Source organism: Choloepus didactylus, chromosome 16 (assembly GCF_015220235.1).
Source record: "Choloepus didactylus isolate mChoDid1 chromosome 16, mChoDid1.pri, whole genome shotgun sequence".
Classification (NCBI taxonomy): Eukaryota; Metazoa; Chordata; class Mammalia; order Pilosa; family Megalonychidae; genus Choloepus; species Choloepus didactylus.
The window spans coordinates 34,876,046-35,020,224 of NC_051322.1; the positions used below are offsets into that span (position 1 = coordinate 34,876,046).

General features: G+C 42.3%; 1 protein-coding gene, 1 long non-coding RNA gene and 1 pseudogene across 3 annotated transcripts; 2 read left to right on the top strand and 1 right to left on the bottom strand.

Moving 5' to 3' along the window:
• Positions 1 to 33,465: 33,465 nt before the first annotated feature.
• On the bottom strand, positions 33,466 to 119,731 carry SLC14A2 (solute carrier family 14 member 2). 2 transcript variants are annotated; one of them, XM_037805517.1, is made up of 19 exons: positions 119,594 to 119,731; positions 101,481 to 101,661; positions 100,308 to 100,497; positions 95,961 to 96,089; positions 91,746 to 91,938; positions 87,508 to 87,655; positions 86,369 to 86,503; positions 85,243 to 85,292; positions 84,556 to 84,730; positions 66,218 to 66,340; positions 63,152 to 63,234; positions 49,482 to 49,641; positions 48,605 to 48,794; positions 47,470 to 47,598; positions 46,377 to 46,569; positions 44,266 to 44,413; positions 43,456 to 43,590; positions 36,434 to 36,483; positions 33,466 to 33,666 (listed from the first exon to the last, which is right to left on the bottom strand). In XM_037805517.1, exons 1-19 carry the CDS (start codon positions 119,729 to 119,731, stop codon positions 33,466 to 33,468), a joined length of 2,751 nt encoding a protein of 916 aa, XP_037661445.1. The 2 variants fall into 2 exon arrangements, with proteins under 2 accessions (XP_037661445.1, XP_037661446.1); XM_037805518.1 differs by lacking the exons at positions 33,466 to 33,666; positions 36,434 to 36,483; positions 43,456 to 43,590; ... (6 more) ...; positions 66,218 to 66,340; positions 119,594 to 119,731 and adding an exon at positions 108,401 to 108,416 and having other exon boundaries at positions 84,548 to 84,730; positions 101,481 to 101,528.
• On the top strand, positions 35,140 to 65,172 carry LOC119511104. Its single transcript, XR_005212151.1, has 5 exons — positions 35,140 to 35,269; positions 36,211 to 36,304; positions 37,214 to 37,330; positions 49,553 to 49,662; positions 65,052 to 65,172. It is a non-coding gene; the product is annotated as an uncharacterized LOC119511104 (long non-coding RNA).
• Positions 113,737 to 116,027, top strand: LOC119511097 (annotated as a pseudogene).
• Positions 119,732 to 144,179: the final 24,448 nt, after the last annotated feature.

The following is a 144,179-nucleotide window of genomic DNA, read 5'->3' on the forward strand; positions in this document are numbered from 1 at the left end:
ACAGTTTTGCTAAATATAGAATTCTTGGTTGGCAGTATTCTCTTTCAATATCTTAAATATATCATAACTACTGTGTTCTGGTTTGAGAATGCTGTGTTACGCAATACACCAGAAATGGATTGGCTTTTATAAAGGGGATTTATTCAGTTACAAATTTAGAGTACTAAGGCCATAAAAGTGTCCAAACTAAGACATCAACAATAGGATACCTTTAACAAAGGAAGGCCAAGGGCATCTGGAACACCTCTATCAGCTGGGAAGGTGCATGGCTGGCATCTGCTGGTCCTTTGCTCCTGGGTTGCATTTCAAAATGGCTTTCTCCAAAATGTGTCTCTCAGCTTCTCTCTCTCTCAGCCTCTGTACATCTTTGCTTGTTCTCCCAAGACATTTCTCTCTAAGCATCTGGGAGTCCTCTCTTAGCTTCTCCATGACAAACTCTGGGCTTCTTCTCTTAGTGTTGCATCTCCAAACCTCCTTCTGTCGACAACTCCAAGCATCTCTCAGCATCGGCAAGCATCTGGTTCTGTGTCAGATCTTAGCTTCTCTCTAAAATACTCCAGTGAAGTAATCAAGACCCACCATAAATGGGCAGGGTCCACACCTCCATGGAAATAATTCAATCAGAGGTCCCACCCTAATCAATAGACTAATCAATCTGCCCCCACAAGATTGCATTAAAGAACATGGCTTTTTGGGGGACATAAGAGATTCAAATTGGCACACACTACCTTCTCACCTCCATGGTTTCTACTGAGAAATCTGCACATAGTTTTATTGAGCTTCCCTTGTATGTGACAGATTGCTTTTCTCTTGCTTCTTTCAGAATTCTCTCTTTGTCTTTGACATTTGATAATCTGATTATTAAGTGCCTCGGAGAGGTCTATTTGGATCTCTTCTGTTTGGGGTATGCTTCACTTCTTGGATCTGTAATTTTATGTCTTTCAGGAGAGATGGGAAATTTTCAGTGATTATTTCCTCCTTTATTGTTTCTGCACCTTTTCCCTTCTCTTCTCCTGGGACATCCATGATGGGTATGTTCATGTACTTTGTGTTGTCATTCAGTTCCCTAGATGATGCTCATGTTTTCCCATTCTTTTCCCTATCTGTTCTTTTGTGTGTAGGATTTCAGATGTCCTGTCCTCCAGTTCATGAATGCTTTCTTCTGCCTCTTCAAATCTGCTGTTGTATGTCTCCATTGTCTTTTTTATCTCTTCTATTTTGCCTTTCATTCCCATAAGTTCTGCCATTTGTTTTTCCAAGCTTACAAATTCTTCTTTATGGTCACCCAGTGTTTTCTTTTATCCTTCATCTCTTTTGTCACATTTTCCTTCAGCTTATTGATTTGACTTAGAAGATTTGTTTGAACATCTTTAATTCGTTGTTTCAACCCCTGTATCTCATTTGAAGTGTGAGTTGGTTCCTTCACTGGGCCATATCTTCATTTTTCCTAGAGTGAATCATAATTTTTTGTTGTCTAGGCATCTGGTTTCCTTGATTAGCCCAATAAATTGTCCCAGACCAGAAGTGCCCAGGTCTCAGGAGGAGGGTATATAATCAGTATCAAGTTTCTCTGAGGATGAACCTAGCAGGTTGTTAGACTTTCATGTGAAGCCTCTAAACTCAGTGCATTTCCTTTCCTGCCCAGCAGGTGGCACTTGTCAGCCTGCAGCCCCCCCACTGGTGTAAAGAAGTATGGTGCCTTTAATTCTCAGTAGACACTGACCCAGCCAGAGGTTGAGGGTGTCAGAAGCCCATCTTAAGCTGTTTCTGGTTTTGTTTTTCCCCAGGCCCTGAGGTCTTAATTCTCTGATGGAGGGCAGCCACTCGAGGTGGGCCCCACCCCCTGTTCTTAGGGAAGATACACCCTTTAGGGAATTATCTCCTATACTTGACTTCTTCCTTTGTCTCTCTGACTCTTTTAACTTCTTGCCTGGGTCAGCACTGACAATTGAAAATGCCTGAGGCTTTCTTTAATGAGCTACTTAGAATGGGAGAAAAAAAAAAAAAAAAGAAAAAAGAAAGAAATCTCCTTTTCAGAGCCAGTCCACAGCCCCTGAGTTTTGCCAGTCAGCTGGAGTCGGTACTCAGTTCTGTGTGCCCCTTTTCTTGGGACACAGCTGTTTACCAGTATTCTGAGCTCAGATGTCTCCAAAAATCTCTATTTTTATTTATTCATTATTATTATTTTTTCCATCAGTCCTATCTCCTCTCTGCTGGGAGAGACTTGAGGGTTACTTTCCTGTTTGCTCCAGGTTTATCTGTGCTGATAGCTTGTATTCAGTAGTCCAGATTTGTTAATTAAAACCATAATTGGAGCTTGGTTGAGTTAGTTTCCCTTGCTCCTAATAGACTGCTTCTTTTCTCCACAGGTAAGTGTTCCAGCTCAGCCTGCTGTGCCAGTGGGGGAGGGGCAACAGCTCTGCAGTTTGGGGAGCTTTACCTACAGCTCTATGCTGCGATTTCAGCCATTCCACCCGTTCCAGACTGGTATATGATGTTATGATGTGTGTCCAGTCATAGATGTCCCCCAACAGTTGTTCCAGACTATTTATTAGTTGTTCCTGGATATTTACTAGTTGCTCTAGAGGTCTAACTAAATTCCACTAAATTCCACACACCTCTCTGTGCTGCCATCTTGCCCTGCCTCTTCCTTTTTTTTTTTTTTTTTTTTTTTTTGATAGCCATTCCAGTGGCTATGAAATGGTATCTCATTGTAGTTTGGGTTTGTATTTCCCTGATGGCTAATGATGTTGAGCATCATTTCATATGCTTTTTGGACATTTGTATATCTTCTTTGGAGAAATGTCTTTTCAAGTCTTTTGTCTTTTTATTGTTGTAGGATTTCTTCATATATATTATATATATTAAATTCTTATCAGATATCTGTTTTTAAAATATCTTCTCCCATTGAGTATGTTGTCTTCTTACTTTCATGATAAAGTAAAACTTTTGCACAAAAGTTGTTAATTTTCACAAGGTCCCACCCATTGTCTATTTTTCTTTCATTGTGTGTTGTTTAGGTGTAAAGTCTAAGAAACCGTTACCTAGCACAAAGTCCTGAATATGTTGCCCTATGTTTTCTTCTAGGAGTTTTTAAATTCTGGTTCATATATGGAAGTCTATGATCCATTTTGAGTTGATTTTTGTTTATGGTGTGTGATAGGTGTCTACCTTCATTCTTTTGCACATGGACATCCAGTGTTCCCAGCACCATGTGTTGCAGAGACTAGTCTTTCCCCATTGAGTGCCTTGGAACCCTTGTCAAAACTCAGTTGGCTATAGTGAGGATTGATTTCTGGACTCTCAGTTCTATTCCATTAGTCTGTATGTCTGTCTTCGTGCCCAAACCATGCTGTTTTGATTACTATAGCTTTGTAGTAAGTTTTAAGGTTGGGTAGTATGAGGCCACCAATTGTGTTGTTCTTTTTCAAGATGGCTTTATCTATTTGAGGCCCTTTACCCTTCCATATAAATTTGATGATTGGTCTTTCCCTTTCTGCAAAGAAGGCTATTGGAATTTTGATTGGGATTGCATTGAATCTGTAAATCACTCTGGGTTGAACTGACCTCTTAACAATATGTATTTTTCCCATCCCTGATTTCTTTTAGCAATGTCCTGTAGTTTTCTGTGTACAGTCCTTTACATCCTTGGTTAGATTTATTCCTAGATGTTTCATTTTTTTGTTGTTATTATAAATGGAATTTTTTCTTGATTTCTACTTCAGTTTGTTCATTACTAGTATGTAGAAACACTACTGATTTTTGCACCTTGATCTTGTACCCTGCCACTTCATTGAATTCATTTATTAGTTCCAGTAGCATTGTTGTGGATTTTTCAGGAGTTCCTGTCTATAGGATCATGTCATCTGAAAATATGTAATGTGTGACTTCTTTCTTCCCAAGTTGGATGCCTTTTATTTCTTTCTCTTGCCAAATTGCTGTAACTAGAACTTCCAGTAAAATGTTGAAAAATGGTGGTGACAGTGGACATCCTTGTCTTGTTCCTGATCCTAGAGGGAAAGCTGTTAGTCTTTCACCATTGAGTATGATGGTAGCTGTGGGTTTTTCATAGATGCCCTTTATCATGTTGAGGAAGTTTCCTTCTATTCCCGGTTTTCTAATTGTTTTCATCATGAGGGGTGCTAGAGTTTGTAAAATGTCTTTTCTGCATCAACTGAGGTGATCACATGTTTTTTCCCCTTTGTTCTGTTAATGTTGTCCGTTACATTTATTGATTTTCTTACGTTGAACCACCCTTGCATACCTGGGATGAATCCCACTTGATCATTATGTATAATTCTTTTGATGTGCTTTTGGATTTAGTTTGCTAGTCCTTTGTTGAGGATTTTTGCATTTATATTCATAAGAAATATTGGTCTGTGTATTCTTGTCTTAGGGTAACTTTATCTGGTTTTGGTAGGACGGTGGTGTTGGCTTCATAGAATGAGTTAGGGAGTGTTCACTCTTCTTCAAATTTCTGGAAGGCTTTGGTAGGATAGGTGTCAATTCTTCTTGGAATGTTTGGTAAAATTTACCTGTGAAGCTGTCTGGATCTGGGCTTTTCTTTGTTGGGAGGTTTTTGGTGACTGATTTAATCCCCTTATTAGTTATTGGTTTGTTGAGATCTTCTATTTCTTCTTGAGTAAGTGTCGATAGTTTCTAGGAATTTTCCCACTTCATGTAGGTTATCCAATTTGTTGGCATACAATAATTCATAGTATACTCTTTTTTTAATATTCAATTTAATTAAGATATAGTCACATACCATACAATCATCCAAAGTGTACAATCAATTGTTCACATTACCATCATACAGTTGTACAGTCATCACCCCAATCTATTTTTTTGAACATTTTCCTTGTACCAAAAAAAAGTGAAGATAAGAATAAAAAAAAAGTAAAAAAAGAAGACCCACATTGTTCCCTCCGCCTTGCCCTATTTTTCCCTTAGTTTTTTGTCCCCATTTTTCTACTCATCCATCCATACACTGGGTAAAGGGGAGTGTGATCCACAAGGCTTTGCCAATCACATTGTCACCCCTTGTAAGCTACATTGTTATACATATGTCTTCAAGAGTCAAGGCTACTGGGTTGCAGTTGGTTAGTTTCAGGTATTTACTTCTAGTTATTCCAATACATTACAACCTAAAAAGGGTTATCTATTAGTGTGTAAGAGTGCCCACTGGAGTGACCTCTCAGCTCCATTTGGAATCTCTCAGCCACTGAAACTTTATTTTGTTTCATTTTGCATCCCCCTTTTGGACAAGATGTTCTCAATCCACAATGTCAGGTCCAGATTCATCCCTGGGAGTCACATCCCATGTTGCCAGGGAGATTTACACCCCTGGGTGTCAGATCCTATGTAGGGGAGAGGGCAGTGATTTCACCCACCAAGCTGGCTTAGCTAGAGAGTGCTACATCTGAGCAACAAAGAGGTATTCAGGGGGAGACTCTTAGGCACCATTATAAGCAGGTTTAGCCTCTCCTTTGCAGTGATGAGCTTCATAAAGGCAAGTCCCATGATAGAGGTCTTGGTCCATCATCCCGCCAGTCCTCAATGTTTGTGAGAACATCAACAGACATCCAGGTGGGGAAGCCCAACACCTCTGCATTTCCCCCCAGCTCCTCAGGAGGGCTCTGAATATATATTTTTTTTCATTGTATTTTTTTCAATTAACTTTATCAGAAAATTAAAAAAAAAAAAAGACTAAAAAACATTTCAAACAAAGGCAAAATAAAAAAATAGAAAAAACTAATAACTTACAATAACTTTATTACTTCCAACATGTTTTTCCTCTACCCCAAGAGAATATTTAGACTATAACCCAGCAAAGGAATAAGAGAAACAAAGTAACCTAAAATAACTACATTTCTGTGAACTTGTTTCTACCATTCCCCCCAGAAATTAACAAGCCATAGTCATTCCTGAGCATTCCCAGAACATTAAGTTTACCCACGATAACTTATCTGTCCTTATTAGATTATCCTTCCCTCTTCACTATTTGCTGTCTATTGCTAGATCCCCTATAATTCTATATTATAAACCATTTATTTTACATTTTTCCATGTTCACAATAGTGGTAACAAACAATATTTTTCTTTTTGTGGCTAGCTTATTTCACTCAGCATTATGTCTTCAAGTTTCATCCATGTTGTCATACGTTTCATGACCTTGTTCCTTCTTACTGCTGCATAGTATTCCATTGTGTGTATATACCACATTTTGTTTAGCTACTCATCTATTGAAGGACATTTGGGTTGTTTCCATCTCTTGGTAATTGTGATCATTTAATTTTTCCCTTTTGATTTGTTAATGTGTTGTCTTACATTGATTGATTTTCTTATGTTGAACCATCCTTGCATGCCTGGAATGAACCCCACTTGGTCATGGTGTATGATTTTTTTAACGTGTCTTTGGATTCCGTTCACAAGTATTTTGTTGAGCATTTTTGCATCTATATTCATAAGGGAGATTGTCCTGTAGTTTTCCTTTCTTGTACTATCTTTACCTGGTTTTAGTGTTTGAGTGATGTTGGCGTCATAAAATGAGTTAGGTAGTGTTCCGTTTTCTTCAATTTTTTGAAAGAATTTAAGATTGGTGTCAGTTCTTTTTGGAAAGTTTGGTAGAGTTCCCCTGTAAAGCCATCTGGTCCTGGGCTTTTATTTGTGGGAAGCTTTTTGATGACTGATTGGATCGCTTTGCTTGTGATTGGTTTGTAAAGGTCTTCTATTTCTTCTCTGGTCAGTCTAGGTTGTTCATGTGTTTCCAGGAAATTGTCCATATCCTTGAAATTATCAAATCCTCTTATGATTTTTTTAATTTCTTCAGAATCTGCTGTAATGTCCCCTCTCTTATTTATTATTTTGTTTATTTGAGTCTTCTCTTTTTTGACTTTGTCAGTCTAGTGAAGGGCTTGTCAATCTTGTTGATCTTTTCAAAGAATCAACTTTTGGTTTTATTTATTCTCTCTATTGTTTTTTCGTTCTCTATATCATTTATTTCTGCTTTAATTCTTGTTATTTCTTTTCTTCTACTTGGTTTAAGATTAGTTTGCTGTTTATTTTCTAGCTTCTTCAGTTGTTACATTAGTTCTTTAATTTTAACTCTTTCTCCTTTCTCATGTATGCATTTAGAGCTATAGATTTCCCCCTCAATACCGCCTTCACTGCATCCCATAAATTTTGATACGTTGTGTTCTTGTTTTCTTCCAACTCTATATATTTGTAATGTCTCTTGCAATTTCATCTTTGACCCACTGATTGTTTAGGAGTGTGTTGTTTAACCTCCAGATATTTGTGGCTGTTCTAGATCTTTGATGGTTATTAACTTCTAGTTGTATTCCGTTGTGGTCAGAGAATGTGTTTTGAATAATTTCAATCTTTTAAAATTAAGGCTTGTTTTATGCCCCAGCATATGATCTATCCTGGAGAAAGTTTCATGAGCATCAGAGAAGAATGTGTATCCTGGTGATTTGCAATGTAGTGCTCTATATATGTCTATTAAGTCTAACTCATTTATCACATTGTTTAGTTTTTCAATTTTCTTATTGGTCCTCTGATCTATCTATAGGAGAGAGTGATTTATTGAATTCTCTGATGATTATTGTGGAAACATCTATTGCTTCCTTTAGTTTTGCTAATGTCTGTCTCATGTACTTTGGGGCACCTTGATTGGGTGCATAGACATTATGATTGTTATTTTATCTTGTTGAATTGCTTCTTTTATTAGTATAGTGTCCTTCTTTGTCTCTTATGACATCCTTGCATTTAAGGTCTATTTTATCTGAGATTAATATCACTACCCCTGCTTTCTTTTGGCTATAGCTTACATGGAATGTTTTTTTTTTCATCCTCTCACTTTCAATTTCTTTGTGTTTCTGGTTCTAAGATGAGTCTCTTTTAAGCAACATATTGATGGTTCATATTTTTAAATTCATTCTGCCAATCTATTATCTTTTAATTGGGGAGTTTAATCCATTCACATTCAGTGTTATTACTGTGAAGGCAGTTCTTGAATCAGCCATCGTATCCTTTAGTTTTTATTTATAAGTTTTATTTTTTCCTCTCTCTCTCTATTTCCTTTAAGGTACCCTTAATAAAGCTTTTCAGTTCTGTGCCCTTCTCCAGACCTCTTTCTCCTTTCTTTTTTTCTCTTCCAGTAGAGCTCCCTTTAGTATTTCTTGTAGAGTAGGTCTTTTATTGGCAAATTCTTTCAGCATTTATTTGTCTGTGAAAATTTTAAGATCTCCCTCAATTTTGAATGAGAGCTTTGCTGGACAAAGAATTCTTGTTTGGCAGTTTTTCTCTTACAGAATTTTAAATATGTCATATCACTGCCTTCTCACCTCCATGGTGGCTGCTGAGTAGTCAGTACTTATTCTTATGTTGTTTCCCTTGTATGTGGTGAATCACTTCTCTCTTTCTGCTTTCAGAACTTTCTCCTTCTCTTCAGCATTTGATACTCTGATCAGAATATGTCTTGGAATAGGTTTATCTGGATTTATTTTATTTGGAGTTTTTTTGGCATCTATGATTTGCGTATTTATGTCATTTAAAAGGGTTGGGAAGTTTTCCCCAACTATGTCTTTGAAACTCTTCCTAGCCCTTTACTCTTCTCCTCCCCTTCTGGAATGCCAATGATTCTTACTTTTGTGTGCTTCATGTTGTCCAGCATTTCCCTGAGATCTACTTCAAATTTTCAATTTTTTTCACCATTTGTTCTTTTGCGCTTTCATTTTCCATCACACTGTCTTCGAGTTTGCTAATTCTTTCCTCTACATCTTCAAATTTGGTCTTACATGACTCAAGAATCTTTTTAATTTGATCAACAGAATCTTTTATTTCCATAAGATCTACTATTTTTAAAAAATTTACTCTTGCAAATTCTTCTTTATGCCCTTCTAGGGTCTTCTTCATATCCTTTATATCCTGAGCCATGATATTGATGTTAGTGAGTACTTCTTTGTCTAATTGCTCCAAATTCCGTGTCTCCTCTGGCTTTTTAACTTGGGCATTTGGATTATCCATATCTTCTGGTTTCTTCATATGCATTGTAATTTTCTGTTGGTTTTGGCCTCTTGACATTTTCTTGTCTTTATAGGGTTCTTTTAGGATATGTAAATGTCTTTGAATACTTATCTCTAAATTGACAGAGCTACAGCTTGGTGGAGTGTACTTTCCCTGAGCTATTAACAGCTGGTGCTCCTGAGTCACCTCATCCCCTCAAGCCAGTTCTCCCCAATTTTGTCTATGCACTAAGTGGGGTTCCAACCATGTTGAATTCCTATCAGTGCACCAATTTTCTGTGTGCAGTAGGGATTACCATCCCTGTGGGTGGGGGCATGCCCTATGCAGTTTGGCATGGAGACTGCTTCAGGACACAGTGATCCCAGCCTTTCCTGGGACTGCAGGTGGAGTACCCTGTGGCTACAGATCTGGGTGATTCCCCTCCAGTTCAAATGCCCCATAATCCCTCTCTGCAGGGTGCCCACAGGTCCCTGGGATTGGGGGAGGGTTTCTGGCACTTTGGTGCAGCACCCCTGCCTCTAGGCTGTGTACACCATGGCTTCCCATGGAGGAAGGGTGGATGCCTTCACAATTCCCTTGAAGATTTCAGCCCTGGCACTGTTTAGAGGTGTCTCCCAGCCAGCTGCAAAGATGGCTGTTTGGGGTGTGGAGAGCTACGTGCTTTTGCTCTCCTCTGTCTGCTGCAATGGCCTGTCTCTGGCACAGTTTTTGGCCATGGGTCTGCTTGTCTATGGCTCAGCTCCCTGGTCCCCTGGCATCTTTCAGGGGTGAACACTCACCCACTTGTCTGTGGCTTGGTCCTTGCATAGCTACCTGCTCCCCAGTGGCTTTCAGGGCCAGATATTCCCTCACTTGTCTGCCTGCTGATATTTCTTCTCTTTCTTTAATTCAGCCTTTGCAGGGTTTTTCTCCAGTTATATCCTCCTCTAGAGTTTCAAACAATTCAGAATTTTCTTTTTTTTTCATTGAATCTCTGGAGAGAAGTTTTCCGTAGCTGTTTACATTGCTGCGTTGATGACGTCTCCAGCTGTGTTTTCTTAAATCAGCACTTGCCCAGTTAATGCAACCCTTCAACTGTTTTCTATAGTTTTGGGGAAATTTACTATCTTTAAGATTCCTCTGTTACCTTCCCCAAAGGGACTGGAACAATGACCACCCTCAGAGCAGGTTTCCTCTATTCTGAAGTAGTTGGCCAAAGGTAATGATTGGGGATTGTTCTAGTTTGCTAATGCTGCCAGAATGCAAAATACCAGAGATGGATTGGCTTTTCTAAAAGGGGGTTTATTTGGTTACACAGTTACAGTCTTAAGGCCATAAAGTGTCCAAGGTAACACATCAGCAATTGTGTATCTTCACTGGAGGATGGCCAATGGTGTCCGGAAAACCTCTGTTAGCTGGGAAGGCACATGGCTAGCATCTGTTCCAAACTTCTGGTTTCAAAATGGCTTTCTCCCAGGATGTTCCACTCTAGGCTGCAGTTCCTCAAAAATGTCACTCTTAATTGCACTTGGGATATTTGTTCTCTCTCAGCTTCTCTGGAGCAAGAGTCTGCTTTCAATGGCCGTCTTCAAACTGTCTCTTGTCTGCAGCTCCTGTGCTTTCTTCAAAGTGTCCCTTGGCTGTAGCAGCTTGCTCCTTCAAAATGTCAGTCTCAGCTGCACTGAGTTCCTTCTGTTTGTCAGCTCATTTATATGGCTCCACTGATCAAGGACCACCCTGAATGGGTGGGGCCATGCCTCCATGGAAATATCTCATCAGAGTTATCACCTACAGTTGGGTGGGATACATTTCCATGCAAACAACCTAATCCAAACATTCCAACTTAATCCCCGCTAATATGTCTGCCCCACAAGATTACATCAAAGAATATGGCTTTTTCTGGGGGACATAATACATTCAAACCAGCACATTCCACCTCCTGGACCCCAGAAAAACATATTCTTTCCGAATACAAAATATATTCATCCCATCACAATATCACAGAAACTTAAATAATTTCAGTAACAGTAGTTAAGTACAAGATCCCATCAAAAACAATTATAGGCGTGGTCAGTCCTAAGGCATAATTCTCCTTTAGCTGTGGATCTGTGAACTTAGAGCAAGTTATGTGCTTCCAATATACAAAGGAGGAACATTCACAGGATAAACAATCCCATTACCATGAGGAAAAACTGAAAGGAAAACAGGATTCACAGGACCAAAACAGTTCCTAAAACCTGCAGGACAAACTCCATTAGATTTCAAAGTCTGAGAGTCATTTACAGAATGACATTGCATTCTTGGGGCTTGAGAGAGCAGGAGTCTAACCCTTCCTGAGGGCCTTATCGGCAGCCCTTTCCTCTCCAAATGCTGGGGTGAGTTCTCCATCATATCCACCAATTGGGGAGACCACCTTCTTGGCCCCACCATCCTCAAACATTGGGGCAGCACCCGGATTCCCTTCCATCTCCAGGGCACACACTCAACCCCCTCAGAACAGTGGTGTGGCAGCCAGGCTCTCCCCAATTCCCTGGGAATGTGCTCCACCCTCTTTGGGACCTGGGGTGGCAAAACTCTTCCAGAGCATCGAGGTGGAATGCCCAACCTCAACCTCTGGGGCAATCTCACCCTTTCCATGCATGTGGGCGACTCTGCTCTCCCAGCCCAAGGCCTCTTGACTCCAGACCTCAACCTCCATGGCTCTGTCTTTGAAGAAATTGTTCCTTCAATTTGTTCCTCGTCTGTCTCCTCCAGTCCAGACTGGCAATGGCTCTGTCTATAAAGAACTCACAAAAATTCTGTTGGCTTCACATGAAGCACACAGGGGTCAAAGCCATCAGGCAATAGGACTTTCCACAAATCCTTTCTGCTTATCTCTTTCTCCTTTCTTGGCTTGTACTGAAATGGTGGCTGGGTACCATGTTTGGTTACATCCTCACATTGGGCTGTAGCTTCTGGGGTTTCATCTCTGGAAGCCCAGAGTTTTTCAGGCCATCAATTTCTGGTTTCTTTGAACACAAGAGCTCAGTTCTAAGTTTATCTCTCTCCACTCACATTTTACTATAAGCTGCAAGGAGAAGCCAGGGTACATCCTCCACACTTAGTCTGGAGGTCACCTCAGCTAAGTTTTCCAGGTTGTCGCTTTCAAATTCTTCCTTCTATCTACACCAGGACTCAATTTTGCCAAGTTCTCTGCCACTTTAAAACAAGGTTCACCTTTCTTCCAGTTCACAACACATTCATCATTTCTGTTCGAGTCTTTATCAGAAGTATCTTTAGAGTCCATATTTCCACAAACAGTCTCTTCAAAGCAGTTTAGGCCTTTTCTATCAAGCTCCTCACAATTCTTCCAGAATCTTCCCCTTATCCATTTAAAAAGCTGTTACAACAGGTTTGGTATTTGCAAACTCAGCAGCAAAAGCACTCCACTTCTTGTGCCAAAATCTGTTCTAGTTTGCTAATGCTGCCAGAAAGCAAAACACCAGAGATGGATTGGCTTTTATAAAAGGGGGTTTATTTGGTTACACAGTTACAGTCTTAAGGTCATAAAGTGTCCAAGATAACACATCAACAATTGTGTATCTTCACTGGAGGGTGGCCAATGGTGTCCAGAAAACCTCTGTTAGCTGGGAAGGCATGTGGCTGGCGTCTGCTCCAAAGTTCTGGTTTCAAAATGGCTTTCTCCCAGGATGTTCCCCTCTAGGCTGCAGTTCCTCAAAAAGGTCACTCTTAATTGCGCTTGGGATATTTGTTCTCTCTCAGCTTCTCTGGAGCATGAGTCTGCTTTCAATGGCTGTCTTCAAACTCTCTCTCATCTGCAGCTCCTGTGCTTTCTTCAAAGTGTCCCTTGGCTGTAGCAGCTTGCTCCTTCAAAATGTCAGTCTCAGCTGCACTGAGTTCCTTCTGTTTATCAGTCATTTATATGGCTCCACTGATCAAGGCCTACCCTGAATGGGTGGGGCCATGCCTCCATGGAAATATCTCATCAGAATTATCCCCTACAGTTGGGTGGGACACATTTCCTTGCAAACAACCTAATCCAAACATTCCAACTTAATCCCCACTAATATGTCTACCCCACAATATTGCATCAAATAATATGGCTTTTTCTGGGGGACATAATACATTCAAACCAGCACAGGGATTAAACCACACATCCCCAGAGATTGGAAGACCAGTTCTTTGTCCCAGTCAGACACCAGTAATTGATCTGGGGTCTGGAGCTCCAGTTCCCATTGCTGCTGGCCATGAGGCTGGGGGAAGGTGGATGGTAGCTGCAAGAGGAAGGGTGAAACTCACAGGTCTTTATTACAGTTCACCAGGCTCTTCCTCCTGCTCCATCCTGGTCACTGCACTGTGGTTCCCTGGACTCTAGTGTTTCGAAGTGGTTGATTGAGATAGTTTCTGCAAGTTCAATAGTTGATTCCCAGCCTCTCCTATTTTGCCATCTTCCCACAGTCCTCTTGTAGCCTTCAGTCACCGTACCCTCGAACTACTGCCCCAGGCATTTTCTGTTTTTTCTCTAGTTTCATTCATGAAGGAGAAGTTTGCTCTGCCTCACCTATTCTGCCACCTTCCTGAAAGTCTCAAGGCTCTTCTAGAATGTATGAATGGGTGTATGTCCTATTTCCAAAACCCACTTATTTTCATCTCTGGCATTCTAATGCTTTTAACTACATTTTGTTTGCATGTGGGCTTGCAAAATGTATATTGTTTTGTGTGCATGAATTTTTAATTCATGTAAATGGTTTGAGTATAGATTTCATTTATTTTATAGGTCTTATAGATTTCATTTTGTTTCTATTTTTTAAAAAATTATTCCTGAGCATTCCCATAACATTGAGATTACCCTCAATAGCTTGTTTGTTCTTATTAGATTATCATTTCCCCTTCCCTAGTTGCCGTCTATCTCTAGGTCCCCTACATTCTACAATATAAAATATTTATTTTACATTTTTCGCAGAGTTCATATTAATGGTAACATACAATATCTCTCTTTTTGTGTCTGGTTTATTTCACTCAGCATTATGTCTTCAAGGTTCATCCATGTTGTCTTATGTTTCATGACCTCATTCCTTCTTACTGCCATGTAGTATTCCTTCATGTGTATATACCACATTTTGTTTATCCATTCATCTGTTGAAGGGCATTTGGATTGTTTCCATTTCTTGGCAATTGTGAATAATGCTGCTATGAACATCAGAGTGCAAATATATTTTCATGTCACTGCTTTCAGATCTTCTGGGTATATACTGAGAAGTGAAATTGCTGGATCAAAGGGTAACTTGATATCTAGCTTTCTAAGGAGCTGCCAGACTGTACTCCAGAGTGGATGTACCATTATACAGTCCCACCAGCAATGAATTTCTTCACATCCTCTCCAGCATTTGTAGTTTCCTGTTTGTTTAATGGCAGCCATTCAAATTGGTGTGAGATATCTCATTATGGTCTTAATTTGCATCTCCCTAATAGCTAGTGAAGATCAACATTTTTTCCATTTCTAATTTTTATCCCAGCACTTTTTTAAAAGATCGTTTTTTAATAGCGTTTTATTTGGAAATAATTCCAAACTTACAGGAAAATTGCAAAAATAATTGAAATACAATACATAGAACTCCAATATATATCCCTCACCCAGATACTCAGCTTTACCAACTTTTAGCATTTTATGACATTTATTATATCTATCTCTATCAGTCATCTATTATATAAACATTTGAGAGTAGGTTGCATACATCATGCTTCTCCAACACTTAACACTTACATATATACATAAGTGGTGTTAATTACATTAGTAATGTTGTGCTACCTCACCACCGTCCCCCACCAAAACCCCTCCATCAGCCCAAACGGAAATTCTGTACCAATTGAGCTTTTTTTAAAAGATAGACTATTTCCAAATGTTATAATGCCATATATGTGGTCTCTTACATATTTTTTTTAACTCATTGTACAAGTTCCATACATTTGCAGTAGTTCATGTGAGAACTCATTTATATTTGTAGTGTTAACTGGTGAGATATGTGACTTTAAACAACCCCTTTCAATCAAATTCACCTACTATACCACATTTTGCTTATCCACTCATCTGTTGATGGACACTTGGGTTGTTTCCATCTTTTGGCAAATGTGAGCAATGCTGCTATGAACATCAGTGTGCAAATGTCTGTTCATGTCCCTGCTTTCAGATTTTCTGGGTATATACTGAGTAACAGAATTGCCAGTTCACGGGGTAACTCAATATTCAGTTTTCTGAAGAACCACCAAACTGTCTTCCACAGCAGCTGTACCATTTTACACTCCCACCAGCAGTGAATGTGTTCCTATTTCTCCACATCCTCTCCGACATTTGTAATTTCCTGTTTGTTTAATAGCAGCCATTCTTACAGGTGTGGGATGATATTTCATTGTGGTTTTGATTTGCATTTCCTTAATAGCTAGTGAATATGAACTTCTTTTCATGTGCTTTTAGCCATTTGTATTTCTTCTTTGGAAAAATGTCTTCGTATCTTTTGCACATTTTATAATTGGGTTGTTTGTCCTTTTGTTGTTGAGTTGTAGGATTTCTTTATATATACTGGATATCAAACCTGTATCAGATGTATGGTTTCCAAATATTCTCTCCCATTGATTATCTGCCTTTTCACCTTTTTGACAAGATCCTTTGAAGCACAGATGTGTTCAATCTTGAGGCATTCCCATTTATCCATTTTTTTCTTTCATTGCTTGTGCTTTGGGTGTAATGTCAAGAAGCTATCTCCTATCACTAGGTCTTGAAGATGTTTCCCTGTATTATCTTCTGGAGCTTTATGGTACTGGTTCTTATAGTTAGGTCTTTGATCCACTCTGAGTTAATTTTTATATAGGAGGTGAGAGAGGGGTCCTCTTTCATTTCTTTGGAGATGGATATCCAGTTCTCCCAGAACTTAGGGCTATAAATCTCCCTCTCAGCACTGCCTTTGCTGCCTCTGATAAATTTTGGTATGTTGTGTTCTCATTTTCATCCATCTCCAGATACTTACTGATTTCTCTTGCAATTTATTCTTTGACCCATTGATTAAGAGTGTGTTGTTTAACCTCCACATATTTATGAAAGTTCTGGTTCTTTGGTGGTTATTGATTTCCACCTTAATTCCATTGTGGTTAGAGAAATCCTTTGAATAATTTCAATATTTTTAAATTTATTAAGACCCGTTTTTTGACACAGCATATGATCTATCCTGGAGAAGGTGCCATGAGCACTTAGAAGAATGTATATCCTTGTGCTTTTGGGTGCAACGATCTATATATGCATGTTAGGTCTAATTCATTTATCATATTGTTTAGGTTCTCAATTTCCTTATTGGTCCTCTATCCAGTTGTTCCATCTATAGAAGAGAGTGTTGTCTTGAAGTCTCCCACTATTATTTTAGAAACATCTGTTGCTCCTTTCAGCTTGTCAGTGTTTGCCTCATGTACTTTGAAGCTTCTTGATTGGATGTATAAACATTTATGATTGTTATTTCTTGTTGTTGAATTGTCCCCTTTATTAATATATAGTGTCCTTCTTTGTCTCTTATGACATCTTTGCATTTAAAGTCTATTTTGTCTGATATTAGTATAGCTACCCCTGATTTCTTTTGCTTACTGCTTGCATGGAATATCTTTTTTCTGTCCTTTCACTTTCAACCTACTTGTATCCTTGGGTCTAAGATGAGTCTCTTGTAAAGAGCATGGTCTCTGTGGGTAGATAAAATGAGTCTGCTGGCTCTGGGTTCCCACGTGGGAACTCCAGGCTGTGGAACAGAGAGGGGTGATCCAGTACTAGGTTTTTTTTTTGTTTTTCTTTTTTTCACTTTTTAAAAATTCAGTTTTATTCAGATATATCACAAACCATAGTCATCCACAGTGTACAATTAATTGTTCACACTACCATTATAGAGTTGTGCTTCATCACCACAATTAATTTTTGAACTTTTTCATTACCACAAAAAAAGAATAAGAATAAAAAATTAAAGTAAAAAAGAACACCCAAAACATCCCATACCCCCATCCCTCCAATATTATTCATTTACTTTTTGTCCTCATTTTTCTACTCACCTGTCTACACACTGGATAAAGGGAGTGGGAGCTATAAGGTTTTCACAATCACACGGTCATGCAGTTTAAGCTACATAGTCATACAATTGTCTTGAAGAATCAAGGCTACTGGGCTGCAGTTCAACAGTTTAGGTATATACCCAATAATAAGGTTGCAGGGCCATATGGCAACCCCATGTTTAGCTTCCTGTGGAACCATCACACTGCCCTCCAGATGGGCTGCACCATTCTACTTCCCCACCAACGGTGATTAGGTACATCCCTTTCTCCACATTTTCTCCAGCACTTGTATCCCTCTGTTTATTTTTTAGACAATTTTATTCACAGACCATACAATCCCTCCTACGTAAACAATGGTTCCCTGTATAATCACATAGTTATGCATTCACCACCACTATCTATATGAGGACATTTCCATTTCTTCCACAAAGAAAAAGTAAGAGGTGAAAAAAGAAAAAAAGAAAAAGAAACAAAAAATGACAACTAAAAAGTGAAAAAATATAATTAAAATAAAATACAATAAAAAGTCAGACAACAACACCAACACCAAGAATCCCATACCACTCCCTTACATTCCCCTTATAGACATTTAGATTTGGTATATTGCCTTTGTTGCAATTAATGGAAGCATTTTACAATGTTACTGTTAACTATAGACTCTAGTTTGCCTTGATTGCATTTTTCCCCAATACCATTCATTTTCAACTCCTTGCAAAGTTGACTTTCATTTATTCTCCCTCATGTTAAAACATTCTTATATTTGTATATTTAATCACAATCATTGACCCCTCTAGGGTTCACTAAGTTATACCATTCCATTCTTTATCTTCTATCTGTCCTTCAGGTGTCCTACATGTCCCTAACCTTGCTCCTTCAACCGTACTCACAGTTATCTTTGTTCAGTGTACTTACAATATTGTGCTACTATCACCCAATATTGTGCTCTCTATTTCTGGTTCTATACAATCAATCCTGTCGAACATTTTGTACTCCTTCATCATCAAATGCCCAATCTTTTCCCTCTTTCTATCTCCTGGTATCTTTATTTCTACATTCTTCTCCAAACCTCTCTTTCCTGTCTGTTCCTATCTGTCTGTAGCACTCCCTTTAGTATTTCATGTAGAGGAGGTCTCCTGTTCACAAACTCTCTCAGTCTCTGTTTATTTGTAAATATTTTAAACTCTCCATCATTTCTGAAGGACAGTTTTGCTGGATATAGGATTCTTGGTTGACCGAACTGTACACTTTTTTTTTTTTTTTTTTGGTGTGATGGGTTTTATTTTTTTTTTTTCTTCATTGATTTTTTTTTTGTAATCTTACAAAAAAATTTCACATTATTTCTTATTCCTTATGCTGTCTGGAGACAGTATCTCTTTTTTTTTTTTTTTTTAATCTTCATTTTATTGAGATATATTCACATACCACGCAGTCATACAAAACAAATCGCAGTACTAGGTTTTAAAGATCTATCCACACTGCTCTATGTTTGTCTGGGGCTTCTACCTGCTCCACAGAACTCCACAGTGTGACCCACTCTGTTATACTTCTCTGATTATTTCCCAGTTCTCTGCCACCACAACTAATGCCCACCTTGCACCCAAGGGATAATTTCCCTGGGAATCATCTATAACTCTCTATGCCCTAGAGGGAACCTTCTAGGTCACACAGAATGTATATACTAGTGTCACTAAATTCCGAGGGCTTGTTCTCCAAATGGTTAAAATTGATAAACCTCCCACCAGCTTCACATGAAGATTCCACGATTTCTTTAGGGCATACTACATGGTCTATTTTTGTAAATGTTCTATGGGTACTTGAGAAGAATGTGTGGTCTTTTTTTTTTTAATTTTATTTTACTGAGATTGTTCACATACCATACAATTATCCAACGATCCAAAGTGCACAATCAATTGCCCGCAGTACCATCATACAGCTGTGCATCCATCACCACAATTATTTTTTTTCAATTTTTAGAACATTTCATTACTCCTGAAAAGAAATAAAGACAAAAAAGAAAACTCAATTCCTTCCCTCCCCCTAACCACCCCCCTCCATTATTGACTCATAGTATTGGTATAGTACCTTTGTTACTATTGATGAAAGAATGTTAAAATACTGTTAACTGTAATATATAGTTTGCAATAGGTATATTTTTCCCTATATATCCCTCTATTATTAGCTTCTGATTATAGTGTCATACATTTATTCTAGTTCATGAAAGAGATTTCTAATATTTGTACAATTAATCATGGACATTGTCCACCACAAGATTCACTGTTTTATATATTCCCATCTTTTAACCTCCAACTTTCCTTCTGGTGACATACATGACTCTAAGCTTCCCCTTTCCACCACATTCACACACCATTCAGCACTGTCGGTTATTCTCACAATGTGCTACCATCACCTCTGTCCATTTCCAAATGTTTAAGTTCACCCTAGTTGAATGTTCTGCTCATAATAAGCAACTGTTCCCCATTCTTTAGCCTCGTTCTATATCCTGGTAACTTATATTTCATGTCTATGTGTTTACATATTATAATTAGTTGATGTCAGTGAGACCAGGCAATATTTGTCCTTATGTGTCTGACATATTTCACTCAATGTAGTATCCTCAAGATTTCTTCATCTACTCATTTTTTAAGACAGTTTTTTTCACCCACCATACTTCCTGTCCTAAGTAAACAACTGATGGTTCCCTGTATAGTTACGTATTTATGTATTCAACACCATCACCACTATCCATATAAAGACATTTCTATTTCTTCCTCAAAGGAGGAAGAGTCAAAGAAGGAGAGATAGAAAAGAAAAATAAAAATAAAGAAATAAAAAAAAGATAGCTAAAAAGCAATGAAAGGGAGATAGAATTAAACTAAAGTAGAATAAAAGAGTCAGACAACATCACCAATGCCAAGAGTCCCATACCACCCCCTCCTTATGTTTCCCTCTTATAGGCATTTAGCTTGGGTATATTGCCTTTGTTACACTGAAGGAAGCATAATTCAAAGATTCTGTTAACTATAGTCTCTAGTTTGCATTGATTGTATTTTTTACCCAATAACATCCTATTTTTAATACCTTGCAAGGTTGACATTCATTTGTTCTCCCTCATGTAAAAATATATATGTACATTTTATCACAATTGTTGAGCACTCTAGGTTTTACTGAATTATATGGTTCCAGTCTTTATCTTTCTTCTTTACTTCTTGTGTCCCACAGCTCCTAACCTTCTTCTTTCAAGCATGCTCATAGTCATCTTTGTTCAGTGTACTTACATTGCTGTGCTACCATCACCCAAAATTATGTTCCAAACCTCTCACTGCTGTCTTTTTCTATCTGTCTGTAGTGCTCCTTTTAGTATTTCCTGTAGAGTAGATATCTCGTTCACAAACTCTCATTGTCTATTTGTCAGAGACTATTTTAAACTCTCCTTCATATTTGAAGGACAGTTTTGCTGGATATAGGATTCTTTTTTTTTTTTTTTATTAAATTCAGTTTTATTGAAATACATTCACACACCATACAATCATCCATGATATACAATCCACTGTCCACAGTATGATAACATAGTTATGCGTTCATCACCACAATCTATCTCTGAACATTTTCCTTACATCAGAAAGAACCAGAACAAGAATAAAAAATGAAAGTGAAAAAAACCACCCAAATCATCCCCCCATCCCACCCCATTTGTCCTTTAGTTTTTATCCCCATTCCTCCACTCATCCATACACTAGATAAAGGGGGTGTGATCCACAAGGTCTTCACAATCACACTGTCACCCCTTGTAATCTACATTATTATGTAATTGTCTTCAGGAGTCCAGACTGCTGGGTTGGAGTTTGGTAGTTTCAGGTATTTACTTCTAGCTATTCCAATACATTAAAGCCTAAGAGGTGTTATCTATATAGTGCATAAGAATGTTCACCAGAGTGACCTCTCGACTCCATTTGGAATCTCTCAGCCACTGAAACTATTTCGTCTCATTTTGCATCCCCCTTTTTGTCAAGAAGATATTCTCAGTCCCACGATGCCGGGTCCGCATTCATCCCCGGCAGTCATAGTCTGCGTTGCCAGGGAGATTTACACCCCTGGGAGTTGGGTCCCACGTAGGGGGGAGGGCAGCGAGTTCACCTGTCGAGATGGCTCAGTTAGAGAGAGAGAGGGCCACATCTGAGCAACAAAGAGGTACTCAGGGGGAGACTCTTAGGCACCATTACATACAAGTTTAGACTCTCCTTTGTGGTAATGAGCTTCATAAGGGCAAGTCCCATGCTCGAGGGCTCAGCACATCAAACCGCCAGTCCCAATGTTTGTGACAATGTACGCTAGGGGATCAGCATCTCAAAGTTTAGAGATAGATACAATTCAGGGATAAAGTTAACTGCTGTAAGAGCTTACAATCTAGGGACTATTACAATTATTGTGTCCACGTTAGGCTATGTTCTAAGATTCAATTCTGAGTTTACACATTGTAGTTAGTCCATATTGGTGAGGCATCATCCCTCTCACCATGTTTTCTCCAACACTTCTACTCCTATATATATTTTTTTCTACAATTTTATAGAGTTATATTCACATGCCATACATTTTGGATATAGGATTCTTGGTTGATGGTTTTTCTCTTTCAGTATCTTAAATATATCACACCACTTCCTTCTTGCCTCCATGGTTTCTATTGAGAAATCTGCACATAGTCTTATCAAGCTTTCTTTGTATGTGATGGATAGCTTTTCTCTTGCTGCTTTCAGGATTCTCTCTTTGACTTTGATAATCTGATTATTAAGTGTCTTGGCATAGGCCTATTCAGATCTATTCTGTTTGGGGTGTGCTGTACTTCTTGGATCTGCAATTTTATGTCTTTCATAAGAGATGGGAAATTTTCATTGATTATTTCCTCTCTTATTGATTCTGCCCCCTTTCCCCCTCTTCTCCTTCTGGGACACCCATGACATGTACATTTGTGTGCTTCATGTTGTCATTTAATTCCCAGAGACATTGCTCATATTTTTCCATTCTTTTCCCTATCTGTTATTTTGTGTGTAGGATTTCAGGTGTCTTGTTCTCCAGTTTCTGAGTGTTTTCTTCTGCCTCTTGAGATATGCTGTTGTATGTTTCCATTGTGTTTTTCATCTCTTGTGTCGTGCCTTTCATTTCCATAGATTCTGTCTGTTGTTTTTTTTCAAACTTTCAATTTCTATCTTATGTTTGCCCAGTAATTTCTTTATAGCCTTCGTTTCTTTTGTTATATTTTCCCTGAACATGTTGATTTGGTTCTTGATTTGATTTAGCATATTTATTTGAAAATCTTTAATAGATTGTTTCATTAAAGTGAAACAATATCTCAACTGTATTTTTTTTTCATTTTTATTGAGATTGTTCATATACCATACAATTATCCAAAGATCCAAAGTGTACAATCACTTGTCCCTGGGTACCCTCATACAGCTGTGCATCCATCACACTTAATTTTTGTTGAATTTTTAGAAACTTTTTATTACTCCAGACAAGAAATAAAGTGAAAGATGAAAAAAGAAAAAAAGAAAAGGAAACTCTAAACCTCCCCTATCCCTAACCAACCCCCCTCAATTGTTGACTCCTAGTATTGATATAGTACGTTTGTTACTGTTTATGAAAAAATGTTGAAATACTACTAACTGTAGTATATAGTTTGTAATAGGTATATAGTTCTTCCCTATATGCCCCTCTATTATTAACTTCTAATTGTATTGTCATACATTTGTTCTGGTTCATGAAGTGATTTCTAGTATTTGTACAGTTGATCATGGACATTGCCCACCATAGGATTCAGTTTTACACATTTCCATCTTTTGACCTCCAACTTTCCTTCTGGTGACATATATGACTCTGAGCTTCCCCTTTCCACCTCATTCACACACCATTTGGCGCTGTTAGTTATTCTCACATCTTGCTACCAACACCCCTGTTCATTTCCAAACATTTAAGTTCATACTAATTGAACATTCTGCTCATACTAAGCAAGAGCATCTACATTTCTTCCACAAGGCAGGAGGGAGAGTCAAAGAAGGTAGAGAGGCAAAAGAAAGAGGAAACAAAAAAAATGACAGCTAGGAAGCAGCAAAAGGAAAAATAACCTTAAATCAAAGTAGAATAAAGAATCAGACAATACCACCAATGTCAAGTGTCTAATATGCCTCCCCTATCCCCCCCTCTTATCTGCATTCACCTTGGTATATCATCTTTGTTACATTTAAGGAAGCATAATACAATGATTCTATTAGTTACAGTCTCTAGTTTATGCTGATTGCATCCCTCCCCCAATGCCTCCCCATTTTTAACACCTTGCAAGGTTGACATTTGCTTGTTCTCCCTCGTAAAAGAACATATTTGTACACTTTATCACAATTGTTGAATACTCTAGATTTCACCAAGTTACACAGTCCCAGTCGTTATCTTTCCTCCTTTCTTGTGGTGTCTCACATGCTCCCCATCTTTCTCTCTCAATAATATTCATAGTTACCTTTGTTCAGTGTACTTACATTGTTGTGCTACCATCTCCCAAAATTGTGTTCCAAACCACACACTCCTGTTTTCTATCACCCTGTAGTGCTCCCTGTAGTATTTCCTGTAGGGCAGGTGTCTTGTTCACAAAGTCTCTCATTGTCTGTTTGTCAGGAAATATTTTGAGCTCTCCCTCATATTTGAAGGACAGCTTTGCTGGATACAGGATTCTTGGTTGGCGGTTTTTCTCTTTCAGTATCTTAAATATATCACACCACTTCCTTCTTGCCTCCATGGTTTCTGCTGAGAGATCCACACATAGTCTTATTAAGCTTCCTTTGTATGTAATGGATTGCTTTTCTCTTGCTGCTTTCAGGATTCTCTCTTTATCTTTGACATTTGATAATCTGATTATTAAGTGTCTTGGCGTAGGCCTATTCATATCTCTTCTGTTTGGAGTACGCTGCGCTTCTTGGATCTGTAATTTTATGTCTTTCATAAGAGATGGGAAATTTTCATTAATTATTTCCTCTATTATTGCTTCTGCCCCCTTTCCCTTCTCTTCTCCTTCTGTGACACCAATGATATGTACATTATTGTACTTTGTTTCATCCTTGAGTTCCTGGAGATGTTGCTCATATTTTTTCATTCTTTTCTGCATCTGCTCATTTGTGTGTAGGCTTTCAGGTGTTTTGTTCTCCAGTTCCTGAGTGTTTTCTTCTGCCTCTTGAGATCTGCTGTTGTATGTTTCCATTGTGTCTTTCATCTCTTGTGTTGTGCCTTTCATTTCCATAGATTCTACTAGTAGGTTTTTTGAACTTTTGATTTCTGCCATATACATGTCCAGTGCTTCCTTTACAGCCTCTATCTCTTTTGCAATATCTTCTCTAAACTTTTTGAATTGATTTAGCATTAGTTGTTTAAATTCCTGTATCTCAGTTTAAGTGTACATTTGTTCCTTTGACTGGGCCATAACTTTGTTTTTCTTAATGTAGGTTGTAATTTTCTGTTGTCTAGGCATGGTTTCCTTGGTTATCCAAATCAGGTTTTTCCAGAACAGAACAAGCTCAGGTCCCAGAGGGAAGAAATATTCAGTATCTGGTTTCCCTGTGGGTGTGTCTTAGAAAATTGCTCCACCCTTCGATGCCTCAGGTCACTGTGCTTTTCTGCCCAGCAGGTGACGCCTGTTAGCCTATAATTCTTGACTGTTGTGAGGAGGTATGGCTGTGTTCCCCCAGGCTCTGGGGTCTGGTTCTGAATGGAAAGGGCCCCACCCCTTTCCTCCTAGAGAAGACAGACCCCTCAGGTGGAGGTCATTAGCATTTCAATGGTCTTGCTCTCTGCTTGTGGTGTCTCCACCCTTCCCCGGGTCACAGCCCTGGAAACTGAAAATGACTGGGGCTTTCTCCACTGAGCCAAAAAAGAAACAGATAGTCCCCTTCAGACCCAGTCCAAGGCGACCCTCCGGCTCTCCCAGGTCAGTCGTCACCCAAAGCCTCTGTCTGTTTTTTGGGGCTGTGTACCCGTAGTGAGCAGTTCACACTCGCTACTTAAAACCCCAGTTGGAGCTTAGCTGAGCTGTATTTGCTTGCTGGGAGAGTGCTTCTCTCTGGCACCACGTGGCTCTGCAGCTCGGGCTATGGGGGAGGGGGTCTCCCGACCTGGTTCCGCAGGTTTTACTTACAGATTTTATGCTGTGTTCTCGGGCATTCCTCCCAATTCACGTTGGTGTATGATGAATGGATGGTCTCATTTGTCCCCCCGCAGTTATTCTGGATTATTTACTAGTTGTTTCTGTTTTTTTTGTAGCTGTTCCAGGGGGACTACTTAGCTTCCACTCCTCTGTATGCCGCCATCTTGCCCGAGTCTCTCTCAACTGTATTTTGATTGAGGTTAAGGTTTGTTCCTTTGACTTGGCCACATCTTCATTTTTCCTAATATAGATGTAGTTTTCTGTCGTCTAGGCTTCTGGTTTCCTTGGTTACCCCAGTCAGATTATCCCAGACCAGAAAGAGTTCAGCTCTCAGAATGGGTTATATTCAGGGTGTGTCTCAGAGGACTGAGAGACTTTCCTGTGTGGTTTCCAGTTGCTGTGCTTTTCCTAACACGCCCAGCAGGTGGCACCTGTCAGCCTGTCACTCCCGACTGGTGTCAGGAGGTGTGGCCCCTTCAGCTCCTGTTTTGGCTGTTTTCCCCCAGGCTCTGGGGTCTGTTTTTGAAAGGAAAGCTGGCCCCCATCTCCTTACTCTTAGGGAAGATACACCCCTGGGGAGTTATTGTCTGCATTTGAATAGTCTCTCTGACTCTGTAACCTCCACCCCTGACTGGGTTCGAGTGCTGGGAATTGAAAATGGCTGCAGCTCTCTCTTCTGAGCCCCTCAGGTTGAGAGAGAGAAAAAGGGACAGAAAGCCCCCTTTTGGAGCCAGTACATGGCCCCCCAGTTTCACTCATTGGCCAGAGGTAACACCTGGTCTTCTGGGGTCCGCCTCCAAGGACAGAGGAGTCCTCTGGCTCTTTAAGGTCAGTCATCACTAAAAGCCTCTGTCGGCTTGTTGGGGGTTTGTAGCTTGTATTCAGCCATCCACATTTGTTAATTAAGACCCCAGTTGGAGCTCAGCTGAGATATATTCACTTGCTTGGAGGGTGCTGCTAGTTTCTACCACAGAGAGGTTTTGCAGCTCAGTCTGCCATGGGAGAAGGGGCTCTTGCCGTGGTTCCACAGCTTTTACTTATAGATCCTATGCTGTGATCTCAGGCATTCCTCCCAATCCAGGTAGGTGTATGATGTGTGGACAGTCATGGTTGTCCTCCAGAAGTTATTCCAAATTATTTACAGTTGTTCTTTGTTGTTTATTAGTTGTTCCAGGGGACTAAATTCCACTCCTCTCTATGCTGCCATCTTGCCCCTCCTCGTATGTGGTCTTTTTTTTGGGGTAGGAGAAGAGTGGGAGAGTTTAGAGTCCTAATGTCTATAATAGCTCACACTTACTAACTCTTTTGTTTATATATTTTGATATCTCTGCTCATTTGTTTTGGATTTTTGTTGGCCTGGCTCATTTTCAGAGATTTTGTTAAAATCTTAGCTACAATTATTGATTTATTTTTCTCTGCAGTTCAGTCAGTTGCTGCTTTTTGTATTTTAAGATTTTTTTATGTACATATGTTTGTGATGATTGTGTATTGTTGTCCTTTTGTTCCTTTATATCACCCTTTATCCTTTATAATTTTTGTCTTAAATTTTACTTTTCCAGGTATTATGATGGATGCCCTCAATTTATTTTGGTTCAGATTTATTATATTTTATTTAATCCCTTTATAGTCAAACTTTTTGTGTCCCCCTCTTCTAAATGTGTTTCTTATAAGTAGCAAATTGTTTTTCTGAAAGTGTTGTCTGAGAGCCTCTGTCTTTCAGAGATAAATTTAATTGTTACCATTTTTTGCAATTACCATCACATGACAAATTTCTGTCTTCTATTTATTATTATTTTTAAAATTGAGATTGTTCACATGCCATACAATTATCCAAGGATCCAAAGAGTACAATCAGTTGCCCCCAGTACCATCATACAGCTGTGCATCCATCACCACAATTTTTTTTTCAATTATTAGAATGTGTTCATTGCTCCAGAAAAGAAATAAAGGCAACAAAACAAAACAAAACAAAAAACGAAAAAAAGGAAACTCAAATCCTCCCATACCTTGACCACCCCCACCTCCATTGTTGACTCATAGTATTGGTATAGTACATTTGTTACTGTTGATGAAAGAATGTTAAAATAGTACTAACTGTAGTATATAGTGTGCAATAGGTGTATTTTTCCCCCTATATGCCCCTCTATTATTAACTTCTAGTTATAGTGTGCAATAGGTGTATTTTTTCCCCCTATATTTCCCTCTATTATTAACTTCAAGTTATAGTCTCATACATTTGTTCTGGTTCATGAAAGAGATTTCTAATATTTGTACAGTTAATCACAGACATTGCCCACCACAAGATTCACTGTTTTATACATTCCCATCTTTTAACCTCCACCTTTTCTTCTGGTGATATATGTGACTCTGAGCTTCCCCTTTCCATCACATTCACACACCATTCAGCACTGTTAGTTATTCTCACAATGTACTACTGTCACCTCTGTCCATTTCCAAACATTTAAGTTCAACCTAGTTGAACATTCTGCTCATAATAAGCAACCATTCCCCATTCTTTAGCCTCTTTCTATATCCTGGTAACATAGTTCATGTCTATGAGTTTACATATTATAATTAGTTTGTATCAGTGAGACCCTGCAATATTTGTCCTTATGTGCCTGACTTATTTCACTCAATTTAGTGCCCTCAAAGTTTCTTCCTCAACCCATTTTTTAAGATGGTTTTGTTCACACACCATACATTCTGTCCTAAGTAAACAATCAATAGTTCCCTGTATAGTCACACAATTTTGTATTCACCACCCATTACCACTATCTGTATAAGAACCTCTCTACTTCTTCCACAAAGCAGGAGGAAGTGTCAAAGAAAGTACTGAGACAAAACAAACAAACAAACAAACAAAAACAAAAAGAAAGAGAAAATAAAAAGAGAAAAACATGACAGCTAGGATGCAACAAAAGGAAACACAGCATTAAACTAAAGTCCCATACCCCTCCCTTATGTCCCCCTCTTATATGCATTTAGTTTTGGTATATTGCCTTTATTACATTAAAGGATGTATAATACAATGTTTCTGTTAATTATAGTCTCTAGTTTGCATTGATTGTATTTTCCCCCCAAAACCTCCCTATTTTTAATACCTGCAAGGTTGACATTCATTTGTTCTCTCTCATGAAAAACATATTTGTACATTTTATCACAATTGTTGAGCACTCTAGGTTTCACTGAGTTATACAGTCCCAGTCTTTATCTTTCCTCTTTCCTTCTGGTGTCCCACAAGCTTCCTAACCTTCTTCTTTCAACCATGCTCATAATCATCTTTGTTCAGTGTACTTACATTGCTGTGCTACCATCACCCAAAATTGTGTTCCAAATCTCTCACTGCTGTCTTTTCCTATCTGTCTTTAGTGCTCCCTTTAGTATTTCCTGAAGAGGAGATATCTTGTTCACAAAGTCTGTCATTGTCTGTTTGTCAGAGAATATTTTAAGTTCTCCCTCATATCTGAAGGACAGTTTTGCTGGATATAGGATTCTTGGTTGGTGGTTTTTCTCTTTCAGTATCTTAAATATATCACACCACTTCCTTCTTGCCTCCATGGTTTCTACTGAGAAATCTGCACATGGTCTTATCAAGCTTCCTTTGTATGTGCTTTTCTCTTGCTGCTTTCAGGATTGTCTCTTTATCTTTGACATTTGGTAATCTGATTAAGTGTCTTGGTGTAGGCCTATTCAGATCTATTCTGTTTGGGGTATGCTGTGCTTCTTGGATACATAATTTTATGTCTTTCATAAGAGATGGGAAATTTTCACTGATTATTTCCTCTCTTATTGCTTCTGCCCCCTTTCCCTTCTCTTCTCCTTCTGGGACATCCATGACACATACATTTATGTGTTTCATGTTGTCATTCAGTTCCCTGAGATGTTGCTCATATTTTTCCATTCTTTTCCCTATCTGTTCTTAGATGTGTAGGATTTCAGGTGTCTTGTTCTCCAGTTCCTGAGTGTTTTCTTCTGCCTCTTGAGATGTGCTGTTGTATGCCTCCATTTTGACTTTCATCTCTTGTGTCATGCCTTTCATTTCCATAGATTCTGCCAGTTGTTTTTTTTGAACTTTCGATTTCTACCTTATGTATGCCCAGTGTTTTCCTTATAGCTGTCATTTCTTTTGCCGTATCTTCCCTAAACTTTTTTTAATTGATCTAGCATTAGTTGTTTCAATTCCTGTATCTCAGTTTAAGTGTAAGTTTGTTCCTTTGACTGGGCCATAACTTCATTTTTCTTAGTGTAGGTTGTAGTTTTCTGTTGTCTAGGCATCTGGTTTCCTTGGTTACCCAAATCAGGTTTTCCTAGACCAGAACAGGCTCAGGTCCCAAAAGGAGGAAATATTCAGTATCAGGTTTCCCTGAGGGTGTATCTTAGAAGATTGACATACCTTGTGAGGCCTCTAGCTGCTGTGCTTTTCCTAACCTGCCCGGCAGTGGTGCCTGCCAGCCTGTAGCTCCTGACTGGTATAAAGATGTGTGGGCCATGGCTGTTTTCCCCCAGGTTCTGGGGTCTGGTTCTGAATGGAAGGTGGGTAATAGAGCTGGGCACTACCTCTTTCTCCTTAGAGAAGATACACCCATAGGGAGTTTTCATTTGCATTTTTTTTTTTTTTTTTGGCTTCTATAAAAGGGGGTTTATTTGGTTACACAGTTACAGTCTTAACGCCATAAAGTGTCCAAGGTAAATGTCATCAACAAACGGGTACCTTCACTGAAGGATGGCCAATGGCATCTGAAAAACCTCTGTTAGCTGGGAAGGCATGTGGCTGGCATCTCATTTGCATTTAAATGGGTTCTTTGTCTCTCTGACTCTGCTGTCTCCACTCTTATCTGGGTCAGAATGTGTGAACTGAAAATGGCTGAGGCTTTCTCCACTGAGCTGCTCAGGCTGAGAGAGAGAAAAAGAGACAGAAAGCCCCCTTTCCGGGTCAGTCCATGGTCACCAGTTTCACCTGCTGGCCAGAGAGAGCACCCGGTTCTCTGGGCAACCCCTCCCAGCACAGAGAAGTCCCCTGGCTCTTCAAGGTCAGTCATCACTAAAAGCCTCCACTTGTCGGGGATTTGCAGCTTGCATTGAGCAGTCAACATTTGCCAATTAAAACTCCAGTTGCAGCTGGACTGAGGAATATTCACTTGTTCAGAGAGTGCTGCTCTCTATCACAGCAAGGCTTTGCAGTTTGGGCTGCCATGGGGGGAGGGAGGCTCTTGGCACACGTCCACAGTTTCTACTCACAGATTCCATGCTGCGATCTCAGGCATTCCTTCTAATCCAGGTTGGTGTATGATGTGTAGACAGTCATGGTTGTCCCCCAGTAGTTGTTCCAGATCATGTACGAGTTGTTCCTGGTTGTTTATTAGTAGCTGCAGGGGGACTAACTAACTTCCGCTCCTCTCTATGCCGCCATCTTCTTCCGTCTCCTGTTTATTTTTTGTACTTACCTTTTTTTTTTTGGCTTCTCTAATATCTTTCTCCTTTTCTGCTTTCCATTGGAAAGATAGAAATTTCTTCTGGTTCCAAAGTTCTAATTCTAATTTTGTTCTCATGGTGGTTGCCCTCAGCACCACTCATGCTTATCCTTCCCTACGGAATTTAAAAAATTTTTCAATTCTTTTACAGGTTAAGTATTCTAACAGACTCTATTGCCTTTTTTGCCTCCTCCTTCCCCAACTACATCTCCATCATTTGGTATTCTAGTTCTGGGTTGTGACAGATAATTCCTCTATTTAGTCCCTAGTAAACAAAACAAACTGTACCAAGGTGTTTGATCACCTCTATTTCTTGTGTCCCTTGAAGCATCTCCTAGATTTGGTTTTCTTATTTGGATGCTTCCACTAGAGTGTTTTTAGTGTGAGGTAAATCATCTGAGGTCATTTATGCCTGGTAATACTTTTGTGATCCTCCCAAATACCATATGTTTATGGAATGGCATACATGTAGCACTGCTGGAGTGAATCTTCTGGCCTTGTCTTTGAGCTTTTGGTCAGGAGCTCTACTATTCTTTTGATTCCCTTCTTCCTTTCAAATTGATTTGTCAGTGGTGTGGTGATAAGCCAGCCCTGGGAGTGGTGGTGGGGAGCCCAGTTCATAGTTTGCTGATTTCTGTGGTGTAAGTAAGGCCGTCATGGCCAATAACCAAACTATCCATGGGACATCCTTCAGTGCAGGGTTGGGAGAGATGTTCGGGTGCACAATGGGCTCCCAGGAGCTGGGCACGCGGGCTCCAGTTCCCCCACTACTTGATGCTTAGTTGAATCACTAAATTAGACAGATGACCTTGATACCCTGTAGACATCAGATATTTCCATAGGTATTCTTTTACCCAATCTATTTCCTTCTTGCTTAGAATCCTGGGCCAATTCAGCTTACTTTATAGGTAAGGATGTTGAAATACTTAGAACACCTGAAGGGTTTCATTAGCAGTCAAAAATCAGAATGACATGCATGTGGAGGGTTTCCTGTTCTTAATAAAGCCAGATTATTACACTTCAGTGGAAAATGCATGAAAACTGTTACTTTAATGGTTCTATGCCGTCACTTGGAGGTTCTGGGGCAGCTAAGTGCACTGTGAGCATACCCAGCCTCCTGGAGAAATTCCTGGATGCTTAGTCCTCAGAGATCCCTAACACCATGGCCTTAAGGTGTGATTACTAACTCAGAGGCAGCCTCTGGAGTGTGACTTGCTCCCCTTTCCTACATGGAGGATTTGTTTACAGCAAGAAGTGTTCTGAATTCCTAGAGAAATCATAACTGGATAGAAATGATTTGGAAGAGAAATATGAGCACAGTGCCTGTGGGCTGGCAGAAGACAGCAGGATCTCAGGCAGACTGAGAAAAGAAAAGCATGAATGTAGAAACCAGCTTTTTCTACATGATAGATTTTGGCAAATGCGATTCTGTCCTTACCTGCATGTATAGAAGGTCTGCTTACCACCCCCCACCCCCCACACACTTTTTATCCTTATCACATCAACCTGACCTGGAAGTGTGAGAGACTGGAGGTGCCCCTGCCAGTATAAGATTCATCCCCCTCCCCTGGGGTCCTGTGGTATAGGAGCTCAGTTCTATAACCAGAGTGACTAGATCAGAGTTAGTGGCCATTTTAGAGGGGCTGGCTTTGTAGTTTTGGAGTACAGGGCTAAGAGATTATTCCCTAAAAAATGAGTTGGTTTATTAAAAATCTGCACTTCAGCTCAAACAGAAAACTGTGTCCATGGTCATTTCTGTATGATTCCCTCCCTAAGCAAATCAAACCCTCTTCTTATAATTTTTAATCCATCCTCATCTCTTTTCAGGCACATACTTGGCTGTGGAAACTCCTCAAGTGAGCAATGTGCGGACATGTATGTGAGTCCATTTACAAAAAGAAAAACCATGATGCCAACTCGCAAACTTACAGTTTAATGAAAGTGTGACTATGACTATTACAAAAGGAAAAGTATTTAAAATGTGATTTGAAAGTTGAAAAGATAAATTTTCATCTTATGACATTTCCAGAAATATTTCTGTTCTGTAAAGGAAGGCATGTTTTCACTGAATTTAGGTTTCCTAACCCCATCTGTAGAATACCTTTCCATGACTAGAGAATAATCTTCCACAGAACTTACAAATTTCCTGCATTGTCTCTAGGTAACCCTTCCATCTCTTACTTAAAGTAATAACTTGTTGGTTATGCTGATTTCATCAGTCTGCAGGAAAGAGAGGAGAATCAACACTTCTGAGGTGGAAGGGACCCTCGAGTCCTTCCCTGTCAAGGAACCAAGGAGAACCAGAGGCTGAGAGTCGGGGGAGTGGCAGAGCTGGGGCAGAACAAGCCCTCCTGCCTTTCAGGCTAATCTAACTTAGCTACATTAAATGACTGAGTTGGATGACCATGTCACCAGTCTCTGTTCCCTTCCTGGTGACTTCTTTTTAGACATGTGACATATTTTGCAAAAGAGGCAGGTTCCCCTCAAAGGGAGATCTTTCAGAGTTTCCTATGCATATAAGGTCTAAACTAAACATATCCTAGATGAATGTTGTTCATTTTAGAACAGACAGGTTCTTGGATTATGATTACACACCATTTCCCTGTGCTGGTGAGTAACTGCTTTGGGGGAGAATCACAGAACAGACAGAAGGGGAGGTTGAGCAGCCTTTAGCCTGGGGACCCAGATGGCCTGCTGAAGGCTGACTTGGCAGGGACATGCCTGGAAGGAGAACTTAGGAGACATCATAGGCCTGGTACTTGGTTATGGAGGATGCCCTTCTGCTTCTCTCCTGGGACAGGTAGTAGATGCGGTTGGCCTCTGGGTAGGAGACTTTGCTGAGCGGGAGCTTGTAGATGGCAGGATTGTTGGTGGTCAGGAGCAGGAAGGTGAGCGCCGAGAGGCAGAAAGGCCAGGTGCAGGTTGGTAATCCAAACTGGAGGTGTTGGTGGGGAGAGGAACACAGAGAAGCCTTGGTTATGTCAGATGCTTGTGCTTGTTGCATTAGCCCTCACCAATCATGTGCAGCCTTGGGAAGAGGAGGGGATGCTTAGTGGCCACTGATAAGCATAATGGTTAATGATGACCTTTATAAAAATCAAATCAGTGGTGTTAGTCTGCATTGTAAGAGGTGAACACACCTCTTCAACATGCATCTATTGGAAACCTATTCCAATATCTTAACAGAGAAGACATGTCTTGTCCTGAGGTGTCTGGCCAGGTTCTACCTCCAATTCTAGGAACTGTGGCCATTTTTTACCTTCGCCCATTAATGCCTGCTGAAGGAATGGTGTCAGAAGCCATTTTGTAGCATGGCCTTTTAAAATTTGGTCACAGTTGATTGGACTAGAGCTAGGCATAGGACTCAAACTCGCTTCTTCATAGGCAAGTGACCAGGACCAATACAATCTCTCTTCTGAGAATTTGAACTGAGAGACACAGAGGCTGTATCCAGAGACTGTGTAAGGAGGACTCTTGAACTGAAAGGACTGGACACCCAGGGCTGGGTGGTCATTTGGGTGCCATGTGCAACAGAGAGAGTTGGGAAAATGGAGTAGACATATGGAAAGTGACAGGGATGTGACAGCCTAGTGTCAGGGCTGGAGAGTAGCTGCCTCTCTTCTCAAGGGCTAACAAAGAACCTGCAAATTCAACTATGAGGCATGTCAAATCATCCCTTCTTCTGTCCCATTTTATTATAAGCATTAAAAACCTTAGGGAAAACATGGGGCCCTCCTGTCCCAACACCATCAGCATTGTAGAGGGTCCTCTAGCTTACAGAACATAACAGTCGGGTGTGTACACAGATGGCACTATTGGATGGGACTTTGGGAAGAACAATGACCACCTGGTATCAGAACTGCTGGTGCTGCAAGGAATACCCATGAGTGATGGATTCCACTCAACGAGCCTTTCCAAAGCTCTGCTAAGACTGCACAAGGTATTTTGGGATACAAATGCATCCCCTTGGAGTCAAGTAGAAAGTAACTGAGTTTAGAGACACACAACCCTAGATCCAAATCTCAGCTCTGATGACCTTAATTTATCTCAGAAAGATTAAATGACTGTAACACTTCAATAGTAAAATAGGGATAATAATACTACCTACTCAGAGTTGGTGCCTGGTACATATTAAGCATTCAATAAATGGGCTTCATTACATGGTCCTTATTGCTAAGCAGACGGCATTGTTGAAGACTTGGGGCTGTACACACATCAGTTAGAAAGTAAAAGCACTGCTAATCTGTGCTGTCTTCTGTGGAAATGTTATTCAACATTTTATAAATATATATAACTTGTTCCCCAGTAAGACTGTAAATTCCTTCAGGGTGAGTTAATAGACTACACTTTTTTTTGTATCCCTGATAGTGCTTAGCACAGCATCTTACACATAGTAGGCACATAGAACGTTTACTTGGTTTTTTGTTTTGTTTGAAAAATGTTTACAGTGAATGGTATCTTCTCTGGGAACCAGGAAGGGGCCAGTCACCATGGCAAACTCCTGTGATTTTTGTACTCCTTCCATTACCTTGTCCAAGGTAGGCACCTGACATTTACTTATTTGATGAACAATTGGGTATGTGAATGGAGGCAAGAATAGATGGCAAAGTCTGGAGTTGACAGGGGCTTCTGAGGCTATAGTCCAGCTCCTCCTACAAGGGGCAGTGTTTCTGACAGTTAGCTGTTCAGCCCTAGCTCTAATATTCCCTACAGCAGGCTTTCATTCAGTCAGCATTTCCTGAGCACCTACTATGTTCTCAGCACTGTAATAGGTGCTAGAGATAAATATAAGAATACGATAGGATCCCTGTTCAGAGAGAGAACCCAGGCTAGAAGGAGACCGATGTGTCCCCAGGTCATCACATACTGTATGACAGGTGGTGCAGCAGAGGTGTGTGTGAAACACAGGGGGGCCCAGAGGAGGGAGGGACTTGGTCCATCTGGGGAGGTAGGATTGGATTTAGACAGGAGTGAGCAGAATAGCAAGATTTCCAGGCCTGTCCTTTGTGGTCCAGGTGAGATGTGAACCCTTATCAAAGAGGAGGAGGCATGGACTGTAAGCTGAGTGCCCTGCAGTGAGGCTGCCCCTCCCAGGGTGTGCTCATGGGGAGGGGGTGCAGCTGGGACTGACGTCACACACCATCCTAATCTGGGGCTTAGGCAATGACTGGGGCCTCAAGATGGGCTGGAGCTTGACTCCCCTGCTTTGAAACCTTCACTAGTGGCCCTCTTCCTCTCTGGATTCCCTTCCTGTTTAGAGCTGCCACCACAAAGGGGACAGAAATAACACCTATTTTGTGTCCACCAAATTGACTAGCTCTGGTTTGGTTGCTATGGGACAAAAGTGTGTACTGGCTCACTAAACACACAAAATATTAAATAATAAAGGTTTAGAAATGGCTCTAGAGGACAGTAGAAAGAAGTATGAATTAAGTGTTTGATTTACAAGATGATGCTCTGCAAATTATCTTTCTATAAGGTGCTCCACTCGCCCATGACAATGGGATTTGATGGACTGACAGTTGGCATTTCAACTTTTGAGATCCAGTTCTTTCTGTCTAGTGGGTGCTGAGGTGAGTAGTGTGATTTGAGATGAGGCGAATTAATCAGAGAAGGGTTTCTGGAGGAGTTTGAGCAGGCTTTGGGGACCAGAGGACACTAGGAGGCGTGTGGTGGGCACATTCTGAGCCCAGCTGACTTACCACAGATAACGTATTTGACAGGGCAGCACCCAGGTAGGCGGCAAACAGTGCTGGAAAGAGAACCAAGAAATATTCCAATAACCATAACCATTTAATAAAGCCTCAAACTTCGTCTACATATTCTCTCCCCATAAATTTTTTTCCATACATGCTCTCCGATTTAAAAAGATTGAATTACATTTCTATCACGTGGCGGCTTTGAAAAGTGTTAAATTCCATGCAAATGCTGGCACAGCTAAGATCGCAGATGAACTTTGTTAAAAGGTCTAGAATTTAGCTGTTATAGTCCTCTTGGGTCCCACCACCTTGCATTCCAGTAAAGGAACATTAAATAGCAAAAACCATAAATGGAAATTTTACTATACAGCAAAGGCAAGTGAATCCCAGAACTCCCTGCTGGAATATTTCATCAAAGTTATTAACATAATATGGGTTTCCAGGGAAGAGATGTACTCTGTAAGCCTGAACACCAAATACACTGCCTCATCTTCCAAGCTCTGTGGCTGACACGGCCAGACTTGCTTCTGGGAAGAGCCAAGCACTGGCAGGAGTCGAGGCATTGGGAAAATGGGCTACTGCATTTAGCTCGCAACTGAACCCTTAATTTCTCAAGTGAAAGCATCCCAATTGTCCCTAAGTTGGTAACTAAGATGGTAACAACAGTCAGCCTTTTTTAGAGAGATTAGAGAGTTTCTGCATGCACAGCTTGTAGTAATCCCTGCCATATCTTTCTTTAAACATTCCTACCACGTAAGCACTGTTACTCTTTTCATTTTACAGATGAGAAAACTGAAGCTCAGAGAGGTTAAATAATATGACCATGCTGCCTGTCTTGCAGATGGAGAAGTCCCTATTGTTTTAGGGGTGAGGAGTCAAGGAATGACTTCTATCTACGGAGTGAGTTATGGAGCAAGAAATACTTTCCTGGGTCACACCAGCGCGCTTATTTGTCTGAGAGGGGATAGGAGCCCATGCCTTCCTTTCCACCAGCAAGTGCTGTTGAATCACCGCTGACAGAGCCCTGCACTTACTGAGCGCTCCTTATAGAGCAGGTGTTGGGTGAATGATCCAACCCGATACCACAGCTCTATGAGGGGGACACTGTTATGACATTTAATTCAAACAGGGCTGTTCCACCTGACAAAGTTGCTGCCAAACCACTGTCTCCTAATGGGCCCTACACCCAGGTAACTTGCCCATGATTTAAAATCTTCTGTTCATTGAACAGTTTTATGTGTCATATTCCTGGATCCATCCATCTCTTTCTCCAAGTTGTAGACTGAAGGCTGACTTGACTGCTGCGTATGGATAAGTCACTATAGCTTTCTGAGCCTCAGGCTGCGTGGACACAACATGAAGATAGATTTTCCAGCACCTTACCATGATCTAATAGGATGATGTTAGTAAAGGAATTTTGGTAAAAACAAATGTCAGATACTATCATGCGATCTCTGTTTTCAGGAGTTTTAAAAATTCCTTCATAGGAATTTTTTTTTTTAAGAAAAGAGAGATGACAGCTTCACCCTTCACATCTAGTCTAGAATGCTTTTCTCTTTTTAGTGACTGCCATAAGATGCAAAATAAACATACCAACAAATTATAGGAAACAAAAATATGACTACATGTGATCCCTAGGAAAGAACATTTGGGGATAAAGTATAACTGGCCAAAATGGGGCTCCTATCTCAAGTGTCCTGGTAAAAAGGAGTTTTATTTAGTTCCCATCTATATAACATCAAGAAAAAAAGTTTCAAAGGATTGTGGGAAGAAGGAGAAGTAGCAAGCTCTGAAAAACAACTATTGAACTGACAGGAACTATCTGAAATCAACCATTTTGAAACATGAGTCCAGGGAGGAAGGAACTCTGGCTCCTGGCTCAGCTTCCTGGTGCTAGGATGGGACATAAAGAACTAGACCTCCAAGCTCTGGGTGTATGTGGTCTGATTCAGGCTGAGGAGAAGATAAAAGAATAAAAAAGAAAGAGGCTAGGAGACCTATAGGACACCAATAAGCATACCAATATACACATTATCTGAGGCCCAGGAGAAGAACGGCAGAAGGAATATGCAAAGAAATAATAGTAGGAAACTTCCTAAATTTAATTAAAGACATGAATGTGCACATTGAAGGAGCCCAACAAATCTCAAACAGGATAAATTCAAAGAGAACAATGCCCAGTCACACAGTAATCAATTGTCCAATGCCAAGGACAAGGAGAGAGTGCTGAATGAAAGAAAACAATCATAAACTAAGAACTTTATACTTGGCAAGACTTTCTTAAGACATACCCAGATAAACAAAAGCTGAGGGAATTTTTCACCACCAGAACTGCCCTATAAGCAATGCTAAAGGGAGCTTTTCAGCTTGAAAGTTAAGGACACTAGATAATGGAACAAAGCAGCATCAAGAAATAAAGACCTCCAGTAAATGTAGCATATGGGTAATTATAAATACAGTGCTATTGTACTGTATTGTTATGTAACTCCACTTCTATACAAATGTATAAAAAGTATGATAATTGATGGTTTTAGACATACAAAGATGAGAGTGGTAACAAGTACAGAAAAAAGAAGATAAGGTGGTATCAAATCATATCTGATTGGTATAGATTGCAGATGTTAAAATTTAACCCATGGTAACCATAAAGAAAACACATGAAAAATAAACTCCCCAGTCAAAAGGCAGAGATTGGCAGAACAGATGAAAAAGCATGACCCAACTATGCTGCTTACAAGAGACACAAGCGACCCACCTTAAAAGACATAAGCAGGTTGAAAGTGAAAGGGTGGAAAAAATATATCAAGCAAAAGAGAGCTGGAGTAGATATAAAATAGACTAAGTAAAAAACCATTAGGAGGGACAAAGAGGATTACTACAACAAGATGATATAACAATTATAAAATATGTTTGCACTTAACAGCAAAGCCCCAAAATATGTGAAGAAACTATTGATAGATTTGAGGGGAGAAATAGATGGTTCTACATTAATAGGAGACTTCAATATACCACCTTCAATAAAGGATAAAACATCTCTAGACAAGATGAAAAAAGAAGTAGAATCGAATGATATTTTAAACCAGCTAGACCCAACAGCAATAAATAGAACACCCAACATCAGAATAAATATTTTTCTCTAGTGCACATGGATCATTTTCCAGGATTTCATGATAGGTCACAATAAATTTAAAAATATTGAAATCATACCACATATATTCTCTAGCCACAATCCATTGATGCTAGAAATCAGTAACAGAGAGAAAATGGAAAATTCATAAACATGCAGAACTTAAGGCTAGGGAAGAAATCTGAAGGGTAAGTAGGAAATCTCTCGAGGTGAATGGAATTGACAATGCAACACACCAAAACTTTTGGGATTTAGCAAAGGCAGTGCTCAGAGGGATATTTATAGCTCTAAATGCTTACATTAAAATAAACATCTCAAACATCTCAAATCAGAGAACTTACTTCAAAACTACAGGATCTAGAAAAGAAGAACGACTGAAGGAGAGAGAAAGTAGAGAATAATAAAACAATAGAATCAACAAAGCAAAGATCAATAAAATCAACAAACCTTTAGCTAGACTGTCAAAGAAAAAAAGAGAGAATGCAGGTAACTAAACTCAGAAATGAAAAGGCGGACATTGCTACTGATCCCACAGAAATACAAAAGACTGTAAGAGGATACAATGAACAACTGTATGCCCAAATTCTTAAAAACACAATCTATCCAAACTGACTCAGGAAGAAACAGACAATCGCAACAAACCATTAACAAGTAAAATCTCTGTTTTCTTCCATCAAAGAAAAGCCCAGGACCAGATGGCTTCACAGGGGACTTCAAGAAGACTTAACTCCAATTCTGTTCAAACTCTTTCAAAAAGCAAGTGAAGAGCAGAGACCACTCCCTAACTTATTCTATGAGGCCAACATCACCCTCATACCAAAGCCAGATAAAGATACCACAAGGAAACAAAACTACAGACCAACAGTTCTTACAAATGTACCCGTAAAAGTCCTCAACAAAAGACTAGCAAACCAAATCCAACAGCACATCAAAAGAATTATACATCAGGATTCATCCCAGGGATGCAAGGATGGTTCAACGTAAGAAAATCAATAAATGTCTTATACCACCTTAACAGAACAAGGAGAAAAACCACATAATTGATACAGAAAAGGCATTTGACAAAATCCAGCACTGCTTGAGATAAACACTTGGGACACTTCCTTAACGTGATAAAGGGCGTCTATGAAAAGCCCACGGCTAACATTGTACTGGATGGTGAAAGACTGACAGCTTCCCCTCTAAAATCATTAACATGAAGATCATTAACATGACAAGGATGCCGGCTGTCACCACTGTTATTCACCATTGTGCTGGAAGTTCTAGCTAGAACTATTTGGCAAGAGAAAGAAACAAAAGGCATCCAAATTGGAAAGAAAGAAGTCAGACTTTACTTATTTGCAGATGAGATGATCCTATAGACAGAAACTCCTGAAAAATCCACAACAAAGCTACTGAAACTAATAAATGAATTCAGCAAAGGGGCACAGAACAGGATCAATACTCCCAAATCAATAGTGTTTCTACATACTAGTGATTAACAATCTAAAGGCAAAATCAAGAAAAATATTCCATTTACACAGCAACTGAGAGTATGAAATATCTAGAAATAAATCTAACCCAGTATGTAAAGGACTTTCATGCAAAAAGCTACAAGACATTGCTAAAAGAAATCAAAATAGACCTAAATAAATGAAAGGACATTTCGTGTTCATGGATTGGAAGGCTAAATCATTAAGATGTCAATTCTACCCAAAGTGATTTACAGATTCAATGCAATCCCAGTCAAAATTCAAACAGCCTTCTTTGCAGAAACGGAAAAGTCAATCATCAAATTTATATGAAAGAGTAAGTGCTCCAAAGAGCCAAAACCAATCTGAAAAGGAAGAACATAGTTGGAGGACTGACACTTCCCGATCTTAAAACTTACTACAAAGTCATAGTAATCAAAACATGGTATTGAATCAGGACAGACATATGGAACAAAGGAATTAAATCAAGAGTTCAGAAATCAATACATTTATGGCCAACTTATATTTGACAAGGGTGCCAGAGCCACTCAATGGGGAAAGAATTGTGCTGGGAACAATGTATGTCCATGTACAAAAGAATGAATATACAAAAATTAACTCAAAATGGTTCATAAACCTCAATAAAAGAACCAGAATTATAAAATGCCTAGAAGAAAATATAGGGAAGCCTCTTGTGATGGTTAGGTTCATGTGTCATCTTGGCCAGGTGATGGTACCCAGCTGTCTGGCCAAGCAAGCACTGGCCTAACTGTTGCTGTGAGGACATTTGTGGCTGGTTAATAAACCAACAGGCTGGTTTATTAAATCATCAGTCAGTTGACTGCAGCTCTGACTGATGACTCATCAAAGGGCGTCTCTTCCACAATGAGAGAATGCAGTTGGCTGGATTTAATCCAATCAATCAGTTGAAGACTTTTAAGAGAGACAGATAGAGGACCTTCACCACTTCTTTGGCTGACCAGCAAAGTGTTTCCTGAGGAGTTCGTCGAACATCTTCATTGGAGTTGCCAGTTTGCTGACTGTCCTATGGAATTTGGACTTGTGCATTCCCACAGTTGCGTGAGTCACTTTTATAAATCTTATATTCATAGATATCTCTCATTGATTCTGTTTCCCTAGAGAACCCTAACTAATACACCTCTCTAGGCCCTTGTATTAGGTAATGGTTTCTTAGACTTTATGCCCCAAAGCACCAACAACAAAAGAAAAAATAAATGGGACTGCAATCAAAAATAAAATGTTTGGCACATCAGAGGACCATAACATGAAAATAAAAAGACAACCTACCCAATGAGAGAAACTACATATCCAATAAGGGTTTAATATCCAGGATATATAACAAAATCCTACAACCCAACAATAAAAAGATAAATGAGGCATACATACTTACAATAGAAAAAGTCCTGATAAAATGGACGGATCTTGAAGACATCATGTTGGGTGAAAAAAGCCAGATACAAAAGGACAAATATTCTATGACCTCACTGATATAAAATAATTAGAATACACAAACTCCTAGAGTCGAATATTGGTTACCAGGGAAAGGGGTGGGTTTGGGGAATGGGGATTTAATGCTTAATCTATACATAGTTTCTGTGTGGGCTGATCCGTCAAGTTTTGGTAATGGATGGTGGCGATGGTAGCACAACACTGTGAACGTAATTGTTATATAGTTGAGTGTGGTTAAAGAGGGAAATTTCAGGTTGATAAAAATTAAATAAAAAAACGCAGGATTATATACCGCCAACAGTGAATCCTGTTGTACATGATGGATTGTAGTTAATGGTACAATGATGGAAAATTCTTTTGTGAATTTTAACAAACGTAGCACACTGATACATGGTATTAATAGTAGGTTGGGATATGGGAACTGTGTATTTTATGCATATTTCTGAAGACCTACAACTTTTCTAGTAAAAATAATCTAACAATAGAAATAAAGATTTTCAAGCAGAAGAATATATACATATTCTAAATTGTAAACAGTCTCCTTTCCTGAGGTACTGAACCAATATGTAACCAATAGGGTTCCTTTGAAAAGCATAAGGTCAATATTTCAGTGCTAGAAGTTAATTGTTTTATTTATAAAGCTCCCAACTCAATATAGAAGGCTTAACTTGCCTAAGACTTCTTTGCTGGTGGGCTCTGACCAGCAGCCAGTAAAGCCACAATCACGGAAGACAAGCAACTACTACCTAAAACCTTTCCTCACTTGGCTGAAAGCCTCATGTCCAGTGAAGTTAGTTTTAAATACATTAATCACTAAGTAACCATTACAAAAAATTGTTAAATAAAAGTCTGTGTGTAAAGCAAAAGTTCCTCTAATTTATCTTTTGGGGACTAGCAGAATTGTCACAGGTGTGGGTTTCCTTGTGGGGACGGGCACAGGCATAGTTTGAGGTTGAAAGGGATATGTGCACACCTACCGCAGGTGATGGCGAGGAGGTGTGTCTGCCAGGTGATGCTGTAGAACATGCCTCCTATGGCGATGCAGGCCAGAGTGCTGTTGAATCCACACAGGCCCACGTAGACGGAATCAAAGGGTGTGGCCAGCGTGAGAGCTGGGAGAGAGGGCAGGGTGGAGTTTGGTGTCTCCAGGCCTCACCTGCTGGCCCTGACCCCCTGGGCTGACCTGCCCCAGTCCTCAGAGCCCAGAACCAGTTTTCCTCTTAGGTATTTATAGAATATAAATATTCTATATTTATATATAGATTTTATTATTTTATATTTATATATCTGATTTTATTCAGTGAAAAAACACCTGAAGGAAACAAATGGCCAAAGAGCCAAATGTGTGCCAGTGGTTAAATCGGTGTGAGTAGAAGAGGCCCTTGGAAAAAGGACCCTGAAGTCTAATTTAGTCCGCACAGGGAAGGTCCTCTGCCTGCCACTAAAAGAAGACCTGTCCTCCTTCACTGATATCTTAATATTCCCTAATGCAGAACAAATACTTCTTGTCATTATTAGAGATAAGATTTAAAATATAAACATGCTTGGAAGAAAAAAAAAACCCACAAACTTTAAATTTATACTATGGTGTAAATGACTAATACTAGAGTCTTTTTTGAGGGCACAAAACACCCAAAGTGGAGAAACAAGGTACAATAGAAGGAGGGAAAGTTTACAGGAAATCAGCAGATAGAGCACTCAGGACATGTATCACCGGTTTGCTCAGAGCTGGCCCCAGGCACAAACGTCCTTACAGCCCATTAACAAGGGGAAGTGGTGGCACTGACCTGCTAGCATCCCCAAGGTGGATCCAATCGCTGCATGCAAGCAAATAAGAGGTGAGGATATGAACAAAGCCACGAGGAAAATGCCTCCGGTCCAGGGATTATCACAGCCATACACTTGGCCGATTCCCACAGGGATGGCTCTCAAAAGCTGTAGGTACAACAAGATCACATGCTTGTTATGGAGGCAAAAGAGATGACATATACTGTGGCTGGAAAAGATTTGGCACCAAACCCTTCATATATTTAGGCTTTGCCACAGGTTTCCAAGGTATTTTTCATTCCAATAGGTTAGTTCTAAAAGGAACATGAGCTTTATTATCTCCTTCTTGAGTGCCTAGAACATCAGGGGTTACTATGTTAAGTTTCTTCATTTAGAAATGTGAGTGTAAGAAAATTCTCATCCCCCCAGTAAAGAGAAACTGAAAACCTTCCAAATTAGGGCATTATTCATTAGAGAAGTAAGTAATAGATTTTCAATCAAAGTTGGAGTTGAAGGACCCATTTAAAAAAAACTAGTTAATGAAATATAACTAGGAGACCAACTATTATTAGATGGAATAATGGTCCTTTGTGTTTCTAAGAGCAACATGTCGGGCGTGGTGACGTTAGTGGGGTCTGGACAATCGGACTCATGTCCACGGAAGACCCTGGGAGCCCGGATCGTTGCACATTGGCCCTTTGGACTGACAAACCCGACTGTCCCACGCATGGGGCTGACCTCCCCAGGCCTCAGGGGCTGGCACGGCTGCCTGCCGGGTGACAACAGTGTGAGCAGGCCGGGATCCACTGCCTTGTGGGCACTTACACGTGCTCTAGAGTTTGGGAACAGGAGAGCAACTGGCAGATCCTGGGATGCAGCTTCCCTGGCGAGGGGGGCTGGGGCCCTGCAGCCAGGGAAGTACTTAGGGGACAAGGCTTGGGCCATGCTGGGGTGCACTGGGCAGTGGGCTGAGAAGCACAGTCCTGGGGTGAGTGTGGGTATATATTGGGGAGGAAGCTCTTCCCTCAGATCCACTCCCCTGAGAGCCCCTGCACTTGGGGGTGTCGGGGGGAACACCTTGTAGCTCAAGAGCCCTCACACCAAGGTAATGTGCAGAGACAGCAGGACATTGTGGGAGCGTGCGGGTCGGCCTAGGGACCAACCCTTTGGGCTCAGTCTCCCTTTGCCCAAGGCTGAGAAGACGATGGGGGAAGTGGGACAGGCCAGTGGTTTTATACCTGTGGCAGACCTTCCTTCCTCCCCCAGCAGAGGACAGATTTCCCCAGGGTCACAACAGCAGAGGAACACATGGGCATTCAAAATTGCTGGGGTTTTTAGAGCTTTTCTGACATTCACCAATTGTACCCCTAAAACTCAAGGCTCTAACCATAATAGTTAAAAAAGGACAAAACACATTTACTATTACCATGATCCATTCAATGGGCCAGAAACTTATTTGTTAAAGGAAAAACACCAACATATTAACTTTTCTTTTGTACATCTCCTAGGACTCTGGGGTTATGAAGTATTTTTACAGGATTCCCAAATATTTTATTTTTACATTTCTACAAGATTCCCAAGTATCTTTTAAATTGAGAATGTGGCATTGAGAATGCAAAATATCTCAATATTGTCTAACATGCTCTCTCCACAGCACACCAATTAGAATAATCTCCCCTTAAAAAGGTGGGGATTGGGAAACACTGTGGGTGGGAAGTCCAGGAACCAAACTGCTAGCATTGTGTGGCACCTTTTCAGTCTTTTCTTGTACAGGGTTTGGTCCTACCTGGGGAAAAAAAAAAAAATACAAAGGGAAAAGAAAGAACCAAAGAACCCAGGTCTGGAAGTCAGGAGGTCTGAGTTCTAGTCTTGCCCTTGCTCCTTACTAACTACGTGTGTGACCTCAGGCAGGTCTCTTAACCTGGCCTGTTTCTTCCTCTGTGCTCTGGCAGGATGGGACCAGAAATGGCCTTTTCAGCTCTTAAAAGGAACAAAGAAAAAGATGGTAGCTCATGAGATGCTATATATAGAGTGCCTCGCCCTGTTTTAGTTGTTCATTATTACTGGTGATGTTTCTATAAGTAGATGCCCCTTTAAAATCAGGTTTGGATTTTGCTTGCATGACGCTTACCAGAGGCACTTGGATCTCCGACCAGGTGATGTTGGGCGCGGAGGATGCAGGCTGCAGCAGCGTCGTGGGGAAGAAGAGGTTGTAGTGGCCTGTGGCTGCCAGGTACAAGGTCACAGCGATGTTGAAGGGCAGCGTGAAGACTGGGAGGTCCCACTTGCTGAGGATGGTGCTCAGGGCACTGGAGAGGATGGGGCTGGTGGCAGAAGCACAAGAGACGCTGTTCAAGGAGCCACCTGGCCCTCACACAAGAGGGGCGGGCAAGGACAGACTGAGTGGAACAGGGGTCTCCGTCCTTCCCAGGGCAAATCAGCCTGCTGGGTGCCCTCTCTGAGCCTAAGTGGCTCTGAGCTACCATTCTTTCCCTTGGCTGGCACAGTGCCAGAGTGGGGATGTCCAGACCCAAATTCAGAAAGAGGGCTTTCTGGGGAGAGTTTCAAGGCAGAAAGACACAGATCTTCCTTGGAGTCATATAGTTTCATCCACAGACATGAGAGGGGCAGGTTGGGGCAGAAGAAGGGAATTATGTTCATTCAAATAACACTTATTGAGCAGCTGAGAGCACGTAGCCTCCTGGCCAGCATGCCCTGCATTTTCTGAAGGTGAGAGAGGAACTGGGGTCTGGCCTCTGAGGGTTCTGCCCGGTGGCTCAGGCTTCATCCTACCCTGGGAGGTTGTCTCAGCCTGGTTGGAGGTCCCAAGGATAGGGTAAGTCTGTATAGGATGCAGGAGGAGATTCTGGGAGATTTCTGGAAACCAGTGGGACCCTGTGGTGTGGGGCTCTTAACCTGTGGAGGCCTCAGTCTCTTCTCTGTGCTCTGGCAGGGTAGGACTAGAAAAGACCCTTTTAGATCTTAAAAACAGGAAAGTAAAGGATGGTAGCTAATGAGACGCTGCATGCTAATCACCTAGCTCAGAAACTGGCACTGTGAAATGTTAGTAATATCTACACATGTATCTCATGTACAAGCTAAGGAAATGCCACTTTCACATCAAGTTTGGACAGATCTGTCATGCATGACAGCCACAGGGCTGGGTACAAATTTTGGCGGCCCTTGATCTGAATCTGCATCTGCATCCTCAGGAGCAAACTTACCAAGACATGGACATAATGATGACGGGCAGCAAAAGCCACCAGTAGTAGTCGCCTCTGTCAGAGAACACGGCCATGAGCAGCCCCACCAGCACCCCGTTGTAGCCGTGGAGTCCGGCCGCGATGGTGGACCTGGGGAGGGGGTGCGGGCTGGTGAGGGGGGGCGGCTAATGGACAGGCACACTGCCTGCTCCATTTTCCTCCTGAATCAGACTTTTCTCAACTGCCTCACCGTACCTTCAAACAAACACCTTCTGGCAATGGGGAGGGAAACATCAGCCTCTCACATGTCCCTGGACAATGGGTAGCTTAAAAAAATAATCAGAGGGAGAAAGGCAGTTCCTCAGAAAGTTAAACTTAGAATTATCATAGGATCCAGTAATTCCCCTCTTAGGGATATATTCAAAGAATTGAAAGCGTGGACTCAAACAGACACTTGTACATCCATCGGTGTTCATAGAAGCATTAGTCACAAGAGCCAAAAGGCAGAGACAACCCAATGTGTCCCTCGACAGAGGAGGCGATGAACAAGTTGTATCATATACACACAAGGGAAGATCGTTCAGCCACTGAAAGGAAGGAAACGCTGGTCTCTGCCACAACATGGATAAACTTTGAGAACATTATGCAGAGTGAAATAAGCTAGACATGAAAGGACAAATATTGTATGATTCCACTGAGATGAAATATCTACAACAAGCAAATTCAGAGAGACAGAGAGAGAGAGAGAGATAAGGAAGATTAGAGCTTACCAGGGGCTGGGAGGAGGGAGAATGGGGAATTACTGCTTGGTGGGTACAGAGGGTGATGACAAAGTTCGGTAATGAATGGTAGTGATAGCAGCGAAACACTGTGAATGTAATCAATGCTACTGAAGTGTACACTTACAAATGGTTAAAGTGGCAAATTGTATGTTATATATATGAGGTACCACAATAAATAAACACATAAATAAATAAATAAATAAAATAATCAGAGGCAATAGTCCATTTTAGTTATCAGTGTCCTTATTTTGAGGGGAGCTGGGAAACAAGTAGAGTGGGGGTGGGAAGGTGGAGTGTGGTCTACACGGGAAGAGACCGCAGGGCCCTATGCTTGGACCCCAAGTTTCTGGGGTTCCTTGGTTGGGGGAACTTACTTGTCCTGACTGAGGATGAGGGCTGTCAAAGTGGAAACGATGGTTCCCAGGCAACCCGAGATGGCCCACCAGGGGTTCTGGATGAAGAGGCCAAGGACAATGAGGATGCCGCTGAGGGGGTTGTTCACAAACATCACCTGAGACGTGCCACGGAGAACCCAGTCAAGAAACTGGAACACTGGAGATTTGTCTGAAATGGGCGGGGTGGGAAGTCAGCACGTTCTTAGCGTGAGCTGGCTCTAGGCGAGGCCCAGGGAGGCGGGAGGGACTCTCCATATCCAAAGCAGGTTTGCAAGGAGCTGCTCACCTGTTGTCAACCACCATGGAAGAGGGTAAACAACTGGCAGTATAGGGTGTCTGACTGCCCAGATTACCCTTCACAACCATTGCCAGCTGAACGTGGTCTTCAGGTGGTTTTCCCAGCAGTGGGATGGGGTACCCTGAGCTATCCATAACACCTACAATACTGCCACAAATTTTCAAGAAGACTGGTCCAGAAAAAAAACTTTCTTGCTGCACAAAGGGTGTCAAATCCATGACCTAAGTCTGGCGAGATTGCTAAAGAGAACCCATTGGAATAGTAGACATGGTTCTTCTGTGATCTATCCAGAGGGCTTTTTTCTAGAAGGCTGGCTCTAGAATCCCAGTGCTGAAACATGCCCATCTAATACACTCTGATGGGATATTTAGAGAAGAGAACTGTTGTGTTCAGAAGTGAGAGCTCACACATTTAAACTTACAGGTGTTGACATACCAAGAGATTGGACTTCTGTTATGAAAGCAGAACTCCTATCTTCTCTGAAGGACCATGGAAGCAGAACTCAGTCTAGTCTGTAGGGAAAGTGGCAAGCAGGGGTTGCTGTCACAGAACCTTTACCTTTAAGTCCCTCTCCACACTCCTTCATTTCTCCTGTGATGTAATTGAGGGCTTTACTGATCCTTTTCCAGCTGCCCGCCATGGAACTCCGGATCCAGGAAGTCTTGGAAACATTTTCCTCCACCTTTATCTCAGAGCTCTCCTCCATGGTGTCCAGATCCTGTTCAGGGTCAAGAGACAGGTAAGAAGCTCCTACATTCTGTGGTTCTCAGACTGAGAAAAGGACATTCACAGGCACTCAGGGACCAAGCTAAGATTTTTCATTTGGTTTTGGGAGTTGGCTATTTGATCATTTCCCTGTTTCTATATTTGAGAATAACTTCTGATTTTCTTGACCTATTTGCTTAATTTGACCTGTTACCTCATTTAATATGGGTGTTGTATACCTTATTAATAAAGGTACAAAATGACATCTTTATCCTCATTTTGTGGATGAGGACTCAAGAATGGAGAGGTCCTCATTTGCAAAGGTCAAAGTCAAAGGGTAAAACTGAGATTTAACCACAGATTTTTAGATTCTTTTTAAAAAGCAATTACTTCCAGAGAGGACGGGGCAAGATGGCAACAGAGACAGGTGTAGAATTTAGTTAGTCCTCTGGAGCAACTAGTAATTAGCCAGGAACAACCAGTAAATAGTCTGGAACATTATTGGGGGACATCTATGAGTGCTTACACATCGTACACCAGTCAGGAATGGGTGGAACCGCTGAGATTGCAGCATAAAGTAGAAACTGGACAGGCACCCATCCCCCCAGCATGGCAGGCTGAGTTGCAAAACTTCTGCTGTGTGAGAAAGAAGCAATCCCTGTCGGAGCAGGGAGGGGTGGCTCAGCCAAGCTCCAATTGCAATTTCTAATTTAACAAATTTGGACTATTGAATACAACATATAAGCACAGATAGGCCCTGTGCAAACAAGGAATCTGTGGTTCCTCATGGCAGAGAGGAGGCAGGACTGAAGAAAAAAAAAATACACACACACACACACACACACACACACACACACACACACAACTAAATAAAAGCAGAGGCTTTTGGAGATGGCTGAACTCAGAGTGCTGGAGAATGGCTGCGTCCCAAGAGAAGGGGCACAGAGAACTGGGTACAAACTCCAGTCGACCGGCAAAACTGAGGGGCTGGAGACTGGCTCTGAAGAGGCGCTTTTGCTCTTTTTCCATTTTTTTCTCTCATTCTGTTCTAAGCAGCTTATTAGAGAAAGCCTCAGGCATTTTCAATTGGCAGTGACTGACCCAGGCAAGGGTGGAGTTAAGAGAGTCAGAGAGACAAAGGAGGAATTCAAGTGTAGAAGATTACTCCCTAGGGGGTGTATCATTCCTAAGAAATTGAAAGTTTGAAAAAACAATTGGCAGAACTTATGGGAATGAAACTGGTTGCCCTCCCTCAGAGAATTCAGACCCCAGGGCCTGGGGGAAAACAAACAAACCAGACACAACTTAAGCTTGGCTTCTGACACTCTCAGCATGGCCAGGACTGGGTCCACTATGATGTAAAGGGACCACACCTCTTTACGCTGGTGGGGAGCTGCAGGCTGACAAGCGCCACCTGCTGGGCTGGTTAGGGAAAGCACCAAGTCTAGAGACCTCATGGGAAAGTCTGGCAACCTGTTGCTCAGGGAAACTTGAAACTGATTACACCTCCCTCCTGAGACCTGGGCCCGTCTGGTCTGGGAAAACCTGATTCGGGTAATCAAGGAAACCAGATGCTTAGACAGCAAAAGATTTCAAGTCACCTTAGGAAAAACGAAGGTATGGCCCAAAGGAACAAACTTACACCTCAACTGAGATACAGGAACTGAAACAACTAATTAAAGATCTTCAAGCAAATATGCCACATCAATTAAAAAACCAAATCAACGAGTTGAGGGAAGATATGGCAAAAGAGATGAAGGATATAAGGAAGACATTGACAAACATAAGGAAGAAATTGAAAGTTTGAAAAAAAAATTGGCAGAACTTATGGGAATGAAAGGCACAATACAAGAGAGGAATCCAAGATGGTGGATTAGGAGAGACAGTGCAAAATACTCCTCCGTGATAAAACACTAGATAAAAGACAGAAAGTGTTCCAGAATAGCAGTTCCAGGGTTCGACTGGCATGAAAAAGTCTGCTACATCCACAGTGACTGTGCACTTGGTGAAACTGAGAGACAGCATTTGGAATCGAGTGAGAGTTTTAGGCTCCCAGGGAAACAGCACCATGGTTGGGAGAAACCTGGGGAGGTGGGTTAGTTTAAAAACCCAGAAATTGGCTGCAGATCTGGCAGCAAGAGCCACACAGTTGACCATGGTGGGGAGTGCCTTCCATGCCCTGGGCACCCACCTCAGCATCTGGCATGGGTGATAGCCTCTCACACACTTGCAGCTAATTGTCCCAGACCCAGGAACAGGCCACTGCAACAGGCAGAGGACTGTGGAAGTGGGAAGTTCCACGCCCCATACAGCCATCTTTTCAGCAGGTTGGGAGACGCCCTTGCATAGTGCCCCAGCTGAGAGCTTCTCTTGGGGATTCCGCTCACCTGTGATGTTGCACAGTCTTCCTTCATGGAGTGCACAGCTGAGTAGCAGGGTCCTGCACAGAAGAGCTGGGAGCCCTACACCAATCCCAGGGTATTGTGGGCCCACAGCAGAGAGGGAGTATGGGGAATCTGAGCTGAAGTGTTGGACTCATGCAACAGTCCCAGGGTATTCCAGTCAGAGCCCTGGGAAGAGCTGGGAGTTCTGGGTCTTAAGCCATCTTCCCTGCCTAACTACACAGGGCAGACCCCCCACCCTCAGGGCTGGCAGTCCCAATTGCACATGGAAAATTGGTGCACTGATTGGACCGCCACAAGGTTTGGACCCCTATTTGCTGCATAGATGAAGTTGGGGAGAACTGGCTTGAGGATAAGAGGTGGCTTGTGGATGCCATCTGCTGGTAGGTCAGGGAAACTGCACTCCACCAAGCTGCAGCTCTGTCAAATTATAGATAATTGTTCAAATAAGCCTGCAGATCATAAAATAACCCTATAAAGATAAGCAAATGCCAGGAGGCTGAAAACAACAGAAAATTTTAAAGCACATGAAGAAACCAGAAGATATGGATAACCCAAATGTCCAAATTATAAAACCAGAGGAGACACAGAACTTGGAGCAATTAATCAAAGAAGTAATCATAAACAAGAAGACCATGGCTCAGGATATAAAGGACATCAAGAAGACCCTAGAAGAGCATAAAGAAGAATTTGCAAGAGTAAATAAAAAAAAAAAAAAAAGATGAGCTCATGGAAATAAAAGAAACTGTTGCTCAAATTAAAAAGATCCTGGAAACACATAGCTGCAGATTAGATGAACTTGAATAATGAGTAAGCGAACTTGAAGAAAATATTATGGAGAATGAAAGTACAAAAGAATGAATGGAGGTAAAAATCAGAAAATTTGAGATCTCAGGGATATGACGGACAACATGAAGTGCACAAATATAAGAATCATTGGTGTTCCAGAAGGGGAAGAGAAGAGTAAAGTCTAGGAAGAGTATTCAAAGACATTGTTGGGAAGAAGTTTCCAACCCTTCTAAACTACATAGACACCCAATGAACTACAAACAGAATAAACCCAAATAGGCCCACTCTGAGATATATTCTGATCAGATTGTCAAATGCTGAAGAGAAGGAGCAAGTTCTGAAAGCAGCAAGAGAGAAGCAATTCACCACATACAAGGGAAACAACATAAGACTAAGTAGTGAATACTGAGTGGCCACCATGGAGGCAAGAAGGCAGTGGTATGACATATTTAGAATTCTGAAAGAGAAAAATTGCCAACCAAGACTTCTTTATCCAGCAAAGCTCTCCTTCAAATTTGAGGGAGAACTTAAAATCTTCACAGAAAAACAAATGCTGAGAGAATTTGCTAACAAGAGACCTCCCCTACAAGAGATACTAAAGGGAGCCCTACTGGCAGAAAAAAAAAAGAAAGGAGAGAGAGGTATGGAGAAGGGTTCAGAACTAAAGAGTTTTAATAAGGGTACATTAAAGGAAATAAAGAGAGAGAGGGAAAATGTATCTGACAAATAAAAACCAAAGGATATGATGACTGATTCAAGAAATGCCTTCACAGTAAAAACATGGAATGTGAATGGATTAAACTCCCCAGTTAAAAGATACAGATTGGCAGGATGTATAAAAAATATGAACCATCAATATATTGCCTTCAAGAGACTCACCTTAGACCTAGAGACACAAAGAAATTGAAAGTGAAAGGATGGAAAAAATATTCCATGCAAGCTAGAGCCAAAAGAAAGCAGGAGTAGCAATATTAATCTCAGATAAAATAGACTTAAATGCAAGGATGTTATGAGAGACAAAGAAGGTCACTATATACTAATAAAAGGGACAATTCAACAAGAAGAAATAACAATCGTAAATATCTATGCACCCAATCAAGGTGCACCAACGTACAAGAGACAAACATTGGCAAAACTGAAAGAAGAAATAGATGTTTCCACAATAATTGTGGGAGATTATAATACAACACTCCTATAGATAGATCAATCAGACAGAGGACTAATAAGGAAATTGAAAACCTAAACAACGTGATAAATGAATTTGACCTAACAGACATACAGAGAGCATAACATAAAAATCACCAGGATACACATACTTCTTCAGTGCTCAGGGAACTTTCTCCAGAATAGATCATATACTGGACCAAAAAACAAACTTCAATAAATTTAAAAAGACTGAAATTATTCAAAGCAGATTCTCTGATCGCAATGAAACACAATGAGAAGTCAATAACCATCAGATTTAGAACATTCACAAAAATCTGGAGGTTAAACAACACACTCCAAAACAATCAGTGGGTTAAAGAAGAAATAACAGAAATTGTAAATATCTAGAGATGAATGAAAACAAGAGCACAACATATCAAAACTTATGGGATGCAGCAAAGGTGGTACTAAGGAGGAAATTTATAGCTCTAAACGCATACATTAAAAAGGAAGAAAGAGTTAAAATCAAAGAACAACTGAAGAAGCTAGAAAATGAACAGCAAACTAATCCTAAACCAAGTAGAAGAAAATAAATAACAAGGATTAAACCAGAAATAAATGACATAGAGAACAAAAAAACAATAGAGAGAATAAATAAAACCTAAAGTTGGTTCTTTGAGAAGATCAACAAGATTGACAAGCCCCTAGCTAGATTGACAAAATAAAAAAGAGAGAAGACCCAAATAAACAAAATAATAAATGAGAGAGGTGACAATACTGCAGATCCAGAAGGAATTAAAAAAAATAATAAGAGGATACTATGAACAACTGTATGCCAACAAACTAGATAATGTAGAGGAAGTGAACAATTTCCTGGAAACACACGAACAACTGTTCTAGTTTGCTAATGCTTGCCAGAAAGCAAAACACCAGAAATGGATTGGCTTTTATAAGGGGGGTTCATTTGGTTACACAGTTACAGTCTTAAGGCCATAAAGTGTCAGATGCCTTTACTGGAGGATGCCCAATGGTGTCCAGAGAACCTCTGTTAGCTGGGAAGGCACGTGGCTGGCATCTGATCCAAAGTTCTGGTTTCAAAATGGCTTTCTTCCAGGACATTCCTTTCTAGGCTGCAGTTCCTCAAAAATGTCACTCTTAGTTGCTTTTGGGGTGTTTGTCCTTTCTTAGCTTCTCCAGAGCAAAAGCCTGCTTTCAATGGCCATCTTCAAACTGTCTCTCATCTACAGCTACTCTCTCAGCTTCTGTACATTCTTCAAAGTGTCCCTGTTGGCTGTAGCAAGCTCACTATTTCTGTCTGAGCTTATATAGTGCCCCAGTAATCAAGGCCCATGCTGAATGGGCAGGGCCACACTCCATGGAAATTATCTCATCAGCATCATCACCTACAGTTGGGTGGGTCACATCTCCATGGAAACACTCAAAGGATTCCAATCTAATCAGCACTAAAACACCTGCCCCACAAGATTGCATCAAAGAATATGGCTTTTTCTGGGGGACAGAATACATTTAAACTGACACAACAACCTAGACTGATCAGAGAAGAAATAGAAGACCTCAATAAACCAAGCTTAAGCAAAGAGATCCAAAAAGCCATCAAAAAGCTCCCCACAAATAAATGCCCAGGGCCAGATGGCTTCACAGGGGGAATTATACCAAACTTTCCAAAAAGAACTGACACCAATCTTACTTAAACTATTTCAAAACATTAAAGAAAATGGAACACTATCTAACTCATTTTATGAAGCTAACATCACTCTAATACCAAAACCAGGTAAAGTTGCTACAAGAAAGGAAAACTACAGGGCAATCTCCCTAATGAATACAGATGCAAAAATTCTCAACAAAATACCTGCAAATCAAATGAAAAGACACATTAAAAAAAATCATACAACATGACCAAGTGGGGTTCATTCCAGGCATGCAAGGATATTTCAACATAAAAAAATCAATCAACGTGATACAACACATTAACAAATCAAAAAGGAAAAATCAAATGATCATCTCAATAGATGCTGAAAAGCATTCAACAAAATCCAGCATCCTTTTATTGATAAAAACACTTCAAAAGGTAGGAATTGAAGGAAACTTCCGCAATATGATGAAGGGCACATATGAAAAACCCACAGCCAGCATAGTACTCAATGGCGAGAGACTGAAAGCCTTCCCTCTAAGATCATGAATGAGAAAAGGATGCCCACTGTCACCACTGTTATTCAACATTGTGCTAGAAGTGCTAGCCAGAGCAATCCAGCAAGACAAAGAAATGAAAGGCATCCAAATTGGAAAGGAAGAAGTAAAACTGTCATTATTTGCAGATATGATCTTATACTTGGAAACCCTGAGAAATCAATGACACAGCTACTTGAGCTAATAAGCAAATTTAGCAAAGTAGCAGAATACAAGATTAACACACATAAGTCAGTAACGTTCCCATACACCAGAAATGACCTAACAGAAGTGACACTCAAGAAAAAGATTCCATTTTCAATAGCAACTAAAAAAATCAAGTACTTAGGAATAAATTTAACCAAGGATGAAAAAGACCTATACGTAGAAAATGACATAACTTTACTAAATGAAATAGAAGGGGAACTAAAAAAGATTGAAAAATATTCTGTGTTCATGGATAGGAAGGCTAAATGTCATTAAGATGTCAATTCTACCCAAAATCATCTATAGATTCATTGCAAATCCAATCAAAATTCCAACAACCTACTTTGTAGATTGGGAAAGCTAGTTATCAAATTTATTTGGAAGGGAAAGATGCCTTGAATTGCTAAAAATATTCTAGAAAAGAAAAACAAAGTAGAAGGACTTATACTCCCTGAATCTGAAACTTATTATAAAGCCATAGTAGTCAAAACAGCATGGTACTGGCACAAGATAGACATATTGATCAATAGAATCGAATTGAAAATTAGGAGATTGATGACCAGATCTACAGTCGACTGATCTTTGATAAGGCCCCCAAAACCACTGAACTGGGACATAACAGTGCATTCAGCAAATAAAAGAATATAAGAGAAACCACTATGTCACACCCTACATGAAAGTTAACTCAAAATGGATTAAAGACATCAACATAAGAGACAGTACCATAAAACTCCTAGAAGATAATGTAGGGAAACATCTCCAAGACCTTGTATTAGGAGATCACTTCTTAGACCTTACACCCAAAGCACAAGCAACGAAAGAAAAAATAGATAAATGGGAACTCCTCAAACTTAAAACCTTCTGTACCTCAAAGGAATTTGTCAAAAAGGTGAAGAGGCAGCCAACTCAATGAGAAAAAATTTTTGGGAACCATGTATCTGACAAAAGACTGATATCTTGCATATATAATGAAATCCTATAACTCAATGACAATAGTACAAACAGCCCAATTATAAAATAGGCAAACGATATGAAAAGACAGTTCTCAGAAGAGGAAATACAAATGGCCAAAAGACATGAAAAAATGTTCATCTTTACTAGCTATTAGGGAGATGCAAATTAAGACCACAATGAAATATCATCTCACACGAATTAGATTGGCTGCCATTAAACAAACAGGAAACTATAAATGCTGGAGAGGAGGTGGAGAAATTGGGACTCTTATTCATTGCTGGTGGGACTGTATAATGGTACAGTCACTCTGGAAGACAGTCTGGCAGTTCCTTAGAAAAGCAGATATAGAGTTACCCTTCGATCCAGCAATTTCACTACTTGTTATATACCTGGAAAATCTGAAAGGAGTGACAAGAACAGATATTTGCACACTGATGTTCATAGCAGCATTATTTATAATTGCCAAGAGATGGAAACAATCCAAATGTCCTTCAACAGATGAGTGGATAAACAAAATGTGGTACATACACATGATGGAATACTACGTGGCAGTAAGAAGGAACGAGGTCATGAAACATATGACAACATGGATGAACCTTGAACACATAATGCCGAGTGACATAAGCCAGGCACAATAAGAGAGATATTGTATTTACCACTAATGTGAACTCTGTGACAAATGGTTTAGATTGTAGAATGTAGGGGACCTACAATAGATAGCAAATAGTGAAGGGGGAACGATAATCTAATAACAGATAAGTTATGGAGGGTAAACTTAATGTTATGGGAATGCTTAGGAACGGTTATGGTTAATTTTGGGGGGTATGGTAGGAATAAGTTGGCAGCAGTGTTGTTATTTTAGGTTATTTGTTTTTATTATTCCTTTGGTTATGGTTTGTTAATTTTCTTGGGGAATGGTAGGAACATGTTGGAAGCAATGTAGTTATTTTAGGTTATTTGTTTTTTTCTTATTCCTTTGTTTTGGTTTTGTTTGAAAACTTTTTATTTTTTGTTTTTAAATTTTTGATAAAATTAAAAGGCAATGAATGGGAAGGGCAAGATGGTGGAATAGAGAGGCTTGGAATTTAGTTACTTTCCTGGAACAACTAATAAATAACCAGGAACAACTAGTAAATAATTTAGAATAACTGCTGGGGGACAACCGTGACTGTCCACACATTGTATACCAACCTGGATTGGGAGGAATGCCTGAGGTCGCAGCATAAAATCTGTAAGTAAAAACTGCAGAACCATACTGGGAGCCCCCTCCCTCCACAGCAGGCTGAGCTGCAAATGCCTCGCTGTGGTAGATTGACCTTAAAGAACCAGAAGACTCAGCTGTCTCAGGAAGGGGTGCACAGAAGACCAGGTGTTACCTCTGGGTGATGAGTGAAACTGGGGGACTCGGAAAGTGGGCTTTTTGTCCCTTTATCTCTCTCTTAACCTGAGGGGCTCAGTGGAGAGAGCCTCAGCTATTTTCAGTTTGCTGTGCTCTGACCCAGACATGGGTTGAGATAACAGAGTCAGGGAGACAATTCAAATGCAGAAGATAACACACCCCTTAGAGAATCTTCCCTAAGAGGAAGGAGGTGCGGCCCAGCTCTCCTACCAGTCTTCCCTTCAGAACCAGACCCCAGAGCCTGAGGTAAAATAGCCAAAACAGAAACTAAAGGGGCCATACCTCCTTACACCAGTTGGGTGTGACAGGCTGAGAGGCGCCACCTGCTGGGCAGGTTAGGAAAAGCACAGCAGCTAGAGACCTCACAGGAAAGTCTGTCAATCTCTAAGACACACCTGCAGGGAAACTTGAAACTGAATATAACCCCATTCTGAGATCTGAACCCATTCTGTTCTGAGAAAATCTGATTGGGATAACCAAGGAAACCAGATGCCTAGACAACAGAAAACTACAATCTACACTAGATTGGTCCAGTCCAAGGAACAAACTTACACCTCAATCAAGATACAGTTGAGATATTGTTCCACTTTAATGAAACAATCTATTAAAGATTTTCAAAGGAATATGCTAGATCAAATAAAAAACCAAATCAATGAGTTCAGGGAAGATATAACAAAAGAGGTGAAAGCTATAAAGAAATCACTGGGTAAACAAAAGATAGATATCAAAAGTTTGAAAAAAAACAGCCGGCAGAATCTATGGAAATGAAAGGCATAACACAAGAGATGAAAAACACAATGGAGACATACAACAGCATATCTCAAGAGGCAGAAGAAAACACTCAGGAACTGGAGAACAAGACAACTGAAATCCTACACACGAAAGAACAGATAGGGAAAAGAATGGAAAAATATGAGCAACATCTCCGGGAATTAAATGACAACACGGAGCACACAAATGTACACGTCATGGGTGTCCCAGAAGGAGAAGAGAGGGAAAAGGGGCAGAAGCAATAATAGAGGAGATAATCAATGAAAATTTCCCATGTCTTATGAAAGACATAAAATTCCAGATCAAAGAAGCACAGTGTGCCTGAAACAGAATAGAACCAAATAGAACTATGCCTAAGACACTTAATAATCAGATTATCAAATGTCAAAGACAAAGAGAGAATTCTAAAAGCAGCAAGAGAAAAGCGATCCATCACATACAAGGGAAGCTCAATAAGACAAGGGCAGATTTCTTAGCAGAAACCCTGGAGGCGAGAAGGCAGTGGTATGATATATTTAAGATACTGAAGGAGAGGAACTACCAACCAAGAATTCTATATCTGGTAAAGCCGTCCTTCAAAAATGAGGGAGAGTTTAACATATTCTCAGATAGACAGACACTGAGAGAGTTTGTGAACAAGATAAATGCTCTACAGGAAATACTAAAGAGAGCACTACAGACAGATAGGAAAAGACAGGAGAGAGAGTTTTGTAGTACAAGATCGAGTGACAGTAATACAATAATGTAAGTATGCTGAACAAAGACGACTTTGAGTAAGGTTGAAGGAGGAAGGTTAGGGGTAGATAGGACAACAGGGGGAAGGACAGAAGATAAAGACTGGGAATGTATAACTCAGTGAAAACTAGAATGGTCTATGATTGTAATTAAATGTAGAAATACATTTTTACATGAGGGAAAACAAATGAATGCCAACTTTGCAAGGTGTTAAAAATGGGGTAGTATTGGAGAAAAAAAAATACATTCAATAGAAACTTGAGTTTATAGTTAATGGTAACATTATAATATGCTACCACTAATTGTTACAAAGGCAATATACCAAAGCTAAATGTCTATAAGAGGTGATATGAGGCAGGGGTATGGGGATTCTTGGTGTTGGTATTGTCAGACGTTTTTATTGTATTTTATTTTTATTTTTTCTTTTGTTTCTTTTTAGTTGTCACCCTGTTTTCTTTCTTTTTACCCCCCCCCCTTTTTTTTTGCCTCTTCCTCTTTCTTTGTGGAAGAAGTGGAAATGTCCTTATAAAGATAGTGGTGGTGAATGCAGAACTTTGTGATTATACAAGGAATCATTGATTGTTTACTTAGGATTGAATATATGGTATATGAATAAAACAGTCTAAAACACAGAGGGGTAAAAATGATGGAGAAAATGTGGAGAAAGGGATGTACCTAATCACCATTGGTGGGGAAGTAGAATGGTGCAGCCCATCTGGAGGGCAGTGTGGTGGTTCCACAGGAAGCTAAGCATGGGGTTGCCATATGATTCTGCAACTTGGTTATTGGGTATATACTTGGAAGAACTGAAAAGAGGGACATGAAGGGACATTTGCACAATGGGGTTTTTGGTATCAGTATTCACGATTTGCAGTGGATGGAGGTACATCAACTGATGAATGGAATGGCGATCTGTGAATGGAATATTGAAATGCTACAAGAAGAAGTGAAGTTGTGAGGTGAATGGACACTGAGGACAGTATGTTAAGTGAAATAAAACAGAAAAGAAAAATATTATAATGCTCACTAATATGGGCTAAACGTAATGTACACACTCTGAGAATTGAGTCTGAGAGCATAGGTTATCGGGGGAAGCCTTATTGTAAAGGTTCCTAGACTGTAAGCTCTTACAGCAGTTACATCTGTCCCTGAGCTGGAATGGTTATTCCTAAACTCTGAGATGCTGAGCTGTTTGTGTATAACCTGGTCGGTCCTTGGAACTTTGGGTATCTGTGTGACACCTGAGACTCAGAGACAGAGTCTGGCAGCTATGAATGTCAACATTACTCCATACAACAAATGTTAAAGAGTCTGGAAAAAAAAAAAAGCGATTAGACTTCAACTAGATATATGAACAAAATGGACTTGGTTAGGACTAAGGTAAATCAGACTGAAGGGTAAAGGATGATACTGACAGTGTTTTTGAAGCTTCAGCTTCTGTGTGGGACCAAAGGAAGAGATGTGTATTAGGTGCAAGATCTATAATTTTGTAATACATTACATAATTTGACTTGTGTGGTCGATTTATTCAAACAAAGTTATATGGAACATTGATTGGGGAGTGAGTTCTGGGTGGTTTGTGCAGGTTAATGTGAAGCCCCAGTACACCCCAGAACAACTCTAGCAGAGAATGAAGATGTACTTGCAAAGCCCCCTTGAGGGACTGTGGGAAGATGTGGAAATATTAAATTTCCCCAACCTGGGGAATTACCAACATTCTTATAAGCATTGGGGCTACCAAGTTGGAAGGCCTTGACCTTGGGGCTTGCCCTTATGAAATTTGTTACTACAAGGGAGAGGCTAGGCCTGCTTAAAATTGTGCCTAAGAGTCACCCCCAGAGAACCTCTTTTGTTGCTTAGATGTGGCCTCTCTCTCTAAGCCAAGTAAACTCATTGCCTTCCCCGCTGCGTGGGATGTGACTCCCAGGGGTGTGGAACTCCCTGGCAACATGGGACATGACTCATGGTGATGAGCTTGGCCCTAGGATTGAGGGATTGAGAAAACCTTCTTGGACCAAAATGAAACAAAGTAAAGTTTCAGTGGCTGAGAGATGTCAAGTTGAGAGGTCATTCCGGAAGTTACTCTTATGTATTATATAGATATCCCTTTTTAGTTGTTGGTGTATTGGAATAGCTAGAAAGAAATACCTGAAACTGTTGAACTACAACCCAGTAGCCTTGATTCTTGAAGATGACGGTATAACTACATAGCTTACACTGTGTGACTGTGTGATTATGAAAACCTTGTTGCTCCCTCTCCCTTTATACAGTGTATGGACAGATGAATAGAAAAATGAGGACAAAAAATAAATGACTAATAGGGAGGGAGTGGGGATGGGATGTTTTGGGTGTTCTTTTCCACTGTAACTTTTATTCTTACTCTTTTTTGTGTATGGTAATGAAAATGTTCAAAAATTGAATGGGGTGATGAATATACAACTATATAATGGTGCTGTGAACAATTGATTGTACACTGGGGATGACTGTATGGTATGTGAATACATCTTAATAAAATTGAATAAAACAAAACAAAACAATAATTACTTCCACTATACCACATTCCTTCCAGAAGAAATTATTAACCCCCACCCCCAGCATGTGAAGTTTTCAACATTTAACTTTACATAAACATAGAGGTATAAAATTGAACATGTAAGATGCTGTTTTTGAAAATTCACACAAGCTTATTTTCTAAATGATCAAATGCTGGATTTAGAAGAGGACTGGTAATAAGTCATTTAAACAAAAGGAATATGAAATTTTACAAAGTAAAATGTGACATTTTTATCCTAGGTAATTACGTTCTAGAAAACACGAATTCATGAGGAGTTCCTTAATTCAGAGAACGTCTTTTGTGGACTTCAGCATCCTGATCTGCTGTAGGCTCTGTGACATCTGGGTGCTGCCCCTGATGTGGGCCACTCAATACTCACAAGCAGCTCAAGTGTGGGCTTCCGGTATTGATAGGGAAAGGGATCTTTAGCTTGTCTCTCCTGGGATTCGCCTTTTTCAAACACTGAAATTGGAAGCAAAGAGCATTGTCAGTTAGAATACTTCTACCCAGGTGCCTCGGCAGCTATTTTCTCGCAAGTCTTGATTGGAATATTTGTATTTCCCATTTCACTTGCAGAAGCAGAGAACCATGGAGTCTTGCAGCTAGAAAGCCCCCCACCCCCACCCTCTTTTTATTAGTCTTTGGGCCTCTCTTTGGAATAATGCACATCCACATAGATAGGAAGCTGGAGGGTTCACAGGCTCTGCCTCCCCTTAGTTAAGAAGCCCTGACGGTGGCTGGTAGGACATGGCAGCCCAGAGGGTCAGGGAGTGGCCCGTTACCCCTGAATCCAGGGCTTTTTCTCCTACACCACATGGAGAACAAAGAAAGGAACCTGGATTTTTTAAAAATTGATATTCTCGACTCCCTGCTCATAAAGTATTAGGCTGCCTGAGTCATGCAAGATCTGTGTTTGAATTTGCATTTGACTCTCCCCTGCTGGATGAACACCGGTTGTTTTGTTTTGGGGGTGGGGATGTGCATCTCTGGATTTTAGGTGTTTTAGCAACTGCTGGTTGGATTAGATTAGGACAAATTATATCCAAGTAGCCACTTAAAGCAGATTTTTGCATATCCTTGTAATTCTAGAAGACTCTTGTAAGATGGTTCTAAGCATATTTTTCATGGTTATCAGATAATTTACTTTTAAAGATGACCTATTTCAGTCAGGTTTTATGTATTTTTGGGTCACTGGAAGATTTGGTCGTATGCTCTGGTTCCCTCTGGTGGTCAACTGTGAGAAGGGCAGGCTGGGCTCTCAGCGCCCAGGCATTGCCGAGGGAATCGACTTGTCTGCATTCTTAAGTCTTCGGGGTATCTAAGCTCTAAAAGCACCGTGTTCCCAATTTTTGAAGGAGCAGGGACTGCAAAAAAAACCAGTGTGGTTGGGGAATTACCTCATGGAGGAGAAACGAACTAATTTGGAAATGTGAAAGGATCTCTGAAAGTGAAGGCCGACAAATGCGCGATTCCCATTGACTCGCTGCGCCTGCGTGAAGCTCCCTCTGCCTGCCAGCAATCCCAGCTGACTTCCCTCTCGCGCCCCAGCCCCCAACCACTGTCATAAGAGGATGTTTGGAGAGAGGTTAACCTTTTTTTTTTTTTCCTAATTATATAATTTTTATTTAAAATAAATAAGCTTTATAGAAATTTTATAAAATAAAAAACAGTAAAGAACATTTCCCCATTGTCTCATTACAAAGACAGCATCCTTATTTTATACATTTTTTTCATAGTTGTAAGCATAAAAGAGGCATGTCTTTGTCTTCATCGTCCTGAACTATCAGCAGTATTTGACATCTTGCCTTCTTTCAACAGTATTTATGTGTAGTTTTAGGAATATTCCTTCTGGTTTTCCTTTTACTATGCTGACTCTCCTTCTTATACTCTTACATTTATTCCTACTTTTTAAATATTTTTTTTTAGAACTCTAAATATTGACATGCCATAGGGCTCATGTTACTGCCAGCCCTCTTTATTCCTGATCATTTCCTAGATTATTTCTCCCTATCCAGTAACTTTAATGTCCCCATATGGTGATAACTCAACTTCTCCCCTGAGCTACTGAGCATCTCCACATGGATGTCGAAGAATAATATCAAAATTCATGAATGCTAAACAGAAATCTTGATTCACATTCTTTCACCTCCACAACTACAGTGCCAAGATTATTGACTCCAGGTAGTTTAGCATTTCAGTTCATGGCACTATCATGGAGTAGTCCTTAAGTTTTCACTTTCCTCTATAGCCTAATCTAGTTTATCATCATTTCCTGCCAGGCCTGCTTCCAAGACCGTCATGACTGCTGTCATACCACTTTTGACCAACGCTGTTACCATCTCTTTCCTGGACTACAGTGGAAGCTCCTAATCTGCCTCCTCACTTACATGGTCACCACCTGTGGCAGTTTGAAGCTGTATATACCCCAAAAGACATATTCTTAAATCTAATCCATTCCTGTGGATGTAAACCCATTGTGAGTAGGATCTTTTGATGAGGCTACTTCAGTTAAGGTAGGTTGTTAACCTTTTGAGGCAAACCAAACTCTCTTCCACACTAGGCCTGGGGACCCCAGTCAAAGAGAAACACTGGGTTCAGGGGCCCTTGGAATGTCCTCAATGTCGTCCCCACCTGGCATGATGTTTTCCTGCAAACCACTCACATTCAGTTCCCCAGGGGTGACTGACTCTGATAGGAAACAATGGGGTTTAGATGAGCTGGGGGAAAAAAGTCATTAAATGGGAAGCATGTGACATGGTCAAAAGGACACTAAACCTGGAATCAGTTTCATCCCTCGCAGTGCCTTTGACAGCTTTGTGACTCTGGGCCAGTCTGCTCCCCCTGGGGAGGATTAATTTGCCCTTCTGCCCTGGCTTTTCATGCAGCTCCGTCAACCCTGCAGCTGGCTAGGGAGATCTCCCCAGACTCCTCCTTGTGTGCCACAGATTGTTCACAGCTTCCAAGTCCAAGTTTCTGGTTACCAACCTGCCCAGCTCAGCTGCCCTCTCAGCCTTGGGAACCCCCACCAGGGTCCTCCACAAGCTCCCTTGGGCTGGCATCCCCACAGCTGCTGGAGGTGAGAACTTTCCATCTCTAGCTTCCTAGGCCAGTAGTTTTGACTTGGCTGCAAATTAGAATCTTGTGGAGAACTCAAAAAATCCTGATGCACACCCAGGCTGCCCCCCACAACAATTAACTTATATCTGGGGATGGGTTGCAGGCGATTCCAATGTGCAGCCAAGTTGCGAACCTAGCCGGCAGAAGCCTGTGCCTGTCCCAGCACCACTCTCCGCAGATCGGGGCGGGGGTCTGGGCACCCAGCACTGTGGCTGTGGTCAGAGGCCGGGTGTGACCAGAACAAGCCGGCCCTCATGGGTCTCCTGGCTATCGCCCCCTCTTAGAGACAGGGACCTTGAGGACCCGGGCGAGGGGAGGAAGCACACACCTTTGCTCCTTCTGTGAACAGGTGACCACTCAATGTGGAACACGCTCCTGCGCCGGGGGAGCAGCGCCTCCGAGCCCTCCTCGGCCTGCGGGGCCCCTGCGGGGGGCTGCTCCCCACCACCGCCTAGCCGGGGGCAAAAGGAGAGAGGTCAGTGCCCGACCCTAGTCCACCCCCAGAGAGCGCCAAGCAGAGCGTGGGGGAGACAATCACATGCAGAAGCCGGAAAGGAAAGCGCAGGGAGGTCTGTAGCTGCATTAGGAATCGCATCTCGGTCTGGATAAACACCCAGCTTCCCCATTCCTACTGGGAAAACTTCCACTTCCTCTTCACATGGCAACCTGAGCTATACCAGTGTCAGGAGATAGATGAGCCGTCCTGCCTTATTGCTCCACCAAGGAACTGCTGTTTCTAAGACCCAGTTAGCCAGACCTTGGACCTTCCTGAATGAGCAGACCCTCAGCTGAGTGCCCTGTTCTTCAGCCATTACTTGGCCTCCATCTGTGGTTAAGGTGAGGGGAGATGGGGGGTAGGGGGTCTGGGGGTGCAGGGAGGGGCCCTCAGTGCTGGCTGCATATTAGGATCACCTGGGTGTTTCAAACAGTGCCTCACCCCACCCCAGACCAATTAAAAAAACTAAATTTCTTAATACTCATGGTATTTAAAAAATGGCTCAATATGCAACTTGGGTCAAGAACCATCGATCTAGGTTCTCGCTGCTCAAAGTGTGGCCCCCAGACCAGCTGCGTTGGCATTACCTGGGAACCTGCTAGAAATGTAGAATCTCAGGCCCCACCCAAGGCTGAGTGAATCAGAATATGTATTTCAACAAGTGATATGTGTGCACAGTAAAGTTTGAGAAAGCACCGCACTGTGGGGAGCTAAGAGTCTTGAACCTGTGATCACCAACAAGAAATCCTCTGCTGTACCTTATCATCTTAAGTTTTCATGGGGTGAGAGAGCACTCTTGCCATTGGGGATGGGGGGTTTCTCAAAGTATGGTTGTGGCTTGTTAAAATACCTATTCCTACTCCCACCCCAGGTCTACTGGATCAGAGTGTTTGGTGCTCACTAGAGTATGCTATTTTAACAATCTCTGCTTGGGGTTCCAGAGCATACTTGAGTTGCATGATCTAGCAGCAGCCTGGAATAGCAGAAGACATACTATTATATCACATTTGCACACTTCCAAAGCTAACTCACTTGGCCCTTGCAAAGGTACCTTGAAACCAATAAGGTGGGCACTGTTATCTCCAAAATTTGGAAAATTAAGGCACAGAATAATTTCCATAGCATCCTATAAAGAGCCAGGCCATAGGATTCTCAGCTTCAATCATTTTCTCTGTATCTTTGCTACTGAATTTCTGGTTTCTTGGCTTTGTGGGCTCACCAGGGAGATTGTCAGAAATGCAGAATCTCAGGCTCATCCCGGAGCTACAGAATCAGAACCTTCATTTTCACAAGATTCCCAGCTGGTTCATATACACATTAAAGTTTGGCAGTGCTGGTCTAGATCACACTGCTCACATAGAAACTACTTTAGCAAAGCTCAGAAAACAGCAGGGCCAACAACCTGAGAATCTGTGGGACACCTGTAAGTAGGGAAAGAGGTCTCATCTGCACTCTCGGACTGAAAGGTAAAACACACCCAAGTCCCTCCCCTCTAGACTCAGGACCAGGAAGATGCTACTGTTTGAGCATCCTGTCCCTGGGTAAGCCACCACTCCTGAGGCTAGGCAAGTCCCCCTTGGCTCTGCTTCAAAGACACCAGAAACATCAGCCTGCCCTGGGACAGCTCTGCAGACAGGGTTCATGCAGAGGGACCAACACCAGAGAAGTATCGTCACACCAGCCAACAAAGCCAGGAATTTTCCCATGGTGCCAATCCCTAGGGCATGTCTGCCCATTGCTTCCCACTTCTTACCCTCCAAGTGTTGCTTCCCCAGCTGCCTGCTCTGCAAGAGATATTCTCACCATAGCATCAGGGACCCAGATCTGGATGAGAGCTTCAAGATCACAGTCCATTCCTTTGTCCAGATAAATCAAGCAATTCACCCAAGTCATGCATCTCAGTATTCATGACAAGATCCTTTGACTCCCAATGCATAGCTCTTTCCACCCTAATACTGCACTGTACTTCTCAGTGTAGACCTGTTTGGTGCAAGAGAGGAGCTCTCCTTTTATTTGGGGGCCTGGTCCTGGAGCCTGGAGGCCACGGCAAATGCCATTTACTAACCTGTGTTATTTTTCATATATACAAAGGGGGTACTTCAGTTTAACAAATCAAGGCAACATCTACCTGGAACTTCTGGAAACACAGAAAGGAAAGTTGTTGGTTATTATGCTTTCCCAGATTTCACTGAGGAGTCAGCCACGGTAACACAGGTAGAGATAGCTGCGCTTGCTGACGGAGGGCTCTCTGTGGGCGAGCGATTGTAGGTGTGGCCGAGCCCCACCTTCAGGGAAAGCTTATAGATGCCAAATAAGGCCAGCGGCTCACCTTCCACCCCTTGGCTCTTCACCCCAGGTTCTGCTGCCTGCTCAGAGCCCAGGAAAGTGAGGCAGATCCCAGATTACTATGTGTTTTTTGAGCTGGTGTTCCCATCACAAAAAATGAAAACAAGATAGCATCTTCCTTTCCCTTGAAAACATTTTGGTCCTTGTTTGGGGTGAATTGGGAGGTGGCACAAAATAAGATCTGATACCAATGTTGGTTCTAGGTCTGCTGTGGACAATACCAGAGGATCTGACTGAAGACCGTCCAGTGTGGGCAGCAGCCCCTCAAGATGTGCTGGCTCCTCAAGAGAGTGAAAGGTGGAAACAGATGCCACAAAGAAGACAGGAAAGAAAGCCACAAATGCTACTGTAAAATACTTAAAACTAAAGCGACAGCAATTTACTACCTGCCTCTGGGACAGATTCCCAGAACTTTAATAACAGATAAAGTCAATTTCAAGAATATCATGGACATGGATTTATCAAATGTTCTAGAAATAAGACTCAGCATTGATGGGATGGGGAAAAAAGAAAATAACAAGGACTCTGCTTGGGAACCAGAAATCACTAATTTCAATACGGTATTTTGCAAGCCATGTAACTTCATTTTCAGTCAATTGTAGGCATGACTCCCAGATAGAAATACAGAGCTCAGTGTGCAAAACCAACCATTATAGGTCAAGTTGGGTCCCCAGAAGATAAGGTGAAGTCCTGACCCTCAGTATCTCAGACTGTGACGTTTTTTGGTAATAGGGTCATTTCAGATGGAATTAGTTAAGTTCAAATGAAGTGACACTGGATCATGGTGGGCCCTAATGCAGTGACTAGTGTCCTTATAGAAAGAAAAGAACCAGACACTGAAGGACAAGGGGAGAATAACACGGGCTGCTGGCAGACCACCACCAGAGTCCAGGAGAGAGGCGAGGGACAGATTCTTCCCCATAGACTCCAGAGCACGTAGGGCCCTGCCAAAACTTTGATTTTGGACTTCAGACCTCCAGAGCGGCAGGACAAAAAAATCCTGTTGCTTTAAGCCATCTGGTTTGTGGTCCTTGGTAACCACAGCCCTAGGAGACTAAGACACCACGCTATAAAGTGCTGACAGATAACTCAGAGGGACCATAGTATGGTCCTTTTTGTCTCGTATTGTTATGAAGATGACATGATGCTTGCAAAATGCTGTGGGACACAATGGTGAAGTGCTCAGGCATCAGGCATCTCCCCAGGGAAGGCACTGCCCTCTGAGGGCCCCAGGCTGGAGGAGACTATTCCTAAGGGAACTCTTGGCATTTGCCACCTACTTGCATTAAATGTTACCTTGCTACGTGTGTTCTTGTCTGTCATCTTCATGAGATGGTGGGATCCTTGACAGCGGGGATTAGATCCAACTTACTTTGGCATCCCCAGGACCTGTCATGAGTCTGGTATGCTGTAGGCACTAAGTATTTGTTGGATAAATTAATGAAGGATAATTATATTACACATTTTAATTTATGGATGGTAGAACAAAGAGAGTCATTTGGATATTTCAGGGTATGAACTATTATTAAAATAGTATATCTCACAAATGTTAATGTTTGATAAATATTGAAATAAATGTGAGTCCTTTATAGGTTGACAAAGGCTATAGCTGAGTTTGTAGGGGTGTTGAAAGTTGCAGGGTAAGAGCTGATTATTCCCAGGGTTACATGGGTAAGAGAGTAGAAGTTCATAGATGGTGATAAAACAGATGGCCATCTATGACCAACCATCCAGAAATCTCTGCAAGAGTGGCTAGAAGCTCTTCAATAACTGGTGTTTGGAGAACTGGATATCCATATCCAAAAGAATGAAAGAGGACCCCTATCTCACACCTTATACAAAAATTAACTCGAAATGGATCAAAGACCTAAACTTGAGCACTAAGACCATAAGACTCTTAGAAGAAAATGTAGGGCAAGATCTTAATGAACAGGTGATAGGGGGTGGTTTTCTAGACCTTACACCCAAAGCACAAGTAACCAAAGAAGAAATAGATAAATGGGATCTCCTCAAAATTAAACACTTTTGTACATCAAAAGACTTTGTCAGAAAAGTAAAAAGGCAGCCTATGCAATGGGAGACAATGTTTGGAAACCACATATCGGATAAGGGTTTAATATTTCGAATACATAAAGGGATCCAACAACTCAACCACAGAAAGACAAAAAACCCAATTAAAAAATGGGCAAAAGACATGGATCTTCTGAAGAGGAAACAAAATGAAAAATGCTCAACTTCACTGGCTTTTAGGGAAATGCAAATCAAAACCACAATGAGATATTATTGGCCAATATCCAAAAAAACAAAACAAAACAAAACAAAATTACAGGTGCTGGAGAGGATGTGGAAAAAAGGCACACTTATTCACTGTTGGTGGGAATGTAGATTGGTGCAGCCACTCTGGAGGGCAGTGTGGCCGTTCCTCAAGAAGCTAAGTATAGATTTGCCGTATGACCCAGCTATTCCATTACTAGGTATATACTCAGAGGAACTAAACATGAATGGACATTTGTAAATCGATGTTTATAGCAGCATTATGTGTCATTGCAAAGAGATGGAAACAGCTGAAATGTCCAACGGAAGAGTGGATAAACAAACTGTCATATTCCATACACACAATGGAATATTGCGCAGCTGTAAGACAGAACAAAGTCACTGAACATAATAATGTGGATGAACCTTGAGGATGTTATGTTGAGAGAAGTTAGCCAGAAACAAAAGGACAAATACTGTACGGTCTCACTAATGTGAACTAACATTAATGAGTGAACTTTGAGAGTTAAAAGCTGAGAACACAGGTTATCAGGAGATAGAAAAAAGGTAGAGATCAGGCATTTGATGCTGAAAGAGTATAGAATGTTCAACAGGATTGATTGTATGGCTCCAGAAATGGATAGCATAATATTGTGTGATGGTAGCACATTATTGCAAATACACTGAACAAAGATGTCTGTGAGGAAAGTTGAAAGAGGAGGGCTAGGGACATGTATGATACCAGAAGTAAAGATAGAAAATAAAGACTGGGACTATATAACTTAGCAAAAACTGGAGTGGTCAACAATTGTGGCTAAATGCACAAATATAAAAATGTTTTTACTTGTGGGAGAACAAATAAATGTCAACCTTGCAAAATGTTGAACAAGGGATGGTACTGGGGAAAAAATATAATCAAAGCAAACTGGAGTCTATGGTTAACAGTAACATTGTAATATGCTTTCATTAAATGTAACAAAGGCAGTGTACCAAAGCTAAATGTGTATGAGAGGGGGATTTAAGGGAGGTATATGGGATTCTTGGTAGTGGTGGTGTTTTCTGACCTTATTATATTGTATGGTATTTTATATTTTTTATCTTTTTTATTATTCTTTAAAAATTTTCATAGTAATGAATATGTTCAAGTGCTGATTGTGGTGATGAATGCAGAACTATATGATGATTTTGTAAACGATTGTACACTGGATGATTATATGGTATGTGAATATATCTATAAAACTGTAGGAAAAAAAGAGAGAAGAAGAACTCTGTTAATGAAGAGAAGAAAATAAGCCATTGAAGACTGAGATCTTGTTTGATGTGATTTGTTTCCATAAGACATGGCAAAGGCCCATTCTACCTGGCTGTGAACCTGAAACTCTGAACTGTTTGAAGGTGGGGCTGGGTGTTCTATAGCCCAAGAGTACATTTTGTTCACAATAAGCACTAGATAAATGTTTCACTGATTTTTTGTTTTTTTGTTTTTTTTGGTCTTTTCCAACTTTCCTTCCCAACGTAATGGAACATATAGACAATAGCACTTGTGTGGGATGATGCAGTAAACAGATGATGTTGCCGATGGTGACAGGGCCTGGGTCCTAGATGCTACTGCTCCAGGGCCCCCCCCAGTCCTGACTTGGAGGGCCACGGGGTTTGCTCTCGCACAGCTGAAGGTGTGCTGCGGCCGACATGTTGGGAAGCTCTGTCCTGGATAACCTGCAGGTGAACTCTAGCAGCTGAGTAACTCCTTGGCATGTGCACCTGGTGTTGGAACTGCTGCTCTCTCCTCCTATAACAAGCCTTATTAAGTATCTCAATGCATGTAGCTTCATGCTGGGGGCCATTCAGGACCATTTCAGGGGCACGGTCCCTGCCCTTGAGGATTGCCACCATCCCGTGTTTTAATAGCAGGAGTCCAGTGACGCTTTCCTCCCACTGACTCAGGAAAGAAAGAACAGGTATGTTTGAGCCACAATGATTTGTTCAGTAGCACTTTTACTGAGGAGAAGTGAGCCTAAGTTACTCATGCCTGAACTTACTTCAAAAGCCCAGAAAATGACAACCATTCAAATACAGGGGTTAAAAAAAAAAAAAAAGACTTTGTAGAAGAACCCATCAGTCAAATCAAATTTTGAAGTTGACTGCAACTTTTCTGAGGCAACAAACAAACCCAAACCATCTCTCAGAAGGGAAAAAGGACATAGTCTCTCTTACTGAAAATCAACCTTTACCCAAACACGTGCATGACTATACACTTCCTATGAGTTGTCTTTCTTAGGTTTTGGAGAGGTGTACTATCTCCTGGAGTTGGATTGATGCTGAACATATATTACTTGTTATAATGTCCAATATATACAAATGGGTTGGTTGGCAGCTGACCCATTTGTCGTCCCTCCCCAGCTCCTTGGGCCTCTTATTCCTCCAACCTACTGTTTGTGGACACATCCACACATCTGAAGGCAATTTCTTAACTACAATGCCAGAAAGATGTTTTTTGAAGTGACACATATAATTTTCTACATCTAGTACTAAATGATTCCTCTAGGGTCACAGTTTGGACAGATGTTTCCCCCCATGGAAGTTAAGCTTTGCACCATGACTTGTAATTTCCAGGGCCGCGCGCGTGTGTGTGTGTGTGTGTGTGTGTGTGTGTGTGTGTGTGTATGAGAGAGGGAGGGGGAGGGAGGGGGAGAGGGAGAGGGAGCCTAGATCTTGTGTCTTTTGGTGTCTTTGGCTCACTCCTTGGGGGGATACATTAATAAATGAGCTCATGATGAGGCTTGGGAGAGTGCCAGGGTCAGAGCATCCCATCTGTAAATGGGGTAACACCCAATGGGCTTCCTCCAGAACGACTTTGCACTCTCTTCCTCACCCCAGTCCACACCCTCAGAATTGCTTATTTGTATTATCCATCTCAATTTTGATCTTTCCCGTTTCAATCAATTCTGCACCCCAACCATATCATTATGTCACTTCCTTACTCAATAATCTACATGGCTCCTCAGTGCCAACAGCATAATGGTCAAACTTCTCTGCCTGGCTTTCCAGATACTCCACAATATGGTTAACCTCATTATCCAGGCTCATCCTTTTCCTTCCCAGCACAGACCCTGCTGTGACACCCTGGCCTTATCCCTGACCCGCTGTGCACCTTCCTTTCCTTTTCTTGCCTACGTTCTTTCAATCTTTCAGGGTAAGATTTATGTTCTGCTTCCTCCATGAAGCCACCCTTGGCTTCTTTGGCCATATGGATCATTCTGTTCTTTGAATTTCTCCTGTATTTTCAGAAGGTACTTTGAGACTAAATCTTTTGGGCTTAGGGCCACAGTGGAGTTTTATATTGACAGTTACAATGCACACAAAAAGCACTTAATAAATGCTTTGCACTCTATTGAAACTACTTGGAATGATCAGTCCTTGATAATCAAGTGATCTCTGGGTCCAAGTATTGGCAAAAGGAGATTGAGTCCCAGAGAGAAGTGACTTACCTGAGGCCAAATAGCCAGCCAGTTATGGAGCCAGGTTTGACCTCTTGGTTTTGATTCTTTAATCCTTCAAGGTAGGTATTTTATAGACAACTGGTGCCTTATCAAATGATATCAATGGATTTGTGATCTTTTTTATTTCTTAAAAATTATGAATTATCTCATATCCCAAAAGAAATAACAAAAGTTCTGAAAAATAAAAAACATATGTATCATCACATTTGTGACACCCACTGAAAAGCCAAGGAAAGTTTTGGATCATTGTACACTGGCTTCTTCTCTTCTAGCAACATTCCATACTCCCTTTCCCCACATCCTCTTCCTTGCATCTTCCTACCTCAATTACCAATGGCAGACATAGCTAATTAATCACAGCACTCTTTCCCAAGTTTAGATTCAGCCTCAAGATCCTTAACAGAATGCACCAGACACCTGATACCAATTAGTCAGAGTTGTCATATGAGAATAAGCTCATTTTTCCTCTCTAATCTTCCAGGAGCAGTGGGGCTGTATAAGTTTGAGGGAAGGTACACATCGAGACCAGGATGTTAACAGCAGACAGAGCCTGGCCATGGGCATATCCAGGCCTCAGAGTTTGGCTTTCCCTCCACAAGTTCATCAAGGCTCATATCCTTCAGTGCCAGTTTTGGAGGAGATCACACACCTTACAAGTCTGCCCTTAACTTCAGAGTGCTGGAATGTTCTTTGCTAGGGCACAGCTATCTGGCTTCCAGGAACATCCGCTCTCTGGTAATCTAAGATGGGTGTGTGAGAGAGGGACATGGAGGAGAAGGGTGGTGGAGGAGCCGGGAGCCTCAGGATGTCCGTGGATACTGGTTTGATCCTGTTCTACTGGTGCATCTGGGGAAGGGGACAGGAGCTGAGGGGAGAGGGAGGGCCAAGCTGTAGGAGCCAGGTGCCTGCACTCTGGAAGCAGCAGGTATTCCGTTCTACCTCATTAGCCAGAGCGGGCTGCTCACAGGACCCACTCATCACGGTGCTGCCCTGGGAACCACACTGATGTCGGAGCTGGGGGACAGAGCACTCAAATCGGAAGTAGGGGAGGATAAGGTTCCAGAGATGCAGGGTGGAACCTTCAAGTTGTGGGAAGGATGACAGAAATAATATGAAGGCTAATCCAGCAGGCGGGTGGGTGGTGAAGGGATTCCAGGGCTGTTTGATTAATCTCGTGAGTCAGCACACCTGGGCTTGGTCCCTGCTCTTTTACCCATTGGGCCAGTCTCTGGACACGCTGTGGTTTCCTCATCCATAAAATAAGAGGTTTGAACTATAAATACTTAAGAGCCCTTCCAGCTTGAAGCTTCCAGAATCTAAATTCTCTTGGGAGTTCTTAGCAAGTTTCCCCGCCCCAGGGCTGGATTCCCCAGACCAAGCCTCAGCAGGAGAAATGGACAAAAGGAGACTAGTGTTTCTTTTTTCTCCTCCTTTGCAAAGTCAGTTGGTCCTGCTGGCTAGAGAGTCTCCTCGTTCATTGCTCCCCACCCCGGGGCCTCTTACCTGGGATCCTCTTTGTTTCCTGCACCAGGCTGGAGGAAGGTCACCCGTCGGGATTCAGGGGAAGTGTCCTTCTGATCGGGGCAGTGTCTGTGTTTCTCAGCCCCAGCTCTTACAGCTTCTCCCTAAACCCGAACCCCTTCGCTTTCTGGAGTCTTCCATCCCATCCTTTTGCTTATTTCCTGTAAGTTCACTCTATATTCCCTAGACCTTTTCCTGGTGGGCATCTGCCAGTTGAGGAAGGGTATCGTGGGGGTGGGGGGAGAGGTCTGCTGTTTACTCTCTGGCCTTCCAGCCAAATGTTTCCTAAACTTCCCCGGGAATTCTAGCTCATGCAACCATGGTTTCTCCACCTGGTTTGATTTTCTTTAAAGGGCCAGAGCTTAGGACTAGTCTACCAGCTTTCCTGTCCTCCCTCAGGCATTACCTGCAAGCCACCCTTCATTAGAATTCGTGCTCCAGACTTCGCCTTTAAAGCATTTATCTAAGTGCCATCTCTGGAGGGGGATGATATGCTTCAGGCAGTAAGCTCCCTAATTCCCCTCAGGGCCTTAGGCTGGGGAACAGTATGGCTATCTGCCTTCTCAACGGTAATTTCTGCCCAGCCCAATACTAGAGGCCATCTTTCTGATTCTGTGGAAATCTTCAGACCTTTCCTCCTTCAGACTCCTGCTGACCAGGAACCCGGGGCCCGAGGGCAAACCTCAGAGCCCTCTCAGAGCAGAGAGGGCAAGACCCACCTCTGCCTCCAGAAAAGGTTCTCAGGGTGATATATTAGGGAAGCCGGCCCTCCCAAGTACCATGAGGCCATGGGGCCAGGTGGGCTGGAGTTCGGGGAGGGGGCCCTATCCAACAACCCAAACATGTTTTGTTTGTGAGTATGATGGGTCATGCATCAGCCCACACCCCACACTTACCGACTGGAGGAGAGGGGCTCATCCAGGTTTAAGAAAGCAAACTTTACAATGAGGAAATTAGCCACAGCTGAGTAGACCCTCCTCCCTACCACTGACGTCAAAGGCCCCCTCCCCACTGTGCCATGTGTTTTGGAATCGCTGAAGAGGGGTTCTGATCACAGAGGGCTCCTGAGGAAGGAAAGCAAACAAAGGAGGTGGGAGGGGGCCAGCAGTCCCCACATTCCAGACGGGGGCAGTGATGTGAGGAAGAGGCTGATTTTCTGCACGGGGGCCTTTCCTTGGTGCTGCTGGTTCAGGGCTCATGGCCATCCCCTGATGGCACCCGAGTGTTCGCCTTTACCCTGTTCCCACGTGGGCTGGTCTCTCAGCTCAATCCCAGGGTCGTCTTGCTCTGGCCTCTCCCAAGGTCTCCTGAACCTCTTGTCGTGCACTCACTCCAGCCCCCTAAGCATCCAGCCACCCCGGAAGTAACAGGGAAAGGCCACCCACAGGTAGCATGTATCCTATTTGAAAAGATAGGAAACAATTATCCCTGAAGAAGCTATGTGGGAAGTCCACACCCGTTCCATGAACCAAATGGAAATGTTGTGCGTCAAAGTGTTGTATCTGTCAAGTACCTAGACTTAGGGCAGGACAATCAAGTCCCATCCTGGAAAGCAGAAGGCCAAGGTGTAATTTCATTCCCAACAGGCCCTACCAGAGATTGGAGCTCGTATGCAAAGGGGTCCCCAAGGATCTGTCTATGCCAACAGGCCTCTCTTTCCTTGAAGGCTCAGTCAGAACTCATTCAGAATTAAGGTTTCTTCACTGTGCTAGGTCTTCTCTCCCTTCAACTCTACATTTCCAGCCTTGCAGGGGAAGAGGCCTGCACTGACTGCCATCAGACACTAAACAGGGAAGGTCAGATTCCTCAAGGGAAAGGGCCCGAGTCCATGTGGAATAAATGCAAGGGGGAACTAGGGGGGCTGGAGGCTCCTAGTTATTAATTCACAGAGAGTCAAAAGGACCTTCCTGACATTCCCCTCTCCCCCAACCCCTCCCTTGGGGCCTTGGAATTTCTAGTTCCACTAGGAACAGAGGGTTCCCTATGGATTCTTCCATTCTTTCTGAATGGCTAGAGGCAGAAAAAGCTGGGGAAGTTGAAAATGTCTTGTAAAAGAGTGAATGCCTTTAAAATTGCCAAATGAGGCTGTGGTTTATTGAGTAGAAATCATGCCCACAATGAAACTGCCAGCCCCTGCCTGGATTCAGATTTTAACTGTCCCCAGGCCCTTGCAACCTTGATGACTGGAGGAAACAAAGCTCAGATGCGTGCAGGGAGCATAAATAAAGCAGGACATACAGGTTTGATGTAACCACCAACTGGGAAGACTGAGTTTCTCAATAGCTGGATCTTCGAGGGTTGACCAGAAGAAGCGGAGAGTGATGGGAGGAAAAGTCAAGGACTTTTGTTTTCACACAAGCAATTATATTGAACATTTTGATAAACTGACCAAATTGCTAACTGGACAAGCTCTAGGAAAACCTGTAGAGACAGCAATGGTTACTATTATTATTATTTTCTTTTTTTTGGTGTATATATAGTCTCCACTTTCTAACCTTTTTGCCATCTCAGTAATATCTTCTCCTTAGCCTTCTGTAGGAACTCAGGGACATATAATCACAGAAACTTGGAGTTGGAAGAGAGAGGCCCCAGTGGTCGTCTGGTCTAGCTTCTCACCCAAACCAATCCCAAGCAGGCTTCCAGCCCTTGCTCCTGTACCACCAGAGCTGGGAAGTCAGGTTTCAAGAGCAAACATTTCTCAGGCAACTTCCATTGTTAAAAAGCCCCCCTATTTACTAATTCAAAGTCTGCCTGCTTACCACTTTGGCCTAGTGGTCCTCACTCTATGCTTTGAAGTTCTTTCTCTTTTATATGCATTACCTCATACTGCAGGCAGCCCAGTCATGTCTTCTCTCCTTCAAGTCAAATGCAATTATCTCATCATCATTTCCAATGAAACAAAAGGGCACCAGACCCTCATTCATCCAGCTTGTCCTTATATATCAGCATGTCCTCCTTTGCCAAAGACCCTCTCAAAATGTGCACTAATCATTATTTTCTTTGTACTCTCCCATCCTCTTTAATCAAACCTATTCCCAGAAATTGCTCCTTTAACCTAAGATGCAAATGATTGATCATGCTTACTGTGTTACCTTCCCAGGACTGTTTACATTTTAACAGGTTCAAAGCTTTGAACTAAAGGGATGGCTGGGAATGTCTGGGTAGCAGGTAATCTCGACAGGAGACAAGAGGGAAAGAGGGACAGAAATCTTCCTGGAACCTTTAAAATCATGCTTGTTGCTTTTCCTGAACAGAAGACCAACCTGATCATATAACTGACTAGAGATAATGAGACTAGTTCTGTAGGCTCAGGCAATCTGTGATTCCAGCCTCATCTTTGCCTCAGTTGAGTCTACTCACCTGGCCAGGCAAGTCCCCATAAAATAAATTCCTTGAAGGCAGGAACTGGTCTGATTCCTTCCTGGTTTGTTGTCAAGCCCACAGTCTGAGTAACATATTAATAGTTCCTCTTGCAAAGTCTTCTGGATGAATGAGTGAATGAGGCCAAGGCATAAGGGAGAGTTACTAGGTGCTCAGCTCATGAATTTTGGCAGGTGGCCCTGGACAACACATAGGGGCCCATCTGTGATGCAATAAAGGGAATGGGCAGAAGTTGGGGAGAAGACACAAGTTACCTGATTAATGGAAAAGGAGGGTAGAGACAACAACAAAAGAATAATAAAATCATATATGAAGATTGTCTACGCTCATCCCAAAGATATTCTGGAATAAAATAAATGATTTTTGAACTAAAAAATGCAACAGATAAATTGAGAGAAAGAATAATTACTGTTGGGAATTAAATCAAATGGAAGATCAAGTGGAAGAAATATCCCAAAGCAGCACAAAAATACAAATGGTAAAAATTGTGAAGAAAAAGATAAACAACTTGGAGCAGAGATCAAGAAGACCTAACATATGAATAATAGGAGCTCCAGATAGGGTAAAAGGAAGAGAAGGAGGAAAAGCAGTAACAATTTTTAGAAAAAAACTTGATGAGCTGAAGAACAACTTGAGTTGGCTGAGTGAAAGCAGGGTTGATGAGAAAAGTCATGCTTAGGCTTAACTTCATGAAGTTCCCAAACTCCAAAGATAAGGAAAAATTTTACATTCATCTAGAAAGAAAGAACAAGTTATTGACAATGGTAAAAGTATGAGACTGACATCAGACTTCTCACCTGGAGTAGGTGAAGACAGAAAATGAAAGAATAATACCCATAGACAACTGAGGGGAAAGCCTGCAACTCAGGGACCCCACACCCAGCCAAAATTCCATTCATTTGCCTGGGGGCAAGAAACTTTGTATACTGTCAAAGAGTCAGAGATTATGTCCCCCATAGTCTCTCACATATTATTTGAAGAAAGTAACTAAAGAAAGTGTTTGAAACAGAGATCACAAGACAGGGGAAGATGAAGAATGGAGGAAGCAGTGATAAAAGTAACACATCCAATATAATAATAAACTCCAAAAGGACAATGTCAGAACTACTAAAAACGTGTAAAAGCAGGGCTAAGTAGGGAATCTTGAAAAAATAAGAAGCATATTACAAGGGAAAAGAATTTAAAATAAATGATTTCAGCACAGTCTACAGAAGGAGGTGGATGGAGAGAAATAAAAGTATTTTAAGGTCTGGGGGTACTGGGGAGGGGAATAATGAAAGTGTTATAAAGGCTTTAGTTCCTTGGAGTAGGTAAGGAACATTGGAGGAATGGGGTATCTTAGCAGGGTAAACTATTTGGTACCTTGTTTTTTTAATTATAATAGAGAAACATGGTTTTGAATATGAATGTTGGGAAAGGGACAGTAACCACCAAATGGAGTGATAAAGAACAGCAGACCTTCCAAATTAACAAAGGGAAGAAAGAAAAAAAAGTAAATGATCAGACTTGCAAAATGAGGAAAATGAAAAAGAAAAAGCAACAGTGAAAAATAGTGAAAAGAAAAGTACGATGGAAGAAATAAAGCAAGCATATTGATTATTCCACTTAAGCAAGAATATTGATGTAAACAGACTGAATTATTCTATTAAAATATAGAAACACTAAGATTATGTTAAAAATACAATATAGCCAAATGTTATTTTTAAGGAATAAAGTTAAAAGAAAAGGATAAAGTTAAAAGAAAAACAGTTAAAAGTGATGGAGGTTAAAAACAAAGGGATAAGAAAATACCAGAAAGAGAGAAGGTATGGCAATATTAATGTCAGATAAGTTTGAGTGGAGATTAAAAGCACTAGCTAGGATAAAGATAAGTATTTTCTAATGGTAAAAGACAAAAATTAAATAGAATCAATGATGATCAAAAATCAGTAGTCAGCAATCTAGTAGCTAAACATGATGCAAACATTTAAAAAATGCAAAGAAAACTTAATAAAGTTATACAATTATAGTGTGATTTTAAAATAAACTTTTTTCAGAATTATGAGCCCATAGACAAAAAATAAATAAGACATAGAAGAACTGAATGATACAATTAACAAATCAATTTAATATGTAATTCTTTCAAATTATAAGTTTGCATTTTTATATGTCCAAAATCAATCAAGTACTTGGCTACAACAAAAAAATATATAAAGTCTTAAAATAGAGATTTTTACAGACCATATCCAGTATTCATAATCTAATAAAACTAGATACAGAAAGTTAAAAATACCAAAAGACTGTACATTCTGGAAATTAAGAAACACATTCCTAAATAATCTTTAGATCAAAGAGAAAATCAAAATTGAAATCACAAACTATTTAAAAAGCAGTGAAAGTAAAATACTTCAAAACCTATGGTACACAGCTATAGCTGTACTCAGGAGAAAATTAATAGCCCTCTTTGTTGTTAAAGAAAAAAGATCTAAAATGAATGAATTTTATATCCATTTTAAGATATTAGGAAAAAAAGAACATTTAAACAAACCATGAGAAAAACAGAAGAAAAAATCAGTAAAATAGAAAACAAGCCAAACAAGTAGAAAGGATAAATAAATCCCCAACTGCTTCTTTGAAAAAGCCAATAAAATGGGACAACTGCTTACAATCCTAATATAAGAAAAGAGAGAGCAAAATTTTAGAAATAAGAAAGGAAACAAAATCACAGGTACAAGAGATTAAAATTATTGTATCAGGACATTATGAGGAACTCTATGGCAACAAAAGTTTCAAAATTAAAGAAAAGGGATTATTTCCTACCAAACATATAATATCAAATTGACCAAAGAGGAAACAGAAATCAGGACTATGTCAATGACCATAGAAGAGGTTGGGAAGTTGATTAAAGAGCTACCATTTTAAATGCAGCAAGACAAGACTATTTAATGACTGACAGTAGAACTCATCAGAGCTGAAGGAAAGGAGATGAAAATGGGAGGGATGGTGAGGTTAGAGGGAGAGACGATGAAAAGACTGGGGGAGAGGACAGTGGAGAGAGGGAGTGGGAGGTGAGATAGGGAAAGGGTTTGAGAGTTTGAGACATAACCTCTTCTAAAGTACCACCCCCCCCCAATATATATTTCTACTCTCTTTAATGATTCCAAATTTATGTTCAACATGGGCCCTATATTTGTACAACCAAGAGCTGCTGCTGGTAGTCTAGGGTGATAGTAGAAAAACCTCTACTACCAAAACCCTACCTTTTCTCTCAAGGTGGCCTGCTCCCATGCAGCCTCATGTTGGTGGTGTGAATCTGTAAGTTTGGGGTTCCTGCACCTACTCATTCTGCAGGTCAGTGAGAAGGGGGAGCACTGGTGAGGGTGGGACAAGGTTACTCCAGGGCGATTGGCTACTTCAGAGGACATCTGGGCATCTGCCTATGGCCTGCGGGCAGGGCTACCTGCATGGTGCAGACTTTCCCTAGATGTGAGGATTTCACTTTTGCCCCACCTCTACCCATGCCCAGAAGAGGGAAGCAGCATCTGCCCATCGGCCTGGTTTGATGAGATTTGGTTAGCCTTGAGGAGGAGCTCATCTGACCACATTTGGGAAATACCATTGATTTGCCCAAAAAGATGGTTTCAAAACATTTCATCACTTATATACAATTTCTCTTGGCAGGCCAATTCAGTGATTAACAACACTTTATTCAGGAAATTCTTCCTTATATCAAACTAGTAGATAATTTGTTTTCTATTTTGTACATAAATATCCAACTATCTTGATCATAATGGATCAAAGAATTTCTGTGTTATTCCTTATGATTTTTCCAGACATTCTGAACAAGTATTTCCCTTTTCTGAATAACTCACCCTTTATCCGTTTGTCTTCAGGTGACTTTGGCAACTTATAATACAGTTAAATTTTAATTCTTCTCAGGAGGTAAAGTGTAAACTGGGGAAAGAAAAACCAGATACTTGTGGTAACTTGAAAATGACCAACTATTAAATAAGAGGAAGATGAGGGAGACGAAGAGATCATCTTGTCCAAGTGAGATGAATGACTTTTTCATATCCAAATTGTTTTGCTCTCCTGGAAATCTAGTAGAAGCATGGCTGAAAGAAAGTTCTTGTTCAGGCCAATGCTTTGTGTGGAGGTCCTCATTGGATTAATGGAAAGGGAAGGGGATTTTCTAGGACAATTTGGCCATAATGAATCCAAGGGATTTCTGGCTGTTATCTCCTGTTATGATACCCTGGGGCTCTCCTAGTTCTTGGAAAACTGAACCCCCAGAAATCTGGCAGGGAACTGGTGTTGCTTTCCTACATTAAAGAAGTTGGGGAGCCAAATTATGAAGTTCATGGATAATTGATTATCCTTCTACGGTTAGGATTAACCATTTGTTTTAAGTATTGTAAACTTCATAAAGCCTTATATACTCAGTAGCAAATAAATAATGAAGTAAATTTCCCATTTTCCCACATATTGAACTTAAATACTTTCCTGAAACGAGATCTCTCCTAAAAGCTGTTAGTTTAACCTAAACTGAGAAATGCTTATCCTTCACATATAATAAAATTCATATACAGGATTCCGATTTATTAATTTGCTGATTATTCCTCCTTGATTACTGACTATTAGAGACTCCCTATTTAGCCTTTTCCAGTGCCCAGATTGTTGCTTCTCTGACTTTAAAACTCCATCATTGTGGACTTCCTCCCTGCCGTGGTGAACTTTGCACCTCCAGCCACCAGCTCTGTGCATGGTGGCATCTGCATTTCCTAGCACTTTTCTGGTCTTATATGCACTCCACGTCTGCTTAGGGGTTCCATGCGCACAGAGAAGCAAGTTCTGTTTTAACATCTATCATTTGGTTAAAAATACCAAGAAGATCATCTCTTAATTACCTTCTCACCAAAGCCTAAATAATGTTGTTTTAAGTCAACAGCATTTAAAACACACTCCTTACAAGCTCATCACCAACTGCCTGTAATGTCGCCTGATGGACAGTTACAGAGCTTTAGGAAGAGAGAGAAAGTCGGGAAAGGAAGTCACAGATTTGTGAGCTTCTACACAGGCTCAAGGGAAGGCAAAGAAGGTGCGCCTGCAGCTGACAGACAGAGTTGAGATCACAGGAAGCAGACATCAGTCCAGGCAAAGAGCGTTTCTGCCTGGGCCTTGACTAGTCACCACTGGGGGACTTCTCTGCTTCGCTGCTTTTCCCCATCAGGTAGTAGACGCGGTTGGCCTCTGGGTAGGTGACTTTGCTGAGCGGGAGCTTGTGGATGGCGGGGTTGTTGGTGGTCAGGAGCAGGAAGAGGAGGGTGGAGAGGCAGAAGGCCCAGGTGCCCAGCGGCACACCGATCTGGAGGTAAAGGCATTCGGGTTGGGGAATGTTCCATGGCCCCCTCCTTGGGCTGGGGAACGGGTGTGGTAGGGGTTGAAGCATTTGTGTTTCTGGATTCACAATATCAGAGTAGTTGGTCATGGACTTTGAGGTCTTGTTACCTTTGAGCACAATCAATCTTTTAATGATGGAGCTGAAAATTGGCCTAAGGATGGTCTCCGCCATCCAGCCACCCTCTCACTGCTGCTAGTTATGTCTCTCTTTTCTTCTCTCTCTCTCTCTCTCTCTCTCTCTCTCTCTCACACACACACACACACACACACACACACACACACTCACACACCCCAGGAGCACATCTATGCATGCGAGTCCTTCTCTGGACAAACCCTAAACCCTGATACTGGCATTTGGTGGAGAACCAGCCACCAGTTACTATGACTTGCTCAGATTCTTCCACAAGCCCTCATGTGCCCTGAATCCTGGCCAGGGAAGAACATGTTAGGGTAGAGTTCAGAAGCATCCAAACTTACCACCGCCATAATGTTGGAGAGGGCTGCTCCCATGTACGCACAGAACAGGGCTGTGGGGCGAAAGGGCCATGACAGAGTCAGCTTCCCAGAACCTGCCCCTCCCGGCCACTGCCTTGGCAGAACTGTGTCCCAGCCCAAGAGCAGGAGTCCCACCCTCTCCCCCGCAGCCTCAGTGTCTCTAGCACTCCCTGACATCTGGCGTGGTTGTCTGACGATATTTGTTACCTTTGCACGTAGGGTTGACCCTCTCCCACCAGACTGTGCCTTCTGTGAGGGGCAGAGATTAAAGCTTATATGTTTGTTTATCCCCTCCCCATTTCCATGGTGGCCTGCATAGACTTAGGGCTCAATAAACATGCTTTGCTTGTCCATACTGACCTTGGGGATGGGCTAGCTCAGGCTGGTTGGCTGGATGATAGTTGGTTTGGGGGGCGGGTGGTCCAGCTACAGGAGAGCTTCTGCTAGGTCCCAACTGTCCAAGATTCTGAGTGGCTGTGATGCTGTCTGACCTCATCTGGGTCCCTGGCCCAGGCCCCAGAGGCCGGGCTGCTGGGTTCACCGTAGGATCTGAGCCCCGAGGGCAGGTAGGACAAGTTCCTTCTGCTCCTGCACCTGTGCTCTTTATGTCCCTCTCAATTCCCTACCAAATATTTCCCTGAAGCTGTTGAGATAAAACACAGCCTTCCCTTGAAGACTTCCCAGATGGTTCCAGCCACAGGAAGCAGTCCAAAGGCACTTACAGTCTGAACCTCAAAATACCTAGCACTTTAGACTTCATAAATATTTACCGAGCCACTGTCTCTCTGGACAGCCACGTGCTGGTGGCTGAGGGAGACACGAGGGACATGGAACTCAAGCCCAGTCTCTCATGTGCATGGGAAAAAAACAAAGAGAAGCAGTTCTGGAAGCTGCTTTGGTTTTATTTACTAAAGTCCTGCTGTTTCAGGAGAATGTAAGCAACCCAAGGACAGGAAGGCTGATGGAAATGACAGACTGAGATTTGAATCTCAATGGTCCTTCTACCACTGCCACTGATGGGTGGTGACCGTGCTCACCATGTGATTCACAGCCAAGGGGGAAAGGAAGGGCTGGAGGGGCACGCTTGTCAGCCTTTCTGAATACCCACCGCAGAAGAGGGCCAGCAGGTGTGTCTGCCAGGTGAGGGCATAGAACATGCCTCCGATGGCGATGCAGGACAGCACGCAGTTGTAGCTGCAGAGACCCATGTAGATCGTCTCAAAGGGCGTGGCCACCGTCAGGGCTGTGGGACAACGTGGGGCCTTTCTGTCTGGTCCGGGTCTTGGCACAAGCATCACTCCACGGTGGGTGCCAGGTCTTGGGGTGGCAGGCCTGACCCCACTCCTGTCACTCACCCCAACCCCCAGCCCTTACATGTCAAAGGAGCCTCGATAAATGGCATCTCATCTCAGGAAACCAACAATGAGGAGAGAGCACTGGTTTTCAAACTGTTTTTCAAAGCCACGTGTGACTACTTTTGGGTTGAGGGGAAGCCAAGGAGCTGGGACCCCCAACCCCTTCCCTCTCTTTGGCCAGAGCGGCTGCATTTTTAGCATGGAAGATTTCATCTTATTCTGCTTCAAAAGATTCAGAAAAATTATGTATACATACACATAGATACAGCAGAGGGATAATACGTTAATAGGTGAGTCTGGGTAAAGAGTTTATGGGTGTTTCTTATACTAGTTTTATTTTTATAGTAGTTTGATAAATTTGAAGTCCTCTCCAAATAAAAACCTATTAAAGTTCTGCTTCCAAAAGTTTTTGAAAAACATTAGAATAAGCCAACAGGTTGCTACTCCCAATGCCCGCACCCCAATTTCTGACTCTATTGTCAGCATATTTGTATGTATAAGTATGTGTGCATACATACATATTTATAAACACTAAATTGCATTTGTCAAATTTTTGAGAAAACTTTTTTTTCAAAATGCTGGGTCCCAGGCTTGGTCTGTTTCTGCTCTACACCCCCACGTTTGTTACCCTCCTCCTCCCAGCTCTCAGCAACCAGGGGCTCAGTGTGCTGGCCACAGGGTCCTCAGCCCCCTGGCATCTTCCTGCCTGCCCTGCTACTGCAGTCAGCTCCCTTTGCAGGCTCCAGAAAAGGAAAAATAACCCCCTACCCTGAAGGTGTCTGAAAACTTGAGCAAATAACTTGAGTACAGAATATCTGCTGGGCACATGGGAGAAATGACGTCAGGAAAATCATCCTGAGGACCGCTGAGCAGAGAGAGGGCTCCACCCTACCTGCGAGCAGCCCCACGATTGAGCCAATGGCTGCGTGTAGGCAGATGAGAGGCGAGGAGATGAACAGGGCCACCAGGAACACGCCGCCTGTCCAGGGATTGTCACAGCCGTACACCTGGCCGACCCCGACGGGGATGGCTTGTAACAGCTGCAAAGTCAACAGGGTCCCGGTCACTCGGGCACTGATGGACCACACACAGAGCAGGCCCCAGGGCCAGGAGAGAGTCCCACCTGGGGGAGTAATGGGGTGGAACAGGAGGACGGCCATGCCTGCCAGAGTGGGAGAGCACATGGGCAGGCATGAGCTGGAACAAATAGCTCCTCACTCCATCACCTGGCAGGCATCTGCACCTCCCTGCTGGGCAATGATGCTTCTGAGGAGCTCAGGGCTCTGCCTTGAGAGTGGAGGCTTTGAAGGCACCAGAGGACACCTTCTTTGGCAGTTTCAGGGCCCTGGGGATTTCCTCTAGAACTTCTGAAATCCAGAAATATTCTTGGAAGTATTCTTGGAGATATTCTAGGCCTCTTTACAGAGGAGGAAACTGAGATCTAGAGGTGATGGGTGACTTGTGGGTGGCCAAGCCCAGATCAGACCCTCTGACCCCAACCCCTAGTCTGAGGCTGTTGACCACACGCACCGTCTCTCCGTGAAGCCACTGTTGGCAAGTCCTTCTTCACGGGCTGCCATGCCTTCAGTGCTACCCGGGAATTATGGGCTCCTGGGAGAAGGAGAAGGCATTTTCCCTGTTCTTGAGGAGCACTTAGCATCACGGGAAGGTTGTGTGTGGAACATCAGAGAACAGCACGAGGCCAAATGTTCCTGAACCTGAGTCATTTGGTGGTTTGGGGATTTGGGGTGATTGATTTGGCAGTGATGTTGGATGGCCCTTCTCTGTCTGGCTGAATCATCCACATTTTGGCAGTCCTTTCAGGGCAGGAAGGAAAGGAGGGAGAATGTCAGGGTAGGGAGAGCCCTAGCCTGGGAGTGGAGGGCTCCAGCTCCTGGGGAGGCTCTGCCGTGAGTTCTTGTGTGACTGGGGGCATGTCACACCCTCCTCCCGGGCTTGGGTGTCCTCTGTAACATGAGAGGCTGGCCTATCAGATGATCCCTCCAGCTTTAAAATCCTGTAATCTTTTCTCTGTCCCCAGGTCATATGACCTCCCTGAAGAGAGGCATCCTTTATGGCTGGATACATAATAGGTGCTTAAAAATATGTATTGATTACTTCAATACAAAGTTCTCAAACTTTGTTGCACATTGGAATCAACTGGGGATCTTTTAAAAAAGACTGATGCCCGGCTGTCCCTGAGACATTCTGATTTAATTGGCATGGGGCAACCCCCCTTCCCCTCACCTAGAGTTTGGGGACTGCTGGATTAGTTACAGAAAATCTACTGCAGATATTGAGCACTAATTGCATTTCTCCCTGTGGATGAAATTTTGTACTTTGCAGCAAATTGATTTGATGCAGGAGTGAGTCTGATGACTTTAGGAAAGAAGTGTTTGAGGAGTCCCGGAGAGCTTTTAAGCTTTCCCCCTCTTTTTCTCCAAATGAGTGGCCTTTTAGTAACCAAACACTGTTTGGATCTGAGCCTATAAACTTGTGAAAGGAATGGGAAGGTGGGGCCCGGTGTTATTTATAGGAATGTACCAGACCAGAGAACTCAGCTTAAGGGTAGGAAACAGGCTGGAAATCTACTTAATAAATACCCTATCCCCCTCTACCACCTTCCCAATGTCTGAGGACTGCAGGATGCTGAGGGGAAGCCACCTTCTGCTCTTCCATCAGGGAACACAGGTTGTAAGCCCAAGCAGTCAAGAATGAAAGGAATGAGGGAACACGTTGCCTCGGAATGGAGCCTGGGTTTAGAATGAAGTGTCCTCAGCTGGGATCCATGGTTTAGCCTGGTGAACTGTGGCACTGGGCCCTGCCCTCCCTCTACTCTGCTCCCACGGTCCCAGCTGACACCCTGGGGTTGGGAGCAGACTGCTGTGAGGTGGTGGAAATTTACTGAACACTGGCCACCTCGCACTCCTTATAAATTCTCTAACAGCAACAAGCTTCCTGTAACAAAAAGGAAGTCATTCCCCCCCATTGTTTTAAAGAGAAAAAGGGAAATGTCATCGATTCTTTAAAACTCAGATCCAAATGGTGTGGAAGAAAAAGAGCCAGTTGTCAGAGTGGTGGTGTGGTGGGGAGATAAGAGGGTGAACTGGGGCCTCAGGATACCTGGGTTTGGTTTGGGTCCTGGTACCACCACTTTCTAATGGCTGATTCTGAGATGAACAAGAGGCACCTCTTCTCTGTGACCCACACGACTGGTCCCCGTAGCACTGAGCTGGACAGCCTGGCAGTCTGGGTGGGAGGCTCCGTGGGCCTCTCTCTCTGGAAATGGCACCTGTGGCTGTGGCTGCCACTCAGTAAATGCCTCCCGGGTAGGGAGCAGGGACAGCAGACCAGTTTGCCTAATTGCCGGGTGGCCAGCTCACTGATGATTCTTCTGATGTTGGAGTCCAGCTCGTGCCCCAGCTGTTTCACGCTTGAAAAGATGGGCTTTCCCTTACATGCAGGGCTGCCTTTTCCATTTTCTTGGATTTAGGTGCCAACCCTGCCTCTGATCCCAGCCCCAGCCCCAGGCAAAACTTTCAAAAGGTTTTGTGTCATTTACAGCTGTGTCTGCCATTAAGGACAGGAGACACGTTCCTGTTTAATAGGTTTAGGTTTGGACTGTGGCTCTCCCTGGGGGCCACACTGGGCCACTCCTGTGCTGTCACCCATGCCCTGATGGTGGCCCTGGATCTGCAGCCCATGGCAGAGTGACATCGAGGTCCAAGCACACGTAGAGACTGGGAATGGCCTGGGTGATGAGGGTTTGGAAATCAGATCACACAACATCTGAAGACAAGGGGGACATTTTCAAATATTCAAAAGACTACCACGTTAAGCGCGATTCTGAATTACTCTAGAAAAGAGAGCTAGAACAAACGGGTGAAAGATAAAGGGAGTCAGATTTCAGAAGAATGTAAAGAATTATATCCCAACACTGAAAGGACCCAATGGTGGGGTGGGCTGCGCTGTGAAGTGATGGGCTTTGCCTCCCTGCAGTTCTCAAGCCGAGGGGACCCCTCCTACCTTGGCCTGGGGCTCTGAGGCCAGGCTGCCTGGGTTGTGAGCCCAGGCACAAACTGCAGTTTGACCTGAGGCAACTTATTCTCTCTGTTCCTTAGTTCTCTCAACTGTAAAGAGAGAGAACTAAGGCACCCCCAGTACTGGGTCATTATTAGGGTTCGTAAGTTACTATGTTAATTGCTTGCAACAGGGCCTGACACAGTAAAGCTTGCATCGAATTGGCTGTTAGCTATCTCTATGTTCGTTAATAAGGCCAAAATTTTACAATTCTGTTTATTTAGCCTTGTGTTAGATCTTTATTACATGCATTTATCCCAATGTCTAGAGATCAGGAGAATAAATGAGAATAAATGAATATATGCATTTATGACAGTAGGATATAAAGCAGGTTTTCTGAACTTTGGCACTATTGACATTGTGGGCTGGATAATTCTTGGTTGTAGGGGACTGTCCTGCACATTGTATGATGTCTAGCAGCATCCCTGGCCTCTACCCACTGGTTGCCAGCAGCAATTTTCCCAGTGGGTGACAATAAAAGTCTCCAGATATTGCCTAATATCTCCTGGTGTGGGTGGGGTGGGGCGGGGTAAAATCACCCCTGGTTGAGAATATAGTAGACTACATGAAAATTCATCCCCTGTCTTCTATTGATATAACTTTAAAAATCCTAATTTTAAACATTTATTTTACTCTCTTGTAGTTTAATCACACCTTTCCTCTTATCTAATATTTTCCCCCCAAGCCCATCAATCTGAGTCGTCAAGTTAGCCTTATTTGCTCACTTGTTTATTATGTTTTCCCATGGAGAGTGTGAGCTTCACAATGGCAGGGATGTTGTCTAGCTTATTCCCCACGTATTCCCAGGATCTGAAAAAGTGTCTGGCACATATTATGTGTTCAGTAGGGATTTGCTGAGTTAATATATGGATGCCGCAACGGAATGAATGTTTGTAATGCGACCCTTTCCTGTCCTCCTCTCTGCTAAGGCCCATCATCTGCCAGAGATGCATCTAGAGATGCTGAGAGCCTGAGTAACCCACAAGCTGGTTAGTGAGAAGGTCTGCAGTGGGATCAGGGGCCCTGACTCATCTGCACTGGGTAACTTACCAAGGGCATTTCAATGTCTGTCCAGGTAATGTTGGGTACTGAAGAAATGGGTTCCACCAGTGTCGTGGGGAAGAAGAGGTTGTAGTGGCTGGTGGCTGCCAGATACAGGGTCAAAACGATGTTGAAGGGCAATGTGAAGACCGGGAGGTCCCACTTGCTGAAGATGGAATTCAAGGCACTAGAAAGAACAGGGCTAAAGATGGAAGAAACAAAGAGGTAATGACCATGGCCATCCTTAGGTTCCACTCTCTCTTCAGCTCTGGCCGTGGTACCATCCACTCTATCCTCTCCTTGGCGCACCCATTGCTGGCTCCCTCCAGACTCTAGTGGTCCATTGATCTGGGATTGGAAATAAGGTGTGCAATTTAAGTTCTAGACATTTGAGGCTTTCAGCTTTGAGGAAGAAACTTGAAAAATATTATAACTTGCTTTGAATGGAAAACTCTATCAAATGACTTAAATATTTCCTTGTTTCTTAAAGTCAAGAAAGCTAAACAAAATGTAATGTTTTCTTATTGCCTTTGGATCAAGATGTACAGTGACTATTGGCTGTGATAACATTTTAGAAGTTTGACCTCCTGCAAGAAGGCAGCTATAGTACTTAGGTAATATGCAGGCTTGGATATAGCAAAAATACTTTGAGATTTCTGAGAATCATGAGGTGATAATGAAACTTTCAGTTGGTTGTATCCTCTGTCTTCCAGGCTTCTTCCTTAGAAACAGCATGGATTGTGGAGGCAGGTGGAGCTGGTGCAAATCCTAACTCCTATACTTACAGGCTGAGTGAGCAACTTGAGGTAGTTAATCTCCCTTAGCTTCAATTTTCTCTGAAAGGGACCAGCCACTCTAGATAACTAACACCCCATGTCTCCCATTCTCAGTGAGCTGCTGGACAAAACATGAGATCACATTACTGCTTTGACTGTCCACCTTTAATTCATGACTATGAATCTCAAATGGGCATTCAAAAGTGCCTGAAAAATCTTACACAGATGTAGGGATGTCTAATAAATTAACTTTCCACCTCCCTGAGACAGCAATTTCACATTTTCTCCTTTCTCACATCTTCACTATCTGCTCCCCTGTAGTCTCAGGTGGCCACCTTGCTTCTCTTCATTAAGAAACGCTTCATCGTCCCAACCTCAAAATCCACACCCCACCTTCTTTGTCCCTTTATGCTCTGCCTCTCTCCTGGTCTCATACAATGGAAGAAGATCGCTGCTTCTTTATCAGGCCAAGTCTTCTGTACTCTGGGTTCAACATATCCCGGACTTCACAACGCTCTCCTCTCTCTCCTTCAGCTTCAAACTCTCCCTCTCCTCCAGCTTATCATTGTATACAACATACTCTAGTACCTTCTGCCTTTAGAAAGCTTCCCTCTTTAACCTATGTCCCCTTTTTCCCCCTTTTTTCTGCTCTCCTTCACAGCATTAGTCCTCAGAAGGATGCTCTAGCCTTGCTATCCCCAATATTTCTCCTCCCTTTCTTTCCTAAACCCACTCCAATCAGGCTTGTGTTCTCAGCACGCCACAGAAACGGCTCTTGTCCAGTTCAGCAATGACATCTATTTTGCCAAATCTAGTGGCCAATTCCCTGCTCCTTCATTAGATAGTTGGACCTTCCCACTGCATGGAAACACTTTCTCTCTTGGCTGCCACAACACCAAACTCTCTTTTTCTACCTGCTTCTCTGGGTTTTTGTCAAGTCTCCTTCGATATTTCTTCCCCTCTTCTGCCAGATATCTGAATGTTGGAAGACCCTACAGCTCTGTCTTGAGTCTTCTCTTTTTTTTTCTTCCCTTTCTTGGTGACATCCTTCAGTACCACGGATGAAATATCTGCTATATGCTTCTGTCTTCCAAGTTGTGATCATGTCACTAAGTTCCAGATTTGTATATTCAATTATTTCTCAACATCTCCATTTGGAAGTCTAAAATTTAATACATTCAAACAGAAGTCTTGATTTTCATCCCCCTCCCCACACCAACCTGTTAAACCTCTCCATCAACGCAGCTGCTTGGGCAAATTCTAGGAGTGCACTGAATCTTCTTTCCTCTCCTTACTCATGCTCCACAGCCTCCCAATGAGTCCTGTTGCCTTTACCTTTCTTAATATATACCCCAAATCCAGCCACTTCATGCCAGCTTTGTAGATATCACCCTAGTCCAAACCACTCTCATCTCTCTGCTGGTTTTTTCCACCAGACTCTTAATTGCTTCCAGCATCCACTCTAGCCTCAGTTAAAATCCATTCTCCACACCACAAGCAGAATCGTTTGTTTGCATTTAAACCATATTCCACCACTCCCTGCTTAAAGGCCTTTAAGAGCTTCCCACCACAGGTGCAATACATCAAAAGGCTTTCTGGTTCTACATGGTGTATGGGGTTTGGCCCTCACCTGCTCTCTGACCCCACAGCCTCCCTCCCCTCCACCACTCATGGGGCTTCAGACTCACTGGTCTTTCTGTTTCCCAAACATACCGCACTTCCCTAGCTGGGGGCCCTGCATGGGCTGCTGCTTCTCCCTGCGGCATCGTCCCCCCAGATCGTCACATAGCAGATAACTACAAATCATTTAGGTGACAGCCTAAATGTCACCTCTGCAAAGTGGCCTTCCTGACCACCCATTTCTGTCCCATTTATCCCATTTTGCTTTCCACGAAGCACTTATCACATCTTGAAATAATCTTTTTCATTAACTAGTTTATGAGTTGATTGCTATCTTTGCCATGAAGAAGATAAGCTCCAGGAGGATGGGTACCCTTCCTGGTTCACAGATATCCCCAACATCTAGAATAGTCCCTGCACATAGCAGTCACTCAATAAATATTGGTATGTTGGATGGATCTGGAAAATGGCACTACCAATATCTACCCTATGGCTTGAATTTCCAGGATTCCATGAATGGATTAATCAATTTTCTGGAATAGTAGCATGGAGCTCAGCCTACAGTAACTGGTGCTCAGTGTTCTCTCATCTTTTAAATTGGGGGGCACTGAACACCAACTGCCCCCCAGTGCTGTGTGGCTGAGGAGCTTCATCTATGTGGTTATAAACCAGCTGTATATAAGTGAAGACAAATTCTCCTACCCCCCACACATGGGTATGTGAGGGGCATTAAGGAATTCCCCACAGAAATGACTGCTGTAGCATTTTGTTCCAATAGTTTAAGAATGAAAGAAACTCTACAAAGAAAAATAAATTACCCAGCATGCTTAATATAGTAATTTATTTGCAAGCACCATTAAAAAGTAATGAAACAGTACTAAAGCTAACTTAAAGCTGGTTTTAGTAACTCCAGAGTTTGGAGCCAAAGGAGAACATTTACTTCTTAGAGGTGTTAAAAATAAATCCCATGTTTGGGAGGAGTCAGGCACAGGGTGATGTATGTGTGAGCCAGGACTGGGGATGGTGGACCAACCTTAGGTGTCCTGCCCCGTGTGACATCGGGCCTGCTACTGATAGCCTTGGGCATGCTATGGATCTGTGTAATTCAGATGAATTAAGGACCATGTGTGTAAAAGGCCTAGCACACCCCTGTGCTCAATGACTATTTGTTCCTAACCCCTTTCCCTTTTGACCTTTTCATCCTGTCTGCAAAGTGAGGTGACTATATGGCTAGACCTCAACTGATACTTCCAATTCAAAGGTTCTATGTTTTAAATATAGAAATTCAGTTCCAGGAAAGCCCTCCAATTCTATCACAAGAGAGTCTTCTGCTCTTGAGTCTTGGTTGGGCCACAGAGCAGATAATTCACATGTGGCCAGGTGTCGAGAGTGCAGAACCTGGCTTTAGACTGCCAGCTTTCCAAAATTTCACAGCCTGTGACTTGGGCAAGTGACTTAATCTCGGCATGCCTTGGTCTTCCCTTCTGTAAATTGGGAACAATAATAACTCAACCTTGCTTAGCCCTGGGTCTGGCCTGTAGGAAGTATTCAACAAATGTTAGCCTTTAGTTTTAAACCTACCATCCGAGGAAGATTATCAATATAATAAAAAACACCGTGGTCCTTTGCTGCTTGAAAAGGTCCCGTTATTCCATATTCAACAATGATCCCATGTGGTAACTGAAGGATGGATTCCCACCACGTCTTGCTGCACAAACCAGCCCAACGATGACCCTAGGCCCACCATGGTGCAAATCCCCATCCGGTTTGAGACACTAGCTCCTCGGGGCCCCTTGGATCTGTGAGCAGAAAGAATAAGGTGCCTCACCAGGCCATGGTGGTGAAGGTCACGGGAAGCAGAAGCCACCAGTAGTAGTCTAACTTCTCGGAGAACACGGCTATCAGCACGCCTACCAGCATCCCGTTGTACCCGTGGAGTCCCGAGGCGATGGTGGACCTGGGGGTGAAAGGGTTACTTGGCGCTTAGGTTTGGGGGTGCTCGTCAAGCCCTCCTGGGACCTTGACTCCTTTAACAACAACAGAGAAGAAGTCAGCTCACTCGATGAATACTGGGCTGCCACGCAGCTGCCAGCGCCCTTCTAGATGACACTCACCCGCATAGGCACGTGCCTTGATTAGTCTTGCTGAGCTAGAACAAAATCATGCACTATTGTATTATCTGTGCTTAAGCTCTTCCCTGACTCTTAGAGGAGTCTCAGAAATCTAGAACAGAGGGACATCCAGTAGCAACCTGAGGTGTGACATGGGGAGGTTGTGTGTGTGGATGGTGGGGTGGGGGGAGTGTTCTGGCTGCATTATGTGACACTGTAAGTGTGTGAAGTTTGTGTGTTTTCCCTCTGTAAGTCTGCACCAGAGTGAACAAGCTGAGCCAGCTCTGGATGCCCACCTACCCCCACCCTGTGTCACAGTAACTAGGGGGGCCAGAGGTGTGGTAGAATCTGAGCTTTTGTCTATCGCCTCTTTATGCTTCACCAGGGATGCCTACTTGCACCTGAGCTTCTCTCTCTAATGATAAGAACTCTGTCCTTGATATTTTCAATAGCTCTGCTGGGTGAGAGGGGTGGGAAATAAGTGATAGGGAGGGGGCCAGGTTAATCACACTGCAAGTGCCCTGCCAGAGAGTGAGCTTTATGTGTTTGTGGTCTGTCTCCCTGCACTTGATTGTAAGTTCCACGAGAGCAGGACTTTGTCCATCTGTGCACTGCTGCATCCCCGGTTCCCAAAACAATGCCAGCCGTGTCTGGTGCATGGAGTGGGAGGATGGGAGGTGGGTGGGAGAGACAGAGTGTCAGGAAGGGCTGTGGACACAGGACATGTGTGTGGACACTTGTACTAGACACATTACACAGAGGGTTTTTAGCCACTCTGAGGCCAGGAAAATACAGGGGTAGCTGGGGATAGGCAGGGAGCTGGGGAGGAATGTGGGAGGCAGAGAAGACAATTGGAGTTCAGGATCCCCTTGGGGCTAGAATATAATGACCTCAGGAGCAGAAACGTTTGTTTTGGGATAATCATTATTTTTAGTGGGTTTGCATTTTTTCTATGTTCCCCTCCCCTCCACCATGGTTGGCCCACATTGGGGGGAAGTCCTGCAGCTGCAGTAGCTGGGAGTAGTGGGGGTGGCAGGAATCAAGATGAGGGAACCCATGAGAGATAAAATTAGAGGGACATATCAGAGCTGCCTCAATGACTTTCCATCCCCGTGGGGAGTCTCCTTCCAGAACTCTTTTTCCACCGAAACCTTGGTGGCTGCTAGGTGTCATTTTCAAAAGGAAACCCATTAGCTTACATTCCCACCCTGACCACCAAAAATATAAAATTAGGTTTAACTTCAATGGCAAAAAGATCTTCGGTGGGGTCATGTTCCATCAGGACACTGCAGCCTCAGTGCTCTTGACCTTGAGTTACTACCTGTAAACTAAAGTCTTGGGGTGGGGGTGGCTATGATTATAACCAGAATATTGGGACACAACCTTGGAAGGTTGTGTGTAGAAATGTGTAGGTTCCCAGGGCTTGGAGGCTTTGGTGTGAACATAGCACTGGCCTATCAGCAATGAAGCGTGCATCTCTTTCTAGGCACCATAGTGGAATATGGATGTAGTATACATGAACACTGTTAGAAAGTAGCTAGGGAGAGAAGACTCATAAAACAACCGGAGAAGAATCCAATATGGTAGTAGACATATTCTGCGGCTTTTCAGAGAGAAAGAAGGGATCAGAGTTCACTGAGGTAATCTTGGGTGGCTCCCTGGAGGAGGAGGAATTCCAAGAAGTTGTAGGATTAGATAGGCAGAGGCATATCCCAGATGTCAGGAACAGCAAAAGAAACAGTGCTGACTTGGGAACAAGTGGTGGGTGATTGGTGGGTGATTGGAAAGATGGGGCCCATCAAAGGGCTTTGGAGGCCAAGCTGAGGGGTGGGGTTTTTATCTGATGTGTATTTGTCTTGAATTTTTAATGAGGGTGTTTGGGAGGATTAGGCAGGTATGGTGTGGCTCTCACCTTATAAACTGGAGTCTGTGAAGGTATTGATTCAAAGTCTTACCAATCGATTACCAATCGATTAGGGCTGGGAGGAAAATCAGAGTCTCAGACTGTCAGCAGAGCAGAAGGGACACAGGCCTGTCTACGCTGAACGTCTGTCTTACACATGAGCATCATGGAGACGTGCTTGCCTAAAATCACCTGGCCAAGAAGGCAGTGGGCTGGATGGAGTTTGCCCAGGTGAGTTTCAGCCAGCAGAGCTGAGGCAGCTAGGAGTGGATTCTACTTCAGCTGCCCAGGAGATCAAAGGTAACTGGGAGCAAGGCAGAGGGAACCCACTGGTAGAAACAGACACGAAATCCCCACTGGAGCCGTTTTCATCTCACCCATCAGATCTGCACCCAAAAGAATTAGTGTCTCATCCATCTGACCTCAAATGACACCCCAGCTTGTTAGAATCAGAGTGATCCCCCAAGCAGCTTCTTCTGGAGGCAGGACCCACCCAGCACGTGCCTCCGTGCCTCCGTGAACTCTGGAATGTCAGGGGTTCTGCAGAAAGTACAACTCCGATTTCTCCGCTGCTCTGGGATCCCTGGATGGCCTTGGGCCAGCAGGGAAATGCAGGGGCCCCTTAGGTGAGCGCCTTCCCCGTCCCAGGCACCTTTTCTCATGTAGCTATTACTCCCCACCCCAACCCCTCACCACTGCCACATGAAGTGGTAGCAAGAAGGTCATATAACAATGCATGATAGGGTTTTTTAGTCTTTTTGAGACTAACCACTGTGAGGAATATATTTTACCTATGACCCAATTGTCTCCCACTCTCTCTTGCACCCACATAAATGGAATGAAAATTTCATAAAATATTTACATTTAATGCACATGGATGACTCTAATCTATTTTATTTTTTCCATTGTTCTAATTTTTTTTAAATGTGGTGACAAACCAAATTAGTTCATGATCTGTAAATGAGTTGGTAACCCAAAAATTGAAAAACACTAAGATATGGGATAATCCAGCATTTCTCAGACTTTCCTAACCACCAGAAGCACCTGGAAGTGTCTGGTTAAAAGTATAACAACCTGAGTGACAGTGTGATTGTGAAAACCTTGTGGATCACACTCCCTTTATCCAGTGTATGGATGGATGAGTAGAAAAATGGGGACAGAAAACTAAATGAAAAATAGGGTGTGGGAGGGTATGATTTGGGTGTTCTTTTTTACTTTTATTTTTTATTCTTTTTTTCACTTTTTCAGGTACAAGGAAAATGTTCAAAAAATAGATTGGGGTGATGAATTCACAACTATCTGATGGTACTGTGAACAACTGATTGTACAATTTGGATGACTGTGTGGTGTGTGAATATATCTCAATAAAATTGAATAAAAAAAAATACAACGCCCTGAGCCCCCTCTCAGATGAGGATATCTATGGGAGGGAGAGAGTGGGGTGGGTGGAGCTGAGAAGATATATTTTTTAACAAGCACTCCAAGTGATTCTGTCAGCAGGAAAGTTTGGAAATGTTGGAATTAGATGTGGCAGTCTGAGGAAATGGTCAAGTTCTATAAAATGCTAGTTAGTGTCACTTGACGTTGCCTCCAGTGCACAGCTCCAGCGCAGCCTGGCTCCTGCACCCAGGCCCATTCCTGTCCCTGTGCCACGTGTTGCTCCTGCTTGTCCCCCTTCCCTGATGCCCCCTCCCATACTGCCCTCCCTTCCCCTCCTGCCTCCCCTCCTTCCCCCCATACCTAATGTTTCTAGCTCAATGGCTGCGCCCCTCATCTCCCCAGCACTTACAGATACGTGCCTTCTCTGAGCTCTTGATTCGATATTGTCTTGTATTAGTCCAACATCTTTCCTGACAGTTAATCTGTCTTCCCCAACTAAATTGTGGGCTCCATGAAGGCAGGACAGCTGAAGGGTTCCTCTGTACCTCTCTCAGAGCAGGAGTTTTGAGAAGGCTCAACAGTCAGAGGAAGCCTGGTGCAGTCACCTGCTGTGAGCAGCAGGAGTTTCATCCTGTAAGGACCTCCAGGGACTTGGTCAAAGTTGGGATCCAGAGGACTTCGGGCCTACTGGTAGGCTAAGGTTGGCTAATCACTGAATTAAACAACTTTCCAGCTGTCTGCCCCATGAGTCTTGTCAAAACCTCCGTGAAGAGAAACCCACCTGTCCTGGCTCAAGGCGAGGGCAGTTAAGGTGGAGACCACTGTCCCCAGGATCCCAGCAATTGTCCACCAGGGGTTCTGGATCAGGAGCCCTATGATGATGATGAGGCCGCTGAGAGGGTTGTTGACGAACATCACCTGAGCAGTCCCCCTAAGGACCCAGTCTGTGAACTGGACGACCAGGGGCTTATCTGAAAGAGACAGAGCCATCAGCAGGGTCAGCCTGTGCTTCCCTGCTGGACCACTGGCTGCCATGGCAACCAAGGCAAACAGGGATGCATGAGCCAGACATTTCTCCTTGTTCAGCCTGGCCAGGGGGCTTTGGCGTCCAGCCCACCTCCTCTAGTTCAGCAATCAGCCTGCAGTGAGGGGTGGTTTTTGCCATACAGACTGAGGCACCGTGCTGAGAGCAATTTCACGCCATTCCAGCATCAGCTTGGTTGGCAAGGAAGCCCCAGTAGCGTTCCAAGGGAAGTGTGTGGGTTCAAGGAGAGGGATCGGGAGGGAAGGAAACTCTTGTTTTTTTTGTAGTGCTGTAAAACTCAATGGAGAGCTGGTATCCGGGCAGCAAAGAAAGGAGCCTGGAGTCAGGGAAAGGCGGCTGGGAAAGAAATTGTTTTAGCCCAGCTGTGAAAATCAGTATTGAGTCAGGGCCCCAGGGAAGCCAGGTCCAGAAGAGAGGACATATATTCTGCCTTATTCTCTGGTTCAGTTTCCAGGACAACCTGTGCAGGTGGGGTCTGAGTATGGCTGGGGATGGTGGGGGGTGTATGTTGAAGCATTTAGCTCAGGGAGATTAGGAGAAGGAAGATGTTAAAATGAAAGAACACTGGAACACTGGGGAGGGGCAGCCAATATTTTGTTGGCACTTAGTGGGCACATAATAAGTGGCTATGGAATGAACAAAGGCATGACCGTTCAGCTTGTTGGGATATTGTTTAAATGTTGCTAATGTGGTTGTCCCATATTTATTCCATGTAGGAATGAACAATCTGTAAAGAATCAGTGGAAATCATTTGATTCTGAAACAGTAAGAATTCCAGTTTTGTGGGTTCTTCATGTCCACACAGAGCCCACCCTGGGCTGTGGGAGCCCTTGCCATGGGTGAGTGGGGGGCAGTGTCCTTGGTCCAGGCCAGAGGGAGGGCTGACTTCCCGCTTGGGCATCTGCCTACCTTTCAGCCAGTTCCTGCACTCCTTCATCTCGCCTGTGAGGTAGCCCACTGCTCGGAAGAGGCTGATGCCCACACGGCCTGCAGAGCCCCGATGGGCCACCTCATTTTCTCTCCTTTTACTCCTTTCATTGGTTTTTTCAATTTTCACAATGTGGCTATCTTCATTGGATGACTGGAGATCCTTTCAGGAGAAGCCATGACAAGATGTCAAATAATATAGCTTTCTGAGCACAGGGGTATTTAGGCGTGGGGACGGGGTGTCAGGTGTTTTTGGAAAAGATAAAGGATCCTGAGACAAAAGGGTGAGACACATGCTCATTGTCTAATGCTGTCCAGTGGGCCCCAGGCAGGCCAGCTCTCCCCAGGACTACTACTCATTCTGCATAGCAGGGGTTCTTAACGTTTTTACGTCAGTTAAACGTTGACAGTTTGGAGAAGCCTATAGGTTTCTTACCAGAATAATGTTTTTTTTTTTTTTTTTTTTTCTTACTAATGTTCAGGGACATTTTATTTTTGTTTTTCTTTTCTGAATCTTCTAAGCAGCATTAAACTATAGTACATTTTAAATATACATACTATGCTTTTTTTTTTTTTTTTTTTTTTTTTAATCATCATTTTATTGAGATATATTCACATACCACGCAGTCATACAAAACAAATTGTACTTTCGATTGTTTACAGTACCATTACATAGTTGTACATTCATCACCTAAATCAATCCCTGACACCTTCATTAGCACACACACAAAAATAACAAGAATAATAATTAGAGTGAAAAAGAGCAATTGAAGTAAAAAAGAACACTAGGTACCTTTGTCTGTTTGTTTGCTTCCCCTACTTTTCTACACATCGATCCATAAACTAGACAAAGTGGAGTTTGGTCCTTATGGCATTCCCAATCCCACTGTCACCCCTCATAAGCTACATTTTTATACAACTGTCTTCGAGATTCATGGGTTCTGGGTTGTAGTTTAATAGTTTCAGGTATCCACCACCAGCTACCCCAATTCTTTAGAACCTAAAAAAGGTTGTCTAAAGTGTGCGTAAGAGTGCCCACCAGAGTGATCTCTCGGCTCGTTTTGGAATCTCTCTGCCACTGAAGCTTATTTCATTTCCTTTCACATCCCCCTTTTGGTCAAGAAGATGTTCTCCATCCCACGATGCCGGGTCTACATTCCTCCCCGGGAGTCATATTCCACGTTGCCAGGGAGATTCACTTCCCTGGGTGTCTGATCCCACGTAGGGGGGAGGGCAGTGATTTCACCTTTCAAGTTGGCTTAGCCAGAGAGAGAGGGCCACATCTGAGCAACAAAGAGGCATTCAGGAGGAGACTCTTAGGCACAAATACAGGGAGGCCTAGCCTCTCCTTTGCAGCAACCGTCTTCCCAAGGGTAAAATCTATGGTAGAGGGCTCAACCCATCAAACCACCAGTCCCCTATGTCTGTGGTCATGTTAGCAACCATGGAGGTGGGGTAGGCGAATACCCCTGCATTCTCCACAGGCTCCTCAAGGGGGCACTACATCGTTTTTTTTTTTTTTTTTTTTTTTTCCTTGTTTGTCTTTTTTCTTTTTTTTTTTTTTAACTTTCCCTTCTTTTTTCAAATCAACTGTATGAAAAAAAAAAGTTAAAAAGAAAACAAAAAAAAACAAACATACAATAAAAGAACATTTCAAAGAGACCATAGCAAGGGAGTAAGAAAAAGACAACTAACCTAAGATAACTGCTTAACTTCCAACATGTTCCTACTTTACCCCAAGAAAGTTACATACTATAGCAACATTTCAGTGAACTTGTTCCTACTACATCCATCAGAAATTAACAGACCATAGTCATTTCTGGGCATCCCCAGAACGTTAAATAGCTTATCTGTTCTTCTTGGATTATTGTTCCCCCTTCCTTAATTGCTCTCTACTGCTAGTTCCCCTACATTCTACATTATAAACCATTTGTTTTACATTTTTCAAAGTTCACATTAGTGGTAGCATATAATATTTCTCTTTTTGTGCCTGGCTTATTTCGCTCAGCATTATGTCTTCAAGGTTCATCCATGTTGTCATATGTTTCACCAGATCATTCCTTCTTACTGCCGCGTAGTATTCCATCGTGTGTATATACCACATTTTATTTATCCACTCATCTGTTGATGGACATTTGGGTTGTTTCCATCTCTTGGCAATTGTGAATAATGCTGCTATGAACATTGGCGTGCAGATATCTGTTCGTGTCACTGCTTTCCGATCTTCCGGGTATATCCCGAGAAGTGCAATCGCTGGATCGAATGGTAGCTCTATCTCTAGTTTTCTAAGGAACTGCCAGACTGACTTCCAGAGTGGCTGAACCATTATACAGTCCCACCAACAATGAATAAGAGTTCCAATTTCTCCACATCCCCTCCAGCATTTGTAGTTTCCTGTTTGTTTAATGGCAGCCATTCTAACCGGTGTTAGATGGTATCTCATTGTGGTCTTAATTTGCATCTCTCTAATAGCTAGTGAAGCTGAACATTTTTTCATGTGTTTCTTGGCCATTTGTATTTCCTCTTCAGAGAACTGTCTTTTCATATCTTTTGCCCATTTTATAATTGGGCTGACTGTACTATTGTCATTGAGTTGTAGGATTTCTTTGTATATGCAAGATATCAGTCTTTTGTCAGATACATGGTTTCCAAAAATTTTTTCCCATTGAGTTGGCTGCCTCTTTACCTTTTTGAGAAATTCCTTTGAGGTGCAGAAACTTCTAAGCTTGAGGAGTTCCCATTTATCTATTTTCTCTTTTGTTGCTTGTGCTTTGGGTGTAAAGTCTAGGAAGTGGCCGCCTAATACAAGGTCTTGAAGATGTTTTCCTACATTATCTTCTAGGAGTTTAATGGTACTTTCTTTTATATTGAGATCTTTGGTCCATTTTGAGTTAATTTTTGTGTAGGGGGTGAGGTAGGGGTCCTCTTTCATTCTTTTGGATATGGATATCCAACTCTCCCAGCCCCATTTGTTGAAAAGACCATTATGGCTCAGTTCGGTGACTTTGGGGGCCTTATCAAAGATCAGTCGGCCATAGATCTGAGGGTCTATCTCTGAATTCTCAATTCGATTCCATTGATCTATATGTCTATCTTTGTGCCAGTACCATGCTGTTTTGGCAACTGTGGCTTTATAATAAGCTTCAAAGTCAGGGAGTGTAAGTCCTCCCACTTCGTTTTTCTTTTTTAGAGTGTCTTTAGCAATTCGAGGCATCTTCCCTTTCCAAATAAATTTGATAACTAGCTTTTCCAAGTCTGCAAAGTAGGTTGTTGGAATTTTGATTGGGATTGCATTGAATCTGTAGATGAGTTTGGGTAGAATTGACATCTTAATGACATTTAGCCTTCCTATCCATGAACATGGAATATTTTTCCATCTTTTAAGGTCCCCTTCTATTTCTTTTAGTAGAGTTATGTAGTTTTCTTTGTATAGGTCTTTTACATCTTTGGTTAAGTTTATTCCTAGGTACTTGATTTTTTTAGTTGCTATTGAAAATGGTATCTTTTTCTTGAGTGTCTCTTCAGTTTGTTCATTTCTAGCATATAGAAACATTACTGACTTATGTGCATTAATCTTGTATCCCGCTACTTTGCTAAATTTGTTTATTAGCTCTAGTAGGTGTATCGTTGATTTCTCAGGGTTTTCTAGATATAAGATCATATCATCTGCAAACAATGACAGTTTTACTTCTTCTTTTCCAATTTGGATGCCTTTTATTTCTTTGTCTTGCCGGATTGCCCTGGCTAGCACTTCCAGCACAATGTTGAATAACAGTGGTGACAGCGGGCATCCTTGTCTTGTTCCTGATCTTAGAGGGAAGGCTTTCAGTCTCTCACCATTGAGTACTATGCTGGCTGTGGGTTTTTCATATATGCTCTTTATCATGTTGAGGAAGTTTCCTTCAATTCCTACCTTTTGAAGTGTTTTTATCAAAAACGGATGTTGGATTTTGTCAAATGCTTTTTCAGCATCTATTGAGATGATCAATTGATTTTTCCCTTTCGAGTTTTTAATGTGTTGTAATACATTGATTGTTTTTCTTATGTTGAACCATCCTTGCATGCCTGGAATGAACCCCACTTGGTCATGGTGTATGATTTTTTTAATGTGTCTTTGGATTCGATTTGCAAGTATTTTGTTGAGGATTTTTGCATCTATATTCATTAGGGAGATTGGCCGGTAGTTTTCCTTTTTTGTAGCATCTTTGCCTGGTTTTGGTATTAGATTGATGTTAGCTTCATAAAATGAATTAGGTAGTGTTCCATTTTTTTCAATGTTTTGAAAGAGTTTGAGTAAGATTGGTGTCAGTTCTTTCTGGAAAGTTTGGTAGAATTCCCCTGTGAAGCCATCTGGCCCTGGGCATTTATTTGTGGGAAGATTTTTGATGACTGATTGGATCTCTTTGCTTGTGATGGGTTGGTTGAGGTCTTCTATTTCTTCTCTGGTCAGTCTAGGTTGTTCATATGTTTCCAGGAAATTGTCCATTTCTTCTACATTATCCAGTTTGTTGCCATACAGTTGTTCATAATATCCTCTTATAATTTTTTTAATTTCTTCAGGATCTGCAGTTATGTCACCTTTTTCATTCATTATTTTGTTTATATGGGTCTTCTCTCTTTTTGATTTTGTCAGTCTAGCTAGGGGCTTGTCAATCTTGTTGATCTTCTCAAAGAACCAACTTTTGGTGATATTTATCCTTTCTATTGTTTTTTTGTTCTCTATGTCATTTATTTCTGCTTTAATCCTTGTTATTTCTTTTCTTGTACTTGGTTTAGGATTGGTTTGCTGTTCATTTTCTAGCTTCTTCAGTTGATCCATTAGTTCTTTGATTTTGGCTCTTTCTTCCTTTTTAATATATGCGTTTAGTGCTATAAATTTCCCCCTTAGCACTGCTTTTGCTGCATCCCATAGGTTTTGGTATGTTGTGTTCTCATTTTCATTCGTCTCTATATATTTAGCAATTTCTCTTGCTATTTCTACTTTAACCCACTGATTGTTTAGGAGTGTGTTGTTTAACCTCCAGGTATTTGTGAATTTTCTAAGTCTCTGATGGTTATTGACTTCTAATTGTATTCCATTGTGGTCAGAGAATGTGCTTTGAATAATTTCAATCTTTTTAAATTTATTGAGGCTTGTTTTATGTCCCAGCATATGATCTATTCTGGAGAAAGTTCCGTGAGCACTAGAAAAGTATGTGTATCCTGGTGATTTGGGATGTAATGTCCTGTAGATGTCTGTTAAATCTAATTCATTTATCAGATTGTTTAGGTTTTCAATTTCCTTATTGGTCTTCTGTCTGGTTGATCTATCTATAGGAGAGAGTGTTGTGTTGAAGTCTCCCACAATTATTGTGGAAACATCAATTGCTTCCTTTAGTTTTGCCAATGTTTCTCTCATGTATTTTGTGGCACCTTGATTGGGTGCATAGACATTTACGATTGTTATTTCTTCTTGCTGAATTGCCCCTTTTATTAGTATGTAGTGGCCTTCTTTGTCTCTCAAAACATCCCTGCATTTGAAATCTATTTTATCTGAGATTAATATTGCTACACCTGCTTTCTTTTGGCTGTAGCTTGCATGAAATATTTTTTTCCATCCTTTCACTTTCAGTTTCTTTGTGTCCCTGTGTCTAAGATGAGTCTCTTGTATGCAACATATTGATGGTTCATTTTTTTTGATCCATTCTGCGAATCTATATCTTTTAATTGGGGAGTTTAATCCATTTACATTCAACGTTAAAACCGTGAAGGCATTTCTTGAGTCGGCCATCTTATCCTTTGGATTATGTTTGCCATATTTTTCCCTCTCTCTATTAATATCCTTTATTGTACCCATACCGAATCTCTTTAGTACTGAACCTTTCTCCAAGTCTCTCTGTCCTGTCTTTGTTTCTCTGTCTGTAGGGCTCCCTTTAGTATCTCCAGTAGGGCAGGTCTCTTGTTAGCAAATTCTCTCAGCATTTCTTTGTCTGTGAAAAATTTAAGCTCTCCCTCAAATTTGAAGGAGAGCTTTGCTGGATAAAGTATTCTTGGCTGGAAATTCCTCTCACTCAGAATTTTAAATATATCGTGCCACTGCCTTCTCGCCTCCATGGTGGCTGCTGAGTAGTCACTACTTAGTCTTATGCTGTTTCCTTTGTATGTGGTGAATTGCTTTTCTCTTGCTGCTTTCAGAACTTGCTCCTTCTCTTCTATGTTTGACAGTGTGATCAGTATATGTCTCGGAGTGGGTTTTTTTGGATTTATTCTATTTGGAGTTCGCTGAGCATTTATGATTTGTGTATTTATGTTGTTTAGAAGATTTGGGAAGTTTTCCCCAACAATTTCTTTGAATACTCTTCCTAGACCTTTACCCTTTTCTTCCCCTTCTGGGACACCAATGAGTCTTATATTCGGACGTTTCATATTATCTATCATATCCCTGAGGTCCATTTCGAGTTTTTCAATTTTTTTCCCCATTCTTTCTTTTATGTTTTCATTTTCCATTCTGTCATCTTCCAGGTCACTGATTCGTTGTTCAACTTCCTCTAGTCTTGTACTATGAGTGTCCAGAATCTTTTTAATTTGGTCAACAGTTTCTTTAATTTCCATAAGATCATCCATTTTTTTATTTAGTCTTGCAATGTCTTCTTTATGCTCTTCTAGGGTCTTCTTGATTTCCTTCATATCCCGTACTAGGGTCTCATTGTTCATCTTTAGTTCTTTGAGTAGCTGCTCTAGGTGTGTCTCTTCTGGTCTTTTGATTTGGGTGCTTGGGCTTGGGTTATCCATATCGTCTGGTTTTTTCATATGCTTTATAATTTTCTGTTGTTTTTGGCCTCGTGGCATTTGCTGACCTTGATAGGGTTCTTTTAGGGTTTGTAGACCAGTTGAAGTCCTTATCTCTAATTTATCAGATCTACAGCTTCGTGGAGTACACTTTCTCTAAGTAACCAGCAGGTGGCGTCCACGAGCCACCTGTTCTCCACAAGCCAGATCTCCCCTGCTTAGCCTTTTTGGTGAGTGGGGGAGTGAGTCTTGTGGGGCCCAATTGGTGTCCCAAGCTTGCGTGTGTAGTTGGTGTTGCCTGCCCTGTATGTGGGGCGTGTTTCTGGGCAGTCGGGGAGGGGGGGTGGCCCTAACAATCAAATCTCCCTGATGATCCTAGAGTTTTAAAGCTACTGCAATAGTCTAATCCTTCAGTTCAGTCCTGCCACAGTTTGTCTCTGCCACTGACCCACAAGTCTTTGGTATTGGCGTATGGCTCCTGAGACTTGCAAGTGGGCCCCTCTTCCAGGCTGTGCACCCCTGGTCCTCTGTTGAGGGATGACTGTGCTATGTCGCAGGTGAGTGCCGTCCCCCCAGGGCAGTTCTGGGCTGCTGGGCTGTGTTGGGAGGCTCCCAGTCTGCTCAAATGATGGCTGAATGGGGCTCTGTTAATTCACACTGCTCCCCCTTCCCAGCTCTGGGACATTCAGCTGAGGTTGCAGGGAAGGCTAATGTCCACGCCCAGTTTTGTGGTGTGTGCCTGTTATTTGAAGCACTTCAGTCACGCTGGGTTGTCTGGGGCAGCTCTGGGCTATGGGGCTGGCGATGGGCAGGAGTGTTTCCTGTCCACCAGGATGGTGGCTGTGAGCGGACACCCCCCTTTTCTTGGGAAGTTGTGTTGTTTAGTGAATTTTCTCAGCCACTGGATTATTGCCTTTTGTCTCAGAGCTCTCTTAGTTCTGCTCTTGACTTGACGTGCCCAAATTTCAATTCTTTGAAGCTTTCTGTATTGAGCTTCTTAGAGTAATTGTTTTAGAAAAAGCAAAAAGGATTTAAAAAAAAAAAAAAAAAAAAAACGGCCCTCCTCAGAGATCTAATGGGTTATTGAAATGCTAATAGACAAAGCAACCAGGGCCATTAAGGAAAAGTGCCCAGGGCAGAGAGATCAGCCTTGCTTCGGGATTTGCATATGCGCCTCAAGGCCTGATCTCCGCCCTTCCCCTTTCTGTGTTCACCAGAACTCCAAAAATCCTCTGCTTTTATTTTGGAGTTTTTCGTGTTGTTTTTTTTCTATGCCTGTCTCCTCTCTGCTGGGCTGGCTGCTCTCAGAGTCTCTGGTGTCTGGCCTCAGTCTATCTATGGTTGGAGTTTGAATCAGTAGAATGAGTTTCCGGTAAGAGCAGCCACTGCAATTCTCCCTTCTCCTTCCTGGAGCTGACAGCCCCTCCTCCCCCGGGACTGAGCCTGGCAGGGAGGGGCGCGGGTCCCCTGGCCGCAAAAACTTACAGATTTCGCTGATCTCAGCAGTTCCACGTTTTCATGAGTGTTGTATGAAGTATGCCCAAAGACAGATTGCTCTGTGGTGTCCAGTCCACGCAGTTCCTGGCTTTTTACCTACTTTCCTGGAGGAGTAACTAAAACATACAGCTCACCAGTCTACCATCTTGCCCCGCCTCCCCCAGAATAATGTTTTAAATGCATAAAGTAAAATAGGATTACAAAGGAAACAAATTATATTGAAATACAGTTACTACAATATTAAAAAATATAATATGCTTATATGTGGTAGACTTAATACTAGTATAATTTCAAAGTAGTGATGAGGGAATAAATAGGGCACCCTCACCTAAACTCAGAACAACCCTGTAGGGTCATCCACCTCTGGAGCTCACCATAGGATCCCCTGAGGTGGTTTTGGGGACTGTATCATAGTCTAACCTCTCTCTGCATAATCCTGCTGCCTTTATCACTCTATACATGTTGATCACAAGGGTACTCCCAGTAACCTTCTTATATGCAAACCTCCATCTCAAAGCCTGATTCCCAGGGAATCCAATCTGTGATGGTGACAAAAACCTCAGGTACTGCTAATATAACTGCTGTTCACTGCCTATATTCATAATTGAAGGAAATGCTAAAGTTCATTGGAGGTTGGTGAAAATGAAGATTATTTTCTCCATCCAAATTCATACCTGCATCAGTTCTGACTGTGGAACCCTTGGTCAAGAATCTCTGCTCCAGAGCTACACTGTTCAATATAGTAGCCATTGGGAGATGTGGCTATTGAGCAGTTGAAAAGTGGATAGACAGTCTGAATTGAGATTGCTCTATGTGGATTTCAAAGATTTAGCATGAACAAAGAATAAAAAATATCTAAAAGAATTTATATTGATTACATATTGAAATATATCATATATATATATTAGGCTATAAAATATATTAAGATTAATTTCACCTGTATTTTTAAAAATGTGTTTTCTAGACAGTTGAAACCCACACATAGCTTACATTATATTTCTTTGGACACTACTGGTCTAGAAATTTCCCCAGCCTCTTCTCTGCACCAAAACTTAATAATCTTGAGGACACCAGTGAAAATAGCAGAGTAAACACATCCAAAAAGTCTCTTTTCCACAAGAGTAATGAGAACACTGGCAGAAATTGTGCCTGAGGTGGTGGAAAACAGTTGGGCCAAACAAGAGACTAACCAAAAATCTTAGGAAAATCTGGGGAAAGAAATATCCATAGGGGACTTTGAAAGCTTAGACAAATTCCTGTGAATTTAGAAGGTTCCACATGGGTGTAGGGCCATGTACATGCTCAGGGTAGTGTACATGCCCAAGGCCATGTGTGTACTCTGGGAAGATCCGACAAGCCACTGAGCTCTCACTTCTGGCTGATTTTGAGTCTCTTTTCAAACAGGAAGTGAAGGCTAAGGTGGAGGTGTAAACTGCTTGGCTGAGTGTTAAAGGTGTGCTACAACACAGGCACAGAACCCCTTGGCAAAGACTGGGAGACTTACTGGTCCCAGGAATCTATGGAAACCTCTGTTCAATCATTAGCTGACCACTAAGCTAATGGAGCAGAGATGTCAATGGCTGTACATAACAAAGAATACAGATTTACAGAATTAGTTCAGAAAAATCACTAAACAAATCAAACAGCAACAGACCTCAGGAAGGAGAAGAATATGATTTCCACAATTGCCAAATTATATTATTAAAAATGTCCAGTTTTTAAGAAAAAAATTATGAGACATGCAGAGAAACAAAGTATGGCCCAAAACACAGGGAAAAACGCAGTCAATAGAAACTATCCCTGGGGACCCAGACATCGGACTTATTAGACAAGGACTTTTACCAGCTATTTAAAATATATTCAAAGAATGGTACTAAATCATAGCTAAAGAACTAAAAGAATGTTTAAGAATTATATCTGACCAAATGGAGAATATAAATAAAGAGGAAATTAAAAAAAAATAAGTAGAAATTCTGGACTTACAGGGTACAGTAATGGAAATGAAAAATCCATTATTTTTCCAATAATGAAAATGAAAAAGGTACAATAATGGAAATGAAAAATTCACTAGAGGGGCTTACCAGCAGATTTGAGCAGTTAGAATAAAGATCAGAAAACTGGAAGCCAGGTCAACTGATTACCCAGTCTGAGGAACAGATTGGAAAAAGAATGAAGAAAAATAGACAGACTCAGAAACCTGCAGGGCACCATCAAGGCATATAAAGTATGCATAATGGGAATCCCAGAAGGAAAGGAGAGAGAGAAAGGGGCAGAACAGGTATTTGAAGAAATAATGGCTGAAAGTTTTCCAAAACCAAAAATCAGTTCTTCGAAAAGCTCAATACAATTGGTAAACATTGGTAAACATTTAATAGACTGGTCAACAACAAAAGAGAGACAACTCAAGTTACTAAAATCTAGAATGAACTACAAACCTTACAGAAATAGAAAGGATTATAAGAGAATACTCTGAACTATTGCTTGCTAATAAATTAGGTAACTGAGATGAAATGGACAAATTTCTGGAAAGACAGACTACCATAACTGAATTAAGAAGAAAAAAAAATCTCTATAGACCTATAATAACTAAGGATATTGAATTAGTAATAAAAAATCTTCCCACAAAGAAAATCCCAGGCCCAGATGCCTTCACTGGTGAATTCCACCAAATGTATAAATAAGAATTAACATCAATGCTTCACAAACCCTTACAAAAAATAAGAGGAGGGTTTATTTCCTGACAGGCATGAGATGAAAATAATACTACAGACCAATATTTCTTATGAATATAGATGCAAAAATCCTTAACAAAATACTAGTAAACTGAATCTAACAATACATAAAAATGATTATACACCATGACAAAGTAGCATTTGTCCAACATATTCAAGATACATGCAACATGCAAAAATAAATCTGGCAGATGCAGGGATATTCGCCTACCCCACCTCCATGGTTGCTAACATGACCACAGACATAGGGGACTGGTGGTTTGATGGGTTGAGCCCTCTACCACAGGTTTTACCCTTGGGAAGACGGTTGCTGCAAAGGAGAGGCTAGGCCTCCCTATGGTTGTGCCTAAGAGCCTCCTCCCGAATGCCTCTTTGTTGCTCAGATGTGGCCCTGTCTCTCTAGCTAAGCCAACTTGAAAGGTGAAATCACTGCCCTCCCCCTTACGTGGGATCAGACACCCAGGGGAGTGAATCTCCCTGGCAACGTGGAATATGACTCCCGGGGAGGAATGTAGACCTGGCATCGTGGGACGGAGAACATCTTCTTGACCAAAAGGGGGATGTGAAAGGAAATGAAATAAGCTTCAGTGGCAGAGAGATTCCAAAAGGAGCCGAGAGGTCACTCTGGTGGGCACTCTTATGCACACTTTAGACAACCCTTTTTAGGTTCTAAAGAATTGGGGTAGCTGGTGGTGGATACCTGAAACTATCAAACTACAACCCAGAACCCATGAATCTCGAAGACAGTTGTATAAAAATGTAGCTTATGAGGGGTGACAATGGGATTGGGAAAGCCATAAGGACCACACTCCACTTTGTCTAGTTTATGGATGGATGAGTAGAAAAATAGGGGAAGGAAACAAACAGACAAAGGTACCCAGTGTTCTTTTTTACTTCAATTGCTCTTTTTCACTCTAATTATTATTCTTGTTATTTTTGTGTGTGTGCTAATGAAGGTGCCAGGGATTGATTTGGGTGATGAATGTACCACTATGTAATGGTACTGTAAACAATCGAAAGTACGATTTGTTTTGTATGACTGCGTGGTATGTGAATATATCTCAATAAAATGAAGATTAAAAAAAAATAAATCTGGCAGATGCTGCTGGCTGGGAGCGGGAGTCGGGCGTGAGCAGAGCGCAGCTGCAAGAAAGGCATGGGAGAGGCGAGCCGGAGCCAGAGCGCCAGCCTGTGTCAGCTGAAAGCACCCAGGCGCAGGCGCAGCTGGAGCCGCAGCCGCGATGGCCATGGCAGTGGGAAGACTCTCTAATGAAGAGCGTGGAAACTTGTCCCTTTCTGGTCATGTTGGAGTTGACAGTCTCCCTGGCCAGCTGGTCAAAAAGTCTACTTCTCAAGGATTCTGTTTTAACATCCTGTGTCTTGGTGAAACAGGTATTGGCAAATCCATGCTAATGGACACTTGATTCAACACCAAATTTGAAAGTGACCCGGCTACTCACAATGAACCAGGGGTGCAGTTAAAAGCCAGAAGTTATGAACTTCAGGAGAGCAATGTGTGGTTGAAGTTAACCATTGTTGACACCATGGGATTTCGAGACCACATAAATAAAGATGACAGCTGTAAGCAAATAGTGGAGTGCGTTGATGATGCCCAATTTGAGGCCTACCTGCAAGAGGAATTGAAGATCAAATGTTCTCTCTTCAACTACCACGATATAAGGATCCATGCCTGCCTCTACTTCATCGCCTCTACTGGACATTCACTCAAGTCCCTGGACCTGGTCACCATGATAAAGCTGGACAGTAAGGTGAACATCGTTCCAGTAATTGCAAAAGCTGATACCATTGTGAAGAATGAATTATGCAAATTCAAGAGTAAGATCATGAATGAACTAGTCAGCAATGGTGTCCAGATATATCAGTTCCCCACAGATGAAGAAACGGTGGCAGAGATTAATGCAACAATGAGTGTCCATCTCCCATTTGCAGTGACTGGCAGCGTGGAAGAGGTGAAGATCGGCAACAAGATGGTAAAAGCCAGTGTGCCGGTTTGAATGTATTATATCCCCCAGAAAAAGCCATATTCTTTGATGCAGTCTTGTGGGGCAGACATAATAGTGGGGATTAAGTTGGAATGTTTGGATTAGGTTGTTTGCATGGAGATGTGCCCCACCCAGCTGTGGGTGGTGACTCTGGTGGGATACTCCCATGGAGGCATGGCCCCGCCCATTCAGGGTGGGCCTTGAACAGTGGAGCCATATAAACATGCTGACTCAGAGATGGAACGGAGTGCAGCTGTGAGTGACGTTTTGAAGAGGAGCAAGCTTGCTAGAGAGGAACGTCCTGGGAGAAAGCCATTTTGAAACCAGAACTTTGGAGCAGACGCCAGCCATGTGCCTTCCCAGCTAACAGAGGTTTTCCGGATGCCATTTGCCATCCTCCAGTGAAGGTAGCTGATTACTGATGTGTTACCTTGGACACTTTATGGCCTTAAGACTGTAACTGTATAGCCAAATAAACCCCCTTTTTATAAAAGCCAATCCATCTCTGGTGTTTTGCATTCTGCAGCATTAGCAAACTAGAACAGATTTTGGTACCAGAAGTGGGGTGCTTTTGCTGCTGAGTTTGCAAATACCAAACATGTTGGAACGGCTTTTTAAATGGATAATGGGGAGTTTCTGGAAGAGTTGTGAGGAGCTTGATAGAAAAGGCCAAAACTGCTTTGAAGAGACTGAACGGAGTGCAGCTGTGAGTGACGTTTTGGAAGAGGAGCAAGCTTGCTAGAGAGGAGCGTCCTGGGAGAAAGCCGTTTTGAGGCCAGAGTTTTGGAGCAGATGCCAGCTGCCTTCCTAGCTAGCAGAGGTTTAGCAGATGCCATTGGCCATCCTTTGGTGAAGGTACCCGATTGCTGAGGTGTTACCTTGGACGCTTTGTGGCCTTAAGACTGTAACTGTGTAGTGAAATAAACCCCCGTTTTATAAAAGCCAATCCATCTCTGGTGTTTTGCATTCTGCAGCATTAGCAAACTAAAACAGTCAGGCACTACCCCTGGGGTGTGGTGCAGGTTAAGAATGAAAACCATTGTGATTTTGTGAAACACTGGGAGATGCTGAGCTGAGTGAACTTGGAAGATTTGTGAGAACAGACTCACACCCGCCACTATGAACTGTTTCAGTGCTGTAAGCTTGAGGAAATGGGCTTCAAAGACACTGATCCTGACAGTAAACCCTTCAGTCTTCAGGAGACATATGAAGCAAAGCAGAACGAATCCTTGGGAGAACTTCAGAAGAAAGAAGAAGAAATGAGACAAATGTTTGTTATGAGAGTGAAGGAGAAAGAAGCTGAACTCATAGAGGCAGAGAAAGAGCGTCACGAGAAGTTTGACCTCCTAAAGCGGACACACCAAGAGGAGAAGAAGAAAGTGGAAGACAAGAAGAGGGAGCTTGAGGAAGAGGTGAACAATTTCCAGAAGAAGAAAGCAGCAGCTCAATTACTACAGTCCCAGGCCCAGTAATCTGGGGCCCAGCAAACCAAGAAAGACAAGGATAAGAAAAACACAAGCTTCACGTAAAGCCTGGCAAGCCAAGGATGTTCTCGCATTCACCTGCTTCTGCAGTAATATTGTGTCTTTGCCATCTGTGTCCTTTTATTTTATTTTTACTTTTTTACTCTTCCTCAAACACCAATAACTATTAACTCATTTTGCTGAATGTTGTTGGGTGGTGGAAAATGGTAGAACAAGGGAATGACAGCAAAAGCTATGTGCAGCTGGACTTTGTTTCTAGAAAGCAAACAGTTTGTTTGTTATGCCTGTTCAGAATAGCAGCAGGAAGCATGCCTGTTACTTGTATGTTCCTTTGGACTGAGGAAAGGGGGTTGAAATGCTGTGTGTACATCTGACATGAAAACTTCTCACTGCCTCAGCAGCTCAACTAAAACCAGAACAGCCATGGCAACATCTTGCTTTTTCTTGATTATTCATCTCAATGATCGCAAAATCCATGAACTCACCCTGTCTCTTCTCCACATTGCTCCAAACTAAGGTAGATTTGTGTATAGGTAGAACTGTGGGTAAGCATTATATGAGTTTTTCATTTTAATCAATAATATTATTTGGCCTGGAATTGTGGGTCTGTTCAGACTGTTTCCTCTTGATGGTTTTAAACTGAATCTGAATGCCTAGCTCTCAAATCCTGGCCAATTTGGAGTGGGACAACTGTCACAGAAAACTTACGATTATGTTCACCTTTACCAGCGCAACCCTGTTTGTTTCACAGCAAGTGATCTCAAAGTTTGGAACATACACCCTGCTACAAAGGATGATGGTTTCCTCAACCTACTTTCTACCTAAGATAAGAAATCTTTGATAAACACACCTAAATTTGTTCTCAGTCAGTGGGGTGGGGAGGGTCTAATAACCGATTCCAGGATATAAGTACAACTTCTAATAAAATTTTTAACTAACCAAAAAAAAATTTTTTTAAATAATATGCCATATTAATAGATAAAGGATAAAAACAACATGGTCATCTCAGTAGATGCTGAAAAAGCATTTGAAAAAATATCCAACAGCTTTTCCTGATAAAAACCCTCAGCATGCTAGGAATAGATGAGAACTTCCTCAAACTGATAAAAGGCACCTATGAAAACACACAGGTAGCATCGTTCTTAATGGGGACGTACTGAAAGCTTTCCCCCTGGGACCAGAAACAAGACAAGGATGTCTGCTCTCGCACTTCTATTCAACATTATACTAGAAGTTCTAGCCAAGGCAATTGGGCAAGAAAAAGAAACAAAAGGCATTGAGATTGGAAAGAAAGAATTTAATCTATTTCTATTTGCAGCTGTCATAATCTTTAATACAGAGAATCCTAAGGCCTCCATCAAAAAAGTATTAGAGAAAACAAATGATACAAAATATCAATATACAAAATCCATTTTATGTCTATACTCTAGCAACAAACATTCCAAAACTGAAATTAAAAAAAATTCCATTTTAAATAGCATCAAAAATAATAAAATACTTAGGAATAAATTTAACAAAAGAAGTGCAAGACTTGTACACTGAGAACATCATTGAAAAAATTAAAGATCTAAATAAATGGAAAGATATCTTGTGTTCATGGATTGGGAAATTTAATTTTAAGATGGAAATACTTCCCAAATTGAGCTATATATTTCAAACACTCCCTATCAAAATCCAAACTGCCTGTTTTGAAGAAATTTACAAGCTGATCCTAACATTAACATGGAAATACAAGGGACAAAGAATAGACAAAACAAAAAAAGTTAGACGACTCATACTTAATTTCAATATTTACTACAAACTCACAGTAATCAAGCCTGTGTGATACTAGCATAAGGGTAGACATATAAATCATGAGATAGAATTGGGTCCAGAAATAATGCTTACATTTATGGTCAATTGATTTTTCACAAGGGTGCCAAGACAATTCAATGGGGAAAGAACAGTCTTTGTAACAAATGGTGCTGGGACAACTGGGTATCCATATGCAAAAGATTGTTGGACCCCTACCCCACATCGTATGCAAAAATTAGTCAAAATGGATCAAAGACTTAAATAAAGAAGCTAAAACTATAAAACTATTAGAAGAAAACATAGGTTTAAATCTTTATGGCCATGGATTAGACAATTTCTTAGATATGATCAAAGCATAAACAAAAGAAAAAATAGATAAATTGGACTTAATCAATTAAAAATTTTGTGCTTCAAAGTATACTGTAAGGAAAGTAAAAAGACAACCCACAGAGTGGGAGAAAATATTTGCAAATATATATGTATATGATACGTGAAAGGTCAGTATCCAGAATATATAAAGAACTATTACAGCTCAACAATAAAAAGGCAAATAACACAATTGAAAAATGGGCAAAGGATTCGAACAGACATTTCTTCAAAGAAGATATACAAATGGCAAGTAAGCACATGAAAAGACACTCAACATCATTAGTAAGTAGGGAAGTTCTAATCAAAACCATTGTGAGATGGCACTTTACCCACAAGGATGGTTACAATAGAAGATAGACAATAACAAGTTTTGGCAAAGATGTAGAGAAGTTGGAACCTTTATACTTTGCTGGTTTTAATGTAAAATGGTACAACCACTTTGGTAAACAATTTGGCAGTTCCTCAAAAAGTTAGACAGAGATTTCCCATATGACCCAGCCATTCCACTCTTGGGTTTATATCCAAGAGAACTGAAAACACACATCCACATGAACACTTGTAAAGGAATATTCATAGCAGTAGTATTCATAATAGCCTCAAAGTGGAAACAATCCATATATCACTTGATAAATAGATAAACAAAATGTGGTATATCCATGCAATGGACTATTACTTGGCACTTAAAACAGAGTATTGCATTGTGCTGTAACATAGGTGAACCTTGAAAACACTATGCTAAATAAAAGAAGCCAGTCACAAAAGGGCACATATTGTATGATTCCATTTATATGGAAGCTATATAATAGGCAAATCCATAGGGACAGAAAGTTGATTATTGGTTACCAGGGTCTGGAGGGAGGGAAATGGGGAGTGAGCACTAATGGATGCGGAGTTTCTTTTTGGGATGATGAAAATATTCTGGGATTAGATAGTGGTGATAGTGGTGATATTGCACAACTGTGTGAATATACTAAAAACAAATGAAATGCACACTTTAAAAGGGTGACTTTTATGGAATGTGAATTATATCTTATTGAAAATAAATCCAACAGCCTTGTGTCCTCCCCACTGTATCACCTGCTAGCCAATCGACATCTGTGCTATTGTCTTCAGAGGGTGCTACTGGCCTGCGTTTCGACAGAGGGAGCAGGTCTAAGGGGAATGATTCCAAGACTGGAGAGTAGGCTGGTGTGTGAATATGTGTATTCTTTCCTTGCCCTGCAGATCATGTTTCACACAGAGCCACATATTGTCTGGTCTATGGCCAAGTAGCCCTGATGAGGGGTGGAGCTGTGTGTTGACTGGGGGAAAAATGTCCCAGGACAGTGGCACTTCCATGGTATATATGAAGGTGCATTGGGAAGCTGGGAAAGCAGAGTCTTTCACTACCCTTCTTCCTGCCTCCCCTTCCCCCAACTCCTAAAACACCTGGGAGGAACATTACTCACCTTTTCTTCAGGCATTTCCAGGAGGGGCAGGGCTGGATGCATATCCTGGGGGCTTGAGGGTGAGCTGTTGGAAAGAGGATCTGCCAGGAGAGGGCTGCTGTGGGTGTCAGGCATCTCCTTCACGGGGTGGCCGCTCATCTGTCACGCAGCTGGTGAGAGGGAAAAGGAAGACCAGTAAGATGGGCTGGGGTCTGGAGTGGGACCTCGGGAGGTGTGAGGCTGTCCTGATGGGGTGGGCAGCACCTTACACGGGACCTACTTCTCCAGTAGCCTGTGCTTCCAAAGGGGCTTGAGGCCATGCCTCCAGCCACGCCTCCATCCACCTACCCTGTCCTTTCAGAATCACCCCCTTCATCTCGGTCCAGAAGACAGTTCACTTCTGCTGTGAAGACTTTCCTGACCACCCACTTAGAAAGGCTCTCTCCTTTTCCTGATCACTGAACTTTTTTCTTTACCTTTCACATTACCCATTGTACTATCTGATACGGTGGTTAGTTTGCATATATGCTTATCTTGATACATACACACAGTTGTGTGGGGGTTTAAGAGAAACTCATTTTCCTAATTGCTGTGGAGACTTTATTCCCTACTGCTGACTTCTAGTCCCTCATCTCTCCCTACAACCCTCTGTGGCCTTTCCAGCTCCTTCTCCCTTTTCTTTCCCAGGCATTTTCTGGAATATTCTATTGGAAGGATGGAGGTCTTCTCCTCTCTACATGAGACTCCCTCTTTCTTTCCCTAGGATGGCCAGGGCTAACGGCAGGGCTTCCTTTAGGAACATCGCCCACCCAAGGCCCTCAGTTTCCTAGTTTAGTCCGCCTGCTCCTGGCAGTGCTTTGCTTCTCTCCCTCTCATTCAGTCCCTTTGGCTGTTCTTCTTGGGCCTCCTTCAGCTGTTGAATCTTTATTTTATTGTTTTGTTTTGAGAGATGATTTTGGACCTGTACACAGTCTCCTCTCAATATGAGGACACAAAGTGACTGCTCAGTGAATGCTGGCTTTTCTTGTTAATATCATCATTCTTAATGTTGTTAGCTGTCAGGTGCTGGGGAGGAGAGAGGCTTGGGAATCAGGGCAGCTGTGTAACCATGGGCTAATCATTCTCAATCCTTGGCTTCAGTTCTTAATCTATTGCACAAGAGATTGTATATTCTAAGATCTCTTCTGCATTGAAACATTCTAGGATCTCATTCTGTGAGCTCTTCTCTTAGGAAAGTTGTAGGCTAAGAGAGAATCTGATCAGCAAACTTCATGAGTCTCTAAATTCTTGAAGTTCATGGATAGGCCAAATAAGATTTTATTCATGAAACTGTAAGAGATAAGAACTAGGGACATGAAGTTTAAAGGATAATTTTAAAACACAAAGGCATTTCTCCTTCGTACAACAGACAGATAATTAACTTCTCAAGTTCCTTATGTAATGGGCAACACAAATCAAGAATATAAATGTATGGGTTTACATAAATCATGGGCACCACACACAGAAGAAAAGGAGTGTTTGAGGGACCTCCTTGTTCTGTGGGGTGATGACCAATGGCATGCCAGAATTTTTCTCCCCTCTGGTCTCCTTCCCGTTCAGAGACTTGTAGCTTTTGACTCTTACTGCTCTCAGCATCCATATCTCTGGATTGAAGAGAACACATTGTCTTGGTTGTTACGACAATTCTGAAAATATGACTCTTGGTGATTAGGCATATCCCCCAAAGCAGACTGAGGCCTCCATCACCTGTGAAACAGGCCAGGGGATGTCAAGCTTGTGGGCCCTGATGAGGAGGTGTAGCAGCCAAGTCTCCCCAGAAACTCCAGGGCCAGCCTTTCCTTTGGTCCTCCTACACCAAAGATGGGAAGAACTTAGAGATGATTTAGTCCCTTCATTTTGGAAATGTGGAGATAATTCGAGAAACTAAAATATCTACCTGATGAATTTGGTATCTCCTGATCTAGAGTTTCCCCATTGCACCCTGCTGCCCCCCATGAGTTGCAGGTCAGCACAGCTTAAGAAAGAGATGGCAGATCCCTGGGCTGCGTGCTAGTATTCCTTGAGCTGGCCGTGGCAGACACTGCTGAAGGATTGAAGAGTTCTCTTTTAAAATGAAGTTCCTTTCCTATTCCTGCATTAGGGCCATTTCCTTGGGCTATTTACCCTCCTACTCCCAACAAGAGGGATTCTTGCCCTCCACCAATGCTTCTACCACACACCTTACAAGTGCGGAAACTAAATTATACCATCTAGCCACACCATCCTCTAACTGCCCACAGCCCTATTGCCAACTCTCCGGTTACTCTCTCATTCAGTGAAGACTTCAGATCCTCCTAACAGTCCTCTCCATGCCCCTCCAATAATTTTCAGCAACATCCATGTCCGGGGAGGTAACTCATCATCCTAATCTCTGACTTCTCGGATCCTTGTCCTCCTCATCTCCTTGTCCTCCTCATTTCTAGTGACCTTTTCCTCCTTTTCTCTTCTGCCACCTATTTCCATGATCACACCATGGACTTGATATCACAAAGACAATGAAATCTCAAAAGTCAGATTACCTCCTCTGGCTACTACCTTCTGTACTTCCAGCTCACCTGTTCAAGTGCTCCCATAGACATAACACTTTGACCTCCTGGGGACCTTCACTCGATGAGCTCCACCAGCTGCCTATCTTCCCTTCCTTACTTGACCAACTTAGATTTCATGGCCCATCAGTTTACTTCTTTCAACTCTCTTGCTCCTCCCTCCCTCTGTCATACGTGTGGGCAGAAGCCCCAGCCAGGATGAACCCAACACTCTGTTTTTTCTGTATCTTCACTGGGCAATTGAACATGGCTAGAGAAAAATTGCATAACTAGGTAGATTGCTTTCACTTTAAACTTATGATCCCCATCCTCAAATGAGCACCTGACACTCACTTTTCACTCTTTAGCTCACCTCACTCTGGCTTCTGCAATTACTGCCTGTTACAGTTTGCTAATGATGCCAGGATGCAAAACACCAGAAACGGATTGGCTTTTATAAAAGGGGGTTTATTTGGTTACACAGTTACAGTCTTAAGGTCATAAAGTGTCCAAGGTAATGCATCAACAATTGGGTACCTTCACTGGAGGATGCCCAATGGCATCTGGAAAACCTCTGTTAGTTGGGAAGGCACGTGGCTGGTGTCTGCTACAGAGTACTGGTTTCAAAATGGCTTTCTCCCAGGATGTTCCTCTCTAGGCCACAGCTCCTATTCAAAATGTCACTCTCAGTTGCTCTTGGATTCTTTGTCCTCTCTTAGCTTCTCCGGAGCAAGAGTCTGCTTTCAACGGCTGTCTTCAAACTGTCTCTCATCTGTAGCTCCTTTCTCATCTCCTGGGAGTTCTTTAGTGTCCCTCTTGGCTGTAGTAAGCTCGCTCCTTCTGTTTGAGCTTATATAGTGCTCCAGTAAACTAATCAAGGCCCATGCTGAAAAGGTGGGGCCACACCTCCATGGAAATTAATGAGAGATCTCACCCACAGCTGAGTGATCACATCTCCACGGATACATCCAATCAAAAGTCTCCAACCCAATCAACACCAATATGTTTCCTGCCCATACAAGACTTCATCAAAGACAATGGCGTTTTGGGAGACATAATACATCCAAACCAGCACACTGCCCTTGCTGAGGTCTCTAACACCTCTGGGTTGGCAAACCTAAGCATGTCTCAGTCCTAATTCCAGGAGACTGCTCATCAAAATTCCACAGAGTGATCATCCCACTTTGACACACTTGCTTCTCTTAGCCTTTCCACTTGATCCTCTCCCTGGTTGCTCTTCCACATTCTCCTTGGCTGGGTCCCCCTGTAAGTAAGCATTCCTCGTAGCTCTGTTCTGGGCCATCCTTCCTTCACTGACACTCCTACCAGCAGATCTCTGCCATCGCCATGGCTCTGTATTCTGTCTGTATGCCTCTTACTCCCAAATCTAACATTTCCAGCTCAGTTTTGAGCACTGGATCCATAGATTTCATTGTCAACTTTACACCTGCATAAGGATGTTCCAGAAGTAGCTAAAAGTTAATATGCTGAAGTGACTCATAATCTAAACATCTCAAACCTGCTCCTCCCTTAAGTGCCCCCATCCCAGTAACCACCCTCTCCCCCTTCCATGCTGGTCCTCCAGACAACCCAGGAGTCAGAAAAAAAAAAAAATCCCTTTTCCTCCCATGCTCCAAAAAAAATAATTCCGTCTTTAAACAATACCTTCATGTCCACTTCTCCAATAAACTCGCAATTGGACCTGCCTGCCTCTTCTTGGATTTCTCCTCCAGGCCATGTCCCCAGGGCAGTCAGAATGGTCATATTAGTCATGGAATCTGCTCATGTCAGCTCCCCATTGAAAACCCTTCAATGGCTTCAGTTAAAAATAGTGTCTTTACCTCAACAGGTGAACTCACTGCCCTCTCCCTATGTGGGATCTGATTCCCAGGGGTATAAATCTCCCTGGCAATGCAGGATATGACCCCCAGGGATGAAACTGGACCCGGCATCATAGGATTGAGAACATCTTCTTGACCAAAAGGGGGATGTGAAATGAAACAAAATAAAGCTTCAGTGGTTGAGAGGTTTCAAATGGAGTCGAGAGGTCACTCTGGGGGACATTCTTACACACTATATAGATAACACTTTTTAGGTTTTAATGTATTGGAATTGCTAGAAGTAAATACCTGAAACTATCAAACTCCAACCCAGTAGTCTGGACTCCCGAAGATGATTATATAACAATGTAGATTACAAGGGGTGACAGTGTGATTGTGAAAACCTTGTGGCTCGCACTCTCTTTATCTAGTGTATGGATGGATGAGTAGAAAAATGGGGACAAAAACTGAATGAAAAATAGGGTGGGATGGGGGGATGATTTGGGTGTTCTTGTTTACTTTTATTTTTTATTCTTATTCTGATTCTTTCTGATGTAAGGAAAATGTTCAAAAATAGACTGTGGTGATGAATGAACCACTCTATGATGGTACTGTGAACAGTTGATTGTACACCAGGGATGATTGTATGGTATGTGAATATATTTCAATAAAACTGCATTTAATTAAAAAAAAAATAGTGTCTTTAACCTGGTGTCCAAAGCTCTGCTTTCTTGAGTTTCCATACGGTGTCTAGAAGGTGTCTAGCTTTTCCCACCTGGGGGTCTTTGCAAATGCCAGGCCCTCTGCCTGGAAGGCCGCTCCCTCCCTCTTTACCTGCTTAGCTCCTACTCTTCCTTCAGGCTTTGTCTCAATTATCATTTGTCAGAGAAACCTTCCCAGACCTCCACCCCATACTCCCTATATGCTTCCCTGTCCCACACTCCCAGCGGAATCCAGTATTATTCTTTTGAGCACTTTTTGCATCAAACAATGATAGATTTATTTGCATATTTATTTGCATAGCATCTATCTCCCCACCAGAACTTCAGGGGACACCGGAAGATTGATGAGGACAGTCGTCAATTTTTCTGGTTTGTTCTGTTTCCTGCTGTTTCCCCCCAACTCCTAGTACAGGGCCCGACACACAGTAGGTTTGTGCTCAATAAATAAATAGTTAAATGAAAGAAGGAAGGAAGAGGAAGTAGGATTAGTAAGCAGGAGCCTGATAGAGTGAACACTTCCTAGGAGATCCTGTAAATCACAGTAGATCTCAGGAGTCCCAAGCGGTTTCATAAAAGCCAGAGGCTGCCCACTGGTCCTGCATTTCCAGGACACAGAATCCCCGGCCGTGTCTAGTGCTTGGCCTCACTCACAGGAGGAGCTCATTAAACCCTAGTTGATTTTTAGGGTGGGGCTACAAATATCATTCATATTCCACTGACTCTTCTTTCTGATACTGCCTTAGCTCTGGAATGGGGGCCCTGGCCTCCTCTTGCGACCCTGCAGGTGAGGTTTCAGAGAGGGTGGGCACACTGCCTGAGGGAGCGCCAAGCCTGGGAAGGTTTAGGAGAGAAAAGACCCACAAGCCTGGAAACGTCTGTTCCTTTCTGATGCACTATCTCCCTCTAGTGGCCAAGAGGCTGTATAGTATTCCTAGCCACTTGGTATAAATTTCCCTCCAACCCATCCAAATGCAAAGTGAGGGAAAATTAGGTATCTGGACATGTGATGTGTGGGATACCACACGATTGGGTGAGTGGGAAACCAGAAGGAAAGAACGTGTGTTAAAATCGGTGGCTGTGAAATTCATTAAAAATCCAGATGGATAATGAAAACAACTTTTTTGTTCCCCAAACATATCTCATTGATTTAAAAATGCTATCAGCTGTCAGCTGTATCATCATTTTATTTCTCACCAAGAAAGAAGAAAATGCTGCCAGTTTTAATTGTAAGATGTCATCAATTTTAATATGCATCCTGAATTTAGAAATGTTAAATATGAAAACAGTGTGCATCATAAAATCTAGGAAATATATTGGAGCTTTAGTGGTGGGGTACAAGTGTACAGGCAGGAGTTGAGAATGGATATGTCAAGTAATTAATTTTTTAATAAAAATTAAAACATTTTTATATTTATTTTGATGAAGAAAGTGTATACACTTTAAGACCAAGGTGTTTGCACTGCAGAGAACCTGGCACACAATAAGTTCTAAATATATGTTAAATGAATGAAGGAAAGACTGAATGAAGGACCAAACAAGGGAAATACTCTCCAAAGTACTGTACAAAAAAACACTTTCTCCTCCACCTTTGAGCTCCTCCCATGTATAGAACAGCATTCCAATTTACTGATGGAGAAATCAAGGGTTAGAGAAGCAAAATAGCTATTGTTGCTCCTCTGTATGTAGCTTTCTGCACATTCTGAAGTGAGCTGGCCACACTGTTGCCAAGTCAGGCATCACTGGCGGATGCAGAACAGGGGTGTCTGGCGGCCATCTGCCCCAAGCCCGGGCCCTCGGCCCCATGTTCTATTTCCCAAGCCTCAGCAGGAACAATGTGCTCACCTCTCCTCTTGGGAACACAGCATTCTTTTGCCATGGGAATATTTATCCTGTTAAAATGAGGGAATTTTGGATTTGGGGTTGGGGTAAGATGTGCAGCAAATATGACTTTGTGGAGAGAAGGTCACTGTCTGGAAAGAGCACAGGCTGCAGAGCTGAGATGCTGGGCTTCACTCTTCTCTGCCACTAGGGGCTCTGTTTTTCCCTTTTTAAAAGGCATTGTGACAGGAGGAAGAAGATGGCAGCATAGAGAGGAGTGGAAGCTAGTTAGTCACCCTGGAACAACTAATAAACAACCAGGAACAACTAGTAAATAATCTGGAATAATTGCTGGGGGACAAACGTGACTGTCCACACATCATACACCAACCTGGACTGGGAGGAATGCCCAAGATCACAGCATAAAATCTGTAAGTAAAAACTGTGGACCTGTGCCGGGAGCCCCTCCCCACAGCAGTCCAAACTGCAAAGCAAAGCCTTGCTGTGCTAGAGAGCAGCATTCTCTGAACAAGCTAATATACCTCAGCCCAGCTCCCACTGGGGCTTTAATGAACAAATGCTGATGCTCAATACAAGCTATGAATCCCCAACAAGCAGACGGAGGCTTTTGGTGATGAATGACCTTGGCGAGCTGGAGGACCTCTCTGGGAGGGAGGGGGAGCCCAGCGGACCAGATGCTGTCTCTGGCCAATGGGTGAAACTGAGAGTGGCTGCAGACTGGCCCTGAAGGGGGCTTTCTGTCCCTTTTTTGGCTCAGTGGAGAAAGCCTCAGCCATTTTCAGTTTCCAGTGCTCTGACCCAGACAAGGGTCGAGATAGCAGAGGCAGAGAGACTATTCAAGTGCTTGATATCTCCCTGGGGGGTGTATCTTCCCTAAGAGGGAAGAGGTGGGACCCAGCTTTACTACACACCTTCCATTCAGAACCAGACCCCAGAGCCTGGGGGAAAACAGCCATGGGCCACATCTCCTTACACCAGTTGAGAGCTACAGGCTGACAGGCGCCACCTGCTGGGCAGAAAAGCACAGTGACCTAAGGCCTCATAGGGTATACCAATTTTCTAAGAAACACCCTCAGGGAAACCAGATACTGAATAGTTCTTCCTTCTGGGAAAACCCAATTGGGATAACTAAGGAAACTGTGCCTAGACAACAGAAAACTATAACCTACACTAAGAAAAACGAAGTTATGGCCCAGTCAAAGGAACAAACTTACACATCAACTGAGATACAGGAATTGAAACAACTAATGCTAAATCAATTCAAAAAGTTTAGGGAATATATGGCAAAAGAGAAGAAGTGTATAATGAAAACACTGGGAGTACATAAGGTAGAAATTGAAAGTTTGAAAAAACAGCTGGCAGAATCTATGGAAATGAAAGGCACAACACAAGAGATGAAAGACACAATGGAGACATACAATAGCAGATCTCAAGAGGCAGAAGAAAACACTCATGAACTGGAGAACAAGACACCTGAAAGCCTACACATAAAAGAACAGATAGAGAAAAGAATGGAAAAATATGAGCAATGCCTCCAGGAATTGAATAACAACACAAAATGCAGCAATGTGCATGTCATGGGTGTCCCAGAAGGAAAAGAGAAGGGAAAAGGGGCAGAAGCAATAATAGAGGAAATAAGCAGTGAAAATTTCCCATCTCTTATGAAAGACATAAAATTGCAGATCCAAGAAGCACAGCGTACCCCAAACAGAATAGATCTGAATAGGCCTACACCAAGACACTTAATAATCAGATTATCAAAGTCAAAGAGAGTATCCTGAAAGCAGCAAGAGAAAAGCGATCCATCACATACAAAGGAAGCCTAATAAGACTATGTGTGATTTCTCAATAGAAACCATGGAGGCAAGAAGGAAGTGGGGTGATATATTTAAGATACTGAAAGAGAAAAACGGCCAACCAAGAATCCTACATCCAGCAAAACTGTCCTTCAAATATGAGGGACAGCTTAAAATATTCTCTGACAAACAGACAATGACAGTTTATGAACAAGATACCTGCTCTACAGGAAACACTAAAGGAAGCACTGCAGACAGAAAGGAAAAGACAGGAGTGAGAGGTTTGGAACATAATTTTGGGTGATAGTAGCACAACAATGTAAGTTCACTGAGCAAAGGTGACTGTGAGTATGGTTGAAACAGGAAGGTTAGGAGCATGTGAGACACCAGAAGGAAAGAGGAAAGATAAAGACTGGGACAGTATAACTCAGTGAAACCTAGGGTGCTCAACGATTGTGATAAAAAGTACAAATATGCTTTTACATGAGGTAGAACAAATGAATCAACATTGCAAGGTGTTAAAAGTAGGGTGGGATTGGAGGAAAAGTACAATCAGTGCAAACTAGAAACTATAACAGAAACATTGTATTATGCTTCCTCTAATGTAACAAAGGCAATATATCAAAGCTAAATGCATATGGGTGGGGACATAGGGAAGGGGTATGGGACTCTTGGCATTGATGATGTTGTCTGACTTTTTATTCTTCTTTAGTTTAATGCTATCTTTCCTTTTGTTGCTTCCTAGCTGTCATGTTTGGTTTTTTCTCTTTCTTTTTCCTTTTTCTTTTGTCTCTCTACCTTCTTTGACCCCTCCTCCTTCTTTGTGGAAGAAATGGAGAAGTCCTTATACAGATAGTGGTGATGGTGGTGAATACGAAAATATGTGACTATACAGGGAACCATCAGTTGTTCTCTTAGAATGGAATGTATGGTGTGTAAATAAAACCGACTTAAAAAATGGATGGATGAGGAAACCTTGAGGGCACTATATTGAATGAAATAAGACAGACACATAGGGACAAATATTGCAGGGTCTCAGATATGAACTAATTATAATATGTAAACTCATAGACATGGAATATAAGTTTCCAGAATATAGAACGAGGCTAAAGAATGAGGAGCAGTTGCTTATTATGAGCAGAATGTTCAACTAGGGTGAATTTAAACATTTGGAAATGGACAGAGATGATGGTAGCACATTCTGAGAATAACTAACAGTGCTGAATGGTGTGTGAAGATGGTGGAAAGGGTAAGCTGAAAGTCACGTATGTCACCATAAGGAAAGCTGGAGGTTAAAAGATGGGAATGTATAAAACAGTGAATCTTGTGGTGGGCAATGCCCGTGATTAACTGTGCAAATATGAGAAATCTCTCTCATGAACTAGAACAAACATATGACACTAAGGGAGGGGGCATATAGGAAAAAAATATACCTATTGCAAACTATATATTACGGTTAGTAGTATTTTAACATTCTTTCATCAACATAACAAATGTACTATACCAATACTATGAATCAATAATGGAGGGAGGATGGTTAGGGGCATGGGAGGATTTGAGTTTCCTGTTTTTGTCTTTATTTCTTTTCTGGAGTAATGAAAATGTTCTAAAAATTGAAAAAAAATTAATTGTGGTGATAGATACACAGCTGTATGATGGTACTGGGGGCAATTGATTGTACACTTTGGATTACTGGATAATTGTATGGTATGTGAACAATCTCAATAAAAAAATAAATTAAATAAACTTATTACAAAGCCATAGTAATCAAAACAGTGTGGTATAGGCACAAGGACATACATACATACCAATGGAATAGATTGGAGAATTCAGAAATAAACCCTCATAATTATGGCCAATTGATTTTTGACAAGGGTACCAAGTCTACTTAATTGGGAAAGAATAGTCTCTTCAACAAATGGTACTGGGAAAACTGGATCTCCATGTGTAAAAGAATGAAGGTGGACCCGACCTCATAGCATATACAAAAATCTACTCAAAAAGTATCAAAAACATAAATATAAGTGCCAGAACTATACAACTTCTAAAACAAAACATAGGGAAGCATATTCAGGACTTTGTGTTAGGCAATGTTTTCTTAGACTATACATCCAAAGCACAAGCAACAGAAGAAAAAAATAGACAAATGGAACCGCCTCAAAATTAAAAACTTTTGTGCATGAATGGACTTTATCATGAAAGTAAAAATGACAACCTACACAATGGGAGAAAATATTTGGAAACCACATATCTGATAAGGGTTTATTATCCAGAATATATTAAGAAACTCTATACATCAACAACAAAAGGACAAAACAACTCAATTAAAATATGGGTGAAAGCCTGGAATACATATTTATCTGAAGAAGAAATACAAATGGCCAAAAAGCACATGAAAAGATGCTCAACATCATTAACCATCAGGGAAATGCAAATCAAGACCATGAGACACCATTTCACACTCACTAGAATGGCTACTATTAAAAAAACAGAAAATGACAAGTGTTGGAGAGGATGTGGAGAAATCAAAACACTCATTCCATGTTAGTGAGAATGTAAAATGGTGCAGCCACAGTGGAAGACAGTTTGGTGGTGCCTAAGAAAGTTAAGGATAGAATTACTATATGACCCAGCAATTCCACTTCTAGTTATATACCCAAAAGAATTGAAAGTGGGACTTGAACACAAATTTGCATACCAATGTTCATAGAAGCATTATTCACATTTGTCTAAAGATGAAAGCAACCCAAGTGCCTGTCAATGGACGAATGGATAACAAAATGTGGCATATGAAATACAATGTAATATTATTCAGCCATAAAACAGAATGAAGTCCTGATATCTGTGACAACGTGGATAAACCTTGAAGACACATCATGTTCAGTGAAATAAGCCAGACACAAAAGGACGAATATTGTATGATTTCACTGATATGAATTAATTAGAACAAGCAAATTCATAGAGTTAGAAACTAGAATACAGGTTATCAGGGCTGGGGTGGGGGAAGGGAATGGAGAGTTAATGCTTAACATACAGTTTCTATATTGGCTGATGGAACAGTTTTGGTAATAGATGGTGGTGATTGGTAGCACAACATTGTGAACATAATTAACAGCACTGAAATATGTATCTGAATGCAGTTGAAAGGGAAAATGTTAGGCAGTATATATGATAATAGCCGAAAATAAAATTAAAAAAATCCATGGAACTGCACTAACACACACAGTGAATCCCAAATTAAATCATGGACTATAGTTAGCAGTACAATTATAAAAATATACTTTCATCAATTTTAATAAATGTACCACGACAATGCAAGGTGTTAATAATAGGGTACTATATGGGAATCCTGTATTTTATTCATAATTGTTCTGTAAGCCCACAACTTCTCTAATAAAAAATAAATAAAACAAAAAGGCAATGTATGATTCTTAAAAGACTGAAATTGTTGACTCTGTTCCTGGCACATAGTAGGTGCTGGTGATTTTTAGTTTCTCCTCTTGAAGGGAAATATGGCTAGAACAACAAGATGAAGTGCAAGCTGGCGTGTCTGAAATCAAACGCCTTTCAAAAGTTTCCATAAGGCGTCGGCCACTTGTTAAAACTGGACGGGGAAATTCCTGCCCGGGCCACGTTCTGTCTGAAGACGGCAGGCCTCAGAGTCTGTTCCCAACTCAGCCCTGCGCCAGGACATTAAACCTGCTTCCAAGAACACATAATTATCTGCTTGGCGAGCTCACATTCTCCTTGGCTGCCCACACCTCCCCTTCTCCCTCAGAAATATGAACAGAAAGGGCTGGTTGGAACAGCCCCACCTCCCTCCAAAAAGCCAGTCCTCACACTTCCTGCAAGGGGGCTCCAAATCCAGACTGGCTCCTTCATCCGCTTTGCAGGAGGCTTCTGTGTTGAGTCCCTACTGTGCGCCCTTGGGTTGTCCTACAAGGAACAGGGCTGAAAGGCACAGGCTCTGCCTGAAAAGAGCTCATGGTTGAGTGGCAGGGAAAGAGGAGTGAAGAGACATGTCAGGGGATGGAGGGGACAGGGCAATGGCAGAGGGGAAGCAGGGACAGCTCCAGGAGAAGAGTGGCTGCCCTTAACCTCCCAGGGTAGAAGAGACCCAGGCTTTCAGGGCAGGACTTTGCTGGTCCAGCAAGAAGAAAGAGCACACCCGAAGGCCAAGGAAATGCCGAGGTAGGACGTGGTTTGTGGTGGGAAATTCTGCTCGAGAATGAGGACGGGTTTCAGTGAGCCATGAAAAGACAAAGCTAGGGGGTCAGAAGCCCACCAGGAAGAGTTCTTGGTCCCTGTATTTGGACCTAAATTCTTCTTATACTATTTTTGACTATTTTCTCTTCAAGACCATCCATTCCTAGTGGAAATGATAAAAACCTGCCCATGCCCAGTGGAGAGAGGCCTGTGCTCGCCATGTTTCTCGAGTGGCTGGTGGGTGTGAATTAGTGCAGAGGACACGCTCTCTCCTCTGAGGTCTCCTGTGTTTAGGTGAGTGAGTGAACGTCATCCAGTCTGAAGCTAAGATCACCTCATTCATGCCATGTTCTCTCCAACTAATGTTGGAGCAGCTCTGGAGACGGAAAAGTGATTAGCAGATTCTTCAAAATATTTGTTCAATTGATTAATTTTGTCCTGAGATCCTATGACTGAGTAAAAGGAGAGTTTCCAAAACTATCTACAACATTAGGATGGAAAGGGATGCTCTTTGCCTTCTCTCAAATGATGAAGAAATTCATTCTCTAGTGCCTCTGACAGATGCATACCCAAATCCTATTGGCCAGGTTCCCAACGCCCCCTGAGGCAGGCTGTTCTTGTGATGAACAGCTCTGCTTACTCAAAACCGTTGTATCTATTGAGTTGACATGGGCTGCCTGGGACTTTTACGCCTTGCCATTTCCAGCACTGTCCACCATGTCTGCAGAGGACATGTCAGCTTCTTTTTCCACATGACAGCACTTCAGAGTTTGATCCTAAGCCTGCCCTCCTCCAGGGCATGCTTCTTGATTTTCCTCTGGTCTTGCTTACCAGTCAGGGCCTTTGGCTCTCTGCCCTCTTGCCACCGGATCCCAGTGGTAGCAGGTCCAAGGCAGAGATGTCACTTGCTGAGTTGGGCTGGGTCGCTGTGTCTGGAGCCATGTGGAGCCAGGTGGACAGTTGCTAAAGGGGAGAACTCAGGTGTGTGGGGCTGGGGGGGAGCTTGGTCAGGCTGCCTGGAGTGGGGACAGAATAGGCCCCTGGGCTGGGGGACCCACCAGAAGGAGATTGGGGAGGGGATGAAACCGGGACAGGGGTGGACTGTAGGTGGTGACAGAGCAGGGAAACAGAGGCAACTGGGCTAAAATGAGAGGGACTTTTCTCAGGACCGGGTTGTGTAAGAGGCTGGCCAAGTACCCAAATCCTATTGGCAGGGTTCCCAACGCCCCCTGAGTCAGGCTGTTCTTGTGATGAACAGCTCTGCTTACTTAAAACCGTTGTATCTATTGAGCTGACAGGGGCTGCCTGGGACTTTTACGCCTTGCCGGTTCAGTACTGTCCACCATGTCTGCAGAGTACACTGGGGGCTGCTCAGAGCTTTCCTTGGCAGTTGCAGCCCAAGGAGCCTGGGCGAGAAGGTTAGGCCGGGAGGGTCAGGAGTCGGGAGGCAGTGCGGCCTCCTGGGCCATCTGCAGACTGTCTGGGTTAGAGAAGAGCTGGAAGCCTGCAGGCCCGGGGCCATCTTTCTGAGTTCTCCCAAAGGGCCAGGGCTGGGACTCTGCTGCTGAATTTATCCAGAGCCTGTGGGAGGACCTTGAGCCTCAGAGGAAAGGCCACAAGGAGTCTTTACCTACAGCAGTGGCCAGGGGGTTGGAGGTGGTGTAAGAGGCCAGACCTCCTCGGATGCACCTCCTTACGTATTGGCTTGTGTCTGGAAGGACATCTGAAGAGGGTTGCTACACGCTTCTCAGCTGACACTCTTCACACTTTTAAAGTGGCGTGATCATTCCATGGGCTCCACCTTCAGCCTCGCCCATCCCATCCGCAGCAGTCACTAAGCCGTCAGATTTTCTTTAAGCGCCTCTGTCTGGATCAGCCCATTTTCACCCTTAGGGCCACCCTCCCCTCCCTAGGTCCACTCCTTGCTGTTCTCCTCAACCTCAGGCCCCCAGTTCCCCTCCACCTGGCCACTGATGATGGCTAAATTGCCTCAATCCACCCTTTGGCCACGCCACTGCTCAACAAACCTCCAAGGCGCTCCCTGTCTGATTCCTTTGCTACTTAGCCTGGCCAAGTTTACTTCCTGGGCATGAAACTAGGAGCCAGGGGTTGGCCCAGGCACAGGGCACAGTGAAGCAGTTTTCTGGAATGTTAATTATCCTTGATGGGAACTAATACAGAATAATATTTTTATGTTTAAGCAAACATGAATTGCAAAGGAGTAGCCTGAACATCTTTTTATTTTTTAAATAACAATTACTGGGAAGAAATTTTGAGTTTGTAGGGTAACGCTGCAGTCTATGCCCCCAGACCACTGAGGGTGATGTGTGGGTTCTCCTCCTTGGGTGGGGGCTCTGGGGGTGGGGGAGACTTAAGAAGCACTGATGATAGCAACTGCTCTCGTTCTTCCAAGGATCTGCCCAGGGCGGATCCACCTGCAGCCTTCTCTGGCCGGTGCTGTGGTTTGGCTCTATTTCACAGTGCAGTGGACACTCTTTCCTGCAAATACCCCCTTTCCACACACCCACACCCACACCCACTCAAACACACTACAGGCTGACTTGAGGTGACTTTGGGTAGCTAATTTTAATGCTATTGAATAGATCTGAACTACCTGACTTGCAATCCTGGCTCCCCCACTCACTAGGTGTATGTCCTTAGGCAAATGTCACAGCTTCTCTGTGCCTTGATTTGCTCATCTGTGTGATGAGGATAATAATGGTGCTCATCTCCTAGGCTTGGTTTCGAAGAGACCACACACAAGGTGCTTCATCCAGGGCCTGGTGCAAAATAAGAAGCCAATGAGCATTAGCTAGTTTTACTGTTCACGCTTGCATTGCTGCTGGTATTTGTGTTCATGTGTGGCTGAGCTTCTGAGCATCTCGGGGGCTAGCAACCAAGAAGGCTTTCAGCCTGTGGCTGCTGAATGAAAGAAGTAGTGCTCAGGGGACTTAGTTTGTATTTTTCTAGTTAACTGAGTGGGAGTGTCTGTGATGAAGGGGAGAGGTGGGCTCAGGCATTAGGGAGTCAAATGGGCAAGGAGCTTAAATGATGTTCTGCCTGGTCTTGGCTGTTGCCCTAGCCCTGTTGGGATGTCCCAGGCACTTTATGTTCCAATGAACTGAGTTACCTGCCCGGACAGCCCATCGAGCCTGCTCCATGCTCACTCCTTCCCCCTGAGTCTGGGCAGTTCTCTCTGCTGACCCTGGGCTGGGAGAGGGGGAGATCTTGGAGCAACTGCCTGTGAATGGGGGCTTGGCGAGCAGGCCCCAAGGGAGGCTCTCACCCACCTGGGAGCTTCTGCTCTGTCATTGCTGTTTATATACAGGTCTCATCTCTGCGGGACAGATGGGGGCCCCTTTAGGGCCGTTTTCTTGTTTTCTTCCCAGGCACACAGTAGCACTCAAAAATATTTGGTGATTTGAATGACGTGTTCACTGGGGATTAGAGATGATTGAACTTGCAAATTCTTCCCTGTTTTGAACCTTTGTGCATGTACGTCATACTTCACAAAGCACTTTCCCTTCTATAACTGCATTTGTTTCCTTGAACAGCCCGATGATGAAGGAGCGTGGCAGCGTGGTGTTATTCTTCTCATTTCACAGGCTCACAGAAGTGAGGGTACCTGTCTGAAGTCACACAGTGAGTTGACAAGGGAGCTGGAACTGATGCTCACCCCCACTGCTCGCTTCTTCTGCAAAAGCACAACCAACCCCCTCACTATGGGCCCTGGGGATTCTCTCCCTCTTCATTCAGGGATCAGAGACGGGCAGTTCCTTGGCTCTCCTTGGAGCCTGACTTTCCAGAATTTAACTTTCAGGTCGTTGGATTCAGTGTGTACAGACTGATGTTCGCTTTCAGGAACTGGATCATGGTGTAAAGCAGAGTCGTCCTGGTGGGACCTGGGGTTGTGCCCCAGGGAGACGGTTCTTCTAACTTGACCTCTCCAAGGACTTAGTTTGGCATGTCCCTTAGGCCCTTCAACTACCCTTTCCTTTTCAACAAAACCTTGATAACTTTTCTAAAAGTGACACTGATTTGAAGTGGGGAGGCAGGGCTGTCCCCGGGGGGCAGTGGAAATTGGGACAGATCCCATTAGGTGCTGTCCCTGGAGCCTCTGATTTGGATAAAACTCAGAGTCAGATGCCTATCAGAGGTATTCTGGGTAGGAAAAGGGCAACTTGCCACAACATGGAGGTGGTTAGAAGGGGATGGAGAGTGGTGTTGGGTGTGTGTGTGGGAGGGAGTAGTTAATGAGCTGGTGTTAAATCTCAGGTCTTTCCTAAGCACCAGTCCAGGCGGCCACCAGGGCTGTGTCTCCATCTTCCACGTCTTAAATGGCTGTTCTTAGCTGGACATAACTTCCCTCAGAATCAATCCAGGCATTGGCTTTCCCCGGTCAACCTACAGTCTCTGAAAACTAGCTTCACAGAATGAACTTTCTGCAATGGAATGAACCCAAGCCACCTTTTAGTCTTAGTTGGTGCACAACTGACTAAATTTTTTTAGTTGGTGATGCTGCCCCTTGGCTGTGGATCTGTGAGTTCTGGGGAGAGCAGGGTCAGAAGACAGCAAAACTTCAGGGGACAGAGGTCACTCAACGGACTGTGTGTGGTCACACGGGGCCAGCCCAGGATTCCGTGGAGTGATGCAATTACAGAGCTTCAGAAAGTGCATCTTTCCTACAGTCTATGCCTCACTGGCCTGTCAATGAGGGCTCAACCCCCCCGTGGGAGGGCCTGTGTTCTTTTTGTTTCACCTATTATGACCATCCTGGTGAGTTTGCTCATTAACACCTTCCCCTTCTTCCAGATGCTCTTGAGAAAACCTGTCTTCTGGGATTTTACAACAAGCCTTGTTTCCAGAGCACCTTCTCCTTCCCTTCAGCTGAACATGAGAGCAACTTCCTTTAAAACCCCTTGACCACACACTGTCATCATCATCTTAGGGAGCTTTAAAGAAGGCTGATGTCTGGCTCCCACCCCCAGAGACTCTGATCCAGTTGTTCTGGGGTGTGGCCTGGGCACTGGGATTTTTAAAAGCTCCCCAGATGATTCTAATGTGCAGCCAAGATGGAGAACCACAGATCTAACTCCTTCTTTATAGGTTCTTGCCGCACACATTCTACACTCTTGCTAATCAAGGTGAGTTGGCCTCACCTGGGAGCTGTTAGAAATGCAGGGTCTCAGCCACAGTCCCAGAACCAGAATCTGCAATTGAACAAGACCCCCAGGTGAATCCTATGCACATCAAGGCTGAGAAGCCCAGGTGCAGGGGACTAACTGGGCAGGGGGTGCTGAGAGGTGGGCTGCAGGTGTGGAGAGCGACAAGCAGACAGGGGCCAGGCGAGGGCCTGCAAACAATCTTCATTCATTTCAGAATTTTTGCTTAGTGGTCAAACCACTCGGTAAACAAGCAAAACCAGATTAGGTTTAGCAACAGCAAAACCAAACCAAAACAAAAGCTAGATTTATGACTTTAATTAAATATCATTTACATTCTCCAGATAAAAGGAAGGGGCAAACATCCAGTCTTTTTCAATGTGTGTCTCTGCTGGTGGAAGCTGAATCCCTGCTTCTCACACAACCTGCCCAGGGTCATAGCACCTGCTTGCTTCTGCGGAAGCTACTTGTAGATTGTGCACAATTTCAGAAATAAAAATGCACTATCTATGGAAATGGAGGCTCATTATGTTGCTGAAATATCTAAATAGAAGGCTCATTTTGCCTGGTAAGCCACACACCCATAAAAAGGAAAGACAGACAGGTTGTTGATTCACCCAGCCCTGAAGAGGGTAGAAGGATGGGCCCTCCCGGCCTGGGCCGGGGTGAGTTATGGCACTCATGGAACCAAACTTGCTGTGCTAAAAGTCAATGCAGAAAGCTGTGGGGTGTGTGAGCGTGTGCAGGAGTGGAGAGCACTGGCCCAAACCACGGATGATCACAAATTAGTTTGTGCATCTCTGCAGAGGAGAGGACAGACAACATCCCACCTGGTGCTGTAGGGCCGTTTCAAGGAGGTGGTGAGAAGCACTGACCCTTAAAGAGAAATACTGTTGAGATTGGCAGAGAGGTGGGGCAAAGTGGAAGGAAAGGAGATTATAGATGGATGCAAGAAAGAAGGGAAGAAGAAGGAGGAGGAATAAAGGAATAAAAGAGGAGTGAAGAGAGGTGAAAATGAAGTGCAGCAATGCAGGAGGAGAAGCTGGAGGATGCGTAAAGGATGTTCTGCGTAGGAAGCAAACAAGGCTGCAGCTGAGGTGGCAGGGCAACAGATGCATGCTTCTGAGCCATTTGTCCCTGCCTGGGAGGAGGCAACAGCATCCAAGCTGCCAAAGCCTCCCTGGAGAGGCTTCCGACCCCGCCCCCTCTCTTCTTCCCAGAGTCCCGGGAAGGAGGGAACAACAACCTTCCCAAGAAGAGGAATTGGAGCTGTTCTTTTCCATTGCCCTGTGGCTCCTGGCAAACCAGCTGGACTTAGAAAACTGTCTAAGAAGAAAAAGCAGAGGGCACCTGGGGTGAAGATGAAAGTTCAGCTATTTACAAAATGACCTCTCTTCAGATCCCCAAAGAAGCCCGTTGGGGTTGCATTAGTTTAGAATGAAGGAATGCATGCATTTTGTAAGTGGCTTGGAGGCACTTGCCAAGATGCTTGTCCTCTGACCCTCTGCAGCTTGACTGAGGTAATGGGAGAGATAAGTTGGCTATATTTAAACAGCCAAGACTCTGAAAAGATGGAATTTGTCTGGATATCATTGGAAAATAAATTGTGCTTGTGAAATCTCTGAAGATGTGTTTTCTTGAGAGCATCTGAAAGGAGGGTGAGTGTTGATGAGCAAAACCCACTGGGGCGGTCACAGTGGGTGGAATGAAAAAGAAAGGGCATGAAACTGGGAGTCCAGCCAACCCTACCAAATCCTGGCTCTGCAACCTACCTCCGTGGGATGCTGGGCACGGATTACAGCTCCCCTGTGAAGCAGGGACCATCATAGTGACCTAGTGCACTGCCCAGTGTACAGCAGGTGCCAACAAATGTCGGTCTCTGCCTCCTGCTTCCCATCTTGCTTGAGGTGGTTCACAAGTACTGAAGACTCCATCCACCAGGGATTTAATGAGAGTGGATTTGCTGATGTAAATAGTTAGGAAGGTTAGTCTTCCTAAAACATCAATTTCTTCCTGGAAGACTGTATCGGGTATTGTTCTCTCATTCAAAAATATTTATTGAGCACCTACTATGTGCTGGCCACTGGGGATTCAATGGTGCACAAGAAGACCTAATGGAACCCAGAGGGTAAACTGTAAATGTCTAGCGACAGGGTTACAGTGGTTCCCAGTGGAAGATCAAGGTGGAAATGAGGGGGCATCTAGTATTTATCAGGCAAAGACCAGGGAAGCTAAGTATCCTGCCATGCAGGGCAAGCCTATATAATCACGGATTGTCCCATTCAGAATGCTCAGTGAGAAACCCAGGTAGACCTTGGATGGAAAAAGTCACGATAACCAAAAGATTGTTTAATGTTGTTATTTTCCAAGATCCACTTTTAAGAGATCTCTGAGTGGGGTGTTCAGGGATCCTGTTCCCTGTTCTGTTTTACAGGCACATCTCTCTTCTCCTGGGGCCTTTCCTTGCACGTAAAGATTGCGTTGCTTTTTTTTTAGCAATGTTCCTAATTCCTTCCTACACAAGGCTGATGCAACTGACTGCGAACTATGGGGAAAGGGGATTTGAATAGGATTCCAGGAGTTGCAGATCCTCTTTGTCAGAAATTGCTCTGGTTGGGGGTGCAGATAGGGATCACAGATTTTGGAGAAGAAAAATGGCCAATTTGGGGTCCAAACCCATCGTCTCTGACTTCATTAGGTTCAAACTCTAACCTGCTGAGATAGGAAACAGGTAACACACCTTCCTCTAAAAACTGATGCCCCTTCTATAATATCTCCAAGGGCTAGTGAGGCTTTAAGATATAAATGTTTTGGGGGATATGCCTTAAAATATATGAAAATCTACTCCACCAAATAGCCATATTCTTCACATTTTAAGCCTTTCTAGATCATGTTCATAAAATTGTACATATTCAGTGTGAAATTGCAGCTACTGAAGAGAATATGGGAGAGAGAAAAACATTATTGCTAATTCCCAATAATGGCCATCATAAACACTGGTGAGCTATCCTTCCAGATTTCTCTCCATGCATATTCACAAGTAGAAAAGTAAATGGACAGAAATGCTTTTCTAGAAACAGGGTCATGCCATATGAGCTGTTTTTTTTTTTTTTTTTTTAATCAAAGTATTATATTTAATTTTACTTGAATTTAACAAAATAAACATGACTTAAAATGAAACTATAGAAACTATTAAACTTCAGATAAATGCTTATTCTTCATGGGAAATATTTTTAGTTTTTATAACCCTTTAAAAGGCTAAGAAAAAAGAAAACCATTTTGAAAAAAAATTAAGAATTACATATCTTAAAAAATTCCCAGTTTCCTATTTATGTAGTATTGATTATCTCCTCACTAAGAAAAATGAGAAAATTGGTTTTCTTATACTTTTATCAATTTTTATTAGTTTTATTCTTATTCTCATGTACTTGGTCAATGTTTACACCATTTCATTTTATCCTTGAGTTACAAGTCACAATTGCTAGCTTCTTCCTTCCTCCCTCCCTTCCTCCCTTCCCTTCCCTTCCTTTTCCTTCCTTCCTTCCTTCCATCTTTCTCTCTCTCTCTCATCTCTCTTTACTTATCTATGTAATCTATCTATCATTTATGTATCTATGGAAAGAGAGAGAGAGAAAGTGAGCATGAGAGAGAATATAAATGAATATATATTCTATATTAAAGGAATTCAGTGCTCAACCCCAGTTCTTTTATCATATATCATACATTCCTAGGTTTATCATACACCCATACATGTAATACATAATTCATATACATATATATTTTAAAGAAAGTCCTATAGATGCTGTATCCTTTGAGTTACTGCATGTTTGGGACTCCCAATTCGTTGCTTAAAGGACAAATTCATTCATTCTTTGTGTATTTCTTGATTGCCTAATGAGTACCCTTTAGACTCTAGAACTAAAATGTTGACGAAGATAAAAGTAACTCTAAAGATATCTGTTGGGGATGGAATCATGTCCCCCACAAAAGGCATGTTCAGGTCCCAAACCCTGGTCTTGTTGGTGTGAACCCATTTGTAAATAGGGCCTTTAGAGATGTTAATGTTAAGGTGCCCACACTGAACAAGGGTGGGCCTTAATCCAATGTGGCTGTAGTCTTTACAAGCAAAGGAAATAGGACATGGAAGGAGGAAGCCATGGGGAGCAGCAAGAAACTGGAAGTCAACAGAACCAAGAATAGACAGGAGAAGAAGCTGCCATGTGTATTGCCATGTGACCAAAAAAGCCTAATGAACCCCAAAGATTGCCAGTCATCCAGAAGATACTGATTCCAGGAGGAAGCCAGCCTTCTAGCCTTTGAAACCGTGAGCCAATAAATTCCTGTTTTTAAGTCAACCTATTGTAAGGTATTTGTTTTAGCAGCTGAGAAACTAAAACAATATCTCACAATGTTGCACTGAGATAGTCAAAATCCCTCCTGAATAACAATTATAATTGGAAGGGCAAATTAATAGGTTATTATTAGCTGTGGTAGCAATCCTCCAAGGTGGTCCCCAAGGATCCTTGCTTCTTGGTATTCACAGAGTTAACCTATGTAACCATAAGGCATTGTAGAGAGGATGGTCTGTGACTTCTGAGGCTAGGTTATAAAAGACAGTGCCACTTCAGCCTTGCTCCAGGGGAAACTGCTGCCATGCTGTGAGAACCCTCTAGCAGCCTTATGGAGGGGAACCGAGACATCCTGTGACAGCCAGCATTCAACTTGCCAGTCATGTAAATGAGTCCCCCTGAGAATGATTCCTCCAGCCTGGTCCAGCCTTCAAATGACAGTAGCCCCAGCTGACACATTAACTACAACCTCATGAGAGACGCTGAACTAGAACCACCCAGCTGTGCTGTTTCTGAATTCCTGGCCAAAGATATTGTGAGATAATAAATCTTTATTGTTTTCAGCTGCTAAGTTTTTGGCATTTTTGTTACACATCAGTAGATAAATACATTAGCTGCCAATACCTTATCATCAAGAATCAGATTAGCCAGTCTCTTAGTGGGCACCCAGAGAGGTATATTTTTGCAGGAGGAAAGAGTTCTTGGGAAGGAAGAAACCAGTATCTATTGAGCACCTACTACATGGCAGGTACTTTTACTCATGTTATATTATTTCATCCTCATCGCAACCATGGAGACCAGTGTAGAGGGTACTTGTCTAAGTATTTGGAGGCAGTCTGCTGCCAAAAAAGGACTACAAGGTATGTAAAAAATATCTTTTGGCCTCACATTTTGCAGGGAATTAGTTTCTTCTTAGTTGAGTTTCATGTGGCAGAAATGACTCTTGTGGAATAAATCCTGACCAGGTATTAATTTGTAAGACACAATCTATCCACTAATTGAGGAGCATATATACACAACTCTGTGGTTCACCCTGTGGGAAAAATACCAGAGAAGTATTAGTGACATTGCCCTCAAGGAGGTTTAATGCAGGGACAACATTTAAATGCATGAAAAAAAAATTAAAGAGCAAAGTAAGAGGCCATTGAAACAGGTAGACAGCTCCACTGGTTACTTATTTAGTCATCCTTACCAAGGACTTCTCATTTGCAAGACTTGTAGCCTTAAAGATGTGAAATACACAATCCCTATCCTTTAGGAATGGAGGAGTGATGAGAAGTATCAAAATGAGGTAGAAGGTAGTATGTGGAAAATTCCTCTGGTGGAACCCATAGCTTGGCTTGCTCAACCCTTCTTCTAGGTCCCCTACCATATCTAAGTGGCTGGAAAGTTAAAAATAAAATTTCTCAGCATCCCTTGCAGCTAGATTTTTAGAATATGATCAGGTTTTGTCAATTATACACATTAGGCAAAATACAGAAGGTGGAAGTGAAGCAGACTTCTTCCTTCCTATTTGGCTGTTTTCTGATGAAAGTAAGGTTATGGATTTCCTAACTTCTTCTGCCACTCATTGCTTCATCACCAGCTTTGTGGGGTTTGAGAGGCAGTAGCTATAGCAACTTACTAATTCTGGCTCCCTGATTCTTGGATTGCAGCCACAGTGGTGGGTTCTTGAACTCAGTTGTTTTAGTGATGGCCTCAGAGGTAGTAGCTCCTCTGGCAGATCAGTTTTGTATTGTTCCAGGAGTGATTTCTGGCCCAACCTAGACCAGCTTCCTGGAACAATGCCCCAAATTTTGTAAGCCCCTAAATCCTGGTATCAAAACCCTTCCTGTTTACAATACCCATAGTGGTTTCTGTTTCTTTTAAAGAACCCTGACAGATAGATGTCATAATAAAGGAAACAGATAATGCATATAAGATCAGGGCAGGAAAGTATAGGAGAGGGATAATTAGAAAGGAATTTTTGAAGGAAGTAAATTTTTAGCACAAAGATTCCCTGGTGGGAACGATTAAATTGCCTGTTTTTCTTTTCCCCAAATTGGTACCTTCCATGGCCTTCCACTCTCCAGCTGGATGGGTCATGGTGTTTATTAGGCCTGAACTTGAATGAATAGTCAGTTGTAGTTTCTGTTTGTTGTCAGGGAGG

What these genes read in the sequence shown, in the direction of transcription:
- SLC14A2 (XM_037805517.1), bottom strand. Translation starts at nt 119,731, where the DNA reads ATGAGCGGCCACCCCGTGAAGGAGATGCCTGACACCCACAGCAGCCCT. An exon ending in TGGAAATGCCTGAAGAAAAG is followed by an intron (nt 101,662 to 119,593) that starts GTGAGTAATGTT and finishes TTCTCCTGAAAG; the next exon opens with GATCTCCAGTCATCCAATGA. An exon ending in CGGAGATCCAAGTGCCTCTG is followed by an intron (nt 44,414 to 46,376) that starts GTAAGCGTCATG and finishes TTGTACCTACAG; the next exon opens with CTTTTGAGAGCCATCCCTGT.